A 115,425-nucleotide genomic window follows, 5' to 3' on the forward strand; every position below is an offset into this window, starting at 1 on the left:
GGACCAGCTGACACCCGCACTCAGCTGGGGGCTGTGCGGAGTTAGTACAGCCAGGCAAGTTTTTATTTCAATAAGGGCTGTTGACAAGCCGAGTGTGAGGAGAACCTGCCTCTGCCTCCACCACAAGGTGATGTTCCAATGGACACTGCCCTGCATCTTCTCCTGGGGCCCTTCCACCATCTCGCCAGCTGATTCAGCCAGGGCTTAAGACAGTCAGAGCTGAGATAGCTCAGCTGAACTCCAGACCCGCCGCCTTAATTCTTTGGCTTATTCTACGCCCATGGCCAGCAGTACAGGGCCTCAGAGAGCCTGGCACCCTTGTGCCAGGGACACAGATACAGTCCTAGGGCACAGTCAGATCTCTGAGGGGCTCCTTCCCTGTGGCTGGAGCAAACAATCGCTGCCCTTCAGCCTGGGGCGCTGCCCTGAGCCATTCCTCTCCCTGGCGCCCAGTGGGGCTGCCACTTGTCTCAGGTGCTGCCCTGACCCATTTACCAACCTGGCGCCTGCTGGGGCTGCCACCTGTCCCTGCTGCCTGAGCGGTTCCCCTCCCTGGCCCTGCCACCTGTCCCTGCTGCCCTGAGCGGTTCCGCTCCCTGGCCCTGCCACCTGTCCCTGCTGCCCTGAGCGGTTCCGCTCCCTGGCCCTGCCACCTGTCCCTGCTGCCCTGAGCGGTTCCCCGCCCTGGCCCTGCCACCTGTCCCTGCTGCCCTGAGCGGTTCCGCTCCCTGGCCCTGCCACCTGTCCCTGCTGCCCTGAGCGGTTCCGCTCCCTGGCCCTGCCACCTGTCCCTGCTGCCCTGAGCGGTTCCCCGCCCTGGCCCTGCCACCTGTCCCTGCTGCCCTAAGCGGTTCCCCTCCCTGGCCCTGCCACCTGTCCCTGCTGCCCTGAGCGGTTCCTGTCTCTGGCACTCGCTGGGGCTGCCACCTGTCCTCATTTTCCCAGGAGTTTCCCTTTTTTAGGTAGCTATCCCAGGAAACCTGTAAGCCCTCCCAGCCCAGCCCTGGTTGTTGTCAGTCACCCCAATGGCCCCCCCAGCCCTACTGTTTGCACCAGGGGGGCAGTACCTGCGCAGAGGGTGCTCGGGTTCAGAGTGTTGGGGAGGTGGTGGCTTGGGAGCAGAAAGCAGGACAGGTAGAGCTTAGGGGCAGCAGAGCCCAGTGGCTGTCATGTACATACCAGCTGCAAGGGTCGCCCTGGCCAGGAATGGAGTGGATCTGGCTGGTGCCACATCCTGCTTGGTGAGGTCAGTGCCCATGGCAGCCCTGGGAGCAGTAGACAGGATGGGAGACAGGGCCTTGGAAGGGGGGCAGGTGGTGCCCAGGGGGTATGCAGTAGGGTGGGGGCAGGTGGTTGTCCTGCTCAGAGGACGCAACCCTAGCACTCCCTGAGCCACCCTGCATGTAACCTAGATGAAGCTACTACAAGGTGGGTCCATAACTGGTTGGAAAACCGTTCCCAGAGAGTAGTTATCAGTGGTTCAGTCATGCTGGAAGGGCATAACAAGGGGGTCCCGCAGGGATCAATTCTGGATCCAGTTCTGTTCACTATCTTCATCAGTGACTTAGATAATGGCATAGAGAGAACACTTATAAAGTTTGTGGACAATACCAAGCTGGGAGGGGTTGCAAGTGCTTTGGCGGATAGGATTAAAATTCAAAATGATCTGGACAAACTGGAGAAATGGTCTGAAGAAAATAGGATGAAATTCAATAAGGATAAATGCAAAGTCCTCCACTTAGGAAGGAACAATCAGTTGCACACATACACAATGGGAAATGACTACCTAGGAAGGAGTACTGTGTAAAGGGATCTGAGGGGTAAAAGTGGACCCCAAGCTAAATATGAGTCAACAGTGTTACACTGTTGCAAAAAAGTGAACATCATTCTGGGATGCATTAGCAGGAGAGTTGTAAGCAAGACATGAGAAATAATTCTTCTACTCTACTCAGGCCTCAACTGGAGTAGTGTGTCCAGTCTGGGTGCCACATTTCAGAAAGGATGAGGACAAATTGGAGAAAGTCCAGAGAAGAGCAACCAAAACGATTAAAGGTCTAGAAAACATGACATATGAGAGAAGATTTTAAAAAATGGGTTTGTTTAGTCTGGAAAAGAGAAGACTGAGAGGGGATATGATAATAGTTTTCAAGTACATAAAAAGTTGTTACAAGGAGGAGGGAGAAAAATTGTTGTTCTTAACCTCTGAGGATAGGACAAGAAGCAACGGGCTTACTGCAGCAAGGGAGGTTTAGGTTGGACATTAGGAAAAACTTCCTGTTGAGGTTGTTAAGCACCAGAATAAATTGCCTAGGGCAAGTTGTGGAATCTCCATCACTGGTGATTTTTAAGAGCAGATTGGACAAACACCTGTCAGGGATGGTCTAGATAATACTTAGTCCTGCCAGCAGTGCAGGGGACTGGCTTAGATGACCTCAAGGTCCCCTCCAGTCCTATGGGTCTACGTCTGTCACTCCACTCAGCTCTAGGTCCCACAACCTCATCCCTCAGGAATGCTTCTTGGACCCCACTCCTTTTCCTTGTGCCCTTGCCACACCTCTGCTGGCCTAGCAGTAGAGTAATTCTCTACAGCACGTCTGTGATGCTCCTGTTTTTTCTATACCAGTTTACCCACACCCCCCCCCCAGCCACTGGGCAGGTTCAGACATTCAGCCTCTGCGAGTACCTCCGGTACGTGCCTCTGCACGCATATCTTGCCTCTTCTGCCTGGGACAAGACAGTAGGGGCTTGGAAATAACATCCTGTGTAGGTGAATGGGGAGCAAGGCCTGAAGTCCATGAGTTTCTTGACATGGGAGTGTCACTGTAGCTCTGACAAGGCAGCTTCTGGAGGCCCCCTCCAACCACAGAAATACATGCGCTGTCTCAAACACCCACATACTCCTTCAGCATAACCAGCCTCAAGGTGGCTTTCTGCAGTTAGAACAGTGTTAGGATGACGTGCTGGGCCATGCAGATCCAGCCACCTCCAGTCTGCCTCCTTAAATCCTCCACCACCCACTTTGAGCTAGATATGCCATTCTTGTTCAAAACAGCTGCCCAGCCCCAGCCCAGCAGTGGCTGCATTTCAAAGAACAAAACATCCCCAATGGATGGGCTGCAGTGGCACTTGCAGCTGTAGTGTGGTGAGAAGTCATTTTATGTCATTTCTTTACTGAGGAAACAGGAAAGCACCTGGCTCAGAGCAGGGAGCAATGACCCACTGCATGGCTAGCCCAGAGGCCTGGTTCAAGGAGTTCTCTCTGGGCTCAAGTGTCTGCATGGGTATCTAGGCCAACATCACAGCCCGCCTAATTCAGCTAAGGGCTTCCTGGCACAGCAGGCATGGGCCTCCATGGGACAAAGGGGAGGCAGAGGGTTGATTCACTGAACTGCCCTGACTTGAAAGGGAGCTGCAGCATGGCTGAGGCAGGCAGGCAAGGACAGCAGGGCTTGAACCAACTACCTCCACTCAGGATCCAGACCCCTTGATGCCCCTGCACTCGCCAGCGAGCTCAGCAATGGTAAATCCTGGGAGGGGACTAATGTGATGGGACAGACTGTCTCCTGCACTGGGCAGGGCCCCCAGTTACATTCCACCACACTGCTCACGACTACCCACTGATCAGAACCAAACTGCCCCTCACTACTCCACTCTCTCCAGGCCTTGTCCCATGCAGCTTCCTGCTGTGCGATGGGGATGGTCCTGACCAACTTGGGAAAAGCCTTTTGCAAGCTACAGACGGGAAGTCCTGGGGGTGCTCTGCAGTGTCCAAGCTAAGCCAGGATCACACACACACACACACCAGTCCCAAGGGAGAAGGGAATAAACAGTGCCTGGACCTCCTAAAAGAAGGGTTTATTATCATAACTTTATAATAAAGACATTTACATAGACCAATCTTTACAGACGCAGAAAACACAGTGACCAACAGGGAACAGGTTTGTCTGGAGTAAGGCATCCCCATTTGGTATAAATTAGTATTTTATACAAGAATCACTGACGGACACCTGAAATATTACACAGGAGCCAGCTCTGCCTGCCTACTTGGCACCCCTCACTCCATGGAGCCATGCTGGCACCATGGGTCAGGCTGGGGAGCGGTGTGCCCCCCACTGCTGGCCCTCAAGTGACTTCAGTGTGATTGGAGCAGAGATCCACAAGGGGAGACCCCCTGGTGCAGAAGTGTGGGGGAAGGGAGGTCCCTGCCAGACTAGCCAGTGCAGATGCCAGATCCTTCCCTGCACCCTGCCAGGAGAGGGTGCTCCCAAGGCCCACATCATAGTGCCACTGCAGTACCAGGGTACTCCAAAGTGGCAAGCCTCCCAGGCTCAGATCCTAGCCCCCCATGCCTGGGAAAGCCCCTCTTCCCAGGGCTGCTCCTTCACTCCCTCCTCCAGCTCTCGCTGGGCAGGCACGGTCCTTGCCACACACACAGCAAAACAGGATGGGCATGGAGAGACAGTCACATACAGCATGGCCACGCCCAATCCCTCTCCACGGGATCCTTGGGGCCCTGCAAGCACCCCTCCACCCCTGAGCCCAGCAGCTCCCCCAGGGGCAGCTGGGAGAGTCATTGCAAAGCAATGGCCAGGGTGCCAGGCTGTCTCTGCAGCACCACGCACCAGACCGGTTCATCTCCCATGGGGGGGAAGATGGGGAGTGTTCAAAGACACTGAAGGGGCCCTGTGCAGGTTTAGCACCACAAGAATAAACAGACCCGAGCTGACCACCACCTTGTACACATGCAGATAAGGTGCTCAGCTCTCTAGGGAGTGGAGGGGACGGGACAGGACTAATGGGGGATTGCCTAGGAAGCCCAGAAGGATAGTTTCTCCCTCTGTGCTTCTCAGCCCCAGTGGCCTTCTCATGCCAGCCACAGCTCCCTGCCCCTAGCATGACCCCCCCTCACAGCTGCACTGGAGCTACATGCTCCTTGCCCAGCCTCTTGGCAGGCTAACAATGAGCCAGGGCAGCAATGAGACCAGGCAGGCTCATTACAGCAGTGCTCTTCCTCCCCACCCCCTGGAAACACAAAGGGAGCAAGTGCAACCCAGCCCAATCCCCTCAGCCCAGAGATCCCCAAGCAAGGAGTCTGCGGTCCTGCTGCTTCTGTGAGAGAGACACAGCCAAGGGGACAGAGGGAGCTGGCAGTCGGGCACCCTTCCAGTCCTGAGCAGTTTTAAGGGCCCACTCAGGGCAATGGGGCTGGCTAGGTCAAGGTGAGCCCTGGGCAGCATTCCCTCTGCCAAGGGCTGGGAAGAGGCAAGGATCCACCCCAGCCATCAGCAGGGAAAGGGGAAATATGCCAGCAGTTGCACCCAGCCTGGGTGCTGGGTCTGCAGAGACAAGACGCGGAGATGCCTGCTGGGAGTGTGCGGGTCTGTGTCTCCGTATGTGATGGGGGTTGAGGTGCCGACAGCTTCATCTGGGGCGACTGCATGACAGGCTGGCGGATGGGAGGAGCCTGCCCAACCCAGCAGGCGGGAGCCCCGCACTCAGGGCTCCATGACAAGTAAACCAGTCTATAAAGCAGAGAGGACAAAGGGGATGGGCCTTCAGGGGGCCAACAGGAACCCTGCAAGTGAACAGAGGCAAGGAGACAAGTCAGGGGAGGCCACAGCCCCCGCTGGGAGACTGACCCCTCATCCCTCAGCACCCAATCCAGCCCCACACAGTTCACAAACCCAGGTTCTCCTCCTGCTTCAGGGGCTGCCCCCAGAGTCAAATCCAAGGGGTGCAGAAAAATCACATCTGGCTTTCTATTCTATAACCAAGCGAATGGTCCTGAGGGAGCTCCCTCAACCCCTAACCGCAGATACCCCAGCAGCTGTGGCCTCCAGGATAATCTCAGGGGACCCCATTCCCTCTAGTGCAAGACCCTGGTAGTTATGAGCAGCTGGACTGAAGCATTGCACCCATTGGGGATGGATTCTGTTCACATCTGCTCTATGGACAGCAGCTCTGAGCACTGTCCCCCACTCCAGGACAGGTGTTCAGTGTCAGAGGGCTAGGATGGGGCCTGTGGCTGGAGCACCTGTACTCTGTTGTGATCACTCTCCCAGCCATGGTGCTTCCCCACATGCCTGCACCTTCCCAGACATGCCCTCCCAAACTGTGCTGGGCTGGTCCCATGTGGTTCCCCCACCATCCCATGGAAAGGCCCGTTACCTGCTCTAGAAAGGCATGGGGCCCTTGTGGGAGAGACGGGGTCTTGGACGTCGGGACTTTCGCCAGCCATTCTGCCGGTGTCCTGCTCCATTCCGCACCCCCTTGGGTTGCACCAGGTTCCGGATGTTCCCTTTCTCCAGGTCTCTGCCATCCGGCGCCTCAGCCAATGGTGCTGCAGACAGAGAAAGCATGTTAGTGCCAGAGGCCCCTGCCCACACAGCCCCTCAAGTCACACACAGCAGGCCTGACATGTCCCAGGGCTCCAGTGTCCTAGAGCTCACTGGCTCCCAGCTCTTGGTTTCCAGACCCTATATTCTGCCTTGCTGAACATAGGAACACAAGACCCATACTGGGTCAGACCAAAGGTCCATCTACACCAGTATCCTGTCTTCCGACAGTGGCCAATGCCAGGTGCCCCAGAGGGAATGAACAGACCAGATAATCATCAAGTGATCCATCCCCCGTCATCCACTCCCAGCTTCTGGCAAACAGAGGGTAGGAAGGTCATCCCTGCCCATCCTGGCTAGTAGCCATTGATGGACCTGTCCTCCATGAACTTATCGGTTCTTTTAACCCTGTTACAGTCTTGGTCTTCACAACATCCTCTGGCAAAGAGTTCCACAGGTTGACTGTGCATTTTGTGAAGAAATATTTCCTTTTGTTTGTTTTAAACTTGTTGCCTGTTAATTTCATTGGTTGACCCCTAGTTCTTGTCTTATGAGAAGGAGTAAATAACACTTCCTTATTTTTACTTTCTCCACACCAGTCATGATTTTATAGACCTCTATCATATTCCCCCCTTAGTCGTCTCTTTTCCAAGCTGAACAGTCCCAATCTTATTAATCTCTCCTCAGATAGAAGCTGTTTCAAACCCCTAATAATTTTTGTTGCCCTTTTCTGAACCTTTTCCTGGTGCATTTATCAAGGAAAGACCTGCCTGGAGCCATCCCAGCAGACTGCCCACATGTCTGTGTGAAGAGGTCTCCTCCCTCCTCCTCTCCCCCCCCCCAGCTCAGGGCGAGATGGGCAAAGGCAGGGGCTGTTTCTACTGGGGGGGGGGGGGTGGCAGGGCTGGCCCCTCCTGGAGTTGGCTCTGTGTCACGCACTGCTGGGCTTCCACAGCTGCCTGCCAGAGGGACTCTCCTCTGGGGAAGGAAAGTGAGCTCAGCTCCCTTGCCCAGGGATGGGCTGGGGTCAGCTGAATCCCCTCACCAAGGCCAGTTCATTTCCTTCCTCCTGAGGATGCATCTTGTGGCAGGGCTGGGGAGATATTCTTGGAAATCCCCTCCTAGGACTCCAGCCTGCCTTGGGACATTTAACCCCAGCAGAGCCCCTCCCCCACATTACCAGCTGCACATCAAACCTGGCCCAGGAACAGCAGAGCAGGTCACTATTTCCTGCTACTTCTCCCACCTGCAGGGAGAGGGACCTGCTGCATTTCCTCCTCTTCTCCGGCCTTTGCATCCTGCCCAGGGCCACAGAGGAGGGGAGATTTCATGGAAGAGCCAATGGCCATCCCAGGCATGGTCCCTCTCCAGCCAGGGTGGAAATTCAGCCCCCACCACAAGTTAAACATTGGGCTATAGCCCAGTGCTGCATCTCAGCCCATCCCCCCAGTGAGCTCACTCTGAGCAGGGGCAGAGCCCAGGGCACCTAGCTGCAGAAAGCAGCCTCCCCATCTTCTGCAGAATATCCTAGGAAGGAGGGAAGTCCCTCTACAGAGCCCCCTCAGCAGACTTCTACCCCCAGGGCAGTCTAGTCACTGCTCTGGGCTCGGGCACAGAATAAGCCAGGGAACGCCAGTGGCTAGTAACTAGTCCATTGCTCTCAGAGGTATTGGTTACTTTGCACTCTTCACACTCTCTCTTTGGATTCAGCGGCTGGATTTTCTGCCTCTGGCTGGAAGCCTCTTGGACTATTGACTCTCACTTCTAGACTAGCCCCTCTGGCCTTCTCAACCCAGGCTGTGGTTCTGGTGTCACTGAAAGGCAGCACATCCCTGCTGGGTGTCAGCGTCCCAGCCAGACCTGCCCATCACCCAAGGCAAGGTGCACAGAGTGGTGATGGAAATGGGCCCAGAGTGTGCAGCCGGTTTCCTGGATTACCCCCAGCAGGAGCCATTAGGCTGTGGAGTGCTTCCTGGAGTGACTTGGCCAGGTCACTTGCAGCCCCTGGCATGGTGCCATGGGGAATTCTCTGGCAAGTGGGGACAGCTCATGCCAGCAGCCAGGGCTCCTGGTATCCCTAGGTCAGATAGCAGCCTCAGCCTATGCTCACACTCACAGGCTCTGCATTCCACTCCCCTGCCCCGCACACAGCCACCCCCAACCAGTAACCACACACTCCTCCCCTCTCAAACACCAGCGCCTGCCAGCCTCCCTCCCTTGCTTGCTTTGGGGCAGCCTGCCTGAGAGCCCCGCATATCTAACTGTGCACACAGCCCCACAGAGCAGCTGTGCCTCTTGCACCACTGCACACCCACTCGCTCATAGTGTGGAGTACAAACATGCAGCCTCCATATACATGCAGCACATGCTGCCCTCACAACAGGCCACACGCATGGGCTGTCCCTGCACCCCACCATTCCCCACCCCTAGGTTTCCCTGCCCTTCCTAGACCCAGCTCACACACTTTGCCATTCCCTGCACTCTTTGACCCCAGGGTCTCATCAGACCCTGTGGGGTGGAGTCTGCATCTATACCAAGGACACCTGGTGTTGGAGCTGGGATGGGGGCACCCATTTCTTCACCCCCCCCATTATTCCTCTGTACCATTCCACCACACTGGGAAACTCAGATTAATTCAGTAAGAAATGCCCTGAATTCCAGCAGTCTGTCCCCTCCCAGGCACCAGGGCTCTGGGCTGCCCCTAATCCCCTGGGGAGTCACACCGCAGCTAGTCTGGGAGGGGTCCTGGGTTGTGATGCAGCCCCAGGCAGGCTGGGCTAGGCCCTGGGATGATCCCGTTACAGGATGATCCTGCCCCCCTCCCGTAGACAGCTTGGCTTGGAGCTTGATCTGGGGCAGGGAGAATGTGGGGTAAGCTGCCTTCCCCTGTGCCAGGGAGACCTCTCCGCATTACGGTCATATGAAGGCAGCCTGGGCAGCCTTAGCCAGAGAGGGGAGATGGAGGCCAGGACTCCCCACAGCCACATCTCCAGATGGCAGCCACGGTTCTGTGCCTGAGGCAGAGAAAAGGAGGGTGGGGGGGCAAACGGCCCTCCCAAGCCCTGGCCTGGTCCCAGGCTCCAGCCCTCTGGCTGCTGGGCGGCACACAGGCTCCCATGGCTGAGACACTCTCTGCCCTGTCCATGTGGTGTTGTTTTGCCTGCCTCTCCAGCCGGCAGTTCTGACAGGATGAGGTTTGTTATCACCATGAAGAGAGCTTTGTCTGCGTTGGACAGAGGAGGAAGGAAGAGCCTCCAATTCCTGTCAACAAGGCTCCATCGGTGAGGTGCTGATTAGCCCCAGGCTAGCTCTGCGTGTTCTGCCCTGCATGCCAGCCAGGGCCAGGCTGACACTGCTTGCATCTCCTCTGCCAGGGCCAGCCATTGCCCTGCTAGCCCATCTGAGGTGCTCTGGCTTACCATCATTGGGCAGGCCCCCTCCCCTACGCTGGGCAGCGTACACTGCTTGGTTGGGGGCTCACCATCTCCAGAGCCACAGGGCCAGTCCACAGTAACCTGCGTGTGGGACACCAGCCCCCCTTAGCAGGCACTCGCTACCCAAGGGCACAGCAGAACTCCCTGGCCTGACCCCCATCCTTTGCCTTTGTGGCTGGAGGGGGTCCTGGAGCTTTTCCTGGCTGCAGCTTGAGACCCTGGGCCGGAAAGACCAGAGACCCTGTGGCTGTGGCCATTGTGCTGTTCAGGACAGCCCTGCTGCTGCCCCCGCTCATGTGCTGCACTGTCTGGAACCCCTCCCTGAGGCAGCACCTGCAAGGGCAGGGCCATTGCACTGGCACAGAAACCTCAGGCACATTTGGGGTGCTCTCCCCTCACGGAGGCACAGTCTGCAGCAGCAGTCCCAGCCCTACAGCTGAGGTCATGATGGGGAAACAACCCTTCCACTCCACTCACAGGGCGCTGGCCTGCAGCATGTGGAAAATCCCCTCGGGAGGAGGGGGGGGGGACGACTCCAGGTTGGGGGTCCAGGGGGTCCAAGGCTTTGGGTCAGACTCAATGACCACAGCTCTCCACCTGCCTACTAATTCCCAGGCTGCTCTGTACTGGACGCCAGACACAAGAACCCCTTGCAGCTGGCCCACCTTTTCCATGCCTCCTCCTGCCGCTCTCAGATGCTGGCACTACGGCTGCCGGTCCACTTGTTCTGCCATACAGAAGCTTTCAGTCTCCAGGGCTGTCACTCAGACACCTTCCACCAGCACCAGCACCGCTTATAAGCACCTGTTTTTCTTTCAAGTATCTCCTTAGCTGCATACAAAAATCTGCCACAGCCTGACAGCACCAGCGTTTGGGGCACAGCAGGCTTCTGCTCCAGGCATTCTCTGGGTGCGCCTTTCACTGCTCCAGAGGGTTGGAGGTAAGAACTGGGAGAGAATTTCAGACAGCACCAGAACAATGGTATAAAGCCCAGGGAGCAACTGAACAGGAAGAATACAAAAACAGGCATCAGATGCCCTCTGCGAAAACCCACCTCCACCCTGATGCCAGGGATCTGGGAATGAGGATTTTCCTGCCTACCTGAAAAAGCCCAGCGGCACCTGGTAAGTGGCAGCCACTACAGCAGGTGCAACTGGGCGAGTGCCGGTCTGGCAGCTGGTATCGCCATATGGGCATCCTGCCCATTACAGCCACCAAGGCTCAAATTGGCACCTGTGGGCTACAGGCAGAGGTTACACTAGCCAAGGCCAAAGGGAGCCATCCCTCTAGCTGTGCCAACAGGAGACGTACTGAGCTTATTTTGGCTGGGAGTCACTGTGGGCAGCTCTCCTGGGATCCATTGACACTCAGCATCAGGTGTTCTCTCCCCTTCTGCCTCGGCTGGTTCAAGGGCACACAAAGCAGAGTTTCTCTAGATCAGCCTGGACCCTAGGGAACAGACCCCACAGCTATCTGCAATGCCATTTAACTATGTGTGATCTGGATGCTCTTTTCCTTCACCATGACACTCAGATAAACACACCCTGTCGCTGCCTTGTAAGATTAGGCTTTGAGCTGCTATGTTTAAAGTATTAGCCTGTGACTCCAAAGAGCTGCAGTAAGGCCCAAATGATCTGCGTTTTTGGGCCCTGGCTAGTCTCTAGGAGTGCAGAGTAGCCACATCACAAAGCCAACACACATTGCCAGATTATTAGCAGTGGCTGCTGCAGGGAATGGAATGCCAGGGGAGCTGTGGGGAAGGGCTGGGGGCCAAAGGCCAGACTGCCGGGGTGTGTGTGCGTGCGTGCTTGCTGTGGTCAGGACAGAGCCATCCCTGCTGCAGCTTTGTGCAGGAAGCGTGCATAGCAAATCCCATGCTAGTCTGACCTCAGGCCACAGCTATTACCTCCTCACTTTCCTGACCACTTTCCTGACACACATTCACCAGTTAAACAGAGCTGTTGAAGCCAAACCACCCTTGCAGGGGGAGTCTGTCACCAGTTCTGGTTATTGCACAGAAAGTTAACTCCCTTGGCAATTATGTTCTTGCAACAGGTCCCCTCCTGCCCTACAGAATCACCAGGGGCATGCCCCCGAGGCAAGGGCCCAAATCAGGAATGCCCCTTAGGGAGAGGATACTGCCAAGGTCGGGGCAGCCCCTTGGTGGGGAGGCACAGTGCCCTCATCCCACACTCCCATCCCTGCACAGACAACCTCCTGTTCATCCCCCCTGCCCTACTAGGTCTCCTTCTGGCTCCACACCAGCGACAGCACATCCATGAGCCCCATCGCCCTTCAGGGCGCCTGGTAGGGGAGCTGCCATCAGACCAAGCGGGGGCTGCTTTGCTGCTGGTTAGCAAGACACACGGCCATGCCCCTTAACTGAGCGGATCCAGCTGGGTATGGGAGCAGGCATGGGGCGGTTGGCACTGTGGGCCTGGGGGAGAGGCGGGGCGGATCGGTGCCCCAAGGAGAAGCAGGACGGAGAGCGGCCTCCCGGGCTGTGTCAGGGAGAGCCCAGGCTCGCCTCGTGCCGATCCGAGCTCAGAGCCACCCACGAGAGCCCCGAGGCCGGGCGCTGAGCGCGGCCAGGGCTGGCACGACCCCGCTGCCTGCCACAGGTGTCCCGGCGCCCAGGAGAGGGGCCGCCCCCGGCCGCCCAGCGCCAGCCGCCTCCCGAGCCCGGCCTGTGCAACAAGTGCCGAGCCGGGCCGGCCCCGGCGCACTCACCTCCGGAGCCCGCGCTCAGGGCGAGCCAGAGCAGCAGCAGCGCCAGCAGCCAGCGCCGCACGCTCATGGTGGGGCCGGGGCTGCAGCCGGGCGCGTTGCTCGGCGGGGAGGGGCAGGGCTCTGCCTGGCGGTGGCGGCGACGGCGAATGCACCCGCTCGCGCCGGGGGCTGCATTTGTAGCCGAGCTGTGCGCCTGGCTCCCGGCCCGCCCGGTCATGTGGCCGCGGAGGCTGGCGAGGGGCCTCCCCTGCTCGCTCCAGCACCCACCGCACGGAGGGGGGCGCGGCCAGCCCGGCCCCGCCCGCCCTGGGGCGCTGGAGAGCCGGAGCCCGAGCGCGGCCCGCTGCGCGCCCCCACCCTGCGCGGAGAGACCGAGCCGGGCTGGGGGACCCCAGGGCCCGGCCTGCGCGGGGATGGGATCCAGACACTGAACTCCTCCCCCCTTAGGTGGGTGCCCCCTGCCCCACCCCGAGCCCGCAGGGCTCCCGAATCAACATTCCCCTGCGTTCTGTATCGGCGTCAAATACTGCCCCCCTCCCCGAGGACCTGATCTTCCCCTCCTGGGCCCCTGTCTCATCATCTTCACCTGGGCAGGCTGGGAGTCCAGCACTCCCCAAGCAGGGCTCCCTGCAGTGTTCAGCTGGTAATGAAATAGGTGCAGACCAAGACCAGAGGTGCAGGGGCTCTGAACTGCCAGGCTCAGAGGTGCCAGGATTCAGTCTTGGCAAGCCCTGGCACAAATTACGCACTAGTTCCCTGCAGTGGGTGTTTCACACCTGCAGTGAAGGCGTGGGAATGATGAGACAAGGTGCCAGGGCAGGGAGAGGCAGCCCCTACAGTGAGATTGGCTTATGCTCAGCACGTGGGAAGGCAGGGGAATCTCAGGCAATGGGGTGTGAGCATCCCTGTGAGAATTCCTCACTCTGCCTGGTGGGTGCGAGATCAGCATGTGAGAAGATGGTGATGCTGGACTACTCCCATAGTTCTGGGAGCAGGAGAGATACTGCACCTGGGGAAGATGGGGCCAGGGGTGAGCTGCAGGCTCAGTCATTCCCCAGTCATTCCCCAGAGGTGGCCCAGCAGTGCCACCCCCGGCCTCCCCAAAAGGAAGGGTAGAAAATGGGGCAACCAATACCCCCCCCCCGTCCCCTGGAGAAGAGCCACTTCTCTGCGACCCAGGGGATTGCTTAGCAGAATATACTTCTCCCTGAATGACTGCTCTGTTTTGGGTTGACCTTGGTTCTCCAGATCCATAGGGAGCCCCTTCAGCTGCCGGAGGGGTCACCAGCTGAGTGTGGTGCAGGGAAGGATGCAGGGTAGGGCCCTGATCCTAGGCTTGTCCATAGGAATGGGGAATGCAGTGGACAGACGCTTCCCAGTTTTCTGTGTCTTGCTCCAGTGGCCTTACTGAGGCAGACCCCCTATGATAGCATAGGTTTCAGAGTAACAGCCGTGTTAGTCTGTATTCGCAAAAAGAAAATGAGTACTTGTGGCACCTTAGAGACTAACCAATTTATTTGAGCATAAGCTTTCGTGAGCTACAGCTCACTTCATCGGATGCATACTGTGGATGCAGTTTCCACAGTATGCATCCGATGAAGTGAGCTGTAGCTCACGAAAGCTTATGCTCAAATAAATTGGTTAGTCTCTAAGGTGCCACAAGTACTCATTTTCTTTTTATGATAGCATAGTGCTGTATAGGCTATGGGCCCGGTTCTGAGCACCATTCCATTGCTACCAGTCTGGAGGAATAGCATTAAACACAATGGGCCAGATCCTCCACTGTCTGGCACCGTGTACACCTCAACACCTCATGTGTGCGAAAGGAGTGCAGAGCTTGGGCCAGGAGGTGCAGAAAGCATTCTGATTTGGGAGCATTTCACACACTCGTGACACATGTTTTTACTATGGATCAGGGCCAACAGAGTTACAGCTGTGTAAATGTAGACCAGAATGTGACTCTGTACTCTGGGTAGATTCTCGTCACTTGGGATGTAGAGAACTAAACTGAACAAATTGTTCGGTGACAGAATTGGTGGAATAGTAAAAAAGTCCTGATTTGTGAATGTTATCACACACAGAAGTATCAAGTCAGTGTGTTTCTCTCCCTCTATCTAACTATTTCTAAGCCCCAATCACCTTAGAATCTGAGAAACTCACAAACATTGATGAATTTCTGGGCACAGAGAGACCATGTGACCTGTCCAATGACACACGAAGTTTGATTCAGAGCCAGCAATTGAACCCAGATGTCTTGAGACCCAATTCTGCGCTTTAGCCAGGAGCCCAGCCCTCTTCAAAGGGCCATGCATGCTGTTCGTTACTGGCAAGCATTCTGGTGAGCAAATCCCCCAAAGGCCACAAATTTTAGCATGAGCACTTTTCATTTGTCATTGGTCGTTCACTGTTGTTTAAAAGCATTCAGTCATCCAATCATGAAGCAGAAACAATGCCCTGTGGCTTAGAAGACCAATCACAGCACGAATAATGAATATTGACTCTTCAAAGTGAGCTGTTTGCAAACAGTCTGCAGGCTGAAATGTGTCAAATATGCTATCAGGCCAACCCTTCCAAATAACAGTTATGTTTGCAGAAGTCACAAATTATTTGCTAATCGAAACCAGAATTAAATTAATAATAAATAGGTTTCAGAGTAGCAGCCGTGCTAGTCTGTATCCACAAAAAGAAAAGGAGGACTTGTGGCACCTTAGAGACTAACAAATTTATTTGAGCATAAGCTTTCGTGAGCTACAGCTCACTTCATCGGATGCATCACTGCTAGCTAATCCACAGCAGGGACCCATCTTGCTTTGGACATGGGTGGGGTCAATGCCCTAGCAGTATGTGTATTCTATTTCGGATTGCAATGATTCTGTAGATACAGAACATCTCTGTACTGCAACAGCCTTACATTTCTTGTCCAGCGGCTCCTCAGCAGCGCTTTGTGGTCATCGCTTCCCCTGTCCTCCCCGTTCAGCATGGTGTCTGCAGTCAGCTGCATTACATCTCAGCCTAGTCACTTGTGCCCCTCTTTCAGCGACAGCCTCAATCATGAGCCTTGCTGGGTGCCTGCAGAGGATCAGGAGTGTTCCCCTGTATAGGCTACCCACCTTGCTGAACCTGCATGCTTGGGAGAGCAGCAGTTGTCGGCTGCTACCTTCTGCCCAGGTGGGTGAACAGGGGTGGGAAAGGGCTGGAGCTCTGGCTTCACAGTCAGAGAGCCAGGAAACTCACCAGAGCCAGGGCAGAGGGAGAAGTGATCTGTGCCAGCAAACGGGTTGGGACCCATGATTCCTCCCTTGGAGCAAGCAGCAACCCAACTGTGACTCTCAGAGTCAGATTCTGGTTCCGGCCCTACCCCAAGCCCGGCAGGTACACACTGCCCCTTTCTGGGGCTGGACTGTAGGGAGACAATGTCTCTCTTTCCAATCCCTTCCTGCACTATGCCTAGGTTGCACCCTCCTGCCCAGCGTTTGGGGAGCAGCTGGCCAGAGGTGCCCACACAATGATGCCTCTCCTCCCTGCGAGGGTTGTACCCTTTGTAAAGGACGCTCCTGTGCTGAGGGCAGCATCCTCTGCACACCCCGGGGTACAGTAGGTTACTCCTGAGGTCATTCTGTGTCAAAAAATTAAAAATTCTGCACACAGTATTTTAAAATTCTGCAAATTTTGTTTGTCAAATAAATGTGGAGACTCCAGCATGGCATTGGGGAGCACAGGCCACCAGCTGCACAGAGGTGGGAGATCACTGTGTAGCTCCCACCCCAGGACACGAACTCAGTGATGAGAGTACATCATGAATCCCAAGTGTGGGTTGAGAGGGTTCTGTGTGGGGCAGTGTGGGTGTGGGCAGCTCACTGGGGGATCCAGGTGGGGATCTGGATGCACAGGGGCTTATTGGGGGGTTCTGGGTGCAATGGTAATGGGACTCTGCAGGGGGGTCCAGGTGAAGGTGGTTAGGACTCAGTGGGGGGGGTCTGGGTGTTGGGAGGGATAGAGCTCAGCAGGGGGTCTTGGTGAAGGAGCTGAGCAGGCGGGTCTAGATGCTGGGGGAGTGGGGCTCAGTGGAGTTGGAATCCAGGTGCAGCTGGTTGGGGCTTGGTAGGGTGGAGATCCAGGTGCTGGTGACTCACAGGGATTGTCCAGGTGCAGGGGGAGTGAGGCTTGTCGGGGGGGTTCTGGGTGTGAGGGGTGAGGCTCGGTGGGGAGGTCTGGGTATGAGGGGGTCTGGATGCTTGGGGCTTGGATGCAGAGTTTGCAGAGCTTCCTACAGCCAGGGGAGAAATCTGGGGGAGGGTCTGACCTGGCCCCGGATGCTGGGCAGGGGAAGAGGAAGTCCCATCCTCCCCAGCCCAGCCGGGACTAGCAGCTGAGCCCGGCACAGGGTAGGAGCCACCAGCTGGGTCTTCCCCAGTCCCACCCGCTGCCCCATGTGATTTACCTCTCTGCTGGCTGCCCTGGGCACCCGAAACATACTGCTAGGGAAGGCCCCAGGACTGCTCTAGGGGCTTCCCTTTGCTTCCCCATCAGAAAGTTATTTTTCTGCAGGGAAGTAAAGAAATCTTCGGAGGACATAAATTCTGTGCATGTGCAGTGACGCAGAATTCCCCCAAGAGTAAATAGGTCACTGTTGCAGTGCGGCAGGTTCTCACGGGGACCATATTGAAACAGTGTCCCTGCTTTCCCATGACGCACCCTGTGTGGCACTGGGCCAGGCTGCCCCCTGTTGGTTGTGCCCTACCCTCCTCCATCCTGCTTCTCCCCCACTTCAGTAGCCCTAGCCCCATCCCCATTGCCAGCAGAGGGAGCAGAGAGAGACGGACCAGAGGTCACCTGAAATCTAGCATGTATAGTGGGAGGAACTGCAGCTTTCTGCCTCCTGCTAGGCTTGCATGGCACAGCTGAACATGAGGGGGGTTGGCAGTGAGAGGCATTAGTGTCATGCCCTTGGCAGCTCTGAACCCCTTCCTCAGATTCCTATGGGTTCCAGGTCAACGCTCAGGCCTCCATCTTCATGCTGTTCCCATTGCAGTTAGTGAGTCCAATTCCCAGCTGTTTGGGACCTCCAGGAGACCACAGTTCCTTTGCTGTTCTGAGGGGCATCTCGTGTGGACCTGATGATCTATGTTGATCTTGGCCCAAATCCTGCCCAGAGTGCACCAGTGGCAATCCCATTCCGGACCCAGACTGTGGCCTTTGGTAACTCGTCTTTCACTTGCCTCTTCCCCAGACTTCTCCTGTCCCGCCCAGATCCTCTTGAGCTTTCAAGCTCAAGCACTGAGTGTGTGAAACCCTGAGGCAGGATAAATGCTGAGCGGCTCTGCTCCCTCACCATCTTCCTCTCTCTGTGGTGGCACTGCTTCGGCCCTGCAGTTCTACCCACTACCCATGCCTTTGTACAGCGGGTGTATTTCCTGGGGCACTCAGCTAGCAAGATTTCATTCTGCCTCCCTTGCTTTCCACTGATCTCCCCTGCTGCACTCCTACCTGCCTCCCCTGGAGTTCCCTCTTGCCCTTCAAATCCTCTCTGCTAGCCACTCTGGGCTTTTGTTCCCCCTGTTTTTCTTCCACGTTCAACTTCTCCTGCATTTCCTTAGCGTTCTCCTGGAGCCTCCATCCTTCCCAGGCACCTGGCCTATCAGTAATGCTGTTAGCACCGCTGCTTCCCAGGAGACTGGGCACTCCTTGCTTCATTCCTCAAAAGTTACTTTCATGAAGCCAAAACCTCTGGGGTAGCTATCTGCTAATCAGCACTCCCTCTGGCTAGCATCTGGGCTCCCTCCGGCTAGCATCGGGGCTCGTTGGGCACGTGTCCTCAGTCGTTTCATGGTTCCTTGCTTCCCGATTCCCTTTTATCTCTAAGTGCCAGTGATTGATGCAAAGACAAGAAGTTACTATCATTTTAAGCACAGTTCAAGAATGTGCTGCTTGGATCTTGCTGTGTTTGGAGACGAAACCCTCCCATGAGCAACAAGGCCTGTAACATTATCATCAGCAATGGTTAAAGGGCCAGGGAGCAGGGAGGAGGAGTGAAGCTCCCCTTCCTAGGCTGAAGGCAGAGGGAGATTTTTCTCCTTCTCTACCTGGTTTGGGGGTTCGGTGCTGCCCATGGTGCCCACCCCCCCCGCCCCCCGGCTTGGAGGAGTGCTGCGACCCCACAGCCTGGCTTGAAGGTGTAGTGGTGCTGCCCTGCCAAGGTCCAGTAAGCATTCCCCCATTTCCACCTTCCTTCAGCTGGGAAGATCAGACACATTAACCACTCACTTCCCAGGAAAGGCAGCACACAGTGAAGTGCAGAAGGGCACACGTTTCCTGTGAGTCACAGACCACAGGTCTGTGGTGAGTAGTAGCTGCAGCAAGACCGAAATACCTCCAGAGCCAAATCCAGCTTTGTGAGGCACGTCTCTGTCTGGGGACCTGGCTGCTCTGACAGGGCCTGGGAATATGTTCAGTTGCATCTCATGCGGCCTCTGGGACGTGGTCCTTTACCCCAAACATTGCTATTAAGCTGTGAATACAAGGGGACGAGCGAGCTAGATGGTCATGACAGAGGGAGGCTAATGACTTTGCTGAGTTGAAGAGGGGGTATCCTCAAGTGTCACGTCTCGTGAAGAAGGCCCAGCATTATCCTAGTCAGCCCCCCTCATCACCGCACTTCGCGCTGCTCTCCAGCAGCTGGCTGTGCAATGGGAATGCTCACCCTAGAGTCAGACGTCTATTGTCCTCCACATTTGGATGCATCTTTTCTCTTTTCTAATGCAAAAATTCTAGGGCAGGACAAATCTCCTTTCGACTTGTGGTAGCCTCTACCAAGTTTGGAGAAGAGACATGAGTGTCAAGGGACACCTGGGATGGCCCACTTGCTGGTGAGGGAATCCCAGCTTGGCCACTGTATTCTAAAGCCAAGGCAGCTGTGGCTACTGGTGAATGGAACGATCCAGGAACTCCACCTTCTTATTCCCTCCCCTTTGGAAATCACAAATGCTCTGCATGAGGTCAGACCAGCAAGAGAAAAGCATGAGGGCTCAAATGACAGAAATCTGGTGTCCTGGGCCAAAGAGGGTGGATTTTAAAAAGCCATTATTTCTGAAGCCAGAACAGAGAGCTGGGGACAAACGCAACCTGCCTTGACCTGGATTCATGGTGTCCTGGGCTTGAAGCCAGAAAGCAGCTCTAAGGTCATCTAGTTGGACCTCCTGAATAACACAGGCTGGAGATGTTTCAGAGTAGCAGCCGTGTTAGTCTGTATCCGCAAAAAGAACAGGAGGACTTGTGGCACCTTAGAGACTAACCAATTTATTTGAGCATAAGCTTTCGTGGGCTGGAGAATTACACCTGGTGGTTTCTGCATCAAGTCCATAGCTTATGGCTGAGCTAGAGCCTGTCTTTCAGGAAGGCATGCCATCTTGATCTAAAGGCTCCAAGTGTGTGAGTTTCCACCTTCTTTACCTGGCTTGGGGGTTTGGTCATCCCTGTGTAAGTTGTTCCAAGGGTTAATCCCCCGCACCATTAAAAACGTGCACCTTATTTCTAGTCTGAATTTGTCTAGTTCCAGCTTCCAGCCATTGGATCTTGTTGTGCCTTTATCTGCTAGAGGACGGGTTCTCAAACTTCATTGCACTGCAACCCCCTTCTGACAATAAAAATGACTACACGACCCCAGGAGGGGAGGACTGAAGCCTGAGCCCTGCCGCCCTGGGTTGAGGGCCAAAGATAAAGCCCAAGACCCACCGCCCCAGGCTGGGAGGCCAAAGCCTAAGTCTAAGCCCGACCCATGGTTTGAGAACTGCTGTGCTAGGTTAAAGAAGCTTTTAGCATATGATCCCTGCTCTCCATGTAATATAGGACCAGACTCTCTGGTCCAGTCAAGCTGCTCCCAACCCAGGACAAGGGACTGGCTGGGGTCTCATCTGATCCTCCCCTCCCAGACAGTGTAAAGCCAGCTCTAACCTTGCCATGGCCGCAGGGGCCATCCTGGCATCTGGCAATTCCTAGTATGCAGAGGTGCCCCAGTCACATGCTTTTGTGCCAGCTTAGAAACTCTGCTGGATGGCACTAACTGCTCCTTATCAAAGGGCTCGCATGGAGGTCAGCAGAAGTCAGCCTGGCTCCAGTGGGACTTGGATCCAGCCTTTGCCAGGGTGCATGCATATGGAGTGCCTCTGCCTTGAAGGGCCTGATTTTCAGAAGTGCTTAGTACCAGCCAATGAGAGTGGAGGGTGTGCTGCACTTCTGGGTCCTAACCGCTCTCCTGACATGACCAAATACACCTGGCCCATGTGCAGTGCACCACTTTCACTCGCTGAGATGAACCCCGTTTCCTTCAAACCAAGCAAAGGCGTGCTCCTCTGTCCAGGCCCAGGGGCCGCTTTCTGACCTCTGCCACTGCTCTGCAGCTAGCTGTAGACTTCCTCACAGGGAGAGGGTGTGTCCATCTACTGAACACAAAAATAACAGGAGGGGCTGAGCCGGAGCTTCCAGACAAAATGCTCTTTCTGTCAAAGACCCATGGTGGGAAATTTCAGACTCAAAGATTTCAGGGGCTAATGAGTGTGTAAAAACCATTGGGCTGGGTCATGGCAGCACGGCAAGACAATCCATCTCGTACTTCAAACCTTTGCGTCAGTTTTAAAAATCTGAAGCTTCTAGCCTTTATGACTGTGCAGAAAGCCTTCAGAAATGGGAAGCAAGTTCAGTTAATGTAGTGACACCTGCCTGAGTCTACAGAGAGCCTGAAGCAAGAGCCCTGAGCAGTGTGAACTGCCCTCTTCATCTCAATGGGGTGCTTAGACTGGTACCTAATGGTAGTATTTTAAATATCAGCACTGTGAAATATTGCACTGTGAGTCAAAGCTCACCACAAAGAAACGGGCAATGGTCAGTGGGTGTCACTGCATACTGAGCATGGAAGGAAAGCGAGGGGGACACAGACTGGAAAGATCTGCACGATCCGCTGCAGATAGATGGCATCTTCTTTTGGTGTGGTGAGTGGGCGGAGCTTGGGATGTGGGTGGAGCTTGGGTGATGCTGAGAGTTATTCTTCCAATCTGACACCTGGTGAAAATCAGGGGAAGAGGGGCCGTGATGGAAAATGTTTTGATGGGTGCTGCCAAGGTCCTGCCGTGCTGTAAACATCTGCAGCACAGGCACGCACAACAGCAACACAAAGGAGCCACGAAGTGGAGCCCTGAGCTCCCTGGGTGTCTCTCCAGTGTGCTGAGAGCCTGGGGGGAGAAACAGGAAGAGAGGGACTGCTTCTGCAGGAAGGATATGATGCCACAGGTGGTGCTGTGACAGATCAGCTGCCTGGAGTGTCCGGTATCAAGGGATACAATGGGGGATGCGGGAGGGGGGTTGGCACACGTCGCCCAGGCATTCTGGCTCTGCTCCAAAGCCCATTGACTTCAGTGTCGGCTCAGGCCCTTAGACTCCATCTGCACTGAAGCCCTTGTGGGCTCCCTGGTGCCAGACCAAGCCCCTGGAGCAGTCATGGGACCCCACAGTGCGAAAGGCTCCCAATTGTTGCCGTGGCCGGTGTGATTGCACTTGCCCCCGCAAGCAAGAGTGCCCATGTCCAGCAGTGCAACGGGCTCTGGCCCGGTGCTGGGCAGGATGTCCGGCAGGGAGGGCTGCCTCCAGCATGGTGTTGCCATCTCTCCCGATTTCCTCGCGAGTCTTGCCATCACAGATGTTCATCTCCAAGTCCTGGCCGGGGGGATCCGGGGGTGGCAGGAGACCCTGCGCTCCGCTGTACACAAAGTGGACTCCCAGCACTGTGCTGGGCAGGACTGGGGGACCCATGCAGCGAGCGGGAGCAACGGGCACCCAGTGCAGCAGGTAGCTATCCAAACACAACTGCTGCGGTTTGAAAACTGCTCGTGGTTTTTAATCCTGGCGTGTGAGTTTTGAAGCCTGACACAGGGGTTCTGGGAGCATGGGCGTAACGATGCTGCAGCCGGGCCTCAGCCTCCTGGCTGCTGCTCTGAGGGCTCCTGCCTTGGCTCTGTCACTGCTCACCCTCCCAAAGAGAATCAGCAGAAGGGCTAATTGTCCCCGGGCTGGTGACCCCTCCCTCATCCAACCGTAACCCCACCAGCCATCCCCGCCTCCCCCCACAGAGGGCCTGCACAGCCATAGAGAGTCCTGAATGGGGATCATGCTCCAGGCCCGGACCCGCTGGACATCTTTCTCTGAACCTGGGAGCAGGATGCCCTTAACGCAGGGTGAAAAAGTCTCAGACTTAAACTTTCCCCAAAGCTCCAGTTGTGGAATAAGTTGTTCTCAGAAGCAGGGCCCAGTGTGGGGCTGTGCTCTCGTGCCAGCCAGGGAGAGGGCAAGGAAGTATCTTCTCACATTTTGGGCTACCTTGTCTGCACATGTGCCTCTTTGGGGCACATGTGCAGACCCCCAGCTAAGACCAGAGCAGCTGGTAACTTGCAACCAAAGCCCTGGGTACAAACAATGTCTTCAGATGGTCACATCCACTTCTCATCCAGGCTGCTGTATCTGTTTTCAGGAGGACCAAGATGCATTGTTCTGTTGCCTCTCTGCCACTGGTTGGAGTGTGGCTGCCATGCAGGGAATGGTGGGAGGAGTGCTTCCTGGCACAGGTGCTACAGGGGCTGGACTGGGCCCAATGCATTGGTTTGCATGAGCCCCGTGCCTTTGTGTGGACATGATGAGGTGCACGCAAACAGTGGGAAAGCTGCTGGAGTTGTCGTGTTTACCCTTGAAAGAGAGCAGCTCTTTAATGCAGATATACTGTCCCCTCTCAGGACCCACACTGAGACAGCCCAGGAACAGGGAAACATTATGGGCTTAGAGAATGGAGATGAGAAATCAAAGGGAGTTATCTGTAGGCTTCCTGCTCTGTAGATCCTAAGCTGTGAGGAAAGTGCAGGTGACTAAACTCAGGCCTGGTCTACACGAGGAATTAAGTCGGTAGAACTACGTCGCTCAGGGGTGTGAAAAATTCACACACACCCCTGAGCGACGCAGTTAAACCGATGTAAGCCCAGGTGTAGACAGCGCTTAGTCAAGGGGAGAATTCTCCTGCTGACCTAGCTACCGCCTCTCGGGGAGATGGAGTACCTACCCCAATGGGAGAACCCCTCGCATCGCCATATGAGGTGTCACCACTGCGGTGCTGCAGTAGCGTGTAGACAAGCCCTTAGTGTGGCTTGGCCCCATGCTCTATCACAGCCCGTTTGCAGCGCTGAGGCTTCAGACGAAAGGTGCGTGTCCCAGCTGTCTCTTGCCCGTTGCACAGTCTTGTGCCATGGGGCAGAGTGGGGGCCCATCTTGCCCCTGGATCCTGGAGGCTGAGCGCCATGGTCGTTGGAAGGACAGTGGAGATTCTGACTCAGGTACAGTAGGGCCAACAGTTCAAATGTGGCCACTAATTTTAGCTACCTTGATATGTGGGGGCCCAACTTAGGTCTGACTAATTCTCAGAGGTGCTGCTCCCCGCAGTTCCAATAGAAGGCAGTGGGACCTCTGGGTGCTCAGCACATTAGAAAATCAGGCCCAAAGTGTCTCAGGGGAGCACCCTAAATCAGGGGACTCCTCACATTTTTGGCCTTGGTGTCTAATTTTGTAGCAGTCCTGGGTCTACCCTTCCTCCATGTGCATCAGTCCACGCCATGCTGCCGAGCTCTGCAGGACTGAGGCCTTGGGGATCCCACTGGGTGTGTGTGGAGGGAAGGATGTGGTCTGAGGAGAGGAGCTGTGGCATGGTGAGAAGGAAGAAAAGGGACTAAACTTATAAGCAAAGGTTTGGGGAGCCAACGTCTCTAGACCAGCTGTCTCTGCCATTCAGCTGTGGGTGCTTGTCCCTGTTAAAGGTGCCACACAGAACATTTAAAAACCATTGGATGTGTCAGAGGGTCAGTGCCAGGATCTTGCTGTTCAACATGTGACATGTTGGCCTCCATGCTGGGGAGCTAAGATGTCCCTGGGATGAGCTCTAAGAACTGTGTTTGTTTCTGTTTCTGTACGCAGCCAACGCTCAATATTCAATGGCGTGGGAGGCGAGCAGGAAGCCTGATGTCCAAGTCATTTTTAACGAATGGGGCTGGGAAACGCCTAGACCCAAGTTTTACAAGAGGAAAAATTGTAAAGTCTCCTCACTCCAAAGTGCTTTGATCTATTTGCTTCAAACCCGGAAAGAAAATTCCACTTGGAGGGAACCACAAACCGTGAAGGCCAAAATAACATTTCTATGGAAAGTGATAGGGAGGGTTTATAATGGAACCTGGTGAAACCTGAACTGCCAAGAAGCGCTTGTGTCTCACTAATGATGATAACATTTTCCAAAGGACGTCTCTCACCGCTGCCAGCCTGGCCACCTCCTCCATGAGCCCTCCCTATTCTGTCCTAGAAACAGACATTCGCTTCTGCCCTTGCCTGAGGTTACTTCCTGTTTGCTCAAAGGGACGGAGGAGGGACAGAAGCTTAAAAATTGCATGTAACCCTGGTTTTTGCAGCCTTCGCTTGTCAGATGACTTTGAGGGAGATAAACACTCTGCTAGATGTATCAGCTATTGGCTTTGTGGTGCTAAAGGGACTTCTCCCTTAACCGGCAGGTGGCTGCTACTCCCACATCCACTCTCTGGGTGCCTATATGTCCCCAGGGCACCGTCTGAGTGCTCCCGGGTTTCCAAAAGCAGCAACCCTCCTAGTAGTCGCTCTCTCTCTCTGCCCTCCCGACAGGCAGGAGAACCCTTGGTCAGGGGGTGCCCTGGGAGGAGTGCTCGCTGTGTGAAAGGTCAGTGTCAGAGCTGAGTGTTGCAGTGCTGTGGCCCTGTGCTGCGGCCCTCCTGCTGGAGGACAGAATTCCCACTCCCCTTTCTCCCCTCTGCCTGCGCTCTTTGCACCCGTCCCCAGCAGCCCTTCACAGTCGCTCTTAGTTCCCTCTCTATTGAGAGCCTAAAGGGTCCCATCTGACAGGGTGAGAGTCTCCAAGGTGGGAGCCCTCGCAGTTCTCACTGTGGCTGGGGGCTTGCCATACTGAAAATCTGTCCGCTTCTCCAGGGGTCTGACATGGGCCCCCAGTTCTGGAAATGTGGGTGCCAAGTGTCAGGCTGTTCACAGGGAAAGGTTCGGTGTCAGAGCAGGGGATGTGGCAGCAGCTCTCCTTCTGAACACAGGCCAGTCAATGCAGCTGCATCCGCTCACACCGCCAGCCTCTCCTGCACCCTCACACACAGCCCTGGCTCCAGGGCCACACAGAGCCTAACAGAGACATATACAGCCATGCCTAGATACACACACACACACACACGGCTAGACACACACAGCCATGCCTCTAGATACACTGGCACCTGTGCATACACACACACCTGGCTAGACACATACCGCCGTACCTCTCATTACACACATACACATCCCTAGACACGCATAGCTATGCCTTTAGATACACGTGCACGCGTGTACACGGCTAGACACGCCAGCTGTGCCTCTAGTTACACACACACACAGCTAGACATGCACAGCTGTGCCTCTGATTTTACACACACATACAACCATGGCTAGACATGCACAGCCGTGCCTCTTGTTACACACACACACATCTGACTAGACACGCACAGCTGTGCCTCTCATTACACATACACACACACACACAGAGAAACATGCCTGAAGACACCCGTCTCCCTGATAGCTACGTCCATAAATGCCGCCCCCATGCCCACGGAGCCGCCCTCACCTGCACTCACATTTGGACAGGTGTTGGCTCCCCAGCGGATGAATTCAGTTTTTCTGGTGCCCTCAGCCCTGAAGTTGCCCCGTGCTGAGATCTGGCAGTGGCAGCCGCACACTGGCACTAGCAGACAGGGAGGAGAGCGTGGCTAGTCTGGATCAGTGTCACTGCCCTTCCCAGCAGCAGACTCGACCCTCTGACCCCCACAGCTGGGCAGGAGCTGGTTCGTGGGTTCCAGCCCCTTTCACTAACAATACCCAGCCCTGCTTGGACATGCTCCCTTGCAGCCATCCCAGGCGTGCTCCGGTGAAGGAAGTCTGCCAGCCCCACTCCTTGCACAATGTTGCAGGGGTGACCTATTCCCACAACTCCCCTCCTCACGTCTCGCACGTCATCCCTTGCTGGAATCCCATTTCCACACTCAGCTCCCTTGGGAAGCCACTATTACTTCACCCAGACACATATGCAGTCGACCCACTGGCCCCCGCTCGCAGTGAGTAACCACTCTGCTCACCACAGCAATAGTCCAGGGCTGACACAGCCACCACCAACTCTCTCTGGGGGGCTGGCAACTGCTGAGCATGAGGTTGGCACGGTTGCCCACACAGCATCTCCCCTCCTTGCTGGACGTATTTTTCTCTCTGTGCATAACTCTTCCCCTCTTGCACTGGCTCCTGGCTAATCAGTGCCTGGGAGGGGCTGTGCCCTTCCCCCATCCTCTGTGCAAATCAGGGTGCAACCCTCTGCAGTGTTGGGAACCCCAGAATGGCAGCCTCTGGAGTGAGTGTGCACAAGGGAGGGTGGGGGCAGGGCTTTCATATGACGGAATGACTAGTTAGAAAACACAACTGAAGAAGAGGGTCATTGCCAGGCTGAGAGGGCCCCTTCCAGATCTGAAACCCTCCTCCTTGTATGCTGGGCCCCATGCAGGACAGGTTCCCATCGACACTCCACAGATCATACAGCCGGAGTCAGCGTCCTCTTTCAACCCACAGTTGAGAGTCCAGAGCTACTCCAGCCCCGCTTCCCACCCACCCTTTGCCCCAGGACCTTGTCTTGGAGCTCCACAATATGCTCCCAGCTCCGCAGGCTGCAACAAGGTGAATGACCCCCCCTCACCCCCATCTAACATTTACGTGGGAGGAACGAACCACTCGGCACGTGGCTCTTGTGCAGTTCATTTCCACTCCTGGACGCGCACAGAGCAGAGACTGAGCTGGGGGGGCCTTTCCTTGGGGGCTTGTTGGCTTTGCCATTCCCTAGCTTTCTGGCTTTGTGTCCCCAGTGCTGGGGAGGCTTCTGGCCCTGGGTCCTGTGACCGGGAGTGACTGGGATCCTGTACTCACCATGTCTGCTCGCCCCCAGCAACCACCTCGCTTGGGGGAGCTGTCCTCCAGGGCTGGAGCCTGTGTGCCGCTGAGGGGTTCCCATTCCTTCCAGCTTTGCTGAGTTAAGGGGTTTCCTAACATCTTCCCCCCCATGCGGGGATTCTCCTTCCCAGCCCAGCTGTCTAGGCAGAGCGATGGGATTTCCTCCTCCCCTCCTCACAGGGACTGAGGAGGGTGACGTGGTGGAACAAGCTCTCTCAGCCCTGCATGGCTCAGTGTTCCCAGTAGGTGAGGGGCGGGGAGGGAGTGGGTCTACAGTGTTCCAGCTAGGGGATTTTCCAGTGCACCGTCTGTGTTCTCAATGGGAGTGGCTGAGTGCTGGGTGGCCCATGAGACCCCTTCTCCCAAATGCACCATCCCACAGCTGCAGCCATCTCTCAGGGGAGACTCCACCCCTTGCCCTGGGCCCACCACAAAGGCCCAAGACTGTTGTCAGCCCTGGAGGGCATAGTTATTTCAGGACCATATTCCTCATGGTCCCCTGGACCCTGCTGGGTGGGATGGTTACGCACGCAGCTGGGCTGCACTGGCCGGGCTCTAGAGAGGCTGGCTGGACCATCCCCCTGGGGCTGGGATTAAGGGAATTGTCTGTGTGTATTGTGTGATGAGCAGGGGTTTGGGATGACCGTGACTTCCCAGGCTCAGCGGTCGTGTCACTGCCATTTGCCCACTGAAGGGTTAAAATAGATTCCATCAAGCAGAGAGCAGGGCTTGGCCATGGCGCCTACCTCGGGGACCTTGCTGGCCCTGCCTGGGGCTGAGGCAAGGTCTCACGCTCCAGTCCAGGAGGTCCTGTGTTGCACTGAGCCTGCTCGAAAGGTCCTGAAGAACAAGGGCCTCTGTAGTTTTCAGCACTAACTACACAGCAGGACACAGCTCCCAGGAGAGCCCCAAGAGGAGCACTGGAGAGACGCACCAAGCAGACTGAGGGAGCACCAGCTAGACAGGACAGGAGGGGTCAGATTGCAGCCCCAGCAGAAGCCTCTGCAAGCTGCGCAAAGGCAGAGAAATGGGAAATGCAGAGGCGCTATACAACCCCCGCCAGTGAGAGCCTTCTGCTGAGCAATTCCAGTACCGTGCTAAGAGGACAGACAGGGCAGGAGAGCTGATGAGCTCTTGCATTTCCATTTGGGCCAGAACAGACCCATACTGAACAAAGAGCATTTCGCAGTGCAGCCCGCTGGCTTCGTGCCGGTGCTCAGGCGGAACAGAGGGCACACATGGGCTCAGAGCCTTTTAAAGGTGCCCTGCAATGAGTTACAAACAAATGCCTTTGTGCCAATGAACACCCCACAAAGCACAAGGGCAGAGCAGCCATCACAGCCCTCCGTATATACGAGCCCTGTGACGCCGGGCTGGGTAGCTCGTGCCCCATGGCAGCTCCCCAGCATGCCCCACATCACAGCTAGCACGATCCTGCAGCGCCCTGGCCTGCCCCAGAGCTCCTTGAGGGGTTGGTTAACGGTTTGCTGTCTCCCACAGGCCTTGTTCAGGCTGGCTGTCCCTCAGCTCGATCCAAGCATGCAGCCCGGGGCCACCTGAAATGTTTTGAGGATTCATGACGGTGTACGCCAATGTGGTTCCAATGTGGTTCCCACCCCAAACCATTAGGTATCCAATGGGGCGAGTGTAAGCTTTCAGGGGCAGGGGTGTCGGGGAAACCCTGTCTCCACTGAAGTCAGTGACCAAACTCCCACTGACTTTAATGAGCCATCTCCCGGTGGAGACCAGGGACGTTACCTTTGTCATCAATGCAACAAGCCCTGCTGCAGGCTCTGCCATGTCCATGCAGCCAGAAGCAGCACACAAACTGCCCAGGAATGCACAGCCAGTCTTGGAGCCTGCTCCAGGTGTTTGCTGATCAGTCCTTCCCGACTGGCAGACAGAAGTCTGCTATTTCCCGCCACCTTTAGCACTATCTCTCCTGTAAAAGGCACCTGGCTAGGAGAGAGGGGGAGGCAAGCAAGGAGACGGGACTGTCACTGTCCTGACACTGCTGTAGGGATCAGTTCACGCTAGATCAGTCTGAACTCCATGCCAGGGGTGTGGGGAGTGGTGGCTGCAGGGCAGTGCCGGAAGATAGCAGTAACCAGCATTCTAGAAAGCCAGGGGGTTACATTTGATTGGATTATGACACAAGGCTAGAGGGAGGCAGTCTTTTTTCCAAGGAGTTCATGGGATCTGGGGAGACAGTATATGATCCCCCACAGCCTCAAGAGGTCAGGGAATTGCATCTCTTGCGTCTGGTTGTTAGGAAGCCCACAGCCTGGACAAAGCTCTGCCTAGGGCTCATGGTTGGGCATTGCCCTTCTCATGGATGTGCCCCCCCATGCCATGGCTAGCATCGGTTGTGGGTTCATTCCCCAGCTCCCTGCGCAGCGAGTGCCCATCCTGTGTGGCAGCTCCTCTTTCGCTCGGCTGCCCATGGCTCCTGATATGACTCCAACACCCCTCACCCCAGAGAGGCCTGCGGGCACAGGACTCCCTCTCCCCTGCTCCCAGCATTCTAGGAAACTCCTTCAGTTCCCTTCCGCATTCCTTGGCCCCTCTCCCCTCCTCTGACGTGCATCCTGTTTGCTAAACACATAGCACAGGCCTGAGTCACCCGATGGCTTCTGCAGGTGACGGAAGGCTAACAATAGCCAACAAAAGGAGGATGTCTCCTCTCCCCGCACGTCCAGACCAGCCTGGAAACCTCCATCTGAAGGGCCTTCGAGGAAGCTGCTAATGGGAGAGAGTGGCCACCCGGGGCTTGATCGATCCCCACCGGACATTTGCCTTCCGATGAGTTTTGTCCTGTTGACAGTTGTTTGTTTGGGGCTAGGAGGGAAGGAGTGATGGGAGATGGCCTTGATGGGATGGTGCAGAGCTGGGCCTCAGCTGGGAGCAGAGCTCCCTGGCACAGTTCCCAAAGCCTGGGTGGTCAGACTTCCCGCCCAGCCACCCCACAGAGGATGCCAGGCACCCCTACTCCCTTCCCGCCTTCCCTCTCCTGACGGCAGAAGGGCTGCAGGGCTCACTCCCCCTTCCCACTTACAGAGAGGTCTGTGGGGCCATGCAGTGAGAGCGAGTTCACCTGGGGAGAAGCATAGCCACTTCCTGTCATCAGCAGGACAAGCCTGTGGGTCTCACAGAGAACTGGGAGTGCGAGGGCGGGGGACTGGACCATCCCTCGGGGCTTTTCTCATGGTCCTCATGGGGAAGAGGTTTCCTGGGGTCCCTCAACTGGCTGGGGAGAGTTCCCTTTCCCCTTTCCGTGAAGGGGGAAGAGGCTAGGGACCAGGTCTAGTGCAAGCAGGTCGAGCCCTGTGGGTGACCCCCAGGGTCCTTGTCCCTCAGTGCAGCCACTGGCTCCTTCCAATCCCTCCAGGTCCTGTGTTGACCTCCTCTGTGCTGAGCTGCCTCTTCACACTCCTGTGCATAACCTATTATCCCCCACACTGACAGTCTGGCCCAGCTGCTCCTGAACTCAGCACAGACAATGGAGCTGTCCGTGGGCTCTTTGCTCTGTCAAGTGCTGTGCGTGTCTGTGGTGCTAGAAGGATGAGCTGGTACAGTAACTCCTCACTTAACGTTGTAGTTCTGTTCCTGAAAAATGTGACTTTAAGTGAAATGATGTTAAGCGAATCCAATGTCCCCATAAGAATGAATGTAAATGGGGGGAAGGGGGGCGTAAGGTTCCAGGACAAATTTTTTTTGCCATACAGTACAGTACTATAGCTGGGAGGTGCCCCTGCCTTACCCCACCCAGGCACAGCCCACTGGCACTGGAGACAACGAGGCAGGCAAGGAGGCTGAAGGTGCCGTAGGCTAGGAGAAGCACGTTGCGCAGCAGCAGCAGCAGCTTCCCCTACTCTGCAAGCACCAGGGGTGGGGGGCTCAACCCTTGGCCCGCCCACTCCACCCCTTCCCCCAAGCCCCCACCCTTAACCCGCCTCTTTTTCTCCCCCTCCCCCTTTACTCTGCACACCGGGTCCTTGCACCTCCCCCTCCCTCCCCTGCCTCCTGCCCTTGGCAATCAGCTGGTTTGCGGCATTCAAGAGGCAGGGGAGGGAGGGGGAGCCTGCGTGCCAAGTCCTTGCTCCTCCCCACTCCCTCTTGAACACCGCAAGCCAGCTGATTGCCGCGGGCAGGAGGCAGGGGGAAGAGGGGGAAGGCTCTGATCCGCGGGGTGTGCCAGCGGGCAGGAGGCCCCATTGGGTGGGGGGGCATCGGGGAGCTGATAGGGGGGCTGCCAGCTGTGGACAAAGCAGGCAGCCAAATGACATTATAGTGAAGCATTGCACAACTTTAAATGGAGCATGTTCTGTAATTGAGCAGGGACGTAAGATCGAAACAACGTTAAGCGAGAGGACATTAAGTGGGGAGCTACTGTAGCTGAGGAACAGGGCTGAGAGTCACAAATTCAGAGATTCCAAGGCCAGAAGAGACCACTGTGATCATCCGGTCTCCTGGTTAACACGGGCCAGAGACCTGACCCACAAAAATCCCTAGGGCAGATCTTTTAGATCTTGATTTAAAAAATGGTCAGTGATGGAGAAATCCACCATGACCCCTGGTAAACTGTGCCAATGGTTAATGACTCTCACTGTTACAAATTTGACCTTATTTCCTGTCTGATTTTATCTAGCTTCAACTTCCAGTCATTGGATCATGTTAGACCTTCCTCTGACAGGCTGAAGAGCCCATTATTAAAGATTTGTTCTGCATGTAGGTATTATAGACTGTGATCAAGTCCCCCTTTGCCTTCCTTGTGAAGCTAAATAGACTGAGCTCACTCCAGGGCATGTTTTAATCATTCTCAAAAACAACAAGGAGTCAGGGACACCTTAAAGACTAACAGATTTATTTGGGCATAAGCTTTCATGGGTAAAAAAACACTTCTTCCCATGCATCTGAAGAAATGGGTTTTTTACCCACAAAAGCTTATGCCCAAATAAATCTGTTAGTCTTTAAGGTGCCACCAGACTCCTCTTTGTTTTTGTAGATACAGACTAACACAGCTACCTCTCTGATATTTTAATCATTCTCGTGGCTCTTCGCTGAACCCTCTGCAAATTATTAACATCCTTGAGTTGTGGGAACCAGATCTGGACACAGGATTCCAGCAGCCGTCGCACCAGTTCCAAATCCAGAGGTAAAATCACCTCTCTGCTCCTACTCGAGATTCCCCTGTTTATGCATCCCAGCATTGCATTAGCTCTTTTGGCCACAGCATCGCTCTGGGAGCTCATGTGCAGCTGACTAGCCAACCCCCTCACAACCAAAAACGATCTTTTTCAGAATCACTGCTCCCAGGGTAGAGTCCTGCGTTGTGTAAGTGCGGTCCCCATTCTTTGTTGCTAGATGTTTACATTTACATTTAGGGTCAGGGTTCCTGAGTTCTGTTCCCAGCTCAGGGAGGGATGTGGAGTCTGGTGGGTTAGAGCAGGGACAGGGAGACAGGACTGCTAGGATCTTTTCCTAGCTCTGCTACAGATTCCCCATGTGATCTTGGGACATTATTGTCTTGCTGCCTTTGCTTTGCATTTCCTCAGCCCCTGGCCCTGGCCAACATCCCAGGGACCTCCCTCCCTTCTCCTGCCACTCAGTGAGCCCTGTGGGTGTCTGATCTCCCAGGAGGCTTTGTTTCCTCAGCCTTGTTTTCCCAGAGGGGCCCAGGGAGGCAGTTCAGCCCAGGAGAGAGTCCCGAGTGCAGTGGGAGCTGGCTCCCCTCCCCATCTGGTGCTCACAGGGTTAAGTGCAGGAATGTGGTGCTTGGGAGGGTCCGAATAATTGGCTCTAGGCTATGGATGCAGGGTCTGTGCCCTCTGCCCCTTGGGCCATGACCCCTGCCCGGGGGGTAAGTGCAGATACAGCCTGTGGGCCATACAGTCCACACATGGATTTCATTCCACGGGTGGGATAGCCAGCGCTGCCCACAGACCTGTGTCCCATTCACAGGGGTGGCTCAGCTGGCAGGGGATGGGGCTCTCCCTCAGCCTGTGCCCGCCTCCCAGGCCCAGGGAGTCCCCAGGGAGCGCCCAGCCAGCCTGGGTCCTGTCCAGCAGCCCAAGGGCCGAGTTAGTACCTGTCAGGACAGAGGGGAGGGGAGCGCCCCCAGCGTGTTCTCCGCAGTCCCAGTGCTGAGCGGAAGCCCAGCCCCCATCACAGCAGCCAGGCAGGGGTCTGGGGGAGCGGGGAAGGAGGAGAGGGAGAGATTCGTTTGCACTTTTCACTAATTATTGCAGTGGAAATAAACCTCGGCCTCCTGTTGCCAAGGCAACTTCACTTCACATCATTGAGAAACTTTCGTTGCCATAACAATTAAAGGTTTCAGAGTAGCAGCCCTGTTAGTCTGTATTCGCAAAAAGAAAAGGAGGACTTGTGGCACCTTAGAGACTAACCAATTTATTTGAGCATAAGCTTTCATGAGCTACAGCTCACTTCATCGGATGCTTATGCTCAAATAAATTGGTTAGTCTCTAAGGTGCCACAAGTACTCCTTTTCTTATAACAATTAAAGGCAGCTTCCGGGACCAGAGCCGTCTGGTCCCCACTGGGCCCAAAGAGGGGCAGCCCTGCTCCAGCCCGTTCAGCCTAAGCAGGCAGCAGCCCACCCTCCTCTGGGCCTCAGGAGGGAGCAGGGCCTCACTGGCCCATCCCTGCCTCAGTTGAGCTAGTGAAGAAGCACCCTCAGGTAGGGGCCTGCTGGGGCTGTGAGCGCCCACGGGCAAAGGGGCTAGGAGACACTGCCAGCCACAGGTCGTTGGTGACCTGAATGTGTCAAATCTCAGCGTGCTGCTGGAGGGAGCCGGTAGCACTGAGGTGTGACCGCAGCCCAGGGGAGGCTGTGTGTGTATGCCTTCCCTGGGGTCAGTGTGGCAAAAGGGATGAGGGAGGAGAAAGCATTGCCCAGCTGGCTTATGAAGACCTTGCCCAGCACTGAGCCTGCTCACTCCCACCTGCAATGTCCTCAGGGGACAACCCCTGTTCTTGGGGAGGCCTCGGCTTGGAGCACTGCAGCTATGCTGCTGCCCAGCCATCCCAGAGGGCTGCCGGGGCAGGGCCAAATGCTGGAGGGATGTTGCTGCTCGGGGTGTTGTGTGCTGCTGAGAGCTGAGTGGGGATTAGGGGAGCCCCCTCCCCTGGAAGTCAGGATGGTTCCCTGAGCACAGCAGCCCCAGCTGGGCTCCAAGGCACCAAGAGAGGAGAAGGTTGCATGCTGAATATTGGGCTTCCTCGTTGGGGCCCCAGTTGCATGGCTTTGCAGGAGGCCCAGATTTGCTGGAGCTGGCCCCAGCAGGCCTGGGAGGTGGCTTTCCTGCCAGACTATGAGCCACACCCCAGGGGGCTTGGTTACTCCACTGGGAAGCTAGTAGACAGCAATAGTGGCCTTTCTGTAGCCTCTGACTGCCTGCTCCAAGGGCTGCCCATGGGGGGGCACAGGGGACAGAGCTCACACCCCAGCAACATGTGCAAGTCACACCCCTCTGTGCCTCCTGGAGCTGAGGGCTCGGGGCAAGATGGGCGCTGCACGTGGCACTGCACAGAGCCAGCCCAGTGTGCGTAGAGCCTGCATTGCAGACGTTTGCTCTGGGCTAAGCCTGACCTGGCTCCAAGCGCACCCAACCTGAGAGGGTCGAGTCGCTTTCCAAACCGTCCAGCCCCTTTCCCTGACTTGAGTCAGCCCAGCTGCCACCTCTTGCTCAGGGGGTCAGTGTGGCGCTGGCTAAGTGCCCCACCCTCCCAGACGCTGGCCCTGCCGCTCTGTGGGGGGAGAGGCGCTGCCAAGCCTCGTCACCCCCGCTCTGCAGCGCACGGTGCAGCGGCCGGCAGAGTGGGGGGTGCAGCCGCCAGCGTGTCCCCCCTCCCCCCCGGGGCAGGAGGAGGAGAGTCGGCCTGGCCCTGAGAGGGCCTGCACCTGACCCAGACCCTGAGGGCACCGTGCTACTCCACCTGTGAGGGTGGTGCACCTGGAGCACCACCTAGTGGTATGAAGGAGGTAACACAGGAGGAGGTTAACTGAAGCAGAATGATACGTGAGGCCCCGTGCCGCCGGGGGAAGGCTGAACTTCAGGCCTCAGAGGGTGAAGGACTTGCCCCAGCCCAAGGGAAAGGGCTCAGAGGGACTAGCGCCTGCAGGCTGCTAACCATGCCTGCTCCGTGCCTATGGGCACAGCCACATTTGAGCTGGGAGGTGTGATTCCCAGCTCACACAGACATACCTGTGCTAGCCAGGAGAACACGGGTCGTGGCTCGGGTTAGCCACCCAAGTATGTATCCAGAGGGGCCAGGCAGGTCTGTATGGCTAGTCCGAGCCGCCGCCCGGCTACCCTCTTATTTTTAGCACACAAGCCCAAATGTTCCAGTGGAGAATAGTCCCAGTTCTCCTGACTTCCAGTCAGGGACTCTCCCAGTCATTGTGCTGCCTCTCCAGCCTCGTCTGCATGCAAACTCCTCACCGGCCTGACTTGCTGCTACTGCGCGGGCTCCGCACACTGGCTCCCTGCAGAACTCACTTGGGTCTCTGGCTGCTCTGCAGATCAGGCCACATGATCACAAGGATCCCTTGTGGCCTGGACCTCTCTGAATCTGCAGATCAGTTTGAAGCTTCATTGATACCCTAGTTTTGGAGGGTTCTTGCAACCCGCCCCGCCTCTGTGCAGAAGACTTCCTGGTGCACCAGCCAGACACCAGAGCTTGGCCTGGTCAGTGCCAGCATCTTTGTGTTGCCTTCTTCAACGCTGCTCCTTTCAGCTGGCCCCATGTCACCTTGTGAGCCCCGCTGCCCATCCGCCATTGCCCCTTGGTCCAGCTGTCCCTTCTGCCCTCATCACCCCTCAACCTGGCTGCCCTCCCATTCCTCCTTCAGCCCGGATGCCTCTTCTCCCCCCTTCACCCCTCAGCCGAGCTGCCCCTTCTCCCCAAATTCACCCCTCAGTCCAGCTGCCCCTCCCCTATCACCCCCCTGACTGGCTGCACCTTCTCCCCTCATCATCCTTGAGCCTGGCTGCCCTGTTAGCAGCACTGCATGGTTCAGCAGCCACGCTGCACACCCATTCTGCACTGACCCCACCCTGCATTAGTGCTCTCTGCACGTTGGCGTACACAAGAGGAAGTGGGCACAAGCGGCTGGCAGGTCCCATGAGGCGGGTGCCAGGGCAGTGTGCACTCTGCAGGGGATGCAGTGTAAAGTGCCATGTTTTTTTCTCTAGCCCCCCCCCGGATTTGGGACGGGACTTGCATGCTTTTCAGCCAGGCTGCAGCTATACTGAGCTTTTCCTGAATATCTGCGTCACTAGACCCTGGTACCCTGAGGTTGGCTAGCATGAACATCACGTGGTGCTACATGGAAGGGGTAGGCTGTTTGTTCTGGCCAACAATTATTCCCCAGGACACCGTAGGTGCTGGGTTTGCTTCACAGGTGAAATGACAGCAGAGCTGAGAGAGAGGCTAACATGGGAACTGCGCTGCACTGGCTCAGACGAACACGCCTGGCCTCAGGAACTGCGTTTTTATCCTCCCCTACATTGGCTCTTTAATCTGAGCTGTGCAGGCTGCAGGCACCTGTGTTTACAGGGAATGATTTGCTGCCAAGCCAGACCTTTCTAATCTGAATACCGAGTGCCAACCGGGGCAGCTCCGTGCCGGAACTGAGATGAGCCAACAGCACCGCCCCCCCACCAACCCCCCAGAGTGCCTTTTGAGCTCCTGCCCATGGACTGGTGAACTGCATGTGCTGGAAAGTGCCTAGGCAGCTCTCTCTCCTGCTGCCTATGGGGGCTGTCTATGGCTTATGGCGGGCACAGAGAGCCTGTCTTGGCGATTCCCCAACACGTGCTCATCAACTCACACTCCAGGAGCAGCCCAGCACTCTGCGCACCCCTCACCCTCGGGCTCTGCACTGACTCCCCATGGAGAACAGCATTCTGGTCAGGGGTGGCCTTACACGTTAATCCCCTTCAGGAGACTGCCCCTGCACTGCATGCTGGTACCTGGGATTCCAGCTCTCCCCCACTGCCCTACACCATCCATCCTTTGGCTCTCAGCATGACCTCCTCTAACAGCCATGCTTCTACGGGACCATCAAATTGTGCAGTTGACAGAACTTCCCCACGCCTGGGCCTGTGCTCTGGGACTCACCCCCACAGGAGAGAAGAGACCACAGGCCTCACAGTGCTCCACCGCACTCTGCTCTCCCACACGGGCCTGCCCTAGGTTAGAAAAGTGGCACCCGTATAACTAAACTAAATTTAAACCAATCCAGTTTAAACTGGTGCAAGCCTGTCATGTAGAAGCACTTACACTTGTCTCACCCTCATTTCAACTGGTTTAGCTAGTTCAATGATTTGTCAACAGCTAAATCAATTTAACTGCAGCTTAAACCAGTTTAAGGGCGTCTCCACTAAGGATTTGCACTGGTTTAAACTAGATTGATTTTAAATTTACACCATGCCTCTACAATAGGGGTTTGTACTGGTGCAGCTACATCCATACAAAAATCCCTGCAGCAGACAAGACCTGAGAGCAGAATGTAGTCCGTCCGTCTTCCTGCTGAAGGCAATTCTGAGATACACATAGCACCTAGGGAAGGAGTGGGGTGGGACAGGGCGTAGGAGTCTAAATGCAAAAGGTTTTATGTGACTAGAGAAGATTGTGGATGCTGTTTTTCAGAGGCAGCTGTAGTCCCAGGGACACATGAGTGCTCTACCGGAGTCTGCAATGTGTCATGACACAAGTGTGTTAGAGACAATCTGCACTTGGTTTTTTTGCCTTTTAGAGCATGTCTACACTGGAGCTGCAGGTGTAATTTCCAGCTGTTGGTTCAGCATCACATCTAAAATGGCTGTCCCCCTGCTTACCTCCTCCACTCTCTGAAACACAAAGTTGTGCCCAGTACATTCCAAGAATTTACTGGAAATTTTGTGTGTTGCCGTATTACTTTTCCCATAGACATCTGAGTAGTGAAAGCCCCCCATTACAACCAGGTCTTGTGGTTTGGATATTTCTGTGATTTGTGCTTGTAATGCCTCATCCCTCTCACCTTCCTGATTTGGTCTATAGCAGACCCCTACCATGACGGCATCCCTATTTTCCGCCCTTTTATCTTTACCCAAAGGCTTTCAATTCATAGGTGCCAACTCCATGGGTGCCCTGCCGACCGGCTATTTGGCAGCAGGCGGGAGGCACTTGGGGGAGGAGGTGGAGCAGGGGTGGGAAGAGGCGGAATGAGGGTGGGGCCTTTGGGGGTGGGGCAGAGTGGGGGCAAGGCCTCAGGGCGGAGCAGGCGTGGAGAAGAAAGTCAGCGCCTGTGTTTCAACTCGTCTGCCTCGTAACTCCGTCTCGACCTGAGAACAGTTATATATTCCTGACGTATAATGTAACACTGCCTATCTTTTTTCCCTGCCTGTCCTTCCTGAACATGCTATACCCTTCGTCCACAACATTCCAGTCACGAGACATCCCACCAAGCCTCTATGGCACAAACTGTTTGTCATAATTTATGCTTATGTTCTTGCATTTATGTACAATCATCTAAGACGTTGAACAGATTCCCCACCGATTTCCTTCTTGTTGCTCTATGACCCTATTGTAATTTTCCCTGTCCCCCGTAACATCTATCCCTCTGGTAAGGTTGCCTTTTTTTATGCTTACCTATGGGCTTTTGTCACATGTGAACCTAGGTTGGCCGGTCAGTGCACGGAGATGCTCTTCCCTATCTCGTCCCACCAGACCTTCCTGGAACAGCATCCCCTGAGTGAGGAAGCTGAAGCCCTTCCATCTAAATCATCTGTGCAGCCATGCATGCACCTCCTGGATGTGCGTGTCCCTGCCTAGGCCCTTACCTCAACTGGGAGGATGGATAAAAACACAAATTGTGCCCCTGGGTCCTTCACACTTGTTCCCAGAGCCCTGGGCAGTATCATTAGTGCTCAGATGGGTGAGCAGCATGGGGTAGTGATCAGAGGGACAGATGAGCCTCAGCAACCTTTCCATAATGTCTCAGCCGTGGGCTCCAGGCAGGCAGTACGCCTCCCAGGGCATCAGGTCAAGCTGGCAGATGGATGCCTCCATCTCCCTCAGAAGGTAGTTCCTGACACCCTTATACCTCCTCCTCTTGGGTGCTGTGGCCATGAGCCTTTCAGCCTTGGGACAGGTGGCGTCTCCTCCTCAGTCACGGGAGTCTGCTCCTCACCTCCTGTTGCAAGTCCAGCATAGCAATTCTTCAGCTCGATGGACAGAGGACCAGGACCTGGGTGGTGGGGGATGGAGCCCTGTCTACTGTTCAAGGTACCCAGCAACCAGTCTCCTCCCCACAGAGCAACCAGTGGTGCCACTGTAGTCATCTAGTATCCTCCATCCCAGATGTTTCCACATGCATAATATCGATGAAGTCCTAGTGCTCCCAGATGCTTCACAGATGAGCCACCTCCTCCTGCAGCTCTCTTACTGGCTACCTTGGTCTTGTGCTATTTTACATTTTTATCAATGACCTGGAAAAAAGCATAAAATCATCACGGATAAAATTTGAAGATGGCACAAAAATTGGGGGAGTGGTAAATAATGAAAAGAAAAAGTTCATTGATTCAGAGCGATCTGGATCACTTGGTAACCAGGGAACAGTGTTTTAATACAGCTAAATGTAAATGCATACATCTAGGAACAAGGAATGTCGGCCATACTTACAGGATGAGGGACTCTGTCCTGGAAGCAGCGACTCTGAAAAAGATTTGGGGGTCATGGTGCATAATCACCAGAACATGAGCTCCCAGTGCAATGCTGTGGCCAAAAGGGTTAATGCGATCCTGAGATGCATAAACAGAGGACTCTCAAGTAGGCGCAGAGAAGTTATTTTATCTGTGTATTTGGCACTGGTGCAACTGCTGCTGAAATACTGTGACCAGTTCTGGTGCCCACAATTCAAGAAGGACGTTGATAAATTGGAGAGGGGTCAGAGAAAAGTCATAAGAATGAATAAAGGATTTGAAAACCTGCCTTATAGTGATAGACACAAGGAGCCCAATCTATTTAGCTTAACAAAAAGAAGGTTAAGGGGTTATGTGATCACAGTCTATAAGTATCTACAGGGGGAACACGTATTTAATAATTGGCTCTTCAGTTAGCAGATCTAACATGATCCAATGGCTGGAAACTGAAACTGGACAAATTCAGGCTGGAAATAAAATGTAAAGTTTTAACATTAGAGTAATTAACCATTGGAACAATTTATCAAGCGTTGTGGTGAATTTCCATCAATGACCTCTGCTCTAGGGATTATTTTGGGGCAGTTCTCTGACCTGTGCTGGACAAGGAGGTCAAAGTAGATTATCACAATGGTCCCTGCTGGCTTTATAATCTACTGATCCATTTCCAGGTCTAACATCCCTGGAAGACATCCCAGTCTTTCAGAAACATCTTGGTAATCGTTTAGCAGCTTTGCTTTGCTGCATGGATGCCACCTCACATTGTCTGCTCTGGGTGTGGTTTTTGTTTTGCCTGTGTGTCTGTTGTATGAATTGTTTGTCCCAAGTCTAATGTTCCTAGGTTCATGAATTGACTTATTTTAACTGAAAGCAGTGCCGTCTGTGCTGTCTGTATTACTTGAGATTTCAGCCTCTGTACTTTTCCTTGGTATTCCGCTTGTAATTTACATTGTCCTAGTGGTTATTATGCTCATGCCATTACATAATTTTAATTACCTTTGCTTGGCTGCAATTTTGCTTTCTTCTCTTGCATATTGCTAAGAAAGCCTTTGAGCACAGCACATTCACTGATGCCTCTCTGTCTTTCATTTGTGTGCTGCTCCCTTGTGTTTGCAACTGCTGCCAGTCTGAGCTTTACAAACCATTTATATTGCTGTTTTACATTGCACTAATATCAGATACATGCAAAATCTCATGCTCTGAGTCACTGCTTGCTTCCTTGATATGGTGTATATTTTTCTTTGCTTTTCTTGTTTGCAAACTTTGAGATAATGATTTTTTTGGCCACAATTTTTGCATATAACCTCACAGGGGCGTGCGCAAGGGGGGTGGGGCAAGCAGAAACACAGGCACAATGCTCCCAAGCATTGGAGACACAGAACTCCTCCAGGGTGGGGAGAGCCAGCTCCTCCAGCCATGGGGGGCACAGAGAGTGCTCCTGCAAAAGCAGGAACATTTTTAATCCTGTGCACGCCCCTGTGACCTCACATGTAGAGCATTTTGCATTATCATGTTTTTCTCCATCGTAACCACAGGTTTTCTGTTGCAATTCACTTCTCTTCTCTGCTTTGTAGTTGTGCATTTACTTTTGCACAATTTTGGATGTATTTTTCTATGAATTTTCATATTTCCCTTATGCTATTGGTGAATTATCTCAGTGTTAGTGCCACACGTGAGCTTGTTCACCAGCTTTGTTTGTGTCTGTAGCTGTTGGTAGAGCGGTGGGGGCTCTCTGAACATTCTTATTTGAGCTCCTGTGTCTTTTGTCCCTATTACTAATCTGTCATGAATTAATTCAGCTCTTAAATTTTGACAATTGCATGAGTTTGCCCTTTTGCGCAGTTTGGCAATAGGCTGACCTATTGTCTCCCCAGGTTCTGGATTACACTGGTTGAAAAGATCCCTTTCATATCGGATACATTTTGTAGGTTAAAATGCTTTTGAAGCACTTATAGGATTTTACATGGGTCCCCCCAGTGTGCTACTGGTGTACCCAGATGCTGCTGCAGCAGCTGGCAGGCTTCACCCATTACAACTAGTAGGTGGCGGCTCTTATTTTGTTTTCCTTTCTATCCAGCCCTGTTTCAATGTTATAGTTTTCCCATTGCTAAACACATCCCCTTTCCTGTCCATCTGTTCAGGGACAGGAACCTGGTATGTATGATTAGTAGTTGCTCTTTGTTTTTGTTTGGTTTTTCTCTTTTCCCCCTCAGTATTTCCAACATGAAGTTTCTGGTTTTATGTAACTTCTAACACCACATTCTGTGAGAGAGCATAAAAAGAGAGCACCCGCACAGTGCAACCTTCAGTCTCTGTCTTCCTCCACATGTACTGTCTTCTCTCAAGCCCTTCCCCGAAAGCAGGGTTCTCTAAGGAGTTGTCCACACAGCAGCAGCAGGTAGGGTACATGTAATGAAAAGCAGGTGGCATCCACCCTGTAGAGTGTAGCTACACACGGTAGTGAAAGGCTCTATCAGGGGGAGGCAGTGGGGAAAGACTCTGACAGCAAGGAGCTGCCAGAGCCTTTCCCAGCTGCTCCCGCCCAGTCAAACCCTTTAGCTACTGCCTGACCCTTTCGCTGCTGCTCCTCTATAAAAATAGCAGTGTAGATGGAGGAGGCACTGCTTGGGTGTGTAGAGAGCCATGTAGGGTACATCCCCCCCAGATTCTGGTGTGTCTTTATCATAGGCGTAGTTTGACTTCTATATTTGGGCAGAGGGCAGCTCCAGTCAGGCCAATGGGGCCACATGTTTGGGGGGAAAATTCTGTGCCTGCCCAAGGCTTGCAGTTTGGCGGGGCAATGCCCCTCATGCTCCTCCTCCTACCCCGAACTTTGCCCATGGTCTTTACTCGTCTAAGCTGTGCCTCACTGTCTACACCACGCTGGGGGCAGGGAGGGTGCAGTTTGTGTACCCCACATGCCACCAAAAGTGCAAACACAGCCTAAGCGCCTAGACCTAATCATACTACAGCACATCCTATGGGGAAGCTATTTATTGTAACACCGTGAAGTTGTGGGGCAGGCTCTGCCCTGCAGATAGTTCTTTAATGCTTGGAGAACATTTAGGAAGGAAAGCAAGGCGAGTATTAAAGAACTTGCAGAGTTGCCGAGAATTGTGAGCTTGTACTTTTGGCCACTGTTTCCCCTCCTGTCACTGATCTGAACATCAAACTACCAGCAAAAGGCCAATTTCTGCTGCTCATTTCTGATGTGATGAAAAATATTTGAAGGCAAACTCTGGTACAACAGCACTTAATGGCGATGGCCATTGCTCTGAGAGGATGTCATGCTGTGCTGGCTGCAGCTGGAATCAGCTATCAGCAGCAGCCAAGCACAGCGTTGGAAGGCTTGATTTCAGAGCACAGACAGCAGGAGGAATGGTGTTTTATCCAGACTCTTCGGAGCTGCTTTTCCTACCTAGCAGCACATTCAGTAGTGTTCTTCACTGGGACTGTTTGCCCTTTTAGCAGCCTGCCTGACAGTAATTTTCCACTCCTGAGGTAGCCGGGTGTCCACAGAACATTGCTTCCTTTGGCAGCGCCTACCTCTGGGAGCAGACGTCCCCCGATCTATGGCAAGGAAGCACTTGGTTCCCAAAGCACATTTCAGCATCAGCGGTAGGTGCTAAACCGGGCATTGCAACTGGACAAATGGACCTCACTGAACAGGCAAAGGAATCAGAAGTTTATACTAGAAGATGTGATTCTGGAAAGAGGATGAACATATCCTGACTACCCCATCCACCAATGAACATAGAGTGGCTCCCTAGGCAACATCGAGCCATAGGGGATGTCTACACTGCAATTAAACACCCATGCTGGCCTGTGACAGCTGACTCATGCTTGTGGGGCTCAGGCTACAGGGGCTGTAAAATTGCTGTGTTAGACGTTGCGACTTGGCCTGGAGCCCAGGCTGTGGGACCCAGTGCAGAGGTGTGATGGGGGTCTGGGCAGGACATGAGGCAGCATGACATGAAGTCTCTGCCCTCTGGTTACTCTGGTCCAGCAGAGCAGCCCATGGGTGCCGTTCAAAGTTGTTATAACTTAGAGCAGCCCTTGGAACTGTTCTAGCTTACACACAAGGTGCAAAGCTGACTTAAAGACATTCCGTCCTCACCCTGTTGCCAACACCACCACAGAAGCACAACTCAGAATCAGGGCCTCTGTAACACAAGCACATGCTCAGACTAGCCCTGAGCAGGATCCCTCTGCTCCAGTATCCTCTCTCCAGCAGCAACCAATAGTTGATGCTGCAGAAGAAGTCAACCCATAACTGAATAACCAACCCATAGCTTCCCCCACCCGCTGGTCTCAGGCAGAGGCTGGGAGGCGCACTGGGGCAGGAGCATTTCTAGTACCGGCACATTTTTCTCCCCACAATGTGGCTGTGGACATGGACGTGGCTGGAGCTGCGTTTGCATTCTCCGTGGACAGCTCCACCCTTTCCCTGGCTCTTGTGTAAGCCGCTGGTTTACAGTGTTGTGGTAATGTTTACCTGCTGGGTCTCTGCTCTCGTGGTTTGGCCAGGTTGGACATACACATGGGGAGAGCGAGTCCTGCAAATAAATGAGTGCTGTGTTTGGAGACTCAGGAGCCCTGACATGCAGTGCCAGCAGCATCACCGTGTAGCAGGCTTCTCACATAACAGAGGATGGCAGAATCTCATAGAAAGGACCAGTGCTGCAGTATAGCCCTACACTATACAGGTCACATCCCAGCAGGGACATGCAGTGTTTGTTAGTACCATGACATGGGTGGTCATGCCTAGTGGTTAGAGCAGGAGTCAGAAGTCACAATTGGAGCTGAGGTGAGGACGGGGTTACCTGGTATGAGGCAAGACAGGGGTAAGGCTGAGGCAGGAGCAGGGCTGGAACAAGGCAGGAGTAAGGCCTATCAAAGCCATGGGCAAATGCTTTGAGCAGCTGCTGAACTGCTGCTGCTACTGGGCTGAAGAGCCGGTCTGCCGACTCCTCCAGCAATCAGGCAGCCTACTACAGGCTGGCTGCGTTCGTTAGCTTGCCTGGTGACTAGCTCTGCTACAGACCTGATTCCCGAGGGCACTCCCCCCAGGGGCACCTCAGGGCCTGATTTCTCAAGGCACTTCAAATGGAAATCTCACAGTACGCCTGGGGCATGGATGTTCTCTACCGGTTCCTAAGATTGCTCATCCGGATTGTTGTCTTCCAAGTCCACCAGGTACTGGAGCCTGCCCTGACTCGCTGAGAGGCAAGGATTTGGTGGGCAAAGTGCTCCTCCTGTCTGCGGACTATTATGGGTGTCAGTGGTAGGTTGGAGCGGTTTGGGAACAGGGTCTCAATGTAGGGCTTTAAGAATGTGATGTGAAATGAGATGTGAAATTTGGGGTTGATCTTCAAGGATTCAGGCAGCAGTAAACACGGGGTTTACCCGTTCTGTAATCCACGTATTGGTCATCTAGTTTAGTGGATGAGCCGCTCAATTTAAGGCTCTGGGCAGAGAGCTGCACCTTGTCCCTATGGCCAGACTGGGAGCAGCCTGATGGTCTTGGTCTGCATGGTGTTTATAGGCATCTTTTGCAGACTGCAGGTGTTTCTTGAGCTCTTAGTGCACCCAAAGCAGGTGGGAGACTAAATCTGCAGTGGCTGGTACTGGGGATCCTACAGGCAAGTCTGGGAGGAAGTGGCTGTGAAAGCCATAATTTGTAAAGAACGGGCTGTGCGGGATCGAGGCATGGATTTCATTGTTACATGCAAACTCATGAGAACATAAGAATTGATAAACGGCCATGCTGGGTCAGACCAATGGTCCATCTAGCCCAGTGTCCTGTCTTCCAACTGTGGCTGGTGCCAGGTGCTTCAGAGGGAATGGACAGAACAGGCATCGTTTAGTGATCCATCCCTTGCTGTCTAGTCCCAGCTTCTAGCAGTCAGAGATTTATGGGCACCCAGATCACAGGGATGCGTCCCAGGCAATAGCTATTGATGGACTTATCCTCCAGGAACTTATCTAATTCTCTTTTGAACACAGTTATACTTTTGGCCTTCACAATATCCCCTGGCAATGAGTTCCGCAGGGTGACTGTACATTGTGTGAAGGAATACTTCCTTTTGTTTGTTTTAAACCTCTGCCTGTTAATCTCACTGGATGATCCCTGGGTTCTTGTGTTATGGGAAGGGGTAAATAACACTTCCTTATTCACTTTCTCCACTCCGGTCATGATTTTATAGACCTCGGTCATATTTCCCCCTTACTCATCTCTTTTCTTAGATGAACAGTCCCAGTCTTTTTAATTGCTTCTCCTCTGACAGTCGTTCCAGACCCCTCATCATTTTTGTTGCTCTTCTCTGTACTTTTTCCAATTCTAACATATCTTTTCAGAGATTGGGCAACCAGAACTGCATGCCGTATTCAAGGTGTGGCTGTAACATGGATTTATACAATGGCATTGATATTTTCTGTTTTATAATCTATCCCTTTCCTCATGGTTCCTAGCATTCTATTAGCTTTTTTGACTGCTGCTGCACATTGAGCGGATATTTTCAGAGAACGACCCACAATGACTCCGAGATCTCTTTCCTGAGTGGTAACAGCTAACTTAGACCCCAACATTTTATATGTATACTCGGGATTATGTTTTCCAATGTGCATTACTTTTCATTTATCAACATTGAATTTCATCTATCATTTTGTTGCCTTGTCACCCAGTTTTGTGAGATCCCTTTGTAACTCTTCACAGTCTGCTTTGGACTTAACTATCTTGAGTAATTTTTAGGGCTGTTGATAAATCGCAGTTAACTCATGTGATTAACTCGGAAAAATTAATCACGATTAATTGCACTGTTAAACAATAGAATACCATTGTATTTATTAAATATTTTGGATGTTTTTCTACATTTTCAGATATATCTATTTCAATTACAACACAGAATACAAAGTGTACAGTGCTTACTTTATATTATTTTTCATTACAAATATTTGCACTGTAAAAATGATAAAAGAAATAGTATTTTTCAGTTCACCTCATACAAGTAATGTAGTGCAATCTCTTTATCATGAAAGTACAACTTACAAATGTAGGGTTTTTTGTTATATAACTGCACTCAAAAACAAAACAATGTAAAACTTCAGAGCCTACAAGTCCACTCAGTCCTACTTCTTGTTCAGCCAATCACTAAAAGAAATAAGTTTGTTTACATTTACGGGAGATAATGTTGCCAACTTCTTATTTACAGCATCACCTGAAAGTGAGAACAGGCATTCACCTGGCACTGTTGTAGCTGGCGTCGCAAGATATTTATGTGCCAGATGTGCTAAAGATTCATATGCCTGTAACCCTTCTCCATCAGAGTTGGCAACAACAAGGGCCGGGTTCAGTATCTAGGGGTTCAATTCCAATAACACAATGCAAAACCGGCTCGAGCCCCCACCCAGTGACCTGGGACAAATATATACCACTCCCGCTGGGCACCTCCAAGAGACAACACTTCCCCTCTCGCAAGCACAGAGTCTGAGTGTAGCAAAAGCCTTTTAATAACAGAGAGAAACAAGGTGGCATTATGTTGGGGAAACACCACCAACAGGATTCATAACACAACCCATGAGCAAAAACCCACCCCAAGCAAATTGGGGGGTGTCCTTTCCCTTTGGTTTTTGAGTCCAGCAACCCAAAGTCATCCAAAGTCCCAAAAGTCCAACAACCCAAAAGTCTCTGTCCCTGGTCAATGCAGCACCAGAGTTGGAAAGTTTATCTGCAGCATTTTACCTCCCAACCTGGGTGGAGATGGGGGGGGGGGTTTAAGGGGCAACTTACATGGTCCAAAGCCGAGTAGCCCATCTCTCCATGGGGCTCTGCTCCACTCCACCAGTTGTCCTACAATCGCTCCACTCTGCCAGCTGCCCCCATGAGCTGCTCCAGCTGTCCCACAAACTGCTCCACAATATATCTTCAGGCTCCCCCACTACATAACACAACACTCAGTGATTTCAGCTCTAAGTTTAGCTCTTTTATGATTTCAGCTTCTAGTAGTGGAGCCTCAGTGCTGGTGCACCATTAGCCCAAAGTGAATTCAGCTCAGCAGTCTGTAACTAGATTCCTAAAGGAATCAAAACTAGCTCTGATACTCCACACAGGGGAGAGAAGGAAGTACAATTAACATGTAATGCCCTCACCAGGTAGCCCCTACCGCCAGGTATTAATACCTATTTCCCACCTCTCTCAATTCAGTGAGTTTTGGAACCCATGTCCCTTGCCTAGCAAGTGCTCCTTAGTTGATGGCGAGTCCCTCCATCGTAACAAAAGGCCAAGTACAGTTCCACTGTCCTTGATTCACATAATCAGGATAATAACAATTTATTCTTCCTGCCCCAATAACAGAGAAACTGGGGATCCCACAGCAGCCAAAGTGACCATTCAGGCAGCTATTGGCTCATGCTAGGCAGGGTGGGTGTGCCTATGCAAATGAGATCAGCCCCTGAAGTTCTTTTCCACAACTTGCCACAACTCACCACCAGATGTCAGGGTGGAGCTCATCCTGACTCTGCTTACATGCCTCTCTTCATGCTTCGGCCATCTTTCCAGAGGACATGCATCCATGTTGATGATGCTTGTTCAAAAAATAATACATTAATTAAATTTGTGACTGAACTCCTTGTGGGAGAATTGTATGTCTCCTGCTCTGTTTCACCTGCATTCTGCCATATATTTCATGTTATAGCAGTCTCAAATGATCACCCAGCACTTGTTTGTTTTAAGAAAACTTTCACTGCAAATTTGACGAAATGCAAAGAAGACACCAATGTAAAATTTCTAAAGATAGCTCCAGTACTCAGCCCAAGATTTAAGAATCTGAAGTGCCGTCCAAAATCTGAGAGGGATAAGGTGTGGAGCATGCTTTCAGAAGTCTTAAAAGAGCAACACTCTATTGTGGAAACTACCAAAAAAGAAAATAAACCACCAAAAAGGAAAATCAACCTTCTGCTAGTGGCATCTGACTCATGATGATGAAAATGAACATGCAACGGTCTACACTGATTTGGATGGTTATCAAGCAGAACCCATCATCAGCATGGACGCATGTTCCCTGGAATGGTGGCTGAAGCATGAAGGGACATATGAATCTTTAGTGCATCTGGCATGTAAATATCTTGTGACACTAGCTACAATGGTGCCATGCAAACACCTGTTCTCACTTTCAGGTGACATTGTAAACAAGAAGCAGGCAGCAAATGTAAACAAACTTGTTTGTCTGAGCGATTGGCTGAACAAGTAGGACTGATTGGACTTGTAGCTCTAAAGTTTTACATTGTTTTATTTTTGAATGTTGTGGTTTTTTGTACATAATTCTACATTTGTAAGTTAAACTTTCATGACAAAGAGATTGCATTACAGCACTTGTATTAGATTAATTGAAAAATACTATTTATTTTGTTTTTTACAGTGCAAATATTTGTAATCAAAAATAAAGTGAGCACTGTACACTTTGTATTCTGTGTTGTAATTGAAATCAATATATTTGAAAATGTAGAAAACGTCCAAAAATATTTAAATAAATGGTATTCTATTACTGTTTAACAGCGCAATTAATCGTGATTAATTTTTTTAATCGCTTGACAGCCCTAGTAATTTTGTATCACATGCAAACTTTGCCATTTTATTGTTTACCCCTTTTTCCAGATTGTTTATGAATGAATATGTTGAACAGCCCAGGTCCCAGTACAGATCCTTGGGGAACATCACTATTTACCTCTCTCTATTCTGAAAACTGACCATTTATTCCTACCTTTTGTTTCTTACCTTTTAGCCAGTTACTGATCCATGAGAGGACCTTCCCTCTTGTCTCATGACAGCTTACTTTGCTTTTAAACCTTTGGTGAGGGTCTTTGTCAAAGGCTTTCTAAAAGTCCAAGTACACTATAGCCACTGGATCCCCCTTGTCCACATATTTATTGACACCCTCAAAGAATTTGAATAGATTGCTGAGGCATGATTTCCCTTTACAAAAGTCATGTAGACTCTTCCCCAACATATGTTAAAATGTGTGTCTGATAATTCTGTTCTTTATTACAGTTACAACCAATTTGCCTGGTACTGAAGTTAGGCTTACTGGCCTGTAAAATTGCCAGAATATCTCTGGAGTCTTTTTTTAAAAATTTGGCAGTACTTTAGCTATCTTCCAGTCGTCTGGTACAGAGGCTGAGCAAGTGATAGGTTACATGCCATAGTTACTAGTTCTGCAGTTCATATTTGAGTTCCTTCAACTCTTGGGTGAGTATTGGTCCAGGTGACATATTACTGCTTAACTTATCAATTTGTTCCCAAATCTCCTCTATTGAAAGCTGTCAGTGGCCAGGAAGTGGGTGGTCGTGCTTCGTGGCTGGAGCAGAAGATGGGCCCAGCAGTTAGAGCAGAAGTTTGTAGCCAGGAGTCAGAGCTGAGAGTCAGCGCCAGAGGAGTCAGAGCTGAGGGTCAAGACTGGGTTACCTGGAGTGAGCTCAGGCGGGGTCAAGGCAGGAGCAGAGCGGGAACATGGAACAGGAGCTATGGCAGCCGTGGGTGAATGCTTTGAGCGGCCACTGAACTGCTACTGTTGCTGGGCTTAAGAGCTGGTCTGCTGACTGCTCCAGCCAGGCTGGCGACGTAGCCAATCAGGCAGCCTGCTGCTCGGGTTGCAAACTTTCTATTTGCACAAAACCAAACACCTTTGCCCCACCCCTTCTCCGAGACCCCACCCCCTGCTCACTCCATCCCCCCTCCCTCTGTTGCTTGCTCTCCCCACCCTCACTCATTCACTCATTTTCACCAGGCTGGCTCAGGGGGTTTGGGTGTGGGAGGGGGTGAGGGCTCTGGGGTGGGTCCAGAAATGAGGAGTTCAGGGTGCAGGAGGGGCTCTGGGCTGGGGCAGGGCGTTGGGGTGTGGGAGGAGGTCCGGGCTTTGGGCTGGGAGTGCGGGTTCCAGGGTGGGGCCAGAAATGAGGAGTTCTGGGTGTGGGAGGGGACTCCGGGTATGGTTGTGGGGTGTGAGGGTTCCGACTCAGGGTGCAGGCTCTGGGGTGGGGTTGGGGATGAAGCGTTTGGGGTGCAGGAGGATGCTCCTGGCTGGAACGGAGGGGTTAGGAAGGCAGGAGGGTGATTAGGGCTGGGGCAGGGTGCAGGGGCATGGGGGGGATGAGGGTTCTGGCTGGGGGTGCAGGCTCTGGGGTGGGGCTGGGGATTAGCGGTTTGGGGTACAGGAGGGTGCTCCAGGCTTGGGACTGAGGGGTTTGGAGGGCGGGAGTGGGATCAGGGCTGGGCAGGGTGTTGGGGTGCAGGGGTAGGGTGAAGGCTCTTGCTGGGAGTGTGAGCTCTGGGGTGGGGCTGGGGATGAGGGGTTTGGTGTGCAGGAGGGTGCCCCAGGCTGGGATTGAGGAGTTCAGAGGGTGGGAGGGGGATCAGGGCTGGGGCAGGGGGTTGGAGCGCGGGAGGGGGTTCAGGCTACAGGTGGCTATCCCCTCCGGCTCCTACGCGGTGGCGCAGCCCTGCACATCTCCCATTGGCTGTGGTTCCTGGCCAATGGGAGCTGCACAGCGGTGTTTGGGACAGGGGCAGCGTGCGGAGCCCCCTGGCTTCCCCTAGGCATAGGAGCCGGAGGGGGGACATGCTGCTGCTTCCGGAGCCATGCAGAGCCACGGCAGGCAGGGAGACTGCCTTAGCCCTGCTGCGCCGCCTACCGGACTTTTAATGGCCCGGTCAGCACTGCCACCAGGGTCCTTTTCAACTGGGTGTTCTGGTTGAAAACCGGACATCTGGCCACCCTGCCTACTGCATGCCAGCTGCGTTCGTTAGGTGGCCTGGAGACTGGCTCTGCTGAAGGCCCTGCTTCCTGACAATAACTGAGCTTTCACAGCAGGAATTATTTATAAGGGGAGAGGGTCTGTATCCTTGCATGTATCTGTGTGTGTGTGTAGCTCTGTCTATGTGAATGTACACGCAGGTGTGTGTGCATGCTGTGTGTGTGCAGTTTTGGGGGGCGGTACACCAGTTTGTGTGTTTGTGTGTGTGTGTGTGTGTGTGCGTGTGCATAAGCACTTGGGTGTGAGTGTTCAAGTTTGTGTGTATGCTGAGTGTGTTTCTATGTGCACAGCTGTATGTGTCTCCTGGTAACAAAATCTGAGCCAGAGGGTGCTAACTGCCATTGAGCATGGATTTCCCATGGGGAAGGGCCAAAACGGCGTACGGCTTGCATGTATTCAGTGAGGTGTGGAGGCTCTCATTGCTGTGGGGGGAAGTGGGTTCGACTGACCAAGCTGTGACCCTGTTAGCGGTGCGCTCTGGGCATGTGCCGTTGATCTCTCACCAAGCTTCTCAAGTGTGCATCCCAGACAAGGTAGGCCCGGTGCAGCTGCGTAGCGAGGGCAGTAAGCACCGGGCTTCTGCAGAATTGGTGAGGTGCCCGGGGTGAGGGCAGGCTGCTGGCCACTGCCAGGGCTCTGGTCAGTCACCCATGGCCTGGGAATGGAAGGGAGACAAGAGGATGGGGTCAGCCAGTGTGCTCAGGGCTTCAGCACACACAAGGATGTACCCATGCACTGAGCTGCATAAGGAGAGACTGATTTCAGTGGACGCGGGTACACCACTGTCATGCCCTAGAGGCTCTTCAGTGGTTCAGTGGACCCCTCCCGGCTGGGCTCAGGGTCACTCGGTGACTGGTTCTAGAGCTTGTTCCAGGCTAACTGGCCAGCACACATGTGGCTTCCCGAAGTGGGGCTGGAGCATGACAGGAGCATCCCTGGCTGTGCTGGCAGCTCATTTGCTGGCTTGCTGGTTGCCACAGGAGGCAGGGCTGTGCCAGCAGGACCGGCTCCAGCACGAAGGCACTGTGGTCACCTCCTGGATACTGAGGTTGGCAACATGCAGGGTTTCCAGGAGGTGAAGAGGTGAGGGGGGCACAGCGTACTCCAGGGCACCCGCAGTGCCTCGCCGTGGCTCCCTGGGCTAACAAGAGCATAGACCCCAGCTGGCAGAGATGGGTGCCATGCCAACAACCCCTCAGCAGCGGCAGGATGGGCTGAGACGCCCGCTGGAGCTCAGTGGAAAGATGGCTGTGTGCGTATGTGACACCCACCCTCCTGGCCTTACACCAGCGACTGAACCGCAAACCTTTGGAGCTCACAGCATGAGTCTCACAGCTTTGAGCTGCAGAGCCAGGTTGGGAAGCTGGGGCTGGAACAGACACAGGAACAGAGGGGCCCGGTAACGCCCCCTGACCAGCAGGCTAGCCTCCCGCAACTCCCCAGAATTCCTGTGTGCTGGCTTTGCAGGACCTTTCTGCTGCACCCCGGCCTGTCCCCAGGCATGATCCCCTCAGGGCACGACTGCGGCTGGGAGAAGGGAGCTGATACGGTTCGCAGTGCCCCTGCTCTACAAGGGGAGAGTGGGAACAGCTGACTCTTCCCTCTGTCCTGGAGCTGGCTCGCTACACAAACTGCTCCAATGCCATTTTATGAGCCACTATTACGTTTCCGTAACTGCCGGGGGCCCTCGGCGCGCTCTGGGGTGGGGCTGCACGGCTCTGTGTGCCACGTGCCCCAGTGTTGCTCTTCACAGGCAGCTGGCTGGTGGCTGGCTAGGGGAGGAAACTGGGCATGTTTCCCGGGAACTTTGGTTCTGTGCTGGGCTCATGCGATGAGACTCAGGCTCTGGGGCCTGCCATAGACCAGGGCCGGGAGAGGGGAACATGCTGGGTGAGGACTAGGAGGGCAGTGCTCTGGCAGCAGGGGGAAGGGCGGGGAGGACTGTCAGGAGGCGTGTGAGATGTTCCAGCTGCTGGAAGCTGATGGCCTGTGGCTATGTTGTACTTAAAGTACTGCACAGAATCTGTTCAGGGGGAATAAGGCAAAACGCCACATTTATTGGTAATACATATATCAGTCAACACTGTATCATTTGCATATGATATATATTACACTCATGCACTCTCTCTCTCACACACACAAGCGCACTCCGTCTTGTTGTTGTTGCCAACTAGTTGTTCCCCTTAACTTCACTGGCCAGGTGAGTTAGATCGGGGACGGGTGGAGCCGGGCTTCCGCCAATCCGGATTGATGCTCTGATGTTAACAAGACGAGACCCGGGGTCCTCTGCAAGCCACCTCACTTTTATAGCAGCTTCCCTCTCATGCAAATCTATACCAGATTCAAAATCTGTGTCTGTGTCGGTTGGTCTGTATCCCGTGGTCCTTTGTGCTGCTTCCCTCTGGGTGGTGTCCAAATGCTGCAAAGAGGGTGTTCCCAAAAGAAGGTGTTTGCTTCTAATCCCCAAGGCCGTCAATATGTCTGCTGTTCTGTAGTGAGTCCATTTGACAAGTTTTATTGTTCTTGGGTCTGGCTTCCATCCCCTCTCCAACTGTCGCAGCTGTCTGGAGGTGCTTGCCTTCCACACCTTACTCATTCACACCTCATTCATTCAACAGGGCAATTGATTACAAAGTGTGGGGGGGGGGAGGGGGGCGGGGGGAAGATCTAATTCTATTCCTAGAAAAAAGACATTTTTCTTCTACCTTAATTATACTATTTTAGGGGCTATAACATTATATCAAGGTTCAATACAAAGTTTCTATATAAGGATCTGATACAAAGTGTATGAAAATAGATGTTATATGTGGATAGGCTTAATACAAGGTTATATGAAGAGACATAATACATAGCCATATTAAAGTTATGTGAAGATGCTTAATGCAGAGATTTATCTACAGCTGTGCCCAGCTGTGTCTTTGCCGGGCCCTCCACCATCGACTTGCTGAGCATGGCTGGCTGTCCCTGCCCACTGAGTGCTCTCTTTGCTCCATGCATTCTCTGTGCCTCCCCTGCCACTCTCCTGCTGCAATGTCTCCTCTTCCAGCTGCCCCGCTGCCTCTCCCTCCCCTTCCCTCCCCTGCCCCAGGGGAGCTGGAGCTCTGCCTCTCTCCTTCCCAGTGCAGCTGGAGGAAGGCCTGAGCTTGGCGGTTGCTTTTCTTCCTCCTGGGCAGTGCAGGAGGGGAGCCCAGAGGAGTGAATGACGGGGCGTGGCTTACAGTTCATGTCTGTCCTCAGCGGTTCTGACAGCTGTGTTAATGCCAGCCACCGTAAGCCCTGACTAATGGGCTGGCAGGAAGGTGGCAAAGAGCTTGATAAGAAACTAGATTCAGCAGATCCATGCTTGTCCGTGTTAGGCTGTTGCATCACACCCTGATTCTTTATCAGGCTCATGGTCAGACGGATTAAAAACCCCAGCGCCAACATCTAACGTGCTCCTCGAGTCAGGCACCGCAGGTGGCGTTGTGCTCCAGGAAGTTGTGCCAGAAGAGAGACAGCGACAGGACTGGCAATCAGTCTCACCCATGCAGGTCGGGCAGAAGGATAAATTCCACTCAGCAAGTGGCTGATAACCTGCCCCGGTCACAGCTACACCCTCTGCACCAAGGTCATCACCAGCCCTGAGAGTCGACCCTATGGGTGGCCCTCACACGATATCTGAGTAAAGCCAGCGAGGACTCTGGCGTGCTGGGGTGTTATAGGCGGGGGGAGGGGGGGAGGGGTAGCTCAGTGGTTTGAGCATTGGCTTGCTAAACCCAGGGTTGTGAGTTCAATCCTTGAGGGGGCCATTTAGGGATCTGGGGAAAAAATTGGGGATTAGTCCTGCTTTGAGCAGGGGGTTGGACTAGATGACCTCCTGAGGACCCTTCCAACCCTGATATTCTATGAGTCTATGACTGTGCTCCTGCACCAGGAGCAGCAAACGCAGGTGCTCGGAGACAGCTCCACTCCTGCAGCCCACCCAGCTCCTGCAGCAGGAACTGTCTGGAGAACAAGAAGTGGCCATGTAATCCGGGAGCCAGGGGGGCTTGGATCTGGTCACTCCTCCCTCTGAGGATGTCCCCCAGCCCTAGCTGTGCATGTTAATGACTGGCTACAATACTGAGTGTGGGTCAGGCTCATAGTGTGTTTAACTTGCAGTTGTCAAAAAGTACCAAAATCGGAGGGAAAATGTAAGAGCAGGCACTGGGGTGAGTGGGGCCCAAGCCCTGCCCTCCTCTGCCCCAACCAGGCCAGGAGACTGGGGAAAGGAAAGGAAAGTCCATCTGTCTCCTGCACTTCTGTTCTGGCAGGCCCCCACCTGAGCCCCACAGCCTCCCTCTGGCCTGGACTAAAGTCAGCCGCAAAGGAAAAGAATTGGCTCTGTGCCCTTGTGTGTGGCTTTATGATGCAGAAAGAGGGCCTGCGAAGGGGATTGTTTGTCTGCTGCTTGTTCTTTAAGGTATACATTTGGGTCTTATCTCCCTTGTTTCTTTCTTCTAAAAGGCTCTGTGGCCAGCTGGGGAACTTGCAGGATGATGATCTCCCAAGGAGCTGCAAGCTGAGCACTTGAGAGGGGAGGGGATTTCACTCAGGTTGTTTAAAGCCCTTAAATTTTGCCTGGCTTCGTAAACCTGGTGACCTTAAACATCTGAATGTGAACGATTGTGCCCCACTCCTGCCAGCTGAGAGCAGAGGATGCCCCTATGCCAGATCTTTGGGTCTGTGAGACTTCCAGGGAGACCCTGTATCCCTGACCTTTCTAGCATAAACACCCGGCTAGACAAATCTCCTTTCAGGCCCTCAGAAGAGCCGGCAGGAGCAAAGCAAGGCACATGCCCCTATGCTGCTTCTTTTCCAGTCCTTTTCAAGCCCCACCCTTACCCAGAAGTGTGCCAGGGGAGCAGGCCTAGGCTGGATTCTCTGATATTGTCTGTCACTGCTGCTGACTTTGGGTGGATCTTTGGACTTTGGGACCCTGTCCCTTGCTGTATTATCTGTTTGCTTTTATCTGGTTGAAAGAATCTGAACTGGAGGACAGAGGAAGTGAAAGGAATCTGAAAGCTAGCTCTCTGCCTGTTGCTGACTAAGGACCTGCTGTCTCGTGGGCACAGCTGTAACACTTCCAGGACAGGAGGACTGGGACTGGGAGTCAGACAAAGACTCAGACCTCAGCTCTTTGATCCCACCTGGAAGAAGAAGGCTCCGGACTGCCAAGGAAACATGCCCTCTTCTCACTGGACCACATGGGCCTGGATACTTCTCCTTCCTGGTATGTTGGTGAGAGTCTTCATTCAGATGGCACCAGCATGGAGAGCTGGGCTGAGCCTGGGACAAACCGTTGTTCTCACTGAGCCTGCCTATCTATCTAATCTATCTATCTATCTATCTAATCTCCCCTCACCCCCTCGAATGTCTAGCCCATGCCTTTCCTTTCGCTGCCATGGGCCGGGACCCATGTGCCTGACTTGGTATTGAGATCTGAGTTGGAAGTTTAGGGTTAAATAAAGACAAGTCTCTTTGCTCGGCATCCCAGAGAAAACAAGTGAGGTTTTCTTCTTAGAAAGGACAATAGTACTGCTGCTCCTTGCCCCTGTCCCCCAGACCTGAAGCGGAGTTCTCCAGCTCCTTCTGGCCCTGGGGGCTTGTCCCTCCTGTGGGCACTGATCTGTGGCCCCTGCATGACAGACTGACTAAAGGACAAACTGTGGGAATATGCAATGGACTTTCCAACCCCAAAGCATTGGTCAGTGCAGCCTGGACTCATGCAGGGAAGATCAGTGGCCCAGCTGGGCACCTCCACAAGCAGATGGCAAGTGATCTGGGATGTGCTCCGGTGGCCTGCTGTGACTGACATTATGAGAGCAAGAAAGATTAAAATCCCAGCAAACTAAGATCAGAGTGATTCGAGTTCTGTAAGCAGAGACTCAGTCGATAACTCAGCCAAGAGAGCATCTTGGCATGTGGAATTGGCAGGGTCCGATCCTGTGCTGTGCTGAGTGGCCTCTGTCAGGACCAGCCCCTGAGTAAGCAGCAGAGTGTAGGGAACGGCAGCCCCAGGAGTCATCCATGTATCTGAGCACGAATCTGCAGAATACAGCTGTTGGTCATGTGCATGGGGCATTCTAGCTTTGTGTGAAGATCTTGGCGAATGGCTAAGCCTGACTCCATTTCAGATCACCTTGGAGTATCACTACAAGGTGGTTTGCCCTCTTTTTCTGTGGATTTGCATGCTTTGATATGTTTGCCTCGCTGTAAAGTTACCTTGGCTCTGAATAGCCTGGCTGCTTACCGGTTGGTTTTTGATAACCACCCCATTCTTGTGAGGATTTGTACCCTAATTTGACCAATCTGTGGGCACGCTCTGAACCTTAACCTCATACTAATAATGTTTTTGTCCAGTAATTTCCTTTGTTTTTTAATGGCTCAAGCATCCACCAGAAGGGAGCCCTGTTCCAGCAGTCTCTAGGGGGACCATGGTACAGGGGGTGCAACGCTCCAGGCAGGGCATGCTGGTCAGCAAGTCCCCACTAATCGCAGTCCCTGCCCATCCTCTCATGATGCTGCAGATCTACCTAGCTCATAGGCTCATTGATTCCAAAGCCAGAAGGGTCCATTGTGATCATCTAGTCCAGGGTGGGCAAACTTTTTGCCCCGAGGGCCACATCTTGGTATGGAACTTGTATGGCAGGCCATGAATGCTCACAAAATTGGGGGTTGGGTGTGGGAGGGGTTGAGGGCTCTGGATGGGGGTGCTGGCCAATGGGAGCTGCAGGGGTGGCGTGGGGAGCCCTCTGGCTGCCCCTCCGCGTAGGAGCTGGAGAGGGGACATGCTGCTGCTTCCGGGAGCTGCATGGAGCCACAGCACACATGGAGAGGGGCAAGCCCCCGACCCCGCTCCTCATCTGAAGTGCCAGAGCAGGGCAAGCCCCGGACCACCCTCCCCGGCAGGAGCTCAAGGGCCAGATTAAAATGTCTGAAGAGCCAGATGCGGCCCCTGGGCTGTACTTTGCCCACCTCTGATCTAGCCTGACCCCGCCCCCTGCCCCTGTATAACAGAGGCCAGAGAACTGCCCCCAAATAATTCTCAGAGTGGATCTTTTAGAAACATATCCAATCTTGATTTAAAAATTGTCAGTGATGGAGAATCCACTACAACCCTTGGTAAATTGTTCCAGTGGTTAATTACTCTCACAGATAAAAATGTATGCCTTATTTCCCATCTGAATTTGTGTAGTTTCAACTTCCAGCCACTGGATCGTGGTATAACTTTCTCCGCTAGATTGATTTCTTCCCCATGGAGGTACTTATATACTGGGATCAAGTTACCTCTTAACCTTCGCTTTGTTAAGCTAAATAGATTAAGCCCCTTCACTGTAAGGCAGGTTTTCTAATCCTTTAATTGTTCTTGTGGCTCTTGGCTGACCCCTCTCCAGTTTATCAACATCATTCTTGAGTTGTGGACACCAGAATTGGACATAGGATTCCAGCAGTAGTCGCACCAGTGCCCAACACAGAGGTAAAATAACTTCTCTGCTCCGACTCGAGATTCCCTGTTGTCACGGAGTCCCCCGCCGATGCTCTGGAACTGCTCCCTATGAAGCCAGTCAGGACTCTGGGGAAGTCTCCTTTCTGTGAGCAGACTGTCTGCAGGACCCACAGCTCACACAGCTTCCACCTTCCTGGGTCTGACCTCGGAGCATTCAGCATCCTCTCTGCCACTCCATGTGCTTCCACAGCGAGTCCGCCCAGGTGGGGTCCTGGGGAAGCCAGAGGGCCCTGCACCCCAACTCCGCAGTCAGACGTGACTTTCAGCCAGCCAGTAAAACAGAGGTTTATTAGATGACAGGAACATGGTCTAATACAGAGCTTGTAGGTGCAGAGAACAGGACCCCTCAGCTGAGTCCATTTTGGGGGGCAGTGAGCCAGACAACCATGTCTGCACTTCACTCCTAGTCCCCAGCCAGCCCCAAACTGCCTCCCCCTGCAGCCCCTCCTCCTCTGGGCTTTGTCCCTTTCCAGGCCAGAATGTCACCTGATTCCTTTATTCTCCAACCCTTTAGCTCTCACCTTGCAGCGGGGAAGGGCCCAGGCCATCAATTGCCAGGAAACAGGGTGTTGGCCATTCTCTGTGTCCAGACCCCTGCACATACCTGCCCTCTAGGGCTCTGCAACGATCATACACCCTTATCCCACCCCCTAGATACTTAAGAACTGCATAGGGGAAACTGAGGCACCCCCACACTATTCAGAGGAAACATTAAGAACAGTCCCACTTCGTCACACCTGTTTATGCATTTCAAGAATGCATTCGCTTTTTTGGTCACTGTGTAGCACTGGGAGCTCATGTTCAACTGATTATCCACCCCCTGAAATCTTTTTCACGGTCACTGCTTCCCAGGATAGAGTCCCCCATCCTGTACATGTGGTCTGCATTCTTTGGACACATTTATGTTTAGCCATAGTAAATAGTACACAGCAACTGCCTGGCCTCCTCTCTATCCCCCACCCTCCAGATAGACAGCGGGTGCCCGGCCTCCTCTCTGTTCCCCACCTCCCCGAGACACAGCAAGTGCCCAGCGTCCTCTCTGCTCCCCCTCCCCGAAACACAGCAAATGCTGGGCTCCTCTCTGCTCCCCCCTTCCCCAATACACACCGAGTGCCCAGCCTCCTCTCTGACCTCCTCTCTGCTCCCGCCCCCAAATACACAGCGAGTGCCCGGCTTCCTCTCTGCTTCCTCCTCCCCTGATACAAGGGGAGAGCCTGTCTTTTCCGGGAAAAGAGATGAAGTTGGCTGAGGTGGGCATGAGCTGCTGTAAAAGGTGATTTTAGACAGAAAAGCCCTTGTTTGACAGTGTCACGGTAGTAAAACTGTCATGCCAGGTGCTGGGAATTCAGCTGGAGCTGAGAGAGGTGGTGATGTCAGCTAGGTTCCTCCCTCTGGCTCGATCTGGTCAGGACATCTCTCAGGAGCAGGATGACGAAAGCCCAGGGTCCCAGGAAATGGGGGCGGGGGTGGTACCTATGATGGTGAAGCTTACTTCAGTAGCCTCCATCTTTTCTTCCTCTTCTGTCTGTTCGTTCTGTCTTTCCCCCCAAAACGCTCTTTCTTTAAGGATCCACACAGGGAAGGGTGGGTGGAATGGTTCAGCCCCTCCCAATTAGGCCTAATATCCAACATCCCAATTTTGGCTCCACATCATCATCTGTTTTTACTTAGCATCATTTCAGCAGTCCTTGGATGACATCAACGTGGCCTGTTTGGTTCCGACTAGCCCAGTGTCTCTGCGGTTCTCTTGCACCTGTTCATAACATTCTTCGTTGAAACTAATTTGACCTAGTTTCCATGATAAATTCCTAAGCAGGGAAAAGTTACAGCCCAAGTGTCACAACCATCCACTCTGCTCCCCCAGTACATGGAGCATGACCTGACTCCACTCTGTTCCCCTTCCCATCTACACCACCCACAAGCTCTCCAGATTTCTGCACCTTGCTCTGACTCCTCCGGTTCTGGTCTCCCGTGCAGGCACCTCTCTTGGGGCTGAAGTGCTTGTGGTTCCTTTGGATTCAGGAAAATGTATTTATTGGAAACCTCGAATGTGTCCAGAATCCCTGTTTGCAATCAATCTCCTTCTCATGGCTGCAAACACCTTCATGCTCTCTGGCTGATTCCAGGAACTCTCTCTCGCAATCCTGGCACTCTCCTGCTCGTGTTTAGAGGGTGAGACACTGCACGGTTTCTATTTGATGTGCAGTTTTGTGTTGTTGAAGCCGAGTCTTGCTCTCTAGGGATCAAATCTATGTGTTCCAGAAATGCTGGGAAATCCATACAGCTCACAGAGCTCACGCCTCATAATTGCCAGCTGGACAATGACATGGAAACACAACACAGCTGGGGAGAAGTGCTCCTTGGAAGAGCATCTTCAAGCTATTCCTTGAGATCCCCAGCAGGGGGAGTGGAAGGATCCCCCGTGTGGGGGACATCTCCAATCCCCCAGCCCCCAAAACCAGTATCATTACCTAAACCTTGGCCCTTCTGTATCCCATGAGATACACTTCTCTCTGCCCCATCTTCCTGCCTGTGGACAGGTGCTGTCCCAGGGCGCTCCTCAGCCCCTGCAGGCTCCCTGTCTTACTTTACATCTCAGTTCCAAGACTAATCCCTTAAACCCAGAATCTGTAAGAACACTATTCCCCTTTCTTAGGGTGTGTCTACACTATCCACATTGCAGCGTGGCCACAGCACGGCCACGCGGTGACGTGGGCAGTGTAGACACGCTTTACCGGTGGGGGAGAGGGATTAAAAAAGCCACCCCGAACGAGTGGTGGTAGCTTTATTGGTGGGAACATGGCCATAAAGCACTGCCTGTACTGGCACTTTTCGTTTGTCGCTCAGGGGGTTGTTTTTTCACACCCCTGAACAACAGAAGTTTTAGTTCTGAAAGTGGCAGCGTAGACACAGCCTTAGACTCGTAGGTTCCAAGGCCAGAAGGGACCAGTGTGACCTAGTCTGATCTCCTGAATCGTATAGGCCAGAGACCTGGCCCACAATAATCCCTAGGGCAGAGCTTTTAGAAACATAGGTTGCAGAGCAGCAGCCGTGTTAGTCTGTATCCGCAAAAAGAACAGGAGGACTTGTGGCACCTTAGAGACTGTCATAACTATAAAGGGAAGGGTAACCACCTTTCTGTATACAGTGCTATAAAATCCCTCCTAGCCAGAGGCAACTTCCTGTTACCTGTAAAGGGTTAAGAAGCTCAGCTAACCTGGCTGGCACCTGACCCAAAGGATCAATAAGGGAACAAGATACTTTCAAATCTGGGGGGGGAGGCTTTTGTTTGTGGTCTTTGTTTACATGTTTGTTCTCTCTTGGGGCTGAGAGGGGCCAGACAGAAATCCATCTTCTCCAACCCATACTAATCCAAGTCTCCAATATTGCAACCAGTATAGGTAAGCCAGGCAAGGCAGATAAGTTTATCTTTCATTTTATGTGAATTTTCCCTGTGTTAAGAGGGAGGTTTATTCCTGTTTTCTGTAACTTTAAGGTTTTGCCCAGAGGGGGATCCTCTGCATTTTGAATCTGAATACCCTGTAAAGTATTTTCCCTCCTGATTTTACAGAGGTGATTCTTTTACCTTTTTTTCCATTAAAATTCTTCTTTTAAGAACCTGATTGATTTTTCATTGTTCTTAAGATCCAAGGGTTTGGATCTGTGTTCACCTGTACAAATTGGTGAGGATTCTTATCAAGCCTTCCCCAGGAAAGGGGGTGTAGGGTTTGGGGGGATATTTTGCGGGAAGACGCCTCCAAGTGGGCTCTTTCCCTGTTCTTTGTTTAAAACGCTTGGTGGCGGCAGCATACGGTTCAAGGACAAGGCAAAGTTTGTACCTTGAGGAAGTTTTTAACCTAAGCTGGTAAAAATAAGCTTAGGGGGTCCTTCATGCACGTCCCCACATCTGTACCCTAGAGTTCAGAGTGGGGAAGGATTTTCTTTTTTGGTGGTTCGGGTTATTGATGACATCTTCATCATCTGGACCCATGGAAAAGAAGCCCTTGAGGAATTCCACCATGATTTCAACAATTTCCATCCTACCATCAACCTCAGCCTGGTCCAGTCCACACAAGAGATCCACTTCCTGGACACTACAGTGCTAATAAACGATGGTCACATAAACACCACCCTATACCGGAAACCTACAGACCGCTATTCCTACCTACATGCCTCCAGCTTTCACCCAGACCACACCACATGATCCATTGTCTACAGCCAAGCTCTACGATATAACCGCATTTGCTCCAACCCCTCAGACAGAGGCAAACACCTACAAGATCTCTATCAAGCATTCTTACAACTACAATACCCACCTGCGGAAGTGAAGAAACACATTGATAGAGCCAGAAGAGTTCCCAGAAGTCACCTACTACAGGACAGGCCTAACAAAGAAAATAACAGAACGCCACTAGCCGTCACCTTCAGCCCCCAACTAAAACCCCTCCAACGCATTAGTAAGGATCTACAACCTATCCTGAAGGATGACCCAACACTCTCACAAATCTTGGGAGACAGGCCAGTCCTTGCCTACAGACAGCCCCCCAACCTGAAGCAAATACTCACCAGCAACCACATACCACACAACAGAACCACTAACCCAGGAACCTATCCTTGCAACAAAGCCCGTTCCCAACTGTGCCCACATATCTATTCAGGGGACACCATCACAGGGCCTAATAACATCAGCCACACTATCAGAGGCTCGTTCACCTGCACATCTACCAATGTGATATATGCCATCATGTGCCAGCAATGCCCCTCTGCCATGTACATTGGTCAAACTGGACAGTCTCTATGTAAAAGAATAAATGGACACAAATCAGATGTCAAGAATTATAACATTCATAAACCAGTCGGAGAACATTTCAATCTCTCTGGTCACGCGATTACGGACATGAAAGTTGCGATATTACAACAAAAAAGCTTCAAATCCACACTCCAGCGAGAGACTGTTGAATTGGAATTCATTTGCAAATTGGATACAATTAACTTAGGCTTGAATAGAGACTGGGAGTGGCTAAGTCATTATGCAAGGTAACCTATTACCCCTTGTTTTTTCCTACTCCCCCCCCTCCTCAGACGTTCTTGTTAAACCCTGGATTTGTGCTGGAAATGGCCCAACTTGATTATCATACACATTGTAAGGAGAGTGATCACTTTAGATAAGCTATTACCAGCAGGAGAGTGAGGTGGGGGGAGGTATTTTTTCATGCTTTGTGTGTATAAAAAGATCTTCTACACTTTCCACAGTATGCATCTGATGAAGTGAGCTGTAGCTCACGAAAGCTTATGCTCAAATAAATTGGTTAGTCTCTAAGGTGCCACAAGTACTCCTTTTCTTTTTTCGGGTTCTGTAGTTTCTGCATCAGAGTGTTGCTCTTTTAAGACTTCTGAAACCATGTTACACACCCTGTCCTGATCAGATTTTGGAAGGCACTTCAGATTCTTAAATCTTGGGTCGGGTGCTATAGCTATCTTTAGAAATCTCACATTGGTACCTTCTTTGCATTTTGTGAAATCTGCAGTGAAAGTGTTCTTAAAACAAACAGCATGTGCTGGGCCATCATCAGTGTTCCCTCTAATTTTTCACTGCAGATTTCACAAAATGCAAAGAAGGTACCAATGTGAGATTTCTAAAGATAGCTATAGCACCCGACTCAAGATTTAAGAATCTGCATTGCCTTCCAAAATCTGATCAGGACAGGGTGTGTAACATGCTTTCAGAAGTCTTAAAAGAGCAACACTCTGATGCAGAAACTACAGAACCCGAACCACCAAAAAAGAAAATCAACCTTCTGACTCAGATAATGAAACATGCATCAATCTGCATTGCTTTGGATCATTATCAAGCAGAACCCGTCATCAGCATGGACGTATGTCCCTGGGAATGGTGGTTGAAGCGTGAAGGGACATATGAATCTTTAGCGCAACTGGCACATAAATACCTTGCGATGCCGGCTGCAACAGTGTCATGAGAACGCCTGTTCACACTTTCAGGTGACATTGTAAACAAGAAGCAGGCAGCATTATTGCCTGCAAATGTAAACAAACTTGTAGACAAACTTGTTTGTCTGAGCGATTGACTGAACAAGAAGTAGGACTGAGTGGACTTGTAGGCTCTAAAGTTTTACATTGTTTTTGAATGCGGGTGATTTTTTTACATAATTCTACATTTGTAAGTTGCACTTTCATGACAAAGAGATTGCACTACTGCACTTGTTTGAGGTGAATTGAAAAATACTATTTCTTTTGTTTATTATTTTTAGAGTGCAAAAATTTGTAATAAAAAATAAATATAAAGTGAGCACTGTACACTTTGTATTCTGTGTTGTACTTGAAATCAATATATTTGAAAATGTAGAAAACATCCACAAATATTTAAATAAATGGTATTCTATTATTTTTTTTAATCGTGCGATTAATCGTGATTAATGTTTTTAATCTCTTGACAGCCCTAGTATACACACATGCATCACACAGACACCCCCCCCCCCACACACACACTGTGTGAACCTACCCCACGTACCTAGTTCACTTACAGTCAGCAACGTCTGAACATTTCACCCTGATGCTAAAATATTTAAGCAACTTGGAGTTGGAGTCTAACTTGGTCACGTCCAACAGAAAGCAATCTGCTGCCGAGGTGAGTCTGGGTGCCACACTGACACCGAAGCCGGGCCCAAGGAGGTGCTCTGTCCCAGGTACTGCCCCCTGCTCAGGCCACAGCTCTGTTCCGCTTGGGCTGAGCAAATCATTGATTTGGGGGTTTTGTGGTTGAACAGGAAAAAAAACCTTGGGTCAGTGGGAACTGGTTTCTTGACTATATGAAAAACAGGTTGAACAAAGCATTTCAAATGTCGCTTTGAATGGATATTGTTAAAACAGACTGAGTCAGCATTTCCAAAATGTTTCTTTTTGGGGCTGAAACGACTGGCTGAATTCAATGCAAATTCTTGAACAGGTTCAGGACCCTGAAACATGCATTTTTCAGTGAATTTGCTATTTGCTGAATGCTGGGCACCAGGCTTGCGTTCTGCTTTAGGGCAGGGGAGCGAACAAAGCCTCTGCTTCTGCTCTTCTGCAGGGGGCAGTGGTAGAGACTGATCAGATGCCAGGCCAATCCTGGGTTTGAGTGTCACCAACCCAAGCACTCAAAAACTTGGAGTCAGGAAATCATGAGATTGGCTGAAAAGTCATGAGATTTAAAACAATAATAAATGTAAACCTCCTGGTTTCTGAGTCCTCCAGCTGCACTCGGCCAATGATGTCTGGCTTCTCTCCACAACCACATGGGCTGGGAACATACTATATCTTACAAAGCACAAGCTAAGATTCTCCAAACTCATAGGACTCCAGGAGGTGGAGCTTTAGGAAAAGCATCAAGTATCACCAGCGTTTGCAGCACAGGCTTTGTACTGTCTCTAGGCTGGGGGAAGTCTTCCTCACAACCAGGCTCTTTGTCGCGTACTAGTGTGACATGGAGATAGGCCCTGCTTCTTGGCTCTGGGCCCCATAAGCCCACTGCTAGAGCACTGGCATCTTCCTTGTCTCTGCATGGCCTTCTGAGCAGCCGTGCTTTGCAGAGGAAGAGAGGTCTGGCCTCACAGCGCTGGGGCTTACGGGGCACCAGGAACACATGGCAGGGAACGAGGAGGAGGGATTTCAGTGGTTCAGGGAGAGGGGCACATCCTAGCAGCTGCTGACGTGGTTCTCTCCCTTGCTCCTAGGCTGTGCCATGGGATGGCCGAAGCAAAGCAGCTCTGCTCGGAGTGACATCAGAGACTGCACTACATCCCCTCCGGTGAGATCCTCCCCGGCCTGACTGTACCCCCCACTAGCCAGATTCTCTCGGGCCCAGACCTTCTCCCTCCTCTCTGCCCTTCTCTGCCTCCAGCCTTCTCCCTGCTTCTCAGTGCAAAGCAAGGGATCCACATGTCCTGGCAGGGTAGCCAAAGGGCAGCCAGCCAGCGGCTGAACAGAAAGCCGAGCCCCCTACAACACAGGGGCACCTCCCTGCCTTTCTGAAGACTGTCTCTGTCCTGTCTGTGCTCAGCTCTGAGCCCCGTTGCCCCGAGTGCAGGCAATACACGTCAGAGGGTCCACGTGCTGCCAGGGCCATCTGTTATGGGCCCCAGGGAGCAGCCAGCCAGCCCTTGGGTGGTTTCAATGACATGCTGCCCCGCCTGGCAGCACACAGGAGTAGAGTGGTCAGCACAGCTGCACGTCCTCACTACTCCTGCTCTCCATGCCAGCAGTGCAGGGCCCCCACGGAAGGCCAGGAGGGCAGAGGGCTGCTCCGGGGATCGGCCCCTCATTAGTGTGTTTCTCTGTGACCTCAGTTCCTGCCCCCCATGGTGACGGACACGAGCGCACAGCTAAATGCCCTACGCCAACGCATGCAGTTCTACAACATCAGTGCCTACATCATCCCAGCCACCGATGCACACATGGTAAGGCTCAGGCTGCCAGCCTCCAGGTCTCTGTCCTGCCCTAGGGTCTCCCCCACCCTCCATTCCCCGGGGCAGGGGCCCCAGCATTTGCTGCACCCTGATCAGGAATAGGCACCCTTTGCACAGTGCCTGCCTGTGGTTCAGGCCCTCGCTGCCTGTCCCTGGGAGCACAGCTGTTTGGCCCAGCGCTTCTGGCCCAAACACCTGCCCCTTTCCCCTGCCTGGATCATGTTCCCCTTGGTGCACAGCCCCTGCCCCCCAGGCACCATGAGCCTTGCTAGTGGGAGGGACTGTAGGGCAGAGTCCCACTGGGCAGCTGCTGTCTGCCAGTGTCCAGACTGTTCAGCGCACTCATCCCTGGGCAGCAGCGCTGTGCTGGGGTGTCGGGGGGGTGGGGGGGTGCTGTGATAGTGTGTCTCTGTGGGGGCGAGGCATGTGCTATGCTGGGGTGTCTTGGGGGGCAAGTGTACGCTGTGATGGCATGTCTCTGCTTGGGGGGAGGCAGACATACGCTGTGATGGCGTGTCTCTGTGGGGGGGGCAGGCGTGTGCTGGGATGGCGTGTCTCTGCGTGGGGGGGGTTGGCGTGTGCTGGGATGGCGTGTCTCTGTGTGGGGGGGGCCGGCGTGTGCTGGGATGGCGTGTCTCTGCGTGGGGGGGGCAGGCGTGTGCTGGGATGGCGTGTCTCTGTGTGTGGGGGGCGGCGTGTGCTGGGATGGTGTGTCTCTGCGTAGGGGGCAGGAGTGCGCTGGGATGGCGTGTCTCTGTGTGGGGGGCAGGCATACGCTGGGATGGCGTGTCTCTGCGTGGGGGGGGGCGGCGTGTGCTGGGATGGCGTGTCTCTGCGTAGGGGGCAGGAGTGCGCTGGGTTGGCGTGTCTCTGCGTGGGGGGGGCCGGCGTGTGCTGGGATGGCGTGTCTCTGTGGGGGGGGGCCGGTGTGTGCTGGGATGGCGTGTCTCTACGTAGGGGGCAGGAGTGCGCTGGGATGGCGTGTCTCTGTGTGGGGGGCAGGCATACGCTGGGATGGCGTGTCTCTGCGTGGGGGGGGCAGGCGTGTGCTGGGATGGCGTGTCTCTGCGTGGAGGGTGCAGGCATGCGCTGGGATGGCGTGTCTCTGCGTGGGGGGGCAGGAGTGCGCTGGGATGGCATGTCTCTGCGTGGGGTGTGGGGACAGGTGTGCACTGGATGGCATGTCTCTGCGTGGGGGGTGAGGGCAGGCATGCACTGGGATGGCATGTCTCTGCGTGGGGTGGCTGGCATGCGCTGTTCTGGGGTGTCTGTGGGGGCACGCAAGCGCTGTGATGGCGTATCTCTGCGGGGGCAGGCAAGTGCTTTGCTGGGGTGTCTCTGCATGGGGGTGTCATGGAGTCACCAGGGAGATGCTCTGAAACTACTCCATATGAAACAAGCCAATACTCTGGGGGAGCCTTCTTGTCTCCAGAGCAAGAAGCTTACACAGCTTCGACCTTCCTGGGTCTGACCTTGGAGCGTTTAGCATCCCCTTCCAACTGTGCGCTTCCCGCAGCGAGTTTGCCTGGGCGAGGCTCCTGGGGAAGCCAGAGGGCCCTGCCCCGCAACTCCACAGTCAGACGTGACTCTCAGCCAGCCAGTAAAACAGAAGATTTATTAGTTGATAGGAATACAGCGTGGAACAGTGTTTTCCCCAGGAATTTAAATTAGGGGAGGTTGTTCGAATTTACGGGGGTGGTGGGTCAGGGCCGATGACGGGTGAGACCCTGAGGGTGAAGGTGAGCTGTATGGCACCATAGTAAAAACTGAAAAATGTTTCATGACCATTTTATTAGATTTAACTTATATTTTAAAATCATCACACAATTTAAAGTTGGCTACTCAAGCCTTCTATGAAGCACTACGTCTACATCCTTCTTGGTTTCTTGTTATAATTTCGCACAACTCTGTTAATGAACTTCTTGAATGCAATGCGTTCATCTTTGGTGTCTTCTTGTTTGTCCGGTACTTCCATTCCTTCAGTTGATATGCTCATTAGTTCATTCACATGATCAGGCAGAAGGCAACTTCTTTCAAAACACAAAATTCTATTCAATGATGAAAATTCAATATTGAATATATATTGAATCCTTAAGTGAAGAGGACAAGAAGTGTTTGTTAAGACAACTGAAAAAGTACACAGACTAGATTCTTAAAAATCTACAACAGCGACTTCTAGATTCTACTCAACCTCTATGTAGCTTTTACAGATCTCAGTCCTATAAAACACCGACAGTTGAGTGGAGTGAGGCAGTACTAGCAATGGGGCTGCCATGTGCTCAGGACAGAATAGAGAATTTGAACACAGAGTGGAATATCATATGACGAATGAAGATTTGACTTCAACTTCTTTTTTATCATCACTAGTGGCTTGACCCAATCTTTGTGCTATGTTTCCTGGGATGAAGGAAGTAGGAATTCATCTCTTGTTACTCCCAGTCACAACAGTACAGTTGAGCGTTCTTTTTAATCATTTCATCATGTTTCATCATTCATCATACCTTCATTACTCAACTTCTGGACTGAAGTCTTTGCTTCTTCCAGTACTTTTTCAATGGATAGCTCTCTGATTGATCCAAATGTAGCTTCTGTTGCTGGACAAAGATCTGCTACTGTTGTAGCAGATGCCTGGATGGCATTGTTTAATGACCCAAGTAGTTTGAACAGTAGACTTACAAGAGAGAGAACAGCAATAGTCTTCTCTGAACGTAGTAGCAAAAGTAATCCACCAGCCTCACTACTTAGATCCATCCCATCTTGGTAGATACTTTCCAAGGCCAGTAATAATGGCTGGAGTAATTTTAAGACAACAGCCAAGAGACAGGGAAAGGATTTTCCCAGGTTGGACTAATCTGAATTTCAGTCCCAGTGTATCTTCTATATCTTCTGTATTTTCCAAGATATTCAGTCTTTTTGGACTCTTGCTGAAAAAAGAATCTAATGAAGACATTAAATCTGTAGCTTTTTAAATGTCTTTTGAAGAGTCTGCAGCTCGTACTAGTGCTAGTTGGAGTAGATGGCCTCTGTAGTTTGCATAGGAGAGATTTGGGTTACACTTTTCTCTGAGCAAAGCTTATACTTCACCATGTCTTCTAGAGAAGTTTGCAGGTCCATCAAATGCACAAGCAGCCATCTGTTTGGGGTCCAAGTGACAAGCATTTAACTCTTCTAAGATGTAGGTTGTCACAGATGCAGCCAATGTGTCTTCTATAACTTGAACATCTAGAAATACATCTACTGGCCTACCACGGACATCAAGATAACATACACAATGACTTAATACTTGATGCCCATTTGCATTTGTGCATTCATCAGCCATGTATGTGAATTTTTTGAATGTGGTGAGAGAGTTCTACACTTTTTCAACTGTTGAGTCTTTCACTGTTGCACCACGTGCTTCTAGCCAGTCAGTTGAGTTTCTTGCAGAAAGACAGTGAGCATTTGCTGGCCTTGTTTAGGACCAGTGTTCAACTTCAGGATGAACAAGTGACAATGCACTTAACATTGGCCTCCAGTTTGTAGTGTGTGGTATCTCTTGCTTAAATAGAAAGTATGATGCCACAGCCATGTTTGTTCGCATGAACTGTGTTGTGTCTCCAGTATTCTTAACAGCCTCATTAACACTCACCAGTGTTGTCCTTGGTCAGTGGAGACTCAGAGTTCAGAGGTGCTTTCACATGAGTTCACCTCCGAGGTTGGGGGCAAGAAGGCACCTTGCTCATTCCTCCAGCTGCTCACTGTTCGCTCTGGCCACTGTTGTTTGTTGTGCCACTGTGCACTCCATCGATCTGTTACCAATGGCCCTGAGCTGTCACCTTCTGCTGCCACCTGCCACTGTGACCTCTGAGAGTTGGTCTCTTGAGTTCCACCCAGCTCTCAGTGATTTCATCTGAGCTCTCAGTGGGGAACCTCGCTGCTAGTGCAGTCTGGGCCGTCTCTTCCACAGAAACCCTGTCCCACAGCAGGTCTAAGCACTTAGACCTGATTATCAGTGATTTCAGCTGTAGTGGTCACTTAAAACAAGACTCTCTATGGAGCCTAATCAGCTCTGTCTTTAAACAGTGGAGAGGGGCAGGTCAAATAGTACTTGTGACTCAGGCAGACCATCAAGCCAAACACCTGTCCCCACCCTCTCTCTTGATGCCCTCAATCAGCACAGGCTAAGTACAGTTCTACTGCCCTTTGTTCAGACAATAAGAACAACAACATTTCATTACCCCCTGCATTCAAGTGATTTGTAACCCAACCCCAGCCAAAATCTATCGCTTGGGCAACACAGCTCTGTTTGCTGGATACCTAGGTAGATTAGGTGTGAATGCAAATACAATCTGGTCCTGAAGCCTTTCCTCCCAGCCCCCAGCTCATCACTACCTGTCAGGGAGAACTCATTTAGACTTTGCTTACAAATCATAATTTGAAATTATTAGGTTGGCCAACATCACTGTTGAATGCACTGGCATTGTCATAAAAAACAACAGCTGTACAAGGAAGCTAGTCTATGTTCATACTTTTCAAATGTATTATACTTTTGCAGATACACGTATGTTATCATACATTTTATATCAGCGGTTCTCAAACTTGTGTACTGGTGACCCCTTTCGCATAGCAAACCTCTGAGTGCGACCCCCCCTTATAAATTAAAAACACATTTTTATATATTTAACACCATTATAAATGCTGGAGGCAAAGCGGGGTTTGGGGTGGAGGCTGACAGCTCACGACCCCCTGAGGGGTCCCGACCCCCAGTTTGAGAACCCCTGCTTTTTATATGCTTTTAAAGTATGTACAATATTAATGTTTCAATTTCAATTCAAATTTCCAAACAATCACTACATTGGCAACACTGCATGTAACTAGTTCACAAAACTGGGGAGGGGGGGTGTTGGGGAATTCTGGGGGGGTGTAGGGAAATCCCTGGCATAGAACAGAATTTGTTAGCACAGAAATCAGTGACTTTCAGCCAAGTCCATCTTGGGGGGAGGGGAGCCTAGAGTCAGGGCTCTGGCCCTCCGCTTGTACCCCAAGACAGCCAACTCGCTTCCAACTTGCCTGGCCCCTGCCCTGCCCGTTGCTCCTCCTCTGGCCTTTGTCTCGCTTCCCGGGCCAAGAGTCACCTGGTTGCATCCCCGCCCCCGGGGTCTCAGGTTATGAAGGGGAGGCCATAGCATCCATGTAGGCAGCTGAGCAGCCCCCGCAAAAGTCACACACCCTTATTCCCACCACCTAGACATTGGTGCAATACACAGGAAAACTGAGGCACACACAGCATTCATGCAAAACAGTAAGACTCACATAGGCTCACATACAACATTAACAAGGGAAAATCCCCACTGCATCACAGGGGGGCAGGCGTGCACTGGCATGGTGTGTCTCTGCATGAGGGGTGTAGGTGTATGCTATGATGGCATGTCTCTGCGTAGAGGTGGGGTCAGGCATGCGCTTTGATGGCGTGTCTCTGCATGGGGGGAAAGGCGTGCATTGTGATGCATGTCTCTGAGTGGTGTGGCAGGCGAGCACTGTGGTGGCGTGTCTTTGTGTGGGGGGGTAGGCATGCGTGGTGATGGCGTGTCTGTGGGGGGGTAGGTGTGCGCTATGATGGTGTGTCTCTGCGTGGGGGGGTAGGCATGCACTGTGATGGTGTGTCTCTGCATGAGGGAAGTAGGTATGCACTGTGATGGCGTCTCTCTGCGTGCGGCAGGGGGCAGGCATGCACTGTCATGCCGTGTCTCTCTGTGTCCCAGAGCGAGTACATTGCTGAGCGGGATGCACGGCTGGCGTGGATTAGTGGCTTCACGGGATCTGCAGGTGAGTGCATCCCCACGGCCTGTCTGCATTCCCGTTCACCTTCCCTTCCCCCACTCGTGGATCCCCCACCCCACAGGCCTCTCTAGCCAGGCTGCACCCTCATTATGCCCCTGGTGGGCCCATCCCTCCCAGCACCCCCTCCGAACAAGGTGCCTCTCCCTGTGTGCTCTCTCCCTGATCCTCAGGGGGGTCATTCCCACGCCCCGGACACAAAGTAACCAGGCCCCAAGCTCTCCAGCTGACTGCGTCCCAGCCAGGGTAGGTGGGGTGAGTGAGACTTAGCTCTGGACAGACCTTCCCCCTCCGTAGCACACAAACCCTGGATCAGCCAGCCCTTGCGCTCCTTGTTAGCCAGAGAGGGGCTCCGAGCTGCCGAGGGGAAGCCAGCCCATGCACTGCTGAGGCTATGGGGGCCTCCTGGAACCAGCTGGCTGGGTCTGGCTGGGCCATGTCTGGAGGAGGAAGGGGGCTGAGGATGGGCACTGATGGGCAGCAGGCAGAGCCATGGGAACAGGCTTCCCTGCCAGACTCACTGCATTGAGGTTATAGCATCCCTCACTGCAAAGGTGGGCATGTGCTGGTGCAGGGCAAGGAGCCCTGGGGACCGGTGAGCACATCATGGACACCAAGTACTTCCCATGTCCCTGTTACCCTGGAGGCAGGTGGGAGTCCCAACAAGGAGAAGCCCACGCAGGGGGAGGGGGTAGGTGACCCTTTGAGGTCCCTGCCATCCCTTAGGGGCTATGGCATATGGCACCATCCTGCTGCCCACTGCCATCACCGCAGAGGCAGGCTGGGAAGGTGGGTCATTTGTTCTGTGCGAAGCCGCAGAACAGGCCAGCATGCAATGCCACGCAAGCCCCTCCCTGCATTAGCAAAAGAGCAAGTGATGCACTAGCCTCCGGGGCTAACGGGTCCCTGCCTGAGTCGCCCACCCCAGCAACTGTCCTGACAAGAGCCCCTCTGGGAGGGGAGGGGCAGTGAGATGTGCCTGCCAGCGGCACCAATTCACAGACTCCTTGGGAGCAAATTCCGTTCCCCACCCCCACAACAGGGCCCCCTCTGGGTCCTCCCTCAACCCCCTTGGAAGGGGCATTCCGTCCCCACAGCACCCCCAACTGGCACCACTAGTGTCTGGAACCGGGTTAATGAGCCTTCTCCTCCCCTGTCTCAGGGACTGGGGTGGTGACAACGAAGAAGGCGGTTCTGTGGACAGACAGTCGGTACTGGACCCAGGCTGAGCGCCAGATGGACTGCAACTGGGAGCTGCAGAAGACAAGTCAGTAGCCACAATGGGCAGGGAGATTGTGCCAAGCCCGACCTCTGCTGCCCACTCCAGTCCCAGAGCCGCCCTCAGTCTCAGGGCCTCAGTGGCCTTTCTGTGCCCAGAAGCTGCCATGAGTGCCCAGTGCTGGGGAGTCCCAGGACCATGAGCCCAGCCTCTCACTGTGGAGCCCTGGTCTCCAGAGCTGCGGGCAAACCCGGCCTGGCACACAACAGCCCCTGGTACCGTGAGGCTGCCAGTCTAGCAGTGACTCAGAGCCCTGGGCTCCTGGCAGAACCAGCTTGGCAGCCCATCAGCTATGGACACTCAGAGCTGTGAGCCTTTCTCCAGGCATGGCACACACAAGTCACCTGAGCTCTCCGTGCCGGGCCCTGCTCCCCCTTCCCAGCCTGCCCGTCCCCTGCCAGAACCCGCGTGCCACTGTGCTATGCCCTGTCTTGCAGTCTGGACTGATACCATCGGCGAGTGGCTGCTCCAAGAGATTCCCGCTGGCGAGAACATTGGACTGGATCCCTTCCTCTTCTCCATCGGTATCACCCCTGCTCCCTGTGTCTCCTACCTGCCCCGAGGAGCCAAACCTCCATCCCCCCATTCCACTCCACAGTACCTGCCCTCTAAGGCCTAGGACATGGGGTGGGGGGCTTAACACTGCAGCCCAGCTCCTATTGCCCTGGCTCTCCCCCCTGAAACCTTGGCCGGAGCAGTGCCTGTGGAGGGCGCAGAAGACTGACCATACCTTTGAGCCTAACTGACAGCTGCATCCCTTCTCAGATCTCTGGAACAGTTATGCCCGCGTTCTGCAGGGTTCCAGGAGGACCCTGGTTCCCATCGAGGACAACCTTGTGGACCTGGTTTGGGGCACGCAGCGGCCTCCTTTGCCCACCAGCAAGATCTACCTCCTGCCAGAGACCTTCACGGGTAGGTACTTGCTCCCTGCGGGTAGGTGTGGCGTGTGAGCCCATTCCCTGGCGCCCCCTGCTGGTGACACTGGAGAGCAACCACCTGCATACCACTGGGCATGCTGGGATGTCGGCGGCGTGTACCTGTTCGTGCTGATGGAAGGCAAATGTCTAAGTGCCACGCACACAGCTGGCCCCAGGGAGGTGCCTGTGCTCCCCGGAGCTCTCCAGATGTTTTGGGCTCCCCTGGTGGAGTCTGGCTGGGCTGGGTCAGGCTGGGAGGTCCTTGGATTGCTCGCCGAGGGCACAGCATTTCTGGGAGGCTGCAGAGAGAGTCCTGGCCAGCCCTGAGCCCTCTGCCAGGGCAGGCTTTGGAGGAACGAATGGTCTCCAGCTGGGCAGGGATGAGCCAGGGGCTCGCATGGGGCCCTGCATGTACCTGACTCTCATGCCCAACCCCCCCGTCCTTTCAGGCAGCACCTGGCAGGAGAAAGTGTCCGGGATCCGGAGGCAAATGGAGCAGCATTACAGGAGCCCCACGGCAGTGCTGCTGTCGGCTCTGGAGGAGACAGCCTGTGAGCGCTGTGGCCCAGGACCATCCTGCCACTGCACCCTCCCTACCATGGCCTCAGCCCACACCCCTGGCTTCTCGCCGGCAGCCCTGGTGTCCAAGGCCCCCAGCACCGCCCCCCCCAGTGCCCTCAGACCCTCCCAGCCCCCCAACGGCCAATCCTGTGCCCTCAGTGCCCCTCAGACCCTCCCAGCCCCCCAACAGCTCCCCAGTGCCCTCAGCACCCCTCAGACTCTCCCAGCACCTGAACAGCCCCCAGTGCCCTCAACACCTCTCAGACCCTCCCAGCCCCCGACAAACCCCCCAGTGTCCTCAGCACCCCTCAGACCCTCCCAGCACCTGAACGGACGCCCCCAGTGCCCTTAGCACCACTCAGACCCTCCCAGCCCCCCAACAAACCCCCCAGTGTCCTCAGCACCACTCAGACCCTCCCAGCATACCAACAGCTGCCCTCAGTGCCCTTAGCACCACTCAGAGCAGCTTCCCTGCTGGGCATCCCACACCAAGCTGAGACTGCCTGCCCGGCCTGGCTGTTCACTGTTACGGGGTGAGATCAGGGCCCCTTGTGCTGGGCACTGTTCACCCATCCCAACAGATGGCACCACTCTAGTGTCACTTCGTGCCCATACCCTCTGCCAGCACTGCCCCAGGAACCCAGCGGGGAGCAACACTAGGGCAGGGCAGGCAACCTGGTGCGCAAGGGAGGGTCTGTAACACCTTTGTTCCTACAGGGCTCTTCAACCTCCGAGGAGATGACATCTCGTACAACCCTGTCTTCTACTCCTACGCACTGCTGACCACATCAGACATCAGGTACAGAGCAGCTCCCCATCCCAGCACTTCCCCTGGGGCCCGGGCTTGCTCCCTGAGCCCCTCTGAGCCTCAGCACATCCCCTGCGGACTGGCCCTCGGCTTCCCCATCCCTTCTGAGCCCCAACATGTCCTCTAGGTACCTGTCTAGCTCCCCCAGCCCCTCTGAGATCAAGAGTGTCCCCCAGGGATCAGACTGGCTCACCCAGCTCCTCTGAGCCCCAGCACTTCCCCCAGGGACTGTACCAGCTGCCCCATCCCCTCTGAGCCCATGAATCCTCCAAGGACTGGCCCCACATCCCCAATCCCTCTGGGTACCAGATCGGCTCCTCACCCCCTTTGAGCCCAAGCATATCTCCTGGGCACCAGCTCCCCCACATCCTCTGAGCCCCCTCATGTCCCCCAAGAACTGGCTCCCCAATTCCTTTGAGCCCCAGTGCATCTTCTGGGGACTGGGCCGGCTCCCCAATCCCCTTTGGGCTCTCTTCCCAGCGTTCAGGCTCCAGCCCCACTCCCTCCCCAGCCCTGATCTAGGGTGCTGGGCCTGCTGCTGCTGGACAGTGGTGGAGGCCACAGCTGAGCCCAGCCCGGTGCTCCTTCCCCCCAGTCTGTTTGTGGACAGCAGCCGCCTGAGCACGGAGGCGCTGCAGTCCCTGAGAGCACAGTGCCCGGGGCCCCTGTGCGTGCAGGTGGAGGAGTATGACCAGGTGCGAGCCAGGGTGCAGGCCTATGCCCAGGGAGACGTCCGGGTCTGGATTGGGACGGAATACACTACCTATGGGCTCTACGGAGTGATCCCCCAGGTAAGCGCCGGCCCCAGTCCTCCCAGTGCCAAGGGGATATGCCTTTGCCACCTCCTCTCTTCTGCATCTGCAGGACAGGCTGAGCCAGCCCCAGGCTGGAAGTGGCTTTGGCTAATCTGCCTGTGTGAGGGGCATCAGGGGTATCATTACCCATGTAAGGAGCTGGCATGCAAGAAGGGGACAGCAGTGATGTGCCTGCGTGTGCAAAGCTGGGGGGGTGGGGTGGAAGAGGCCCAGCATGTGCAAGAGAAGGGGGGTTAGGCCCCGGGTATGTGAGGGAAGTGGGGGTGAGAGGCCCCATGAGTGTGAGGGGAGGGAGTGAGAGGCCCAGTGTGTGTGAAGGGAAGGGGGTTGAGAGGCCCTGGATGTGTGAGGGGAGGTGGTTGAGAGGCCCCGGACATGTGACGGGAGGGGGCTGAGTGGTCCTGTCTGTGCAAGAGGAAGGGGGCTGAGAGGCCCTGGGTGCATGAGGGGAGGGGATTGAGAGGCCCTGGGTATGTAAGGGGAGGGGGGGTGAGAGGCTCTAGGTGTGAGGGGAGGGGGTTGAGAGACCCTGGGTGTGCAAGGGAAGGGGGTGAGAGGCCCCATGTGTGCAAGGGAAGGGGGGTTGAGAGGCCCCAGGTGTGCAAGAGGAGGGGTTGAGAGGTCCTGGGTGTGTGACTCACCACCCACGCCCCCCACCTCCTCCCCCAGAAACCAGCCAGTTCTTCTGCCAGGTGGTAAGTGCAGGGCCTGGAGCCGCCACTGGCCCCAGCTGGGCTGCTGTGTGCCAGCAGCTCAGGGGAATAGCCGTCCCCCTGCTCCCAGCACGCACAGGGCACTCAGGGGCAGCGTGGCTGGCAAGCCTCGCTCCTCTGGCCGGCTGACACCTGGCCCATCCTGCCCATTGCAGGACAAGCTTGTGGAAAGCAGCTACTCCCCCGTGATGATGACCAAGGCAGTGAAGAACGCCAAGGAGCAGGCGCTGCTGAGAGTGGCCCACGTAAGTGCTGGCAGGAGCTGGCTCTCCCTCTGCAGAGGGGCTGGCCCGGAAGTGGGGACTGGCTGACATGGGGAAGGGCCTGGTGCTTCTCTCACCTGGGAGAGTCAGGCTCCTGGTGGGTTGCCCCCAGGTGCGGGATGCCGTGGCCGTGATCCAATACCTGCTCTGGCTGGAGAAGAACGTTCCCAAGGGGTCGGTGGATGAATTCTCCGGCGCTCGCTATGTGGACAAGCTACGAAGGTCAGTACGAGCGTGACCCTTGCCTGGGCTCCAGCCTGGCAATTCCCACTCCCGCCCCTATGGGACATTGACTGAGCCACAGGCCTTGTGGGAGATGGGCCCATGGGGCAGGATCTGGCTCTGGGGCCCATGCTCCCCACGAGCCCTTAGTGACCAGAGAGGGAGTCGCTCTGTGTTGTTGACCCCGACGGTGAGCAGGGCATGGCCACGGCCACACAGGGATGCCTGCAGACCCCTGTGCCCTGCTAGGCAGCGCCGCATGGAGAGCGGGCAGGGCAAGCATTAGGGTGCCCATGGCCAGCATTCCACTGGCCGGGTTTATATAGATCAGCAGCACCCCCTAGTGGTGAGGCGATGTTGAAGTCTGATGGTGTCCTAGAGCCGAGCACTGGAAGAAAGAGGCTGATCACCCTTCCATTCCCTGGCAGCTACACACCGCCTGAGGGGAGAGCAGGCTCCAGGGAGCTGTGTGGGGGGGAGATGGTCAGGGTGAGCCCCAGCCTGCTGTGTCCTCCCTTCCCCAAACCACCCCCCAGACTGGGAACGAAGAGGAAGAAGCAATGCATGGCTCGGCAGGGAGGGGGATGGAGGGGAGGGGGAGACCAGAGAACCAATTGCCAGGGTCCAGCTAGATTATCCTTCCTCACACTCCATCTGCACCCTCTCCAGGGCTTGCTCTGACCTCTCCTGAGTCTGTAGGGCGCAACCATGTCCCCTGCCCTCCCAGTCCCTGGAGGCAGCCACACTGCCCCCTCCTCACCCCCAGGGGCCTGGCTGCACAGTCTCATCCCTCCCCCATTCCCGGGCTCCTTTCTCCTTTCCAGAGAGAAGGAGCACTGCAGGGGCACCAGCTTTGAGACCATCTCTGCCAGCGGGCTCAACGCAGCACTCGCCCACTACAGGTACCAGCGGAGCAGCCTCTCCAGGGACGGGATCAGTGCCGCTGGGACAGGCCCTGGCGCCCTCCACAACCGAGGCCTCCCCCACACTCAATGCCCACGGGACCAGGAATCTTTCAGCCAGCAGGGCAGGAGACAGAACTGCCCCAGGAGCTGGGCCCAGGTAGTGGGGGCTTCCTGCCCTAGAGAGGGGAGCCAGCTGCAGCCCTCTCAGAGCTGAATGCCATGCTCCTCTCAGCTCCCCACTGCACACATGGCACGTGGGGGGCCCTGCTGCTGCATGGTGGGGTGCTCCAATGCTGTGGTGAGGAGGGGGGGCATTCTTGGGGGAGGGGACCTGCAGAGCTTTCCCATTTCTATCTGTTGCTCCAGGCCCTCGGACTGGCCCGCCGTAGCATGTGAGCACATATGTGAGTGTACGCAAGCATGTACATGAGGGGGCTGTCGGGGTGTCCACTGGGGTTGTTAGCGGAATCTCTTGGTTACTGTGGGGTTTTTCCCTTTCAGTCCATCCAACATCAGCAGCCGAAAGTTGTCTGTGGATGAAATGTACCTGTCGGACTCCGGAGGGCAATATCTGTGCGTATGGCCTGGCCTCATGTTCATGCTGCCCCAGCTCTGTCCCCACAAGAACAGCACTAACCATGTCCAGAAAGAGGCAAACCATGGTGGTTGCACTGAGATGCCTTCCCCCAGGGTGTACCCAGCCCAGTGCCCCTCCAGTCCCACAGCGGGCAGGAGGACAGACAGGAGCTGCTCTGTCCGGCTCCGTGCTCTGCAGGCGGGGAGTCCCAGGCTCACAAAGTCATGGCCCGGCTCCTGGGGATGCTGCTGACTTTTCTTTCTGCTGCAGGGATGGAACCACGGATATAACCCGGACTGTCCACTGGGGAGAGCCCACCCCTTTCCAGAAGGTACTGAGCATGCCCCTATGTGGACCCCTTGCCCTTGGCCTGTGGCTGGGTCCCAGGCACCATCTGCTACAGTCCTGGACTGATGTGCACCTCTTGTGGGGGGGATGGCAAGGGCTCCCCACTCCCTGCCTGTGTCAGTAATAAGGGCCCTCTCCTCTTTCCATCCCTTGGCTCCCAGACACCAGCCCCTGGAGGGCCCAGAGGCAGCAGGACAGGACAGCACCCTGTTCAAATCCACAGCCAGCTTGAGTTTCACAGCCGCGGTAACACCACACCTTGAGACTTGAGACTTCATGGCGCCAGCTGGGACACGCCCACCTTCCCCTGCTACAGAAACACAGGCGCCACCACCTAGCTAGAGGAGAGTCTCCATTAGCTGCTAGCAGCCATAGGGCCCGCAGCGGAGCAATTCTGATGCCGTGCAGAAGAGGGGTTGTGAGTCTGCATGGACACCCTGCCCCCTTGCGTTGCCATCACTGCAGCCATGACAAGTGCTGCAGGTGGCCCCTGACTTGTTCTGTCCTATGCAGGAAGCATATACACGAGTGCTGATGGGAAACATCGACCTGGCCAGGCTCGTCTTCCCCTCCGAAACGTCAGGTAGGTGCCAAGCTGGGGACAGCCCTGCCCTGGGATCACTGGCTGCGCCCCATGCTGAGAACAAGGCCGGGGAGAACCTGAGAGTCAGTGCTCTGGGGCATAGTTGGCTTTTCAGATGGATCAACCCACCCAAGAGCCCTGGCATCTCAGTGGTGCTTGATCCAGGTGTTTTCTGTTGATGAGGGTTCCCTGGGGTTTTTGGTCTGTTACCCATGTAAATTAATCCAGTCCACAGAGATCTGAGAAAGTTCTCACATGCCCATGTTCTTGCCAGGCCCTCCTTTTCAATCTGTGCCTGCCATTTTTCTGCTTCTGTAAGTGTGAGAGAGCAAAATGCAACTGGCTTCCACTCAGAGCCACGTTGTGGCAATAGTACCCCACCTAGGCTGTAGCTTGTTTGCCTCCGCACTGAGCATTGTGAGCACATCATAGTACGTGAGAACTAGAGCTGTTGAGATCATTTCTTTTACCTTTTTAAAGGCAATTTCTTGGTTTGGCTCCCACAGCCAAGATGTGTTGGACTTTAACAGTTCGGTTGGAGGTTTTGTCTCTGCAGAAGGGTCTTGTAGGTATTGACCAGGGCAATGTACCATCCTCAGTACTCATCTCAGTTCTGGTACGTTTGTTGGTGCGTTCTATTCTCCAGTTGGTTCTACTTTCTCAGGGCTAGGACTGATTCCATCTTTGTTTATTGTCTGTCCCAAAATCTTGATTTAGGGTAGGTGAAAATGCACTTTTCCTTGTTTAGCTTCAGTCCAGAGTGACTGATTAGGCTGAGACCTTGGTTGCGGGATTTGTTGTGTTCTCCTATCAAAGACCCATAATGACATCCATGAAACCTACAGCTCCATTTGTGTTTGTTAGCAGTTCTGCCATCTTTCTTTGGAAACTTTCAGGTGCATTGGGAATCCCACAAGGTAACATTCAAAAGCAAAGTCCCCCAAAGGGTGTGATCAGTGAAGTCAGTTTAGCACTGTCTTTGGCTAAAGGAACTGGCCAGAATCTGCTCGAGGCATTCAGCTTGGAGAATACTGTACCTCCTTTCACTTTGAGGGGGAAGTTACCCAGTGCTGGAAGTTGGGTTACAGACGTCCGGGTTTCCCTGGACACAGCCTCTTTTTTGATTCTCCTTTCTCTTCTGGGGGGGGGTGTGTGTTTAAAAATAACAGGCAATGTCCAGGGGTTTTGCAGAGCAAACAAGCAGCAGCTCAGAAAGAGCCTCGATTGGTCCGCTTTCCGATTGGTCCCACCTCTGCATCTGCAGCTGATTGGTCCATTCCCCTGCAAGCCACAGCTGCTGGATCCTGCCCACGCAGGCGGTGTCCTAGCCCTGGGGAGGGGGTCCTGCAGGGAGGCGCTGATTGACGTTTGTTGCTGCATCCTGGGCTTGTGCCAGCTGCCCTGCCACCGTGACAGGGAGTGACACTGCCCCTCACTTCCAGTGAGTACCCCCGCTGCAGGTACCCCCTTCAGCACCCCCAACTGTACCCCATCTCCAGCTCCCCCTTCCCCTCCAACACCTCCCCTCTGGCAGTGTCCTCTTTTTGGGAACCTGAAATATGGCAACCCTAGTTGGGAGGATATATGTTTCTCTTACAACTGCTTCACTGAGTCTCTTAAGATCCACAACGATTTTTTTTTTTTTTAATTTTTCTTTGGACCACTGGAGCACACCATGCTGTTGTTTCAGAGATTTTCTGGTTTATGCCAATCTACACTATTCTCTTTAACTCAGTTTCCACTCTATGAAGTAACGGGATGGGAATCCTGTGATCTGTACGTACACTGTATGGTTCAGCATAGTCTCTTAAGGTTATTTGTACTGGATCCCCTTTCAGAAGTCCAATATCACCAAATAGTCCATCGAGTTCTTTCACCTTCCTCACTAGGCCCATCCTGGCAGCCATGCTGCGGCTGAGAAGGCTGCTGGTCTGTTGTCCTTTCTTCACATGTGCACTCTGAATGCAAAGCTTTTGTCTTTGTAAGTTGTTTCAGTGGGGGACTGGCCCATGCAGTTCTGAATCCCTCTAGGGCTAGACAGATTTTTGTAAGTCCCTTCTGAGATGACTGACTTCAGTTCCTGAGTCAGTTTTAAAATCAATAGTCTTGCTATGAATATTCAATTTCACTGCTTTGGTGCTGTCCATATCTTGTACCTGTATTGAATCTTTTGCCTCTGGCTGGACATGCATCATCTCTTGGGATAGGACTTTTTCCACACCTAATGCATGCAGGCTGGAATTTATCCCTCTGGAGTTCTCTCTTCTTGCCTCAGGGGCTTTATGATAATGGCTTTTAGTGCTCTCAGGTGTCTGTTTACAGTGTCTAAGCTAGTTTCAGGTTTCTGAAGATGCTCCAGCCTTTTGTTCTGCTGTTTGACTAGTTCAGAATACTTTACAAAAAGAAAAGGAGGACTTGTGGCACCTTAGAGACTAACCAGTTTATTTGAGCATCCGATGAAGTGAGCTGTAGCTCACGAAAGCTCATGCTCAAATAAATTGGTTAGTCTCTAAGGTGCCACAAGTCCTCCTTTTCTTTTTGCGAATACAGACTAACACGGCTGCTACTCTGAAACCTGTCAGAATACTTTGTTATCCGTAGCTACAGCTAGTCGTCTTCAGTTGTAGCTGCTGTGAAAGATTTTTATATGTTACCCCCATAATCAACTTGTCTCTGATATTTTCATGTTTTGCAGTTCCAAAATCACAGTTTTCAGCCTATGCATTCAAAGCTCTTATAAAACATCCACCATTTCCCCCAGTCCTTGAATTCTCTGGTGAAAATGTGGTTTTTCATGAGCCACATTTCTCTGAGGCATAAAGTATGCATCAAATATAGCCAGAGCCCTTTCCTTGTCATCTTTGTGACTGGCTTCAGTAAAGTCAAAGGATTTAAAGATATGCTCTGCCTGTTTCCCCACAGCGTAAATTAAAGTTTAATAATAAATAAATGTGTAGCAATTGGAAATCTTCCAAAATACTGCTTCCAGTCTGTCCCTTTGTCAAAGCTGAAGTTCTCGGGGGCATTGAAGTGTGGCATGTTGATGAGATCCTGCAACCTTTCTTCCTTTTCCCCTTCTGTTTGCAACCTTTGCTGCTTTGTTCCTTCTGTTTGTTCTCCTCTGGCATTAGTTTACTTCTGACACTATGTCATGTACTTCCTGTACATAGCAGCAGGGCTGCTTCTAGCAGGTCAGGCTTCTGTACCAGTTATTGACTGACCACAGAAATTCCTTCCCAGACAGAGACACAGCAGACCTGGTCACTGTAAGATCCTTTAATGCTCTGCCAGGTATGGCTAAGGTTAGCTTAAACAAGGTAGTACACACACACCGACACCCAGTGGGTGAACAGTATAATACAGTTTAGCATTCTGCTATGCAGGCAGGCGCACTGGGGATGGGCATGGCTTCTCCTCTGAGGACTTCTTGGCTTTTTGTGTTTCAGGGAGAGTGGTTGAGGCCTTCGCACGCCGAGCCTTGTGGGAGGTTGGACTCAACTACGGCCATGGGACTGGCCATGGCATCGGCAATTTTCTGTCTGTCCATGAGTGTAGGTGCTCTGCTCGTTGCCTGTCCCCAAGGGAAACACCACAAGGGCCTGTGCCCCTTGGCTCTCACCCCCACCCCTGGGAGTTTGGACTGAACAGGCACAGGGGAGCTGCGCCAACCGCTCTGCCTCACCCTTTCTCCCTGCTCCCATTGCTAGGCCAGTGTCTGTGATACAGGTGCCCTTTGCCCACCAAGAATTCTCAATCCCCTGCTGGCAACTGGATGCCCCACACCCTCCCAGTGACTTCGTCATGACCCCAGGGAGCACAGCACCTCTCATCACAGGGCCTGAAGGATACCAATGGCTGGGCAGTGTGGCAGCTCAGCCTGCTGGATGCCTGGCTGGCTCAAGAGGCCCAGCAGAGGGAATCGTCTGGGGGTGCCAGGGGGTGAAGGGTTGCTAAGCAGGCTGGGCTCTGGGTAGATTCACGATAAGCAGAGGTCCCCAGGCCCTATGCATGTGGAAGGTGCAGCCTGCTCTCCACTAGACCCTGCTTATGGAGGAGGGAGAGGATGTCTCCAGTCTCAGGGCTCATCCTGCTCCAGCATCCAGAAGGAGAAATAAACTTGGCATCTTCTCCCGGCAGGGCCAGTGGGATTCCAGTCCAACAACGTGCCCTTGGTCAAAGGGATGTTCACGTCCATAGGTACGCATGTCCCTCACAACCCCTGTACCAGTACCCCTGTGCCCCGAGACGTGGGCTCTTGTGCCTTCTACTCTCAGGCAGCATTGCCCTTCATGAAATCCCCCAGACCCCATGCCTCCATGACATGACATGCATCCAGGACCCCATGGCAGTCCTAGGCACTTGCCAGGGCTAGGGGGTGGGGGGTAGTGCTGTGGGACAGGGCCCTGGTGTCTAGCTTGTGGCCTGGAGGTATTTGGGGAAGTGGGAATCATGCAGCTGGAGCTCTGTGATCCCAGGGGTGTGAGAGAGACCCCAGTTACAGTGTGACAGGGTTGTCAGGGCTCTGGATTCACTGACCTCCCTGTGTCTGCTCCCCAGAGCCCGGTTATTACCAGGAGGGTGAGTTTGGAATCCGCATTGAAGACGTGGCACTGGTGGTGGAAGCTCAGACCAAGGTGATTAATCTTCCTCACCCCTGATGGGACAGGCCTTGCTGACGCATCACTGGTCGGCAGCCACCTTCCCTTCCCTCCTTCCCTGCACTTTCTCCCTCAATTCTAGAGGGCTGGGCCAGACTTGGAGCCCAGGTGAGGGTAAAGGGATTTGAGGACTTAGCCAAGTGACAGCTCATAAGAACATAAGAAAGGCCATACTGGGTCAGACCAAAGGTCCATCCAGCCCGGTATCCTGTCTACCAACAGTGGCTAATGCCAGGTGCCCCAGAGGGAGTGAACCTAACAGGTAATGATCTAGTGATCTCTCTCCTGCCATCCATCTCCACCGTCTGACAAACAGAGGCTAGGGACACCGTTCCTTACCCATCCTGGCTAATAGCCGTTCATGGATTTAACCTCCATGAATTTATCCAGTTCTCTTTTAAACCCTGTTATAGTCCTAGCCTTCACAACCTCCTCAGGGAAGGAGTTCCACAGGTTGACTGTGCGCTGAGTGAAGAAGAACTTCCTTTTATTTGTTTTAAACTTGCTACCCATTAATTTCATTTGGTGGCCCCTAGTTCTTATATTATGGAAACAAGTAAATAACTTTTCCTTATTCACTTTCTCTACACCACTCATGATTTTCAAAAACAGAAAAGGAGTACTTGTGGCACCTTAGAGACTAACCAATTTATTTGAGCATAAGCTTTCATGAGCTACAGCTCAGCTCACGAACGCTTATGCTCAAATAAATTGGTTAGTCTCTAAGATGCCACAAGTACTCCTTTTCTTTTTGCGAATACAGACTAACACGGCTGCTACTCTGAAACTCATGATTTTATATTCCTCTGTCATATCCCCCCTTAGTCTCCTCTTTTCCAAGCTGAAAAGTCCTAGCCTCTTTAATCTCTCCTCATATGGGACCAGTTCCAAACCCCTAATCATTTTAGTTGCTCTTTTCTGAACCTTTTCTAATGCCAGTATGTCTTTTTTGAGATGAGGGGACCACATCTGTACTCAGTATTCAAGATGTAGGTGTACCATGGATTTACATAAGGGCAATAAGATATTCTCTGTCTTATTCTCTATCCCTTTTTTAATGATTCCTAACATCCTATTTGCTTTTTTGACTGTCTGCCGCTGCACACTGCGTGGATGTCTTCAGAGAACTATCCACGATGACTCCAAGATCTTTCTCCTGATTAGTTGTAGCTAAATTAGCCCCCATCATATTGTTTATATAGTTGGGGTTATTTTTTCCAATGTGCATTACTTTATATTTATCCACATTAAATTTCATTTGCCATTTTGTTGCCCAATCACTTAGTTTTGTGAGATCTTTTTGAAGTGCTTCACAGTCTGCTTTGGCCTTAACTATCTTGAGCAGTTTAGTATCATCTGCAAACTTTGCCACCTCACTGTTTACCCCTTTCTCCAGATCATTTATGAATAGGTTGAATAGGATTGGTCATAGGACTGGCCCTTGGGGAACACCACTAATTACCCCTCTCCATTCTGAAAATTTACCGTTTATTCCTACACTTTGTTCCCTGTCTTTCAACCAGTTCTCCATCCATGAAAGGATCTTCCCTCTTATCCCATGACAACTTAATTTACGTAAGAGCCTTTGGTGAGGGACCTTGTCAAAGGCTTTCTGGAAATCTAAGTACACTATTTCCACTGGATCCCCCTTGTCCACATGTTTGTTGACCCCTCAGAGAACTCTAATAAATTAGTAAGACATGATCTCTCTTTACAGAAACCATGTTGACCTTTGTGCAACAATTTATGTTCTTCAATATGTCTGACAATTTTATTCTTTACTACTGTTTCAACTAATTTGCCCGGAACTGACGTTAGACTTACTGGTGTAATTGCCAGGATCACCTCTAGAGCCCTTTTTAAATATTGGCGTTACATTAACTATCTTCCAGTCATTGGGTACAGTAGCTGATTTAAAAGACAGGTTACAAACCATAGTTAATAGTTCTGCAATTTCACATTTGAGTTCTTTCAGGACTCTTGGGTAAATGCCATCTGGTCCCGGTGACTTGTTACTGTTAAGTTTCTCAATTAATTCCAAAAACTCCTCTAGTGTCATTTCAATCTGTGACAATTCCTCAGATTTGTCCCCTACAAAAGACAGCTGAGGTTTGGGAATCTCCCTAACATCCTCAGCTGTGAAGACTGAAGCAAAGAATTAATTTAGTTTCTCCATGACTTTATCGTCTTTAAGTGCTCCTATCTCGATCATCCAGAGGCCTCACTGGTTGTTTAGCAGGCTTCCTGCTTCTGATGTACTTAAAGAACATTTTGTTATTACCTTTTGAGGTTTTGGCTAGCTGTTCTTCAAACTCCTTTTTGGCTTTTCTTATTACATTTTTACATTTAATTTGGCAGTGTTTATGCTCCTTTCTATTTACCTCAGTAGGATTTGACTTCCACTTTTTAAAAGATGCCTTTTTATCTCTCACTGCTTCTTTTACATGGTTGTTAAGCCACGGTGGCTCTTTTTTACTTCTTTTACTGTGTTTTTTAATTTGGGGTATACATTTAAGTTGAGCCTTTATTATGGTGTCTTTGAAAAGTGTCCATGCAGCTTGCAGGGATTTCACTCTAGTCACTGCAAAAAGAACAGGAGGACTTGTGGCACCTTAGAGACTAACACATTTATTTTAGTCTCTAAGGTGCCACAAGTCCTCCTGTTCTTTTTGCAGATACAGACTAACACGGCGGCTACTCTGAAACTCTAGTCACTGTCCCTTTTAATTTCTGTTTAACTAACCTCCTCAGTTTTGCGTAGTTCCCCTTTCTGAAATTAAATGCCACAGTGTTGGGCTGTTGAGGTGTTCTTCCCGCCACAGGAATGTTAAATGTTATTATATTATGGTCACGGTTTCCAAGTGGTCTTGTTATAGTTACCACTTGGACCAGATCCTGCGCCCCACTCAGGACTAGATCGAGAGTTGCCTCTCCCCTTGTGGGTTCCTGTACCAGCTGCTCCAAGAAGCAGTCATTTAAAGTATCGAGACATTTTGTCTCTGCATTTTGTTCTGAGGTGACATGTACCCAGTCAATATGGGGATAATTGAAACCCCCCACTATGACTGAGTTTTTTTATTTTTCACTAGGAGGGTGGTGAAACACTGGAATGCGTTACCTAGGGAGGTGGTGGAATCTCCTTCCTTAGAGGTTTTTAAGGTCAGGCTTGACAAAGCCCTGGCTGGGATGATTTAACTGGGAATTGGTCCTGCTTTGAGCAGGGGGTTGGACTAGATGACCTCCTGGGGTCCCTTCCAACCCTGATATTCTATGATTCTATGATTCTATTTTGATAGCTTCTCTAATCTCCCTTAGCATTTCATCGTCACTATCACTGGCCTGGTCAGGTGGTCGATCACAGATCCCTACTGTTATATTCTTATTAGAGCATGGAATTACTATCCATAGAGATTCTATGGAAGATGTGGATTCATTTAAGATTTTTATTTCATTTGATTCTACATTTTCTTTCACATATAGTGCCATTCTCTCCCCCCCACCCCACATGACCTGTTCCGTCCTTCCGATATATTTTGTACCGTAGAATGATTGTGTCCCATTGATTGTCCTCACTTCACGAGGTTTCTGTGATGCCTATTATATCAATATCCTCCTTTAACAGGAGGCACTCTAGTACACCCATCTTATTATTTAGACTTCTAGCATTTGTGTACAAGCACTTGAAAAACTTGTCACTGTTTATTTGTCTGCCCTTTTCTGATGTGTCAGATTCTTTATGTGAATGTTTCTTGTCTGATCTGGCCCATACTTTGTGCTCTTTCATCCTCTCCTCCTGACTAAACCCTAGAGAATCTCTATCAATAGACTCTCCTCTAAGAGAAGTCTCTGTCCGATCCACGTGTGCCTCTGCAGCAATCGGCTTTCCCCCATCTCTTTGTTTAAAAACTGCTCTGCAACCTTTTTAATGTGAAGTGCCAGCAGTCTGGATCCACTTTGGTTTAGGTGGAGCCCATCCTTCCTGTATAGGTTCCCCCTATCCCCAAAGATTCCCCAGTTCCTAAAAAATCTAAACCCCTCCTCTCTACACCATCGTCTCATCCACGCATTGAGACTCTGAAGCTCTGCCTGCCTACCTGGCCCTGCGCGTGGAACTGGAACCATTTCTGAGAACGCCACCACAGAGGTCCTGGATTTCAGTCTCTTTCCTAGCAGCCTAAATTTGGCCTCCAGGACGTCTCTCCTACTCTTCCCTACGTCATTGGTACCTACATGTATCACGACCACCGGCTTCTCCCCAGCACTACATGTAAGTCTACCTTCGCACCAGGCAGGCAAGTCACCATACGGTTCTCCCGGTCATCACAAACCAGCTATCTAGGTTTCTAATGATCGAATCTCCCATTACTAACACCTGCCTTTTCCTAATGACTGGAGTTCCCTCCCCCGGTGAGTTAACCTCAGTGCGAGAGGATACCCCAACTTCATCTGGAAGGAGGGTCCCAACTATGGAAAGGTTTCCCTCTCTTCCTGTTGACTGCTCTCCTTCTCTGGGCCTTTCATCCTCCTTAATAGCTGTCTGACCAGAGGTGGGACAAATCTGCAGTGTCCCGGAAAGCCTCATCAACATACCTCTCTGCCTCCCTTAGCTCCTCCATTTCCGCCACCCTGGCCTCCGAAGCCCGTACGCGGTCTCTGAGGGCCAGGAGCTCCTTGCACCGAATGCACACATATGCCACCCGCCCACAGGGCAGGTAATCATACATGCTACACTGAGTGCAATAAACAGGATAGCCCCCACTCTGCTGCTGGGCTTCTGCCTGCATTTTCTCCTACAGTTACCTAGGTTAATGATAGGGTTTTTGTTTAAATCAAGAAGTTTTGATTATAGTTTAGTATAAAGGTTTTAAAGAATGGCAAGTGTATCTTGCCCCCTTCCCACTCTCCTTCCAAAGTCCCTCTCCAAACTCCCTGTTAGCGGCTCCTGTTTGCAAAGCTCCCTGGTTGTTTGCTCACTGCTTTATGAGTTCCCTACCAGGTGCTTAGCAATGGCTCGGGGAAGGGTGTGTGAGGCCAGAGATGTCTAAGAGTTCTTCTCTAGGAATTATTCTGGGGTAGTTCTCTGGCCTGTGCTATACAGGGAGTCAGACTGGATGGTCACAATGGTCCCTTCTGGCCTTGGAGTCTATGAGACTCTGAACACACAGGAGATGGAGTGTGTACTTATTCATGTTCTTGGGCAGATCATCAAAGAGCTCAACTTGCTGGCTGCAGGATCAGCATGGCCTGGCTGTGCGTGCTGGGGTCTGGGTGGGGCAGAGGGACCCAGCTGCGCATGCCGGCGTCTGGGTGGGGGCAGCGGGGCCTGGCTGTGTGACCCGGGGTCTGTGTGGCAGGATGGGGCCCTGTAGCGTGTGTGCAAAATGACAGCCCTTGTGCCCCGCTGCACCCACCAGCCAGGGAGTGCTGGGGCACTAGGTAGGGCACCAGGAAGACCAGATAGGTGTCTAGCTGGATTTGGTCTCCTGGCATTTTAAAACCATGTGTTAAACCAATGCCACTGAGTCAGTGTGGGTCTTGTGAGCCCCAAAAGGTATCCACACATGAGACTTCAACAGAATCAGTGAACTCGGTGCCACTTTGCCAGCATCCCCGGGAGAGGCTGCAGCACGGACGTGGAGGGCGCAGTGAGGGCTGGGATTGAGCCGATCACAGCTCAGAGCACATTGTGTGCAGAGCAGGAGCCAAGAGTAGTAGCCCTCACCCTCAGTGGTGTTATGGAGGCTTGGCAGCCCCAGGTGTGAGAGCAGGACAGGCCACACTGGGCTGTAGGGAGTGTGGCAAATGGAAGCACGTTGGAAGGGAGAGGCGGTGAGCTGTGGCAGGGCAGGCACCTCTTGCTCAACGCAAACACACCTGTCTCAGCCGTCCAGCCACAGGAAGAGGAGAAACAGCCACGTAAGCTTGACCCAGACAGGCAGTGAGGTGTGGAAAAGCACGGGTGGGTCAGCTTGGGAGTGAGCAGAGAGGAAACACCAGGGAGCAAAGAGCAGAGCTGGAGAAAGGAACCTGGTGGGATCCCAAAAGGGAGCCACCATGTAGGTGGGACCGGGTCCGGAACCATGACAGAGATGCACTGCTAGGAAGGCAGTTCCTCAGCACAACTCACTGGGCTGGGCCAAGGGGGCGAGGCACTGGAAGGAGCCAGAGCTAGGAAAGGAAGAGACCAGGGAGCTGAGCTGTTTCCAGGCCAGGTTGCAGCAGAGCCCAGACTGGGATCAGCGAAGGAGCCTGCAGTGGGAAAGGTGTGACGGCTCCTTTCACAAGAACACCCCGGGCCGGGAAGGAGAGCGAAGGGACCATAGCTCAGGCAAGGGCCAAAAGTCACGACTGACAAAATAGCCACAGCCCCCCAGAGCTGCTCCCAGCTGGCATTACACTGACTCACAGGCTGCGGAGAGGGAGCTGATGCCTAGCCCCGGTCACACAGCGCTGATAGCAGAGTCCAGCTGTACGATGGTTCTGTGGAGCTGTATGCAGGGGGACACTCCTGCTGGGTCAGATACTGGGGATGATGCATGGGCTGGAGAGAGCCCAGCAGGACTCATGAGTCCCAGGGAGTCTGCAGAACCAGCCACCTGAGAACCCCCCTTTTCCTTGTCCCCCGAGCCCATTTGCTCTGGAGTCCCTGAGCGCTGAGCAGCCCCAGGTCAGAGTTACTTGGAGCAGAGCTGCAGGGGCGGCTGTACACATGTGCTCCAGGGAGTCTGGCTGTCCATGAGCGGTCAGCAAGGCTTGGCTAGTTGGCCCCTCCCCTGAGGCCAGGCTGGAGGAGGGGAAGGAGCGGTTGCCCCTACTTTGTCTGCATGGAAGGGCTGTCCTGCTAGGTCCTGCATGCCATGCTTCCAGCCACTGAGCATCCCCAATAGGCACTGGCCTCTGCACTAAGCCATGCCCCATTCCTCCCAGTTGGGCTGGATGAGAGGGTGCGTGGTTACCAACAGTAGGGAGATGCTCTGTCTTCTTGCCATGGTTAGAGGGAAGGGAGGGAGGTTCACACTGGCTCAGATGTGGGAGAGGCCTGGGTGCTAATCGCGTGGGGAGAGGCTGTGACTCACCTAAATCAGAGCCTGTAACAGTGGCAGCTAAGAGACATGGCCAAGGTCACACAGGAAGTCTGTGGCAAAGCAGGGAATTGACCCCAGGTCTCCCATGTTGGCGAATGACAAACCCTTGGGCCAGCCTCCTTCTCCAGTGGCCAGAGGCAGCAAAGCTAGGTGCCCACCTGTGCCTCTAGCGCCTGAGCAACACCACAGGGCCCAGCAGCAGCCTCGCAAACCTCGGGTGAACTCTAGCCATGGGCGGGACAATGTGTCACCCAGGGAGCTGCTCCGGCCCAGCCCATTTGCAACGCAGCTGGCCCAGGGACTGGGGGTCTGCAGTGACCTTGTCCCGTCTGCGAAATGGGGAGATGCTTTGGTGGGGGGCGAGAGGAGGCTGCAGAGAGCGAAGGGCGGGCAACACCCAGGCAGACGGAGACCAGTCAGTGGAGGAGGCACTGGGATTTGAAACCCCCACGTGTGGGTTTTTAGCTTCGTGCACCTTTCCCTTGGCCACAGGGCACAAGGGAGTGGGGCCTGTCTCTCAAGCCAGGTCCTGACCACGTGGCACAGAGCTAGGCACTTCATGACACGCGGCAGAGAGTGAGGGGTGTGGTGGCAGATGAGTGAGGCTGTGGCACTGGGGCCATGACACGCTGTGAGGAGGAGGAGGTCAGGGCTCAGGAGGGCCGGCAGGGTGTAAACAGCAGCCTGGGAGGGGTGGTGGGCTCGGTCCCCTCACTCTCTCTCTCCTGCTGCAGCATGGGGCAGGGGAGAAGGCCTACCTGACCTTCGAGGTGGTGTCTCTGGTGCCCTATGACCGGAACCTCATCGACATCAGCTTCCTGTCTGAGCACCAGGTGAGTGGGGGCTCTCGGGGCAGGCTGGGGCTGCCCATCACGCCTACCGCTCATGGCCTTCTCCTGTCTGGTTGCAGATCCAGTATCTCAACACGTACTATGAGACCATCCGCCAGCGCGTGGGGCCAGAGCTGCAGAGACAGCAGCTGGAGGAGGAGTACGAGTGGCTGAGGAGGAACACACAGCCCTTCTCACGGGGCACGCTGGTGGCCGCCTCCCTGGGCACCCTGGCAATCACCTCTCTGGTGTCTGCGCTCCTGCCTGACAGACAGGCCTGAGGGATACTCCGCCCCCAACCACCCAGCCAAGTCTAACCCCCCCCCCCCCCCCCCCCCCCCCCGCTGTAAGCCAGTCTCCCAGCCCCTTTTCCAGGCAGTCTGTGGTTTGTTTGTTTTTCTCACCCTCAGCCTTGTTACCTCACTTCCTTTTTAGCTTATGATTAAAAACAAGTAACCTCCGGGCAGGGGGTTGAGAGCTTCCCCTTGTGCTGCTGCGCCCTCAGGGTGTGGGGCTTGGCTGTGGCATGCACAAACGAGCAGGGTTGGTGTGCGTGTGTCAAGCCAGCGGTTGCATTAATGGGGCTGACGCATGCAGGGAGGGACGCTGGTGCGGGGGCTGAGCTGAGGTACCTGTGCAAGGCTTCTGCATGCAAGCGCTTGTGGCACTGGTGGGCGCGTGTATATGTGTAGTGCTGGTGTGTGCAGGGCGGGGGGGGAGCATGTGTGCAGGACTGCTGCATGCACCTGGGCATCCATGTACAGGTCTGGGGCACAACAGCCTGCCAACGGGCAAGTGTCAGTGAAGCACTGAATTCTGTGGAGAGGGAGGCTGACGTGGCCGGCCCAGATGCATGTGGAACCTAGGCTGGCTGACGGGACAGATTCCAAATTCACCCTACATAGCAGCATTGTGTCATCACTTCCTGGGCCTGCCTTTAGTTTAGGGCCCACTTGTGTCCCCCCTGCTAGACTGCCAGCTCCACCCCAGTGTCCACCTTTCCAGGCAGGGCCTGCCCTCTCCAACCTCCCTGCTAATTTCCAAAGGCTCATCCCTTCCCTAGCCTCCTCCCATGCCTGCCACAGTTAGGGTAGCCCAGTCTCTGGTACAGGCCCAGATTTGAACCCAACAGGCGATGTAAAGACCTGGGGCCTGATTCTCCATCGCTCTGTCCCTGTATTTCAGACAGGGTGTTAGAGTAGCTTTAAGCCACCTTTGAACACCAGGGCCTCACATCTTGTGCACATTGGGCGTGCGTGCTCCCATCCTGACAATAGTGACTGACACCCACTTTGCACTAGTGCAAATGACCAGGGTAATGGAAAATCAGGTCCCATGTATTCTGGGGAAGTGCAGGGACTGCCTGGACCTGATGTAAATTAGAGCAGCCTCAGGGCTGCTCTCACACACAGCTCTCCCTGGTCATGCCCCGATCCACCCCCTGAAACAGGCCTGGGATCAGGGCAGCAGAGAGCCTGTAGACCAGTGCCATACCAGTGGTGATTCTCCAATGCATGGGGAATCCCAGAAGCCTCTTTCTGTTTCAATCCAGTTTAACGTCCCTTATACTGCCACAGTGGCAGGTGGGAGGGGTAGGGGGGCAGAGAGCCCCTGAAAACCAGGCCCCTGACATGGACTCTGGCTATAGCACTGTTGTTAGCATCCCAGGGATCCCAGCTCCCTGTAAATAATGCTGGGAGGCTAAAGACACGTGAGGAAGCAGGGAGACCCACCTGCCCCACAGCTGGCTGCCCTGACTGAATGGGCTGTCCTGCTTGGGTGGCCGTTTCCTTGACTCCCCACTAATTATTTCACACACACTAGGGATGGGCAGGAAGTGTTCATCAAAAGATGGAGCAATCCCCCCGTAGTCTTTTTTTAAAATCTCATGGTTGGGAGGGGCGGTAGTCTCATGATTTTTGATCTCTTGAGAGTGGCAAAGCTGATATACTCTCCCCTGCCCCTCCCACTGCAGACTAGCACATGGGCGGGGGGAGCAGCATAGAGGGGGTGGGCTTGCGGATGCCAGCAGAGAGGGAGGGACAGCGGAGATGGGAAGAAGGGGGCTAATAGAGCAAGGAGGCAATTACCCACCTGCAGACGTTGGGCCAGTTTCTAAAGCCATCAGCTCTAAGCCGTCTTTGTGCCTCCCAGATGCCATGCTGCTCGAGAGGCTGGCGTGGCACCTGGCACAGGTCAAATCAGCCCCGGAGAAGCAGATGGCAGGGTCACGTGGATAGGACACTGGTCTGGGAGTCAGGAGATCTGGGTTTCTTCCTGGCTCTGCTGCTGAGGCTTGGGCAAGTCACTTCTCCTCCTTGGTTTCCCTTGCGGAACTTGCAATATAAAGAAACCTGAGGGCGCAGGGAGCAGTGTGAGAGAATGCAATGCAAATGCCCCTGAGCAAGGTCCCATGGCAAGGTGTGTTTTCCTGTATTTATCCATTCCTTCTCTTCTAGTTTCTTTACAGTCTACCTCATTGTTAACATACAATGCCACACCACCTTTACGGCTGTCTTTACCAAACAATACAATACAATCCCTTCTATACCTGTGCTCCAGTTATCACTACTAGTCCACCATGTTTCCATTATCCCTCTATATGACATACCAGGGCACAATCCAGGCTGGGGAGCGGCAGCTTTGTCCCCCCTGCCCTGCAACCTTGGGTGCCTTCCAATGCCTTGCTGAAGTAGCTCCCACTTGGACCACTCCAGCCAGCTACACTCTGGCTCTCACCAGCCTTGGTTACACCGCAGGGTGAGCCCTGCACACCCCCAGCCCTGCATCTCCCCCCAGAGATGTATGTCCTGTACTGCCCAGCCCTCAGCTGGACAGTGCAAAATATATTAAGTCCATTATTCCTTTAAAAGGAATAATATGCCATTTTATTATCTTAAATAGAGTTACCCAGACGCTTCAGCTTGAGCACCTTGGATTAGATAAAGCAATAAAAACAGGTTTATGAACTACAAAGAGAGATTTTGAGTGAGTACAAGCAATGAGGCATAAAAGTCAGAAATGTTTACAAGAAAAATAAAGATAAATTGCTTAAATTAAACTATATTAAAGTCAAGCAAAATTTCTCACCACGTGCTTCCAGCACGATTACTGACCAAACTCTTCAGGTCAGGACCCCATCCCCACCAACAGCTGTTTTCCTAGGTGTGATGCCAGAGAGACAGGGACACACAGAGGGGCAGGGGGGTTGCCTTGGGCTGTTTGCCCCTTCTTTTTATAGTTTCAGTCTCCCCTCTTGAAAACCGTTTCCAGCTGGGCACTAGGAGACAAAGTCTGCGTGGAAGGATGTTCTCTGCTGTTTCTTCTTCACCTGTTTGATCTGCCTTTGTTTTCCCTTCCTGCTTGCTGACTCTGTTTACTGCTTACACGCAAATTAAGGCAAACACACTCCTTGGTTCAAAACAAACAGACCTCTTTTGCTTGGGCAAGATTGTGCGGTTTGGAACATAGATTCATAGATATTAAGGTCAGAAGGGACAATTATGATAATCTACATGTGTTAACACCATACAGGGGAATCTTATAACTTTACATACAGTGTTGCCACGCACTTTATCAGAATAATACTGACCAGCAAATTATGAGTTTTCAAATGATCCCTTACAAGGCATACCTTGTACAAAGATTGCAACAGTGCATAGGGTGTGAATACAGGAGTGTATTCTGTCACACTAGAATATCTAGTTTCACTGCAATGTGATGTGGCCATAAAAAAGGCTAATGCAACCCTAGGATGCCTCAGTCGAGGTATGTCCAGTAGAGACAGGGAAGTGTTAGTACCATTATACAAGGCACTGGTGAGACCTCATCTGGAATAGTGTGTGCAGTGCTGACCTCGTGTTGAAGAGAGATGAATTCAAACTGGAACAAGTGCAGAGAAGGGCTATTAGGATGATCCAAGGAATGAAAAACCTACCTTATGAGAGGAGACTCAAAGAGCTTGGCTTGTTTAGCCTTACAAAATGGCATGATTATCCCTCTGATGTATTTATAGAGAACAAACACTAGAGAGGAAGAAGAGGTATTTAAGTTAAGAACCAATGCTGGATATAAACTGGCCATCAACAAGTTTAGGCTTGAAATTAGAGGAAAGTTTCTAACTTTCAGAGGAGTGAAGTTCTGCGACAGCCTCCCAAGGGGAATAGTAGGGGCATAGGCACCAACTCCGTGGGTGCTCTGGGGCTGGAGCACTCAGAAAAAAATAGTGGGTGCTCAGCACCCAACAGCAGCCAACCACCGATCAGCTGTTCAGCGGACTCCATCAGCTCCCCCCTTTCTCACCCCCAGCGCCTCTGTGACCGGGGTCCCAGTGGGGGCCAGCTGTGGTCACTCAAATAGGGTGAATTGCAAAGAATGGGACAGACAATCCCCGTAAAGCTGGTGGATATTCCAATACTCAGATTTACCAAGCCAGCGTAAAACAGCTTCTTTATTACCTTACTGGTTACTCAGAAACCCAAGCAACATAGTTCCCTTAAAGTGATCCAGCCTCAGGCCTCCATCCAGGTACCCACGTCAAATACGATGAAAATTTCTGTAAACCTTATTTCATCATATAAAAGAAAAGGTTCTACCAATCCCAAAGGATCGAACATATTACCTCCCAGGTTGTCAAGCTTCCTTCCCCACTCTGAAATCGAGGGTACAGATGTGGGAACCTGCATGAAAGACCCCCTAAGTTTATTCTTACCAGCGTAGGTTAAAAACTTCCCCAAGGTACAAACTTTGCCTTGTTCTTGAACCCTATGCTGCCACCACCAAGCATTTTAAACAAAGAACAGGGAAAGAGACCACTTGGAGACGTCTTTCCTCAAAATATCCCCCCAAGCCCTACACCCCCTTTCCCGGGGAAGGCTTGATAATAATCCTCACCAGTTGGTATAGGTGAACACAGACCCAAACCCTTGGATCTTAAGAACAATGAAAAATCAATCAGTTTCTTAAAAGAAAAATTTTAATTAAAGAAAAGGTAAAAGAATCACCTCTGTAAAATCAGGATGGTAAATACCTTACAGGGTAATCAGATTCAAAACATATAGAGAATTCCTCTAGGCAAAACCTTAAGTTACAAAAAGACACAAAAACAGGAATATACATTCCCTCCAGCACAGCTTATTTTACCAGCCATTAAACAAAAGGAAATCTAACGCATTTTCTAGCTAGATTACTTACTAACTTAACAGGAGTTGGAAGGCTTGCATTTCTGATCTGTTCCTGGCAAAAGCATCACACAGACAGACAGAACCCTTTGTTTCCCCCTCTCCAGATTTGAAAGTATCTTGTCCCCTCATTGGTCATTTTGATCAGGTGCCAGCGAGGTCACCTTAGCTTCTTAACCCTTTACAGATGAAAGAGTCTTGCCCCTGGCCAGGAGGGATTTAAAAGCACTGTATACAGAAAGGTGGTTACCCTTCCCTTTATATTTATGACACAGGTTCATGAATGTTTCAGATCTTACCCAAATACACGATACAGCCAATTCTTATTAACTAAACTAAAATTTATTAAAAAACAAGAGAGAGAGAGAGAGTATGTTTAAAATATCAATATACATACAAGCGGCAAAGAGTCCTGTGGCACCTTATAGACTAACAGACGTACTGGAGCATAAGCTTTCGTGGGTGAATACCCACTTCGTCGGATGCATGTAGTGGAAATTTCCAGAGGAAGGTGTAAATATGCAAGCAAGAATCAGGCTAGGGATAACGAGGTTAGTTCAGTCAGGGAGGAGGAGGCCTTCTTCTAGCAGTTGAGGTGTGAACACCAAGGGAGGAGAAACTGCTTTTGTAGCTGGCGAGCCATTCACAGTCTTTGTTTAATCCTGAGCTGATGGTGTCAAATTTTCAAATGAACTGAAGCTCAGCAGTTTCTCTTTGAAGTCTGGTCCTGAAGTTTTTTTTGCTGCAGGATGGCTACCTTTAAATCTGCTCTTGTGTGTCCAGGGAGGTTGAAGCATTCTCCTACAGGTTTTTGTATCTTGCCATTCCTAATATCTGATTTGTGTCCATTTATCCTTTTACGTAGGGACTGTCCAGTTTGGCTGATGTACATAGCAGAGGGGCATTGCTGGCACATGATGGCGTATATTACATTGGTGGATGTGGAGGTGAATGAACCGGTGATGGTGTGGCTGATCTGATTAGGTCCTGTGATGGTGTCGCTGGTGTAGCTATGTGGGCAGAGTTGGCATCGAGGTTTGTTGCATGGATTGGTTCCTGAGTTCGAGTTACTATGTTGTGGTGTGTAGTTGCTGGTGAGAATATGCTTCAGGTTGGCGGGTTGTCTGTGGGCAAGGACTGGCCTGCCTCCCAAGGCTTGTGAAAGTGAGGGGTCGTTGTCCAGGATGGGTTGTAGATCACTGATGATGCGTTGGAGAGGTTTTAGCTGAGGACTGTATGTGATGGCCAGTGGAGTTCTGTTGATTTCTTTCTTGGGCTTGTCTTGCAGCAGAAGGCTTCTGGGTACAGTCTGGCTCTGTTGATCTGTTTCCTTATTTCCTCGTGTGGGTATCGTAGGAGAACACTTCAACCTCCCTGGACACTTCAACCTCTCTGGACACACAAGAGCAGATTTAAAGGTAGCCATCCTGCAGCAAAAAAACTTCAGGATCAGACTTCAAAGAGAAACTGCTGAGCTTCAGTTCATTTGCAAATTTGACACCATCAGCTCAGGATTAAGCAAAGACTGTGAATGGCTCGCCAGCTACAAAAGCAGTTTCTCCTCTCTTGGTGTTCACACCTCAACTGCTAGAAGAGGGCCTCCTCCTCCCTGACTGAACTAACCTCGTTATCCCTAGCCTGATTCTTGCTTGCATATTTATACCTGCCTCTGGAAATTTCCACTACATGCATCCGACAAGGTGGGTATTCACCCACGAAAGCTTATGCTCCAGTACATCTGTTAGTCTATAAGGTGCCACAGGACTCTTTGCCGCTTTTAGAGATCCAGACTAACACTGCTACCCCTCTGATACAATATACATACAGACATGAGTTCAATTCATTGAGGTGCAGATTCATAATAGAGATGGTGAGCTTTGTAGTTGCAAAGAGTTCCTTTAGAATTCAGTTCATAGGTCATAGTCCAATGTCCAAATCTCATATTCAGGGCATACCAGCATAACTGGGACCTCAGTCTTGGGACTCAAATTTCCCCTGATGAAGGCTAAGCAGATCTGAGATGACAGAATCAGGACCCGGGATCTTTTATACAATTTCATGTCTTTTTGACAAGTTGGAATGCCTCAGGGAACAAAAGGTAATTAGGATGACTTTGAAGGTGGTCCATCACCAGTACTTAGCTATATGAATTAACATAAGGCCACTTGCTTGTTTCTCCACCATTCACAGTAAATTTCAAAGAGAGATGAATACTGAGATATCCCATGTTTACAATTCATTTACATGATGATGTTCTTTTGACCTCTGAATTATCAGAATACAGGATAGACAGGGACTATTGATTACATTGTCCACCCTACTGATACAGATGTAAATACACAAAACCACAAACATTATCTCCCCACATGTCTTTTGAGGGTTATTTATTTTGCAGGATGTTTAACCCTTTCTAGCCACAAGTCACAGCTCCAACATGAGACTGGTGTGGAAGGGCGAAATTAGAGCTCCTGGATACATCTTAAGTACCTTCCAACATAGATATGAGCTGTGTTTATATTGAATTCTTTGTAAGGCCAAATCATTGATGCATGCTTTGGCCCCAGCCAAAAACTTAGCACATACTTTGTGAAACACTTCAATGATTCCAGGGTTTGGTCTATGTGTTAACTTAACATAGCCATGAACGTTCTTCAGAGAGTACTTACTCTGGCATTCAGCCATAAAGGCTGTTAGGTGTTGTACCTCAGTTTCCCTTTGTGCACAGCAGTTTAAGCTTGTATTGATTTTTCTGCTGTGGAAAGTTTTGGAAATATGTCTATTCATTAGCTGTGAAGCCTCAACATCATTAGGCTTTTTAACACAAAGTGTGTCCTTGTTGAACCAAACAGCATAATCATAAGGGTTTCTATTATGTACCATAGAATCATAGAATATCAAAGTTGGAAGGGACCTCAGGAGGTCATCTAGTCCAACCCCCTGCTCAAAGCAGGACCAGTCCCCAATGTTTGCCCCAGCTCCCTAAATGGCCCCCTCAAGGATTGAACTCACAACCCTTGGTTTAGCAGGCCAATGCTCAAACCACTGAGCTATCCCTCCCCCCAAAATTATATATATATACACCACTCTTAACATGTTCAAGTACTTTTCCAAACCACCATGCACATTGTACATTTTTACAGTTCTTGGTATCAGCAACAAATTAGTTTCAATCATTAGCAATAACATTAACATCAGTTCTATCACAAGTGTACATTTACAATTATTTTTGTCATGCCAAGCCTTTGGTTTAGACAAATCATTCTTTAGGTCAGCTTGTTCAATATCCCTTTTGAATCTTTGTAGCTTTTTCTTGACCTCAGGGTCTTCCTTAACAAAGGCTTTCAGTTTAACCCCTTCCTTGGTGTTTTGGTATTTTAGGGTTAACATGTGGTTTTCATTTGCAAGGGTTAATCCTTCCCTTCCTCCCTTTCCAGTAGGGTCAAAATCTGAACTCGTTTGTGTAACAGAATCCATTGACTGGCTGGGTGCATCCTCTTTGCTAACAGCTACAGGCAAGTCTTTCTCCCCACAGTGAGTCAGGTAATTTGCATCAACACAAACACGAGCTTGTTTACTAGTTTTCAAATCCTCAAGCTTTACCAATTCCAAGGCTGTCTTAAAGAGATACCATCCAAGATTCTTTTGTCCTTCCATTACCAACCTCTGCTTCTACATAATGACAGGTTTCAGAGTAACAGCCGTGTTAGTCTGTATTCGCAAAAAGAAAAGGAGTACTTGTGGCACCTTAGAGACTAACCAATTTATTTGAGCATAAGCTTTCGTGAGCTACAGCTCACTTCATCGGATGCATACCGTGGAAACTGCAGAAGACATTATATACACACAGAGACCATGAAACAATACCTCCTCCCACCCCACTGTCCTGCTAGTAATAGCTTATCTAAAGTGATCATCAAGTTGGGTCATTTCCAGCACAAATCCAGGGTTTCTGCCCCCCCCCACACACAAACTCACTCTCCTGCTGGTAATAGCCCATCCAAAGTGACAACTCTCTTCACAATGTGTATGATAATCAAGGTGGGCCATTTCCTGCACAAATCCAGGTTCTCTCACTCCCTCACCCCACTCCAAAAACCATACACACAAACTCACCCTCCTGCTGGTAATAGCTTATCCAAAGTGACCATTCTCCCTACAATGTGCATGGTAATCAAGGTGGGCCATTTCCAGCACAAATCCAGGTTTTCTCACCCCCCCACCCCCATACACACACAAACTCCCTCTCCTGCTGGTAATAGCTCATCCAAAGTGACCACTCTCCCTACAATGTGCATGGTAATCAAGCTGGGCAGTACAGGACATACATCTCTGGGGGGAGATGCAGGGCTGGGGGTGTGCAGGGCTCACCCTGCTGACTGTTCCTGATCACTTTCCTCTCATGTAAGTACTTCAGGATTGATTCTTTGAGGTCCTGCTCCATGATTTTTCTGGGGACTGAGGTGAGGCTGACTGGCCTGTAGTTCCCAGGATCCTCCTTCTTCCCTTTTTTAAAGATGGGCACTACATTAGCCTTTTTTCAGTCGTCCAGGACTTCCCCCAATCGCCATGAGTTTTCAAAGATAATGGCCAATGGCTCTGCAATCACAGCCGCCAATTCCTTTAGCACTCTCGGATGCAACGCATCCGGCCCCATGGACTTGTGCACATCCAGCTTTTCTAAATAGTCCCTAACCACTTCTTTCTCCACAGCGGGCTGGCCACCTACTCCCCATGCTGTGTTGCCCAGCGCAGCAGTCTGGGAGCTGACCTTGTTAGTGAAGACAGAGGCAAAAAAAGCATTGAGTACATTAGCTTTTTCCACATCCTCTGTCACTAGGTTGCCTCCCTCATTCAATAAGGGGCCCACACTTTCCCTGGCTTTCTTCTTGTTGCCAACATACCTGAAGAACCCCTTCTTGTTACTCTTAATATCTCTTGCTAGCTGCAGCTCCAGTTGCGATTTGGCCCTCCTGATTTCATTCCTACTTGCCTGAGCAACATTTTTATACTCTTCCCTAGTCATTTGTCCAATCTTCCACATCTTGTAAGCTTCTTTTTTATGTTTAAGATCCACAAGGATTTCACTGTTAAGCCAAGCTGGTCGCCTGCCATATTTACTATTCTTTCGACACATCGGGATGGTTTGTCCCTGTAACCTCAATAGGGATTCTTTGAAATACAGCCAGCTCTCCTGGACTCCCTTCCCCCTATGATATCACCCTGATCAGAAAGGGTTGTCATATCTTTACCCAGCAACATACTAGCAACAGGCAAAATAGAAGCACCACAATCGCTTGGTCTCTGGAAATTACTTATGACATTGACTGGAAGCAACCAAGTTACAATGTCATCATCCCTAGCAGACACAAATTTAGAACAACTTCCTTCCTGGGCTTTAGTTGTGTCCAGAATCAACTCTGGGTCAACTGATAAATTTTTATCCATCATAGGCTGACAGGCTTTTTCTGTCTGCTCTACCAGACAGGCACTCAGAAATTTCTTCCACATATGCACTGCTTCTTTGCACAGCTATCTTCCTCATACAAACATTTGGAGAAACCCTCCATAGGCAAATCCTTGCCCCTAGTAGACATAGGTTCAGGATTATTTCTTTCCTGAGACTGGTTTATGTCATCAACTTGACTGAACAAAGTTTTAATATCATCCCCAATCAAAAGATCCTTAGGCAATAACTTCCTTACACCAGCTATACCTTTATGTTTAACACCATTCCATTCAAGATGGATTCTGACTAAAGGCACACTTACAGTAAACTCAAAGGATTGTGACGTTCCTGCCTGGTGTTGTCTGAACCAGTGATCTGTTAGGCCACTCCAATCCTTGACTCTGGTAGCCAGCCTTACCCTGCTCTGCTGTGAGAACTCCCACACCTGGGCTGTTCACGCACAGCCCCTGTCATGTAAGCTGCTCCCAGCTACTTGCAACCAAATGACACTAGCCAATATCTCCGGTCCCAGACACAACCCTAGGAACCTCCATCTTGCAGTGTCCAGTTATACCTGCTGGATGCTGCAAGCTTATATAAGTTCATCAATTTAACAAAGAAATTGATATGTACCAGGCTTGTTATCCCAAGGGGAGTCAATGACACAATTCAAACCAAATGCACTGCTTTAGGTAGAATAAACAAACACATTTATTAACTACAAAGATAGATTAAGTGATTATAAGTCAAAGCATAACAAGTCAGATTTGGTCAAATGAGATAAAAGCAAAATGCATTCTAAACTGATCTTAACACGTTCAGTGCCCTTACAAACTTAGATGCTTCTCTCCACAGGCTGGCTGGTTGCTCTTCAGCCAGGCTCTCCCCTTTGTTCAGCACTTCAATTGCTTGGTGGTGATGTCTGTAGATGGAGGTGGAAGAGAGAGAGCATGGCAAACTTCTCTCCCTTTTATCATATTCTTTCTTCCCTATTGGCTTTGCACCCCCCCACCCAGAGTCAGATGAGCATTACCTCATCACAGTCCCAATCTGACCAAAGGAAGGGGAGTGACTCACTTGAGAGTCAAACGGATCATTTTGTTGCTGCCTAGGCCAGCGTCCTTTGTTCCTGTGAGGCTGGGCTGGGTTTATCCCATACATGCCATGATGAGGTGAGAACTGCGTCTCTGCTCTTGGAGAGTTTTTGCCTGGGTTTATTTTAAGCCATGAAGACACATTTTCAGCCTCATAACTATATACATGAATTTATGACCTATCACATCACTATAACAATGCTCAGTGCATCATGAGCCTTCTGAAGACACCTGACATGACAAACTTTGTAGTGGATATCACACAATCATTTTACAAGGATGAACAGGGGGGTGCTGGGTGTTCCCCTGAGGTACAGAGCTTCACAAGGATTAAAATATTCATACTCTGATTTGATGAATAATCTTCCTCTTTGACAAAATCTGCTTTAACAAGAGTGATGTTAGAAGCTGTAATTTGCCCTAAACAGCTTTTACCATTGACTTTTACATTCTCTGCATAAGTTATGGGGTTACCTTCACCTGAGCTCACAGTAAAAGCATTTACATAAAATGTGGCACTGTTGGGGTAAATTTTGTTACACACAGACAACTGCTTAGGGCTTGGCTACACTTGCGAGTTACAGTGCATTAGAGGAGCCCCGAGTGCACTAGCTCACTACCTGTCTACACTGGCAAGGCACATAGAGCGCTCTGACTCCGCAGCTGGTCCGCTTCTGGTACTCCACGTCGGCGAGTGAAATAATGTTCTGTGCGCCCCCACTGGAACGCCGCGGCATCAGTGTGGACACCCTGGTCTGTTAGTGTACTCTGATCGGCCTCCAGAAGTGTCCCACAATGCCTGTTCTAGCCACTCTCGTCATCACTGTGAACTCTACTGCCCTGCCCACAGGTGACCAACCATCAGACCCATGCTTTAAATTCTCTGGCAATTTTGAAAATCCCCTTCCTATTTGCTCAGCCAGACATGGAGTGCTCTCAGCAAATCTTTCCAGGTGACCATGCCTCCTCATAGAATCATAGAATATCAGGGTTGGAAGGGACCCCAGAAGGTCATCTAGTCCAACCCCCTGCTCAAAGCAGGACCAATTCCCAGTTAAATCATCCCAGCCAGGGCTTTGTCAAGCCTGACCTTAAAAACCTCTAAGGAAGGAGATTCTACCACCTCCCTAGGTAATGCATTCCAGTGTTTCACCACCCTCATAGTGAAAAAGTTTTTCCTAATATCCAATCTAAACCTCCCCCACTGCAACTTGAGACCATTACTCCTCGTTCTGTCATCTGCTACCATTGAGAACAGTCTAGAGCCATCCTCTTTGGAACCCCCTTTCAGGTAGCTGAAAGCAGCTGTCAAATCCCCCCTCATTCTTCTCTTCTGCAGGCTAAACAATCCCAGCTCCCTCAGCCTCTCCTCATAAGTCATGTGTTCTAGACCCCTAATCATTTTTGTTGCCCTTCGCTGGACTCTCTCCAATTTCTCCACATCCTTCTTGTAGTGTGGGGCCCAAAACTGGACACAGTACTCCAGATGAGTACTCATGCGAGGCGATCCCCAGTATGGAGCAATGGCAAGGTGCTGGACCTCATCAGTGTTTGGGGGGAGGAAGCTGTCCAGTCCCAGCTGTGCTCCAGCTGTAGGAATTATGATACCTTCGGGCAGATATCAAGGGACATGATGGAAAGGGGCCATGACCAGGACGCACTGCAGTGCAGGGTTAAAGTGAAGGAGCTGCAGAATGCCTACCGCAAAGCCCGTGAGGCAAACAGCCACTTCGGTGCTGCCCCTGCAACCTGCCTTTCTACAAAGAGCTGGACATGATACTTGGGGCCGACCCCACCTCCACTCCGAGTACCACCATGGACACTTCAGAGCCCAGTTCAACAAGGCAGGAGGAAGAGGAGGAGCAGCAATGCAGGAGCGAGGGTGCTGAGGCGGAGGAAGACACCCCAGAATCCATAGATGCATGCAGCCAGGAACTGTTCTCAAGCCAGGAGGAAGGTAGCCAGTCGCGGCAGCCAGTGCTTAGGGAAGGACAAACACCAGAGGAGGTTCCCGGTAAGCGGCTTTTATTTTGGGAAGGAAGTTATTTGGTACGGACTCTTGGGGTGAGGAGGGTCTGAGCTGCATCCATGCCTAGATGCAGAATAGGGCGTTGATGTGCTCTCTCACATCACGGTAATCGGCCTCAGTGATCTCTTCAGAGGTCTCATCTAGAACTTGGGCAATGCGCTTGCGCAGGTTTCTCAGGAGAGCCACTGTGTTCCTTGTCCCAGTAAGGCTACCGTGTCCACGCCACTGTGCCTTGAGGGGCGAGAGGACCACTGCTGCACACAGGCAAGCTGCATATGGGGCATGGCAGAATCTGCATTGCGGTAGAAGACCCTCCCTTGCTTCCCAGGTCACCCTCAGCAGCGAGATATCTTCCAGGATGAACTCCTGTGGAAAATGTGGGGACAGTGTTCAGTATAGGGGCCCCCTGCCACTGTTGGCTCTCCCCCAGGCACAGAAACCCAGAGGACAGTACAGCTGTGGAACAGTCAATCACGCTTGACCCTGTACTTACTCACCATTTTGGGGCTCCCGTGGGTTATGTGTGCTCGCTTTGGGATGGGCAAATTATGCTATTGTGTAGACTGTGCTTGCCCTTAAGTACAGGGGAATCATTGCTCTGTCTGATGTGAACAATGCTGCCTCTGTTAAGTGTTGCATTTTGCCTTTACAGATGCAACCTTGAGATCTCAGCCGTCTGTATTATCACCAGCCGAAAGACTCCAAAGAATCAGAAAGAGGCCACGTAGAAGCAAGGAAGACATGTTGCATGAAGTCATGCAGCATTCAAGTAATGAAAATTGAAAAGTGCAGGAGTGGCGGAACAGTGAAAGGAGGATCTGCCAGCAGAATGAGGAGCGCCGGCACAAAAGCGTGGTGCTCCGGCAGCAAAGCACGGATCAGCAGATAAGCATAATGGAGCGCCAAGCGGACTCGATCCAGGCGCTCGTAGCCATGCAGGCGGAGCACTACCGTGCCTGAGCCCCCCTGCAGCTCTGGTCCCAAAACTCTTTCCCTTGTGCCCCCATATCATCTCCAACCCACTTTCCCCAACATCCGGGTTCTTAACTGCCACCAACTGCCTCCAACACCTGTAGCTTCACCACCCAGCCCTGGAAACTACGACCCTTACCCACTGCACTCAACCCCCATCACCATGCAGTATAGCCATCCTGAAGTGCAGCACTCATTGCACAGCACTCCAGACAGGAAGGCCGAGTATGATAACAGGACATACGCAAATCTGTGATTGTATCATTCCCCATCCCACCCCCTTGCCCTGTTTCCCAAGCAGTTGTGTTTCTTTTCAATAAATGGATTTTTTGGCTTTGAAAACATTCTTTATTATTGCATGAAGTAAAAGATACCTTAGCCCAGGAAAGAAACAGGCACTGCAAGTCAGCATAGCAAAACACAGATTCCTACTAACATTGGAACCATTGCACTTCACTCCCGTGCAGGGAACCAGACATTACTGGTGGCTTTCAGCCTCAAATTGCTCCGTCAAGGCATCCCTAATCCTTGCAGCCCCGTGCTGGGCCCCTCTAATAGCCCTGCTCTCTGGCTGTTCAAATTCAGCCTCCAGGTGTTGAACCTCCGAGTTCCATGCCTGAGTGAATCGTTCACCCTTCCCTTCACAAATATTATGGAGGGTACAGCATGCAGGTATAACCATGGGCATGCTGTCATCGGCCAGGTCCAGCTTCCCATACAGAGAGTGCCAGCGGCCCTTTAAACAGCCAAAAGCACACTCCACAGTCTTTCTGCACCAGCTCAGCCTGTTGTTGAACAACTCCTTGCTGTTGTCAAGGCTCCCTGTGTAGGGTTTCATGAGCCATGGCATTAAAGGGTAAGTGGGGTCTCCAAGGATCACAGTGAGCATTTTGACTTCCCCTATGGTGATCTTCTGGTCTGGGAAAAAAGTCCCAGCTTGCAGCTTCCTGAACAGGCCAGTGTTCCAAAAGATGCGTGCGTCATGCACCTTTCCAGGCCAGCCTGTGTTAATGTCAATGAAACACCCATGGTGATCCACAAGTGCCTGGAAAACCATAGAGAAATACCCCTTCCGATTAACATACTCTGAGGCTAGGTAGGCTGGTGCCAGAATTGGAATATGTGTGCCATCTATCACCCCTCCGCAGCTGGGGAAACCCATTTGTGCAAAGCCATCCACAATGTCATGCACGTTACCCGGAGTCATGGTTCTTCTGAGCAGGATGCAATTAATGGCCCTGCAAACTTGCATCAACACAATTCCAACGGTCGACTTCCCCACTCCAAACTGGTTAGCGACCAATTGGTAGCTGTCTGGAGTTGCCAGCTTCCAGATTGCAATAGCCACCTGCTTCTCCACCTTCAGGGCAGCTTTCAATCTTGTGTCCTGGCGCCACAGGGTGGGGGCAAGCTCATCACACAGTCCCATGAAAGTGGCTTTTCTCATCCGAAAGTTCTGCAGCCACTGCTCATCATCCCAGACGTGCATCACGATGTGATCCCACCACTCAATGCTTGTTTCCTGAGCCCAAAAGCGGCGTTCCACGGTGGTGAGCATGTCTGTGAATGCCACAAGCACACTCATGTCATATGTGTTATTCAAGTCAATATCATCATCGGAGTCCTCACTGTCACTTTGGATCATAAGGAACAACTCGACTGCCAAACATGATGTGTTGGCGAGACTCACCATCATACTCCTCAGCAGTTCAGGCTCCATTCCCGCAGACCGAAAGGGAAGCCAGAGCGCGCAGCACAAAAAACATTGAAAGATGGCGCCAAATGTTGATGGAAGCACAGGGATTGCTGGGATGCGAACCGATGCATCATGGGGTGTTGGGACAGGACCCACAAGGCCCCGCAGCCCCCGCCCCCTTCTCACAAGCCACAGTGCCAGAATGGGAAGAGGTGCTCTGTGGGATAGCTGCCCATAATGCGCCGCTCCCAATTCCGCTGCAAGTGTCGCAAATGTGGCCATGCCAGTGCGCTTGTTCCTGTCAGTGTGGACAGATTGCAGCGCTTTCCCTACTGCGCTCTCCGAAGGTGGGTTTAACTCAAAGCGCTCTAAGGGCATGGCTACACTTCCAGATGTAGAGTCAAACAACATACCAACATTGTTACAACCTAGATAGATTTTATCTCCATCTTTGCTGTTGAGATGAGCTGGTTTTTCAGGATGATACAGTTCCTGTTGTTCCTTTATTCTCTTGAGTTGGAACTTAAATCTGTGCACTTTTGCATTAGCTTCTAGTTCCTGCAATCAAATATATGCCATTCTTTGTTCATGTTCAAAACACAGGGGTTCTCTTTCAGCAGCTTCTCCTTCCATATCAGCTATCTTTTGCTTTTGTTCAAGTTCTAGCTGCTGATTTCTCACTGCAAGCATTTTCGCTGGGTCTGCTTCCTTATCACTAGCAATTAACAGATTTTTCAGTTCCTGCTCTGGGGCGTTTTTCTTAAAAGACAACCCCTTCGGTGAGCACAATTCTTCCAGGCTTTTTGTCAGGATCTTGATCATGGGTCACTCACTGTAACTGATTTTTAACCCTTAAACTCTCCAATATCAAAATTAAATTTTGACAAGTGTGTGGTTCTGATACAAAAACCCAGTTACCTGTGGTAATGTGTATCCAAGCACAACTACACCACTGTGACCGGGGTCCTAGTGGGGAGCCAGCTGTGGTCACTCAATTAGGGTGAACTGCAAAGAATGGGACAGACAAACCCCCAAAAGCTGGTGGATATTCCAATACTTAGATTCACCAAGCCAGCGTAAAACAGCTTCTTTATTACCTTACTGGTTACTCAGAAACCCAAACAACACAGTTCCCTTAAAGTGATCCAGCCTCAGGCCTCCATCCAGGTACCCACGTCAAATGTGATGAAAATTTCTGTAAACCTTATTTCATCACATAAAAGAAAAGGTTCTACCAATCCCGAAGGATCAGACACATGACCTCCCAGGTCAATGACCATTTCAGATCTTACCCAAATACATGCTACAGCCAATTCTTATTAACTAAACTAAAATTTATTAAAAAACAAGAGAGAGAGTATGGTTAAAATATCAATATACCTACAGACATGAGTTCAATTCATTGAGGTGCAGATTCATAGTAGAGATGGTGAGCTTTGCAATTGCAAAGAGTTCATTTAGAATTCAGTTCATAGGTGACAGTCCAATGTCCAAATCTCATATTCAAGGCGTACCAGCATAACTGGGACCTCAGTCTTGCGACTCAAACTTCCCCTGATGAAGCCTAAGCAGATTGGAGACGACAGAATCAGGACCCAAGGATCTTTTATACAGTTTCATGTCTTTTGACAAGTTGGAATTCCTCAGGGAACAAAAGGTAATTAGGATGACTTTGAAGGAGGTCCATCACCGGTACTTAGCTATATGAATTAACATAAGACCATTTGCTCATCCTCCACCATTCACAGTACATTTCAAAGTGAGATGAATACTAAGATATCCCTTGTTTACAATTCATTTACATGATGATGTTCTTTTGACGTCTGAATTATCAGAATACAGCATAGACAGGGACTGTTGATTACATTGTCCACCCTACTCACACATATGTAAACATCCAAAACCACAAACATTATCTCCCCACATGTCTTTTGAGGGTTATTTCTTCTGCATGATGTTTAACCCTTTCTAGCCATGTGTCACACTCTCTCACGCAGCGCCGCTCAGCTGTTCGGCAGCATGGGGAAGTGCTGGGGGGAGGGAGAGGAGTGGGCAGAAAGAGGTGGGGCAGGGGTGGGGCCTTGGGGGAAGGGGTGGAGTGGGGGCAGGGCCTCGGGGCCAAGCGGGGTTGGAGCACCCCTGGGGAAAGCTGAAAGTCAGCGCCTGTGAACAGGGAAAAAAAAACCCCCCACAAAAACAACCTTTACTTTGTTTCAAGACTGAGCTTGATAAGTTCCTGGAGCGGATGGCATGTGCCCCATCCTACAATGGCATGTGCCCCATCCACGATTGCTATTACAAATGTCTCCAACAGCTGGAGATAAGACATTAGAGGGAGTGGGCTCTGAGTTACTATAGAGAATTCTTACCCAGGTTTCTGGCTGGGGGGTCTTTCCCACATGCGGAGAGTCTAACTGATTGCCATATTTGGGTCTGGAAGGAATTTTCCCCTAAGTCAGATTGGCAGAGATCCCAGGGAGGTTTCACCTTCCTCTGCGGCATGTGACACAGGTCACTTGCAGATCTGAACTAGTGTAAATGGTGGATTCTCAGTAACTTTATGAGACTTTTGAGGACTAGAGGTAACTTTTTGAGGACTAGAGGTAACTAGAGTAACTTTTGAGGACTAGAGGTGCTCAGCCAGAGAGTAGGAGCTATTACAGGAGGGGTGGATGCAAGGGTGGCGAATTTTATGAGCCCGTGGTGCTTGGGCACTAGGAATATTCCTGGCCCGCAGGGCTCCAGCAATGTTTGAGGCCGGGTCTCTCCCTCAGCCCTGCCTTCCGCCCCTGGGCTCTCCCCCCCATGCATCTCCCAGGTGATTTAAAATGGCCTGGGGCCCCTACCCACCTCTGGCAGCACAGCAGAGCTGAGCGGCTTCCTGCCTGCTTGCTCCACGTGGCTGCTGGCACCTCCCTGCGGCTCCTGGGCAGGGTGGATCTGTGTCTATGCGCGCTGCTTCCACCCCAAGCGCCTCTGCAGCCAATAGGAAGCTACGGGGGCAGTGCACGGGGGTAACTGCGTGAAGAGGCCCCCCGGCCTGCCCTGCCTAGGAGCCACAGGTAAGTGCTGCACCTCCACACCCCCTCTCAGAGCCTGCACCCCCACTTCCTTCCCACACATCCCCCTTGCCCCCTGTCAAGGTTCCTTCCCCACTTTGAACTATAGGGTACAGATGTGGGGACCTGCATGAAAGACTTGCACGGCTTATTCTTACCAGCTTAGGTTAAAAGCTTCCCCAAGGTATGAACTTTGCCTTGTCCTTGAACCCTATGCTGCCACCACCAAGAGTTTTAAACAAAGAACAGGGAAAGAGACCACTTGGAGACGTCTTCCCCCAAAATATCCCCCAAGCCCTATACCCCCTTTCCTGGGGAAGACTTGATAATAATCCTCACCATTTGGTATAGGTGAACACAGACCCAAACCCTTGGATCTTAAGAACAACGAAAAATCAATCAGGTTCTTAAAAGAATAATTTTAATTAAAGAAAAGGTAAAAGAATCACCTCTGTAAAATCAGAATGGAAAATACCTTACAGGGTAATCAGATTCAAAACACAGACAATCCCTCTAGGCAAAACCTTAAGTTACAAAAAGACACAAAATCAGGAATATACATTCCCTCCAGCACAGCTTATTTTACTGGCCATTAAACAAAAGGAAATCTAACGCATTTTCTAGCTAGATTACTTACTAACTTAACAGGAGTTGGAAGGCTTGCATTTCTGATCTGTTCCTGGCAAAAGCATCGCACAGACAGACAGAACCCTTTGTCCCCTCCACCCCCTCCAGATTTGAAAGTATCTTGTCCCCTCATTGGTCATTTTGGGTCAGGTGGAGGCAAGGTTATCTTAGCTTCTTAACCCTTTACAGGTGAAAGGGTTTTGCCTCTGGCCAGGAGGGATTTTATAGCACTGTATACAGAAAGGTGGTTACCCTTCCCTTTATATTTATGACACCCCCAAACTCCTTCCCAGAGCCTGCACTGCCTCCCTCTGCACCCCCTCCCATCCCCAAACTCCCTCCCAGAGGCTGTAGCCCCAGCCCAGATCCTGCACCCCTCACCCCCTCCTGCACCCCCAGCCCCTGCCCCAGCCCAGAGCCTGCACCCAGCACCCAAACTCCATCCCATATCCTGCACCCCAAACCCTCTCCCTCACCCAAATTCCCTCCCAGAGTCCAACCTCTCACCCTTTCTGCACCCAAACTCCCTCCCAGAGCCTGCACCCCTCCTACACCCCAATCCCCTGCCCCAGCCCAGGGCCTGCACCCCAGACCTCCTTCCCGCACCCAAACTCCCTCCCAGAGCCTTAGGCAGGTGTGGGGGGTGGAGTTTGTGGGGGGCAGGCTCTGGGCATTCTGGGCACCACCAAAATTTCTACAGACCTGCCACCCCTGGGTGGGTGAGATTCTTTGGCCTGAGACGTGCCCAGGATAATCATGATGGTCCCTTTTGACCTTAAAGTCTGTGAAATTTGTTCACAGGACTGGGAAGTAATTCAACTAGACTGACAATATTCTCAGCTAGCAGATGGAGTTCCTAGGCAAAGGGAGA

At 52.2% G+C, this 115,425-nt stretch overlaps 2 protein-coding genes across 2 annotated transcripts; one reads left to right on the top strand and one right to left on the bottom strand.

Annotated features, from left to right (window-relative positions):
• Nucleotides 1–3,840: 3,840 nt before the first annotated feature.
• Nucleotides 3,841–12,761, bottom strand: APLN (apelin). The gene is made up of 3 exons (XM_073360628.2): nucleotides 12,500–12,761; nucleotides 6,169–6,340; nucleotides 3,841–5,575 (listed from the first exon to the last, which is right to left on the bottom strand). Exons 1-2 carry the CDS (start codon nucleotides 12,714–12,716, stop codon nucleotides 6,174–6,176), a joined length of 384 nt encoding a protein of 127 aa, XP_073216729.1. The 5' UTR covers nucleotides 12,717–12,761; the 3' UTR covers nucleotides 3,841–5,575; nucleotides 6,169–6,173.
• A 44,312-nt stretch (nucleotides 12,762–57,073) lies between these two features.
• On the top strand, nucleotides 57,074–94,781 carry XPNPEP2 (X-prolyl aminopeptidase 2). Its single transcript, XM_073360629.2, has 21 exons — nucleotides 57,074–57,331; nucleotides 67,339–67,412; nucleotides 67,951–68,061; nucleotides 73,812–73,875; nucleotides 75,050–75,154; nucleotides 75,604–75,690; nucleotides 75,932–76,078; nucleotides 76,533–76,634; nucleotides 77,362–77,443; nucleotides 78,048–78,243; nucleotides 79,136–79,225; nucleotides 79,356–79,465; nucleotides 80,290–80,367; nucleotides 80,872–80,943; nucleotides 81,218–81,278; nucleotides 81,809–81,878; nucleotides 85,325–85,429; nucleotides 86,016–86,075; nucleotides 86,436–86,512; nucleotides 94,356–94,454; nucleotides 94,532–94,781. The coding sequence occupies exons 1-21, from the start codon at nucleotides 57,283–57,285 to the stop codon at nucleotides 94,730–94,732; spliced, it is 2,040 nt and encodes a 679-aa protein (XP_073216730.1). The 5' UTR covers nucleotides 57,074–57,282; the 3' UTR covers nucleotides 94,733–94,781.
• Nucleotides 94,782–115,425: the final 20,644 nt, after the last annotated feature.

This window comes from Lepidochelys kempii, chromosome 9 (assembly GCF_965140285.1).
Source record: "Lepidochelys kempii isolate rLepKem1 chromosome 9, rLepKem1.hap1, whole genome shotgun sequence".
Classification (NCBI taxonomy): domain Eukaryota; kingdom Metazoa; phylum Chordata; order Testudines; family Cheloniidae; genus Lepidochelys; species Lepidochelys kempii.

Excerpts from the sequence above, each read along its gene's own strand:
- APLN (XM_073360628.2), bottom strand. The coding sequence starts at position 12,716 with ATGACCGGGCGGGCCGGGAGCCAGGCGCACAGCTCGGCTACAAATGCA. Across the intron at positions 6,341-12,499 it reads CCTGAGCGCGGGCTCCGGAG|CACCATTGGCTGAGGCGCCG; the intron begins GTGAGTGCGCCG and ends CTCTGTCTGCAG.
- XPNPEP2 (XM_073360629.2), top strand. The coding sequence starts at position 57,283 with ATGCCCTCTTCTCACTGGACCACATGGGCCTGGATACTTCTCCTTCCT. Across the intron at positions 73,876-75,049 it reads TGGCTTCACGGGATCTGCAG|GGACTGGGGTGGTGACAACG; the intron begins GTGAGTGCATCC and ends CCCCTGTCTCAG. Across the intron at positions 85,430-86,015 it reads TTTTCTGTCTGTCCATGAGT|GGCCAGTGGGATTCCAGTCC; the intron begins GTAGGTGCTCTG and ends TTCTCCCGGCAG.